The 144,179-nt window shown below is 46.4% G+C and overlaps 2 protein-coding genes across 3 annotated transcripts in view; both read right to left on the reverse strand.

Moving 5' to 3' along the window:
• The window catches only part of ZNF407 (zinc finger protein 407), a 740,003-nt gene extending 727,247 nt beyond the window's left edge, over nt 1–12,756 (reverse strand). Inside the window, exon 1 of one of the 2 annotated variants that reach the window (XM_073566596.1) lies at nt 12,646–12,756. The gene's annotated coding sequence lies outside the window, so the exon portion shown is untranslated. Of the gene's footprint in view, nt 1–12,251; nt 12,410–12,645 lie in introns of those variants that run through there. The other variant, XM_073566602.1, reaches the window with a different exon arrangement.
• A 32,991-nt stretch (nt 12,757–45,747) lies between these two features.
• On the reverse strand, nt 45,748–116,091 carry LOC141082655 (cytosolic non-specific dipeptidase-like). Its single transcript, XM_073566606.1, has 12 exons — nt 115,954–116,091; nt 113,609–113,719; nt 88,086–88,229; nt 87,850–88,012; nt 85,194–85,276; nt 68,695–68,892; nt 67,165–67,249; nt 64,681–64,841; nt 64,244–64,408; nt 62,968–63,109; nt 62,355–62,502; nt 45,748–46,380 (listed from the first exon to the last, which is right to left on the reverse strand). Exons 1-12 carry the CDS (start codon nt 115,954–115,956, stop codon nt 46,317–46,319), a joined length of 1,467 nt encoding a protein of 488 aa, XP_073422707.1. The 5' UTR covers nt 115,957–116,091; the 3' UTR covers nt 45,748–46,316.
• Between the last annotated feature and the right edge of the window lie 28,088 nt (nt 116,092–144,179).

Raw genomic sequence — 144,179 nt, forward strand, 5'->3', positions numbered from 1 at the left:
ACTATGATCCCCCAAGTGCTTCACAGAAGTTTATAACGCCCAGGCATGAAAATAAAAATACTCATATTCTTTCCACAAACATGATCTTTTAGTCCCCAATTTTTTTATTTTCCAAAGAGTAACAGGAGAAATTGGACCCCAAAAGTTGTTGTCCAATTTGTCCAGAGTACGCTGATATCCCATAAGTGGGAGAAAACTACTGTATGGGCACACGTCGGGGCTCAGGAGGGAAGTAGTGACGTTTTGGAATGCAGACTTTGATGGAATGGTCTGCGGGTGTCATATTGCCTTTGGAGAGCCCCTCATGTGCCTAAACTGTGGAAACCCCCACAAGTGACCCCATTTTGGAAACTAGACACCCCAAGAAACTTATCTAGATGTGTGGTGAACACTTTGAAACCCCAAGTGCTTCACAGAAATTTATAACGTAGAGCCATAAAAATAAAAATATATATTTTTTTCCCACAAAAATGATGTTTTTGCCCCCAATTTTTTATTTTCCCAAGGGTAACAGGAGAAATTGGACCCCAAAAGTTGTTGTGCAATTTGTCCTGAGTACCCCATATGTGGGGGTAAACCACTGTTTGGGCACATGGCAGCGCTTGGAAGGGAAGGAGTACCGTTTGACTTTTTCAACGCAGAATTGGCTGGAATTGAGATCAGACGCCATGTTGCGTTTGGAGAGCCCCTGATGTGCCCAGACAGTGGAAACCCCTCAATTCTAACTCCAACCCTAACCCCAACACACCCCTAACCCTAATCTCAGCCCCAACCCTAACGCCAACCCTAGCCCTAACACAAACCATAATGGGAAAATGGAAATAAATACTTTTTTTTATTTTATTATTTTTCCCTAACTAAGGGGGTGATAACGGGGCGGTTTGATTTACTATTTATGGCGGGTTTTTATGTTTCTCAGCTGTCACACACTAAAAGACACTTTTTATTGCAAAAAATAGTTTTTGCATCACCACATTTTGAGAGCTGTAATTTTTCCTCATTTTGACCCATTGAGTCATGTGAGCAGGGCTGTGGAGTCGGTAAGCCAAACCTGCGACTCCGACTCCTCAATTTCCCTTACACCGACTCCGACTCCCACATATATTGCTTATATTTAAGTGAAAAATGTATTGTAGTACAATGTGAACACCAGACATTTGATCATTTCTATGATCCAATAATCAAGATATTTAGGTAGAACATAATATCTATTTATTGGAATACAACTTTAGAACACAAAAAACTGTAATAAATTGTAAATATGTAATACCCTGTATAATATCGATTACATATATACAGTACAGACCAAAAGTTTGGATACACCTCATTCAAAAAGTTTTCTTTATTTTCATGACTATGAAAATTGTAGATTCACTCTGAAGGCATCAAAACTATGAATTACATGTGGAATTATATACCGTATTTTTCCAACCATAAGACGCACTTTTTTCTCCCCAAATTTTGGGGGAAAGTGGGGGGTGCGTCTTATGATCGCAATACACGGTACTAACCTGGTGGCAGCGGGCAGGGACCTGCGGTGCGGTGGTGGCAGCGGGCGGCGCTGTGCGATGCGGTGGTGGTGGCAGGCTGTGCTCCGGTGCAGGGGCGGCGGCTCCGCCGGCATTTCTTCGCAGCCCGGAGGCCCCCGCAGTTCCCTTGCTGGCCGCCACCATGTTGCGGTGGCCTCCAGGAGCATGGACGCCAGGAAGATGGCCGCCGGTCCGGGGACGGCGCATGCGCAGCTTCAGATCTCGTCCCGAGATCTCGGGGGACGAGATCTCGTTGCCGAGATTTGAATCTCGTCCCCCGAGATCTCGGGACGAGATCTGATCCCGCGCATGCACCGTCCCCGGACTGACGGCCATCTTTCCGGCGTCCATGCTCCCGGAGGCCACCGCAACATGGCGGCGGCCAGCAAGGGAACTGCGGGGGCCTCCGAAGAAATGCCGGCGGAGCCGCGGCCCCTGCACCGGAGCACAGCCCGCTGCCACCACCGCACCGCAGAGCGCCGCCCGCTGCCACCACCGCAGAGCCCACCTGCCCCAGCCCCAGCACAGCTGCCCCTGCCCAGCTGCCCCTGCCCCAGCACAGCTGCCCCTGCCCCAGCACAGCTGCCCCAGCCCCAGCACAGCTGCCCCAGCCCTGCTGCCCCTGCCCCAGCACAGCTGCCCCAGCACAGCTGCCCCTGCCTCAGCACAGCTGCCCCAGCACAGCTGCCCCTGCCTCAGCACAGATGCCCCAGCACAGATGCCCCAGCACAGATGCCCCAGCCCCAGCACAGCTGCCCCTAACCCCAGCGCACCTGCCCCAGCACAACCAACCTGCCCTAGCACAGAGCCGCCACCGCACGAGCCTGGACCACTGAATGACCCCTGTGACTACTTCTCCACCTATGCCGGATCCCTTCCCAGGTAAGCTGAATTCGGACTGTAAGACGGACCCCCATTTGACACATTATTTTTTTTCCCCTATTTTCCTGCTGAAAATTGGGGTACGTCTTATGGTCCGGTGCGTCTTATAGTCCGAAAAATACGGTAATTAACAAAAAAGTGTGAAACAAATGAAAACATGTCTTATATTCTAGTTTCTTCAAAGTAGCCACCATTTGCTTTGATTACTGCTTTGCACACTCTTGGCATTCTCTTGATGAGCTTCAAGAGGTGGTCACCGGAAATGGTCTTCCAACAGTCTTGAAGGAGTTTCCAGAGATGCTTAGCACTTGTTGGCCCTTTTGCCTTCTCTCTGCGGTCCAGCTCACCCCAAACCATCTCGATTGGGTTCAGGTCTGGTGACTGTGGAGGCCAGGTCATCTGGTGTAGCACCCCATCAATCTCCTTCTTGGTCAAACAGCCCTTACACAGCCTGGAGGTGTGTTTGGGTTCATTGTTCTGTTGAAAAATAAATGATGGTCCAACTAAACACAAACCGGATGTAATAGCATGCCGCTGCAAAATGCTGTGGTAGCCATGCTGGTTCAGTATGCCTTCAATTTTGAATAAAACCCCAGCAGTGTCACCAGCAAAGCACCCCCACCCTATCACACCTCCTCCTCCATGCTTCACGGTGGGAACCATGCATGTAGAGTCCATCCGTTCACCTTTTCTGCGTCGCACAAAGACACGGTGGTTGGAACCAAAGATCTCAAATTTGGACTCATCAGACCAAAGCACAGATTTCCACTGGTCTAATGTCCATTCCTTGTGTTCTTTAGCCCAAACAAGTCTCTTCTGCTTGTTGCCTGTCCTTAGCAGTGGTTTCCTAGCAGCTATTTTACCATGAAGGCCTGCTGCACAAAGTCTCCTCTTAACAATTGTTGTATAGATGTGTCTGCTGCTAGAACTCTGTGTGGCATTGACCTGGTCTCTAATCTGAGCTGCTGTTAACCTGCGATTTCTGAGGCTGGTGACTAGGATGAACTTATCCTCCGCAGCAGAGGTGACTCTTGGTCTTCCTTTCCTGGGGCGGTCTTCATGAGAGCCAGTTTCTTTGTAGCACTTGATGGTTTTTGCCACTGCACTTGGGGACACTTTCAAAGTTTTCCCAATTTTTCGAACTGAGTGACCTTCATTTCTTAAAGTAATGATGGCCACTTGTTTTTCTTTGCTTAGAATTTGTATTATGGCAAGAAAAAAAGCAGCTAACAGTCTATTCAGTAGGACTATCACCTGTGTATCTACCAGACTTCAGCACAACACAACTGATGGTCCCAACCCCATTTATAAGGCAAAAAACCCCACTTATTAAACCTGACAGGGCACACCTGTGAAGTGAAAACCATTTCCGGTGACTACCTCTTGAAGCTCATCAAGAGAATGCCAAGAGTGTGCAAAGCAATAATCAAAGCAAAAGGTGGCTACTTTGAAGAACCTAGAATATAAGACATATTTTCAGTTGTTTCACACTTTTTTGCTAATTATATAATTCCACATGTGTTAATTCACAGTCTTGATACCTTCAGAGTGAATCTACAATTTTCATAGTCATGAAAATAAAGAAAACTCTTTGAATGAGGTGTGTCCAAACTTTTGGTCTGTACTGTGTATATATACATATACACACACACACACACACACACACTATGACTTATCTCAGCTAAGACAAAGCCTAGATCCTCAGGCTACATTCACACTATGGGCGTAGCCAGGATCAAACCTAGGGGGGGCAGAACCTCATACTGCACACCTCAGCTGCTGAACCTCATACTGCACACCCCTACACTTGAAAATAAAGCCTGCACCTTAAGAAGATGTGGTGATGAATGCAGTCTATTTATTCCAACTATCAATTGATGTTGATGTGTTACTGAAGGCGAGCAATGCCTGTCCTGGGCGTCCTTTTGGGCAGCTATGAGGTGTCCCTGACTGGTGATTAAAAAAAAAAAAAAAAAGGAGTGTTAGTCTGTGTGCTATCCGGCTTTCATTCTTTTTGGTACAGATATGATATGGATACAGATATGGATAAATGGATATATAGATAGAACTGCTTTTGCTATTGAAAACATTATCTTTGAGCTCGAAAACCTTTCAGGTGATGCGGTTTTTTAAAAAGCTGATCTGCTTTTGCAACTGAAAAACATAGCCTCAAAAAACGCAGGAAAAACGCAGTGTGTGAATGTAGCCTTAGATCAGGAATAGAACAGTCATTTATAGGACATTTCATAACTTTCCCAAATTCCTATGAAAAAATATTCAGCACATTCTGCATTGAACTACTGTACCCAATTTATTATATATTTTAGGAGTCGGAGTCGGTCCATTTTATACTGACTCCAACTCCGACTCCACCAAAATGAGCACCGACTCCGACTCCACAGCCCAGCATGTGAGGTCTTACTTTTTGCGGGACGAGTTGACATTTTTATTGGTACCATTTTCGGGCACGTGACTCTTTTTATTCCGATTTTTGGGACGCAGAATCAACAAAAACCAGCGTTTCATGAATTTCTTTTGGGGGGGTGCGTTTATACCGTTCCGCGTGTGGTAAAATTGATAACGCGGCTTTATTCTTCGGGTCAGTACGATTACAGCGATACCTCATTTATGTCTTTTTTTTATGTTTTGGCAGTTTTATCCAATGAAAACAATCTTACATAAAAAAATTTATTTTTGCATCGCTTTATTCTGCGAGCTATAACTTTTTTATTTTTTCGCTGATGATGCTTGTGAGGCAGCTCGTTTTTTGCGGGACAAGATGACGTTTTCAGCGGTACCATGGTTATTTATATCCGTCTTTTTGTTCAGCGGTATGATAAAGCATTGTTTTTTGCTTTGTTTTTTATGGGGTTCACTAAAGGGGTTAACTAGTGGGACAGTTTTATATGGCGGGTCGTTACGGACTCGGCGACACTAAATATGTGTACTTTTATTGTTTTTATTTCCAAAAAATGAATTAGGGATTATTATTTTTTTTTTTAATTTATTTAGTGCTTTTTTTATAAATTATTTTTACATTTTTTTTTTCTTTTACTTTATTACTTTGTCCCAGGGGGCGGACATTACTGTGAAGTGTCAGATCGCTGATCTGACACTTCACACAGCGCTGTGTCAGATCAGCGATCTGACAGGCGCTGCATAGGCTTCCTCGTGCCTGCTTTCAGCAGGCACTGAGGTAGCCACCTCCTTACAGGCCCCTGAAGGTCCCCACCGCCATATTGGATCCGGAGACCAGCAGGGAAGGAGACCCTCCAAGCAGCGCAGCACATCACGCTGCTCGGGGGGGCTCAGGGAAGCACGGAGGGAGCCACCTCCCTACCGATGCTTCCCTAATCCCCTGGTACACTGTGATCATGTTTGATCGCAGTGTGCCAGGAATTAAGGTGCCAGGGGCGGTCCATGACTGCCCCTGTCACATAGTGCCGGGTGTCAGCTGTGATAATCAGCTGACACTCGGCCGCGATCAGCAGCGCTCCCCCCTCCAGGGGCGCCGCTGATCGCGATGACGTACTATACCGTCCCCGGTCATAGGGGCCCGGGTACCGTGGACGGGATAGCACGTCAGATGTCAGAAAGGGTTTAAAGGGAACCTGTCAGCAGTTTTGGCTGCTATAAGGTGCAGCCGCTGCCTTTCAAGGCTTATCGACAGCATTCTATAATGCTGTAGATAAGCCTGCTGGTCCGACCTAAAAGATAAGAAAAATAAGTTTTATTATTCTCACCTGGGGGGACATTCTGGTCCGATGGGTGTCGCAAGTACGGCGCCTCCCATCTTCTTGTGCTGCGGCCCTCCTGATTTTTCATCGCTCCCCGGCATCGTGCTCCTGCGCAGGCATACTTCTCTGCCCTGTGGAGGGCAGAGCCAAGTACTGCAGTGCGCAGGTGCTATGCCTCTCTCACCTTTCCCAGCACCTGAGCACTGCAGCGCTTTGCTCTGCCCTCAGAGCAGAGAAGTATGCCTGCGCAGGAGCGCGATGCCAGGGAGCCTGTGATGCAAGCAGGAGAGCGGTGATTCTAATTATATGGGAGACGCCGGACCCGGACCTGCGACACTCATCGGACTGCCCCCCCGGGTGAGTATAATAAAGCTTATTTTTCTTCTCTTTCAGGTCAGATCGGGGGCTTATCTACAGCATTATAGAATACTGTAGATAAGCCCTGAGAGGCAGTGGCCGTATCTTATATCGGCCAAAACTGGTGACAGGTTCCCTTTAAAGTGAAAGAAGCCAAAGGTAGGTGACTGGAAGTATGCAAATCATGTACATGTAATACCAGGGAACAGTGTCAATGTGCACATAGCAAGCTGTCATGATTCAGCAGTCACAGAACGACAACACTTAATTCAAGCCTAGAAAATAAGGGAAAAAAAATCCATTCTACTATCCATATTTTATCCAAACTGCCCAATGAGCCACTTGTTGTGTACAGATGACTTTTCAGGTGTGCTTTCATTACAATCAGGTAATAAAGGGTCAAATCAGTTACCAGAGAGGATGGACACAGCTCACCTCCTCCCCCTACCCTGCAGAGCGACCTCACAAGAGGTATGTCACAGTAATCTCCGAGCAGTTTCCTATGTGGTTATGGAAAGTAAATCTCTGAACAGCTGCAAGCAGAGCAATAGATGCGCTCTTACCACATTGATGTCTTCATATCAGCTTTATTTCTAGACACAGCCCATGGACAAGACGGACGCTCTATCTGGAGAATTTTATTTTTTCTTTAAAGTGAGTCCGTCAGCAGGATTTCACACCCCAAACTTTTTACATGCACATGGATCTCTTTCAAATACTAAAAATTCTGTGGAGTGAAACATTGCTCTACACTTACGGCCTCTAAGTGTCTCCCTTGTGAGCAATGTGATAACGTAATGTTTTATCAGCAGGAGATTATCAAAACTACAGCGAGAAGCTCAGAACTAGTAGATCTTCAGCACATGAAGTAGTGATTTTATCAAGACTGCAGCAAGCGGCCCAATGATTGACACATTGCTGGAATCAGGGTCTCTGTTGCCACCTACTTTTTGCTGCTCTCAGATGAGGTAGCAAAAACTTCAAGAGTGCTCAGTTCTTCAGTATCCCGATGACAACTGATAAGGGATAGCCAGGAGGCCGCCAAAAACATTAGATAGTAAGCGGATGCCACCGATATTGGGCAGGTTCAGCTAACCTGAAAGTGAACCTGACAGCGGATACATGCTGCCCGATCCACAGGCAGAATGTATCAGGCACAAACATAGCGTAATAGTATCCAGGGACCGAGCTACATGAAATACTATTCAGACAAGCGGGTCGCCAGCGGCATCTCCCTGCCCATTTCCAGTGAATGACAGGTCGCTCCCTACACAGACACATAAGGAGAGAACAGTCACTCCAGGACAATGGGAAGGGAGAAGCCGCTGGGGATCCACCTGTCCAACTAGACTCCCATGCAGCTCAGTCACCAGCGGCCATTAAACTATGTTTTTCCCTGAAACGCCTTAGGATTTCAAAGTTAAATATATATGGCTGAAATCATACAGCCAGGGTCTGATGCAGCTGCCAAGTTCCCTTTAATCTTATCAGGTATGATGCCCTTAAGCCTTTTGATGTATGTCACAGCAGGTGACTGGAGAGATCATCGACATCAGATAGATCATGGGTCAACACCCTGTACCCCCTACCAGTCAGATGTTATACAGTGGCATGGAAAAGTTTGGGCACCCCTGGTGAAAATTACAGTTATTATGAACAGTTAGGCAAGTTGAATAATAATAAATTTTATTTCTATAGCGCCAACATATTCCGCAGCACTTTACATTTCAGAGGAGACTTGTACAGACAATAGACATTACAGCATAACAATAATCACATAGATCATAACAGATACCAAGAGGAATGAGGGCCCTGCTCGCAAGCTTACAGTCTATGAGGAAAAAGGGAGACACGAAAGGTGGGTGGTAACAGTTGCCCTAATTGTATGGACCAGCCATAATGTTAAGTGTGTAACAGTACAGACACAGAGGGCTAATAGATACATAAAGCATGTGGGAACATGATGCGGGTACCTGGTTATGGTAAAACTTTTGGCTGTGCCACACAGGGATAGATTAGGTTAATGTGTTGAGGCGATAGGCCAGTCTGAATAAATGCGTTTTCAGGGCACGCTTAAAATTGTGGGGATTGGGGATTAATCGTATTGACCTGGGAAGTGCATTCCAAAGAATTGGCGCAGCACGTGTAAAGTCTTGGAGACGGGAGTGGGAGGTTCTGATTATTGAGGATGCTAACCTCAGGTCATCAGCAGAGCGGAGGGCGCGGGTAGGGTGGTATACTGAAACACGGGAGATGTAGGGTGGTGCTGAGCCATGGAGAGCTTTGTGGGTGAGGGTAATAAGTTTGTACTGGATTCTGGAGTGGATGGGTAGCCAGTGTAATGACTGGCACAAGTTAGAGGCATCGGTGTAACGATTGGTGAGGAATATGATCCTGGCAGCAGCATTCAAGACAGATTGGAGAGGGGAGAGTTTGGTAAGAGGGAGACCGATTAGAAGAGAGTTACAATAGTCCAGATGAGAATGAATATGAGAAACAATAAGAGCTTTTGCAGAGTCAAAAGTAAGAAAAGGTCGAATTCTAGAAATGTTTTTGAGGTGCAGATAACAAGAGCGAGCCAGTGATCGAATGTGGGGGGCAAAGGAAAGCTCGGAGTCAAGTATGACCCCAAGACAGCGGGCATGTTGCTGGGGAGTAATAGTGGAACACACACAAATGGCAGTCGGGTATAGGCACATTAGTAGCGGGAGGAAACACAAGGAGTTCAGTCTTTGACAGGTTCAGTTTCAGATATAGTGAGGACATGATGTTACTTAGACACAGCGTTTAGACAATCGCCAGTGTTTTCCAAGACGAAATGGTCTGTAAAAGGCGTAAAGTTAAAGATGAAACTTTACTTTGTGTTTTAGGCAAAATAAATAAATACAGCATATATTTTTATTTTTTTCATTTTTTACATTTTGCAAATTAAAAAAAGGAAAAATGGGCCAATGCAAAAGTTTTGACACCCTGCATGGTTAGTACCTAGTCGTATCCACTTGTAAATCCTTTTTTAGCCACCTAATAATCTTTCAATTTTTTTTGACGAATTTTCATCCATTCTTCCAGTTCTGTGAGACTGATGGATCATCTTGCATGCGCTGCTATTTTGAGGTCTAGCCACAGATTTTCAATGATGTTCAGGTCTGGGGACTGTGAGGGCCATTGTAAAAACTTCAGCTTGCGCCTATTGAGGTAGTCTATTGTGAATTTTAACGTATGTTTACGATCATTATCTATTTGTAGAAGTCATCCTCTTTTCGATTTCAGCTATTTTACAGATGGTGTTTTGTTTGCATTAAGAATTTGTTGAAATTTCATTAAATCCATTCTTCCCTCTACCCATGAAATGTTCCGTGCCATTTGCTGAAACACAACCCCAAAGCATGAATGATCCACCCCCATGCTTACTGGTTGGTGAGATGCTCTTTTACTTAATTTCTGTGCCCTTTTTCCTCCACACATACCTTTGATCATTGTGACTAAAGAGTTCTAGTTCACCTCACTGGTCCACAGGACTTGTTTCCAAAATGCATCAAGCTTGTTTAGATGTTCTTTTGCATACCTCTGATGCTGAATTTTATGGTGAAAACACAGGAGTGGTTTTCTTCTGATGACACTTCCACAAATGCCATATTTGTGCAGGTGTCTCCAAACTGTAGAACGATGTACCACAACTCCAGAGTCTGCTAAATCTTTCTGAAGGTCTTTTTCAGTCAAGCAGGGGTTCTGATTTGCCTCTCCAGCAATCCTATGAGCAGCTCTCACTGAAATTTTGCTTGGTCTTCCAGACCTTATCTTGACCTCCACTGTTCCTGTTAACTGCCATTTCTTAATTACATTTTGAAGTGAAGAAAGGGCAACTTGAAACCGCTTTGCCATCTTCTTTTGCATTGTGGGCCTCCACCATTTTCAGAGGGCTAGGCAGAAGTTTCGAAGAACCCATGGCTGCTATTTCTTTGGCACAAAGTAAGAAGAGGCTGGGTTTTTATATCACCTTGCTTTTGCTAGTGATGAAAGTGAACAAGCCATAACCTTATCAGGTTAATTAAGGTCTGAAAACTTGGTCAAAGTTTTCTGATCACACAAATCTCCAAGGGTGCCCAAACTATTGCATTGGCTCATTTTCCATTTTTTAAAATCACAACATATTTTGCCTAAAATACAAAGAAAATATGTTATCTTTAACTTTAGGCCTTTTAGAGATCATTTCAACTTGCTTAATTGTTCGCTATCGCAGTCATTTTGGCCAGGGGGGCCAAACTTATACATGCCACTGTAAACTCTGCTGGTGATCAGATGTAAAACACATTAGAGCTTCGCTAGGCAGCTGTATTCAGTGTGTAGCAGCCCCTGCCAGGTACTGCAGAACAGCTCATATTCTTAGAGCTCGATTTAGCTTGTACCAAGGTGTTCTGCATTACCCAGCATTAAATGGTGCTGCAAAGTGCAGCTCTGTTCCAAGTGTTTACATCATGTGTTGTGGAGATTGAAGGATTAATAAAGGTTTGTTAACCAGATTGCTGTCCCTATAATTATCCCCTATCTCTGCGCTCCACAGACAGCTACAACTTTTTTTTCTCCTTGTTGACATCTGGCCACTACCGAAACTTATAACAGATGATCATAGGGGGCTGTGATCTGATAATGATAACCTATAAGATGGATAGGTCATCAATATAGTGTGATCAGACAACGCAGTTAACAATATTACATGGGATCGCTATATATCCGCTCCCGATTAAAAAAAAAAAAAATTACTTCAGTGCCAAAGTTTGGAAACAACTCTAGAAAATGCTCTACAGTCAAGATATCAAGAATATGACTGGTATTCCACTAACTAGGCATATCTTCTGGCCCACCAGAGGGGAGACAGTCACTGTCAGCGCCACTGTAAGTAATAAACAGGCGATGTAGGCAGGTAACTGCTGCCGAGGGGTGGCATACACACAGTGACTATTCTATTTGGGGGCTTGTGGCACATGCTTACACTGCAGGTGGGGGGGGCTGTGAATCCGATTATACTGTGAGACTCTCTAGATATTATTTTTACTCATTTATATAGTGCCATTAATTCCACAGACATAATCGGCACTGTCCCCGATGGGGCTCACAATCTGCATTCCCTATCAGCATGTCTATGGAATGTGGGAGGAAACCGGAGAACCCGGAGGAAACCCACGCAAACACAGGGAGAACATACAAACTCCTTGCAGATGTTGTCCTGGGTGGGATTTGAACCCAGGACCCCAGCGCTGAGGACCCCAGCAATGAGCCACCCTATGTGATTGGTATTAGTGGGCCTCTGATTAGAACACTACTGATGACCTGTGAATGTGATTGCACTGATGGTGGGGGGCATGTAAGTGATTATAAACCTGGGAAGAATGTTCTACGTGCGAGTATGCCGCTCCTGGTACTTACCATCAAGCTAGCACACACGTAGTGTATAGGTGTATATGGCATTACACAAGGTTCCTCTGCATGGATACAGTCACGCTGGCACCCAAAATATACACGCACCCCCACAGGCTCATTGGAGCTGTACATACAATCAGGCCGCCACACAGATATATACACGCCACAATCCTTCATGGAGTGGGGGCAATCCGTCAGGTCCACTGGGCTTTGTGCTGTATACCTTGGTCATATATATATTATACACACACGTATTCTGCATTGGTGCACACACACACAGTGCTCACACCATCAGTCCGGCAGGTCTATGAGGAGATCCCATACACACCCGTGCCCTGCTACAGCAGGCTGCCCATATGGTAGCCGCCCCGCACCGTGCGCCTGGCTGACCGCTCACACACAGCCCAGCTGGGACACGCGCGTCTCAGCACCAGGGTGACAGGCGGCCACTGCCACAGACCCGGTGCACAGTGGGCTGAGGTGACGGTAAATGGGCGTGAATGCCGATCATCTCCTCGTCCAATCAGAAGCATCACACTATCCGTACAGGACAAAACGACGGCGGCGTAGAGGCCCAAAAAGCCCTCAGCAGGCAGCGGTCCGGCGCGCAGTCAGCACAAGCCTCCCTCCTGTACTGAGGCGCTCACACTCCCGGCAATGGCGCCCGGTACCATCCTGCTGCCTGGCGATAGCTCCCGACCCAGGCCGAAAACTGCACTCACCGCTTCTGAATAATCGCTGCGCGTTCGCCCACGATGATCTTGGTCACCAGTGGCCTGCCGTAGACACGGGACGCGATTGCGTCACAGCTCCTGTGAAACGCTAAACGCAAAGGGGCGGGGATAGTTAAATCACGTGACGGGGTTTGTTTATGCGCTCGTCTTAAAAGGAAAACCGGGAGGATCCCGTCACCGTATGTTCTGCAGAGCTGTGTCTAGTGAGCTAGTGCCTGTGATGGAGGAGCGGAGCTGTGTGTAGTGAGCTAGTGCCTGTGATGGAGGAGCGGAGCTGTGTGTAGTGAGCTAGTGCCTGTGATGGAGGAGCGGAGCTGTGTGTGTAGTGAGCTAGTGCCTGTGATGGAGGAGAGGAGCTGTGTGTGTAGTGAGCTAGTGCCTGTGATGGAGGAGAGGAGCTGTGTGTAGTGAGCTAGTGCCTGTGATGGAGGAGAGGAGCTGTGTGTGTAGTGAGCTAGTGCCTGTGATGGAGGAGAGGAGCTGTGTGTGTAGTGAGCTAGTGCCTGTGATGGAGGAGAGGAGCTGTGTGTGTAGTGAGCTAGTGCCTGTGATGGAGGAGAGGGAGCTGTGTGTAGTGAGCTAGTGCCTGTGATGGAGGAGCGGAGCTGTGTGTGTAGTGAGCTAGTGCCTGTGATGGAGGAGAGGAGCTGTGTGTGTGGCGAGCTAGTGCCTGTGATGGAGGAGAGGGAGCTGTGTGTGTAGTGAGCTAGTGCCTGTGATGGAGGAGAGGGAGCTGTGTGTGTAGTGAGCTAGTGCCTGTGATGGAGGAGTGGAGCTGTGTGTAGTGAGCTAGTGCCTGTGATGGTGGAGTGGAGCTGTGTGTGTAGTGAGCTAGTGCCTGTGATGGAGGAGAGGGAGCTGTGTGTGTAGTGAGCTAGTGCCTGAGATGGAGGAGCGGAGCTGTGTGTAGTGAGCTAGTGCCTGTGATGGAGGAGCGGAGCTGTGTGTGTGGCGAGCTAGTGCCTGTGATGGAGGAGCGGAGCTGTGTGTGTAGTGAGCTAGTGCCTGTGATGGAGGAGAAGAGCTGTGTGTGTAGTGAGCTAGTGCCTGTGATGGAGGAGAGGAGCTGTGTGTGTAGTGAGCTAGTGCCTGTGATGGAGGAGAGGAGCTGTGTGTGTAGTGAGCTAGTGCCTGTGATGGAGGAGCGGAGCTGTGTGTGTGGCGAGCTAGTGCCTGTGATGGAGGAGAGGAGCTGTGTGTGTAGTGAGCTAGTGCCTGTGATGGAGGAGCGGAGCTGTGTGTAGTGAGCTAGTGCCTGTGATGGAGGAGCGGAGCTGTGTGTGTAGCGAGCTATTGCCTGTGATGGAGGAGCGGAGCAGTGTGTGTGGCGAGCTAGTGCCTGTGATGGAGGAGAGGAGCTGTGTGTAGTGAGCTAGTGCCTGTGATGGAGGAGCGGAGCTGTGTGTAGTGAGCTAGTGCCTGTGATGGAGGAGCGGAGCTGTGTGTGTAGTGAGCTATTGCCTGTGATGGAGGAGCGGAGCTGTGTGTGTGGCGAGCTAGTGCCTGTGATGGAGGAGAGGAGCTGTGTGTGTAGTGAGCTAGTGCCTGTGATGGAGGAGAGGGAGCTGTTTGTAGTGAGCTAGTGTCTGTGATGGAGGAGCGGAGCTGTGTGTGTAGTGAGCTAGTGCCTGTGATGGAGGAGAGGGAGCTGTGTGTAGTGAGCTAGTGCCTGTGATGGAGGAGCGGAGCTGTGTGTGTAGTGAGCTATTGCCTGTGATGGAGGAGCGGAGCTGTGTGTGTGGCGAGCTAGTGCCTGTGATGGAGGAGAGGAGCTGTGTGTGTAGTGAGCTAGTGCCTGTGATGGAGGAGAGGGAGCTGTGTGTAGTGAGCTAGTGCCTGTGATGGAGGAGCGGAGCTGTGTGTGTAGTGAGCTAGTGCCTGTGATGGAGGAGAGGGAGCTGTGTGTAGTGAGCTAGTGCCTGTGATGGAGGAGCGGAGCTGTGTGTGTAGTGAGCTATTGCCTGTGATGGAGGAGCGGAGCTGTGTGTGTGGCGAGCTAGTGCCTGTGATGGAGGAGAGGGAGCTGTGTGTGTAGTGAGCTAGTGCCTGTGATGGAGGAGAGGGAGCTGTGTGTGTAGTGAGCTAGTGCCTGTGATGGAGGAGCGGAGCTGTGTGTAGTGAGCTAGTGCCTGTGATGGTGGAGCGGAGCTGTGTGTGTAGTGAGCTATTGCCTGTGATGGAGGAGCGGAGCTGTGTGTGTGGCGAGCTAGTGCCTGTGATGGAGGAGAGGAGCTGTGTGTGTAGTGAGCTAGTGCCTCTGATGGAGGAGAGGAGCTGTTTGTGTAGTGAGATAGTGCCTGTGATGGAGGAGCGGAGCTGTGTGTGTAGTGAGCTATTGCCTGTGATGGAGGAGAGGAGCTGTGTGTGTAGTGAGCTAGTGCCTGTGATGGAGGAGAGGAGCTATGTGTGTGGACAGCTAGTGCCTGTGATGGAGGAGAGGAGCTATGTGTGTGGACAGCTAGTGCCTGTGATGGAGGAGCGGGAGCTGTGTGTGGCGAGCTAGTGCCTGTGATGGAGGAGAGGAGCTGTGTGTGGCGAGCTAGTGCCTGTGATGGAGGAGAGGAGCTGTGTGTGTGGCGAGCTAGTGCCTGTGATGGAGGAGAGGAACTGTGTGTGTAGTGAGCTAGTGCCTGTGATGGAGGAGAGGGAGCTGTGTGTGTGGCGAGCTATTGCCTGTGATGGAGGAGAGGGAGCTGTGTGTGTGGCGAGCTAGTGCCTGTGATGGAGGAGAGGGAGCTGTGTGTAGTGAGTTAGTGCCTGTGATGGAGGAGAGGAGCTGTGTGTGGCGAGCTAGTGCCTGTGATGGAGGAGAGGAGCTGTGTGTTGATAGGAACTGAAGGAGTTAAATTGAGTTCTGTCTATGTTGCATTCTCTTGTTTAAAACCTTATCTGTTCTTCGAGGAGATGTCTCAGACATCTCCCTTGTGAACCAAGGTCAAATACCTCTGCTTTTTCGCCTAAGTGACTCTCTTTGTAGAAAACAAGTTGTGAAATCATTTGTACTGCGCATGTCTGTAAATGTTTAAATTCTTTACTATAAAAGACGGAAGCCTAACTGATAAGCCAGAGGCGTCTTGGCAGGCATCCCGAGTCGTATCATACAGCTTATGTCTGTGTTATTCTTCTCGACGGAGCAATCGATTAGAGACATATGGTGCCTCACACCTAAGAACATCGGTCCTTCAGATGAAAGAGATATCTGAGGGATCCCGACAGTTTCCTGGCGCCCGAAACAGGGACCTGATATAGGCACCTCTCCAAGACTACCCGATCTACAGACCACTCCAGTTACTGATGAAATTGTGAACAGCAGACCTAAACACCTGGCCAGGTAAGAGATCAATTTTTCTCTTCTCTGCTCTTCATAATCTATCATTATAACTAAGGTCCGTATAAAGGGGAATCTAGTAGAGGAGGGGGCCGTAAAATCAGGTCCATATAAGAACTCTGAGGAAATCGGGTGTGACACGCATATGTAATTTCTGCTCGAATGAGAGGTTACTGTAGGTTCTGTCTGTGCACAGCTATTTTTAGAAAAAGAGCTGATGCAAATCAAAATGGGAGAGGTCTGACATTACGGAATATAAGGCTGGGTGAACAGTTCATACTGCGCAGCCCGGACGGACAAGTTTTTCACAATAGACGATTCCGCACTAGAAATAGAGGAGGTTGTTGAGTGACTGCCTTGATTTGAAGGACTGTGAAAAGTAGACAAATAAGCTGCACAGTAGGTATTCGTTCAAAGAGTGGTGATATTGCCTAACTGGGTCATGTGACAGCGTCCTTTCGGGGAGGTCACCGCCTAAGCTTAAATCAACACCCTTTACGAATAAACCTTGTGACAGATAAGAGTGTGACCGAATGAGCACAGGACCGTGAAATGAGCCTGTGACAGGATATGACTGAAGAACCCTGATAGATGGACACTTTGTTTACAATCCTGTGTGTTGTGGGAGTATTTCTGTTCGGATGCTACATAGCATATAAGTACACGAAACACGTAGTACACCGAGGAACAGACACTCCATTTAGCCTGTTAGCACCTTAGGAAGAAGGTAACGAGGTATAGTAGAGCCTAGTCTTGAGCTTACCCAATACACCACCTAAGGCAGGGGACTAACAGGAAGACAACAAGAGAAACAGGATAAGAATAAAAGATAAAATGGGGAACAGTCAGGGAAAGACACCTGAAGAAGGAAATCGGTTATGTGATATAATTGAGGGTAGATATGGAAGTAGTGCAGCAAAGAACCTGGAAAAAGTATTAATCAAATCCAAAGTGCAAGATAGGCAGGCTGTGTGAATCCTTGTATATATGTCTATGAGAACCTCTGAATAAGATGAGAGATGAGTAATTGAGTATAAAAAAAAATCAGTGAATGAGCACGTATGAATGAATCATCACACATCGTTTTTGTGTCAAGAGATTTGTGACCTTTCTAGTTGTGGTGGAATCCCGGACAGATGCGTTATAGATATTTCAAATCTACATCTGAGACTGAATGAATTGAGTAATGATATAGTTCGTGTTATATGTGGCATTACATTGTAAAGTTTCCTGAATGCATTTGGCCAGAAAAAGGGCAAGGCATGGTTAATCTCATTATACAGTTATCTGCCCTTACAGTGAAATCCCGTGATTTTGAGTTTCTTTGTAGAAATTGATTTTGATAAGTCTAAAGAACTACAGAATTCTGTGAAGGACGACGCTGCATTCTGATGGGAGGGGGGAATGATACTGCTGCGCAGTTTTTCTTCTCCCTTCGCTCTTATCTCTGCTGAGTGTGAGCTGTGCTCAAAATTCTCTGTAATTCTATCCGTAAGGTACGCGCTGAAAGATTTGTGCATTTTAAAGCAACAGTACTTAATTGAAGATTGGAAGTTAAAAGTAAGATATGGTGCCTAATTTAGAAGGGAATTGTAAGTGATTGCTTGGTCATTAATGTGTTTGAACCTGCTTCTAGTTGTGTGATTGATTTGTATAGCAAATTGTGTCAAATTACAAGAGACAGAGAAGGAAGGAAGCAGTAAAACAAGTGGGACAAATATTGAAAAAGGCAAAAATACCAGAGTGTGAATGTTTGGATGTACAAAAGGGCACAGACAAGGGAAGAAAATAGCAAGTGAATAAATGATGCTTGAGAATGTGCAGCAGTATGGAAGGTGTATTATGAATGTTTGATTGACAAAGTGTAACCAGAGACCCAGACAAAACAGATGGACTTGTAAACACTGTGGTCAGACTCAGACAAATCCAGACTGAATAGCTACTTGTGTGACCTGTGCTACTGACCTAAGAGAATTGCACTAAATCCTATCCAGACTAGATCATAAGAAGCTGACATAATAGTGTGGGTAGTGGGTAGTGGGGACATTGGCCCTTGAGGAGTAAGCTGACAGTAGACATCAGACGGCCAACCCCATCAGGACCTAGAAGTGTGACTAGAATAAGAAAGATACAGGTGTATTATCCCTGGAGCCCCTCTGACCAGCTAGCTTTGCTGAAGCAGCTGCCTGCCCCTGAAGACCAACCATTCCCGTTTTACAGACACATAAAGGAAGTACAGCAGACATATAAGTGTACCTGGGCAGACCTAGAGAGGTTGGTGAGTTTAAAGGCAGGTGACGCACTAGATCATATAATTAAGACACACAGATGTGACAAAGAATCAGGCTTGGGGCATGGATGATAAATCTGCACGATCTGGGGAGACGTACTGTGAGTCACTAAGACAATGGGCTGCAGTGGAACAATCAGAGCAGTCTGTACTCCTGACTAATGTGACACAGCAAAGAGGAGAGAGAGTAGAGATATACCTTGGATGGTTACAGCTGAAATGGGCAGACATGGGGTACATTTGCATAAACCCACTTGATGTTAGAATACTGGTGAATGCATTCATTGACGGTATGAACAAAGACTTACGAGACGCAGTACAGACAGCCAGACCTGAATGGAGACATGTAGATCCGAAAGACCTCCTTAAGGTAGCTAAAGAAATTGAGCAAACAAGGACAATAAAACGACCTGTCATGTATGCTGGAGCACAAGGAAAAAAGTGGAGACGTAATAGGGAAGGCATGTGAGATGACACTGACGTTTCTTTTGACAATCTATTCCCCACATGACATCCATGCCATACTCCTACAAGTTCAACCAAAACATCTGTCTATGGCCAGACAGCTCCGACTTGAGTGTGCTCTACTAATTCCTGAGTATGTCACTCCTCAAAAGATGTAACGTTCTGAATCCAGCCACCCTCCTGCCTGTGGATTCAGAAAAGGGGGAATTGGTGACCGTATTGGCAAGTGAGGAAGGATACTTTGACATGACGCATGAACATGTCTGCATAGAACTGATGAGTCAGGAGACTGTTGGGTTTGCACACATTCATGAAAAACCTGTTCCTAATGCAGACTTTGAGTTTCTTTTTTGTAGATGGCCCCAGATACCACCAGGATGGACGATTCTACACTGGATATGCAGTAGTATCCTCACATGAGGTAATCCGAGCGGAACCACTCTCTCCTCACATGTCGGCGCAGGAGGCAGAGTTGAAGGCACTCACTGAGGCGTGTAGAGCCGCTGCAGGTAAAGTCGCTAATATTTTCACAGATTCGAAGCCCATTAAAAATGCAGAGCTGGTGAAACAATTGATGGAGGCATTGATGTTACCAGTCCAGGTTGGCATTGTCAAGGTAAAAGCACACACAAAGGTGACTCCGTGGAGGTAGAGGGCAATAGAAGGGCGAACGAGGCTGCTAAAATAGCACAAGGCGGCCTAGAGAGAGCAGTGGACGGTGGCGGGGAGTCAGCGTATTCCAGCCACATTGGGTCTAGATGTCCTGAAATCCCTCCAGCAAAAGGCTGCCCAAACAGAGAAGGTACACCGGGGGAGACTGGGAGCTGAGCTGAACTCAAATGGAGTATGGGAGAATAAGGATAAAATGTGCCCACCAAAGTCCCTGTTCCCAATCATGGCGCAAGCAGCACATGGCCCCAATCACACCTCAAAAAGTCACATGTGTGCCATGGTAGATGCCTTCTGGATCGCTCCTGGCTTCAGTTGCGCAGCCGCGAAACTTGTACAATCATGCCTCATCTGTGCACAGCACAACCCAGGTAAAACAGTAAAAGTCCCTAAGAAAGCGACACCTAGGCCTCTCTACCCGTTTCAGAGACGGCAGATTGACGACATACAGCTACCAAGGTAGGAGTGTATGCAAATATCCTAATATGTGTAGATCTCTTCTCTGGATGGCCAGAGGCCTACCCGGTGAAAACGGCTACAGCTCGAGCCACTGCAAAGAAACTGGTGATGGAACTAGTACCACGATTCGGTGTCCCTGAAACAATTGAATCAGACAGAGGTACACACTTTACTGCTGAGGTAATGCAAAATGTAATGCAAATGATAGGTGTAGAACAAGCATTTCATACACCCTACCACCCACAGAGTTCAGGGAAGGTAGAGAGAATGAACGGGACACTAAAATTGAAAATACAGAAAACCATGGAACAAACCCATAAACCATGGCCAGAGTGTCTCCCATTAGCATTATTCTCAGTAAGGTACACACCCACGGGGAAAACTAAACTGTCACCCTTCGAGATACTGTTTGGAAGACCACCAAACACAGGGTTGTACTACCCACAGGTCTTAACACTCAATGTGGATAATTTGACAAGTTATGTAATCCAGTTGCAAAAGCATTTAACTCAAAAGCATTCTCTAGTTTTCTCTTCCATTCCAGATCCAGATAGTGTGGAAGGAAATCACTGTCTACAACCTGGTGATTACGTATATGTCAAGAAACACTCCAGAAAGACCCTTGAACCCCGATATCAAGGACCTTACCAAGTACTCCTAACAACGCCTACTTCTGTTAAGTTGGAAGGACGACCAACCTGGATCCACGCATCGCATTGCAAACTAGCCACAGGAATTAACAAAGCATAAAAGTGCATAATGTTTTGGTTTGGTTTTGTTGCATTATCTGTAATAATGGTAGCTGCGTGGGACAATCTAAATTCTCCAATGTCCTTGAATAATAAGTTTATACAACATCATGAAAAATTACTGAATGATTGGTCAAATCATTTGCTGGATCTGCACACATTCACCAGTATCAGCCACTAGTATTCCGTTCCATGTTATTCCTATGCCACCCGAGGAATTATTTGCCTGGACCAGTTGTTCTGATATACTTGCTAATAATGCCACAAATAATGTGAAGTTATGGAACACAACTGTTGGAATACCTATTGTGGGATGGGTAGGATACCCTTGGTGGCAGGGTAATCTTTCAGGAAGTAATACATACCTTCAATATCTGGCATATAAAGGGGGGGCTTGGGTACCCAGGAATAGAACTCGATTAACCTACCTGGGGCAAATTCCAATGTATGGCCTACAAGTTAGTTTTAATGTAACTTCCCACTCTACTGATGCCTTCAAACCAATACTGCTAGAAAGAAGGTTGCATAACACGTCCTGGGAGTATTCCAATTTATTTCCCCAGGGCAATAATGAAACTTGTTTTAATATTTCAGGTAATATACCTTGCAACGAGTCATCTGGATATGAGAAAGGAACTCCCACCTGTGGAAATCCCGATGTAGGGTATTGTAGCCCTTTAGGACAACTTCCAAATTGGTGTATGCTTCAGAATGTATCTGCGTTCATAGATTTAGTTCATAGACTGGTATTACAACATTCAGCCCTATGGGACCTACCTAGTGACATGTACTGGATATGTGGAGACAATGCATATAAATGGTTGCCAGTAGGGGTAAAAGGTGCTTGTACTCTGGGTCATTTGACTCCAGCTACCTTTGTTATTCCGAATGACCAGTTGAATACTCAGAGCATACCTAAACACACGTTGTACAAAAGAGCTGCTGACAATACACCTCGCCTCTCTGGGAGACCACATATAGTGCAGATGAGTGTGGCTAATAAAATTGTCAGTTCTATTTTTATTTATCCTATGATTACTCAAATGTGGGATAAATTAGACAGGGCTACAGATTACTTAGATGACCAAATATGGGATATATTGGATATATTGAACACCACCGTTGCTGTCCAAAATCAGCTCATCATAGCCACTAATCAGCATACCATAGTATTAGATTATTTAACTGCAGCGCAAGGAGGTATGTGTCAAGTCATCGGACCAGCTTGCTGTCATTATATAGATCCCAACAGCATTATAAAGTTAAAATTGAAAATAGAGGATGTTCAAAAACTTAGAGATCAGTACGATAAAGACAATGATCGTACTAAGGATAGTTGGTGGTCAGATACATTCTCCTTTCTTAATCCAGCTAATTGGTTTAAGGGTATTGGAGGCTGGATAACTGGGATTATACTAAGTCTATTACGTATTGTTGTTTGTATCTTCGTAATATATGTGCTATTGAAACTTGTTTTTTGGTGTATCTCTGTATGCAAGAAAAGATGTAGAAATAGATAAGGAAGTTTGACTGTAAACAACAAGAATTTAACTATTATTCCTTTGAGTCCTAGATTGACATCTCATTTCTGGCATGAAGGAGCGTACTCTTGCAATGATGGACGTGGCTTCAGTATCTGGGGGATGGAGAAGGTAGAAGACCTGTCTCCCTTGGGCAACCCGTCGGCCTGGGATAGTACCTGGTGAACGAGCCACTATCCGCTGTTGTTGCAGGATCCAGTGTTCCAGATTGTGGAAAATGAAGATGTCAAAGGGGGGAATGATAGGAACTGAAGGAGTTAAATTGAGTTCTGTCTATGTTGCATTCTCTTGTTTAAAACCTTATCTGTTCTTCGAGGAGATGTCTCAGACATCTCCCTTGTGAACCAAGGTCAAATACCTCTGCTTTTTCGCCTAAGTGACTTTCTTTGTAGAAAACAAGTTGTGAAATCATTTGTACTGCGCATGTCTGTAAATGTTTAAATTCTTTACTATAAAAGACGGAAGCCTAACTGATAAGCCAGAGGCGTCTTGGCAGGCATCCCGAGTCGTATCATACAGCTTATGTCTGTGTTATTCTTTTCGACGGAGCAATCGATTAGAGACATATGGTGCCTCACACCTAAGAACATCGGTCCTTCAGATGAAAGAGATATCTGAGGGATCCCGACAGTGTGTAGTGAGCTAGTGCCTGTGATGGAGGAGCGGAGCTGTGTGTAGTGAGTTAGTGCCTGTGATGGAGGAGCGGAGCTGTGTGCGTGGCGAGCTAGTGCCTGTGATGGAGGAGCGGAGCTGTGTGTGTGGCGAGCTAGTGCCTGTGATGGAGGAGCGGAGCTGTGTGTGTAGTGAGCTAGTGCCTGTGATGGAGGAGCGGAGCTGTGTGTGTAGTGAGTTAGTGCCTGTGATGGAGGAGCGGAGCTGTGTGTGTAGTGAGTTAGTGCCTGTGATGGAGGAGCGGAGCTGTGTGTAGTGAGCTATTGCCTGTGATGGAGGAGAGGAGCTGTGTGTGTGGCGAGCTAATGCCTGTGATGGAGGAGAGGAGCTGTGTGTGGAGAGCTAATGCCTGTGATGGAGGAGAGGAGCTGAGTGTGGAGAGCTAGTGCCTGTGATGGAGGAGAGGAGCTGTGTGTGTGGCGAGCTAATGCCTGTGATGGAGGAGAGGAGCTGTGTGTGGAGAGCTAATGCCTGTGATGGAGGAGAGGAGCTGTGTGTGGAGAGCTAGTGCCTGTAATGGAGGAGAGGAGCTGTGTGTGTGGCGAGCTAATGCCTGTGATGGAGGAGAGGAGCTGTGTGTGGAGAGCTAGTGCCTGTGATGGAGGAGAGGAGCTGTGTGTGTAGTGAGCTAGTGCTTGTGATGGAGGAGCGGAGCTTTGTGTGTGTGGCGAGCTAGTGCCTGTGATGGAGGAGCGGGAGCTGTGTGTGTGGCGAGCTAGTGCCTGTGATGGAGGAGAGGAGCTGTGTGTGTAGTGAGCTAGTGCCTGTGATGGAGGAGCGGAGCTGTGTGTGTGGAGAGCTAGTGCCTGTGATGGAGGAGAGGAGCTGTGTGTGTAGTGAGCTAGTGCCTGTGATGGAGGAGCGGAGCTGTGTGTGTAGTGAGCTAGTGCCTCTGATGGAGGAGAGGAGCTATGTGTGTGGCGAGCTAGTGCCTGTGATGGAGGAGAGGAGCTGTGTGTGTAGTGAGCTAGTGCCTGTGATGGAGGAGCGGAGCTGTGTGTGTAGTGAGTTAGTGCCTGTGATGGAGGAGCGGAGCTGTGTGTGTACTGAGCTAGTGCCTGTGATGGAGGAGAGGAGCTGTGTGTGTAGTGAGCTAGTGCCTGTGATGGAGGAGAGGAGCTGTGTGTGGAGAGCTAGTGCCTGTGATGGAGGAGAGGAGCTGTGTGTGTGGCGAGCTAGTGCCTGTGATGGAGGAGAGGAGCTGTGTGTGGCGAGCTAGTGCCTGTGATGGAGGAGAAGAGCTGTGTGTGGCGGGCTAGTGCCTGTGATGGAGGAGAGGGAGCAGTGTGTGTGGCGAGCTAGTGCCTGTGATGGAGGAGAGGAGCTGTGTGTGGCGAGCTAGTGCCCGTGATGGAGGAGCGGAGCTGTGTGTGTAGTGAGCTAGTGCCTGTGATGGAGGAGAGGAGCTGTGTGTGTGGCGAGCTAATGCCTGTGATGGAGGAGAGGAGCTGTGTGCGGAGAGCTCTGAGCTAGTGCCTGTGATGGAGGAGAGGAGCAGTGTGTGTGGCGAGCTAGTGCCTGTGATGGAGGAGAGGAGCTGTGTGTGTAGTGAGCTAGTGCCTGTGATGGAGGAGAGGAGCTGTGTGTGGAGAGCTAGTGCCTGTGATGGAGGAGAGGAGCTGTGTGTGTGGCGAGCTAGTGCCTGTGATGGAGGAGAGGAGCTGTGTGTGGCGAGCTAGTGCCTGTGATGGAGGAGAGGAGCTGTTTGTGGCGGGCTAGTGCCTGTGATGGAGGAGAGGGAGCAGTGTGTGTGGCGAGCTAGTGCTTGTGATGGAGGAGAGGAGCTGTGTGTGGCGAGCTAGTGCCCGTGATGAAGGAGCGGAGCTGTGTGTGTAGTGAGCTAGTGCCTGTGATGGAGGAGAGGGAGCTGTGTGTAGTGAGCTAGTGCCTGTGATGGAGGAGCGGGAGCTGTGTGTGTGGCGAGCTAGTGCCTGTGATGGAGGAGAGGGAGCTGTGTGTGTAGTGAGCTAGTGCCTGTGATGAAGGAGAGGGAGCTGTGTGTGTAGTGAGCTAGTGCCTGTGATGGAGGAGCGGAGCTGTGTGTAGTGAGATAGTGCCTGTGATGGAGGAGTGGAGCTGTGTGTGTAGTGAGCTATTGCCTGTGATGGAGGAGCGGAGCTGTGTGTGTGGCGAGCTAGTGCCTGTGATGGAGGAGAGGAGCTGGGTGTGTAGTAAGCTAGTGCCTGTGATGGAGGAGAGGAGTTGTGTGTGTAGTGAGCTAGTGCCTGTGATGGAGGAGTGGAGCTGTGTGTGTAGTGAGCTATTGCCTGTGATGGAGGAGAGGAGCTGTGTGTGTAGTGAGCTAGTGCCCGTGATGGAGGAGCGGAGCTGTGTGTGTGGCGAGCTAGTGCCTGTGATGGAGGAGAGGAGCTGTGTGTAGTGAGCTAGTGCCTGTGATGGAGGAGCGGAGCTGTGTGTAGTGAGCTAGTGCCTGTGATGGAGGAGCGGAGCTGTGTGTGTAGTGAGCTATTGCCTGTGATGGAGGAGCGGAGCAGTGTGTGTGGCGAGCTAGTGCCTGTGATGGAGGAGAGGAGCTGTGTGTAGTGAGCTAGTGCCTGTGATGGAGGAGCGGAGCTGTGTGTAGTGAGCTAGTGCCTGTGATGGAGGAGCGGAGCTGTGTGTGTAGTGAGCTATTGCCTGTGATGGAGGAGCGGAGCTGTGTGTGTGGCGAGCTAGTGCCTGTGATGGAGGAGAGGAGCTGTGTGTGTAGTGAGCTAGTGACTGTGATGGAGGAGAGGGAGCTGTGTGTAGTGAGCTAGTGCCTGTGATGGAGGAGCGGAGCTGTGTGTGTAGTGAGCTAGTGCCTGTGATGGAGGAGAGGGAGCTGTGTGTAGTGAGCTAGTGCCTGTGATGGAGGAGCTGAGCTGTGTGTGTAGTGAGCTATTGCCTGTGATGGAGGAGCGGGAGCTGTGTGTGTGGCGAGCTAGTGCCTGTGATGGAGGAGAGGAGCTGTGTGTGTAGTGAGCTAGTGCCTGTGATGGAGGAGAGGGAGCTGTGTGTAGTGAGCTAGTGCCTGTGATGGAGGAGCTGGAGCTGTGTGTGTGGCGAGCTAGTGCCTGTGATGGAGGAGAGGAGCTGTGTGTGTAGTGAGCTAGTGCCTGTGATGGAGGAGAGGGAGCTGTGTGTAGTGAGCTAGTGCCTGTGATGGAGGAGCGGAGCTGTGTGTGTAGTGAGCTATTGCCTGTGATGGAGGAGCGGAGCTGTGTGTGTGGCGAGCTAGTGCCTGTGATGGAGGAGAGGGAGCTGTGTGTGTAGTGAGCTAGTGCCTGTGATGGAAGAGAGGGAGCTGTGTGTGTAGTGAGCTAGTGCCTGTGATGGAGGAGCGGAGCTGTGTGTAGTGAGCTAGTGCCTGTGATGGAGGAGCGGAGCTGTGTGTGTAGTGAGCTATTGCCTGTGATGGAGGAGCGGAGCTGTGTGTGTGGCGAGCTAGTGCCTGTGATGGAGGAGAGGAGCTGTGTGTGTAGTGAGCTAGTGCCTGTGATGGAGGAGAGGAGCTGTGTGTGTAGTGAGCTAGTGCCTGTGATGGAGGAGAGGAGCTGTGTGTGTAGTGAGCTAGTGCCTGTGATGGAGGAGCGGAGCTGTGTGTGTAGTGAGCTATTGCCTGTGATGGAGGAGAGGAGCTGTGTGTGTAGTGAGCTAGTGCCCGTGATGGAGGAGCGGAGCTGTGTGTGTAGTGAGCTAGTGCCTGTGATGGAGGAGAGGAGCTGTGTGTGTGGCGAGCTAATGCCTGTGATGGAGGAGAGGAGCTGTGCGTGGAGAGCTCTGAGCTTGTGCCTGTGATGGAGGAGAGGAGCAGTGTGTGTGGTGAGCTAGTGCCTGTGATGGAGGAGAGGAGCTGTGTGTGTAGTGAGCTAGTGCCTGTGATGGAGGAGAGGGAGCTGTGTGTGTGGCGAGCTATTGCCTGTGATGGAGGAGAGGAGCTGTGTGTGTGGCGAGCTAGTGCCTGTGATGGAAGAGAGGGAGCTGTGTGTGGCGAGCTAGTGCCTGTGATGGAGGAGTGGAGCTGTGTGTGGCGAGCTAGTGCCTGTGATGGAGGAGAGGAGCTGTGTGTTTGGCGAGCTAGTGCCTGTGATGGAGGAGAGGAGCTGTGTGTGTAGTGAGCTAGTGCCTGTGATGGAGGAGAGGGAGCTGTGTGTGTGGCGAGCTATTGCCTGTGATGGAGGAGAGGAGCTGTGTGTGTAGTGAGCTAGTGCCTGTGATGGAGGAGAGGGAGCTGTGTGTGTAGTGAGCTAGTGCCTGTGATGGAGGAGCGGAGCTGTGTGTAGTGAGCTAGTGCCTGTGATGGAGGAGCGGAGCTGTGTGTGTAGTGAGCTATTGCCTGTGATGGAGGAGCGGAGCTGTGTGTGGCGAGCTAGTGCCTGTGATGGAGGAGAGGAGCTGTGTGTGTAGTGAGCTAGTGCCTGTGATGGAGGAGAGGAGCTGTGTGTGTAGTGAGCTAGTGCCTGTGATGGAGGAGCGGAGCTGTGTGTGTAGTGAGCTATTGCCTGTGATGGAGGAGAGGAGCTGTGTGTGTAGTGAGCTAGTGCCCGTGATGGAGGAGCGGAGCTGTGTGTGTAGTGAGCTAGTGCCTGTGATGGAGGAGAGGAGCTGTGTGTGTGGCGAGCTAATGCCTGTGATGGAGGAGAGGAGCTGTGTGCGGAGAGCTCTGAGCTAGTGCCTGTGATGGAGGAGAGGAGCAGTATGTGTGGCGAGCTAGTGCCTGTGATGGAGGAGAGGAGCTGTGTGTGTAGTGAGCTAGTGCCTGTGATGGAGGAGAGGGAGCTTTGTGTGTGGCGAGCTATTGCCTGTGATGGAGGAGAGGGAGCTGTGTGTGTGGCGAGCTAGTGCCTGTGATGGAGGAGAGGGAGCTGTGTGTGTGGCGAGCTAGTGCCTGTGATGGAGGAGAGGGAGCTGTGTGTGGCGAGCTAGTGCCTGTGATGGAGGAGTGGAGCTGTGTGTGGCGAGCTAGTGCCTGTGATGGAGGAGAGGAGCTCTGTGTGTGGCGAGCTAGTGCCTGTGATGGAGGAGAGGAGCTGTGTGTGTAGTGAGCTAGTGCCTGTGATGGAGGAGAGGGAGCTGTGTGTGTGGCGAGCTATTGCCTGTGGTGGAGGAGAGGAGCTGTGTGTGTAGTGAGCTAGTGCCTGTGGTAGGGGAACGGAACTGTGTGTGGCGAGCTATTGCCTGTGATGGAGGAGAGGAGCTGTGTGTGTGGCGAGCTAGTGCCTGTGATGGAGGAGAGGAGCTGTGTGTGTGGCGAGCTAGTGCCTGTGATGGAGGAGAGGAGCTGTGTGTGTGTAGTGAGCTAGTGCCTGTGATGGAGGAGAGGGAGCTGTGTGTGGCGAGCTAGTGCCTGTGATGGAGGAGTGGAGCTGTGTGTGGTGGGCTAGTGCCTGTGATGGAGGAGAGGGAGCAGTGTGTGTGGCGAGCTAGTGCCTGTGATGGAGGAGAGGAGCTGTGTGTGTAGCGAGCTAGTGCCTGTGATGGAGGAGAGGGAGCTGTGTGTGTGGCGAGCTAGTGCCTGTGATGGAGGAGAGGAGCTGTGTGTGTAGTGTGCTAGTGCCTGTGATGGGGGAACGGAGCTATGTGTGTGGCGAGCTAGTGCCTGTGATGGAGGAGAGGAGCTGTGTGTGTAGTGAGCTAGTGCCTGTGATGGAGGAGAGGGGCTGTGTGTGTGGTGAGCTAGTGCCTGTGATGGAGGAGAGGAGCTGTGTGTGTGTGTGTGTGTGGCGAGCTAGTGCCTGTGATGGAGGAGAGGGAGTTGTGTGTGTAGTGAGCTAGTGCCTGTGATGGAGGATAGGAGCTGTGTGTGTAGTGAGCTAGTGTGTGTGGAGAGCTAGTGCCTATGATGGAGGAGAGGAGCTGTGTGTGGCGAGCATGTGCCTGTGATGGAGGAGAGGGAGCTGTGTGTGTGGCGAGCTAGTGCCTGTGATGGAGGAGAGGGAGCTGTGTGTGTGGCGAGCTAGTGCCTGTGATGGAGGAGAGGGAGCTGTGTGTGTGGGGCGAGCTAGTGCCTGTGATGGAGGAGGGGGAGCTGTGTGTGTGGCGAGCTAGTGCCTGTGATGGAGGAGAGGGAGCTGAGTGTGTGGCGAGCTAGTGCCTGTGATGGAGGAGAGGGAGCTGTGTGTGTGGCGAGCTAGTGCCTGTGATGGAGGAGAGGGAGCTGTGTGTGTGGCGAGCTAGTGCCTGTGATGGAGGAGCGGAGCTGTGTCTGGCTAGCTAGTGCCTTTGATGGAGGAGAGGGAGCTGTGTGTGTGGCGAGCTAGTGCCTGTGATGGAGGAGAGGGAGCTGTGTGTGTGGCGAGCTAGTGCCTGTGATGGAGGATCTTTGCTGTGTGTTGAGAGCTAGTGCCTGTGATGGAGGAGAGGGAGCTGTGTGTGGCGAGCTAGTGCCTTTGATGGAGGAGCGGAGCTGTGTGTGTGGCGAGCTAGTGCCTGTGATAGAGGAGCGGAGCTGTTGTGAATTCCCTTGTTTGGATTTCTGAGCCGAAGCTCCTTCTGGTGGTTAATGAGAGTAGTGGAGCTGACCAGCTTGATGGAAGTTCCGCACCTGACGATGATAATTGGAAGCCTGGGATTACTGGCTGAGAGCATATAATTGAGCTGGCTGCTCTTGGTGGTTGCTGGTGATTTCCTCCTTGTGCATTTGGAGTTCTTTTGTCCCCTGCGTGAGCTGCATGGTTCAGTTAAGAGATTCTTTTGCTAATCCTTTGCATCTAATCTGGTTGTGCCTTTTTTTTTGCTTTCTGCTTTGTTGCTAGGGTTCAGCGTACTCCCTGCTGGGGGCAGCGCTGGGCCCTGCTCCATAAGTTATAGCTTTTGTCAGTTTGTTCTGTTCCCTGTTATGCTAGTATCTTTTGCTTTGCTTCCAGTTTATACCAGAGTGCTGATCTAGCGGGGGTGAGGTTGTGTGGCCTCAGGTTTTTTATATGTCAGAAGTGTTGGATTTTTTTTTAGGTTTTGTGCGTGATTGCAGACAGTATCTTTTCTGTCCTGTACTGTCTAGACAGCTTGGGCCCCACCGTTTGCGCAGTCTGTTTTTTGCCTGTGTTTGTGTCTCATCTTGTCTCGCTGACAATATATGTTTGGGGGCTGTCTATTCCTTTGGGGATCTGCTTCGGGCTAGTTTAGATTTCACCTTTCTGAAAGCTCCACGGCTACTTCTAGTTGTGTTGATAGGATCAGGGGTCTGCAATCCGCTTAGTTACCAACCTTTCTGGTGGCTTAGCCTGTTCCCGCCATCCTCCTCGGTGACCCATTCATAACACGGAGCAGTGTGTGTGGCGAGCTAGTGCCTGTGATGGAGGAGCGGAAATGTGTGTGTACAGAGCTAGTTCCTGTGATGGAGGAGCGGAGCTGTGTGTGTGGCGAGCTAGTGCCTTTGATGGAGGAGCGGAGCTGTGTGTGTGGAGAGCCAGTGTGTCATGATCCAGGTTGGATTATGACAGATAAATGCACAAGTAACCTTTTTTTTTTCCTTAAGCTGTGTGCTTAAAGTTAGTTTAGCCCCCGGTGGCCATTAGGGTCATTGCACTGTGGTGGTTTCAGTTCTAGTTTTGCCCCCGGTGGCCGTTAGGGTCATTGCACTCTGGTTACTTTAGTTTAGTGCACGTGATTATAAAGCAGGCGTGATTGCTCTGCCTCTGACCTATAAAAGTGTCAGGTGTTGCAATCACTGTTGGTGATATTGGTCATTTTAACCATCCTTGGTGGAGGAAGGAGCTAGAGAGAGTTCCTTGCAGCTCAGTCAGAGTCCTGGTGTGGAAGGAGCCACAGATAGGAGTTCCTTGCAGCTCTGACAAAGCTTGCTGAAGCAGCAGCTATTCAGGAGGAAAGCTGCATTCTGGTGCTGGATTCTGTTGCTGGGAGCAAGAGCGACAGAGCAAAGCTAAGTGGTGTTATCCCTGTTTGTACCTTTCCTTTTGTGTGTTTCAGTGCAGTGGTGGGATTAGTTTCTGCACCGTCCATTTCACTAAAAAGGGCCAGGTGCAGGGCGGGCTAGGGTTCTTTGGTATCCTGCTTGGCGCCAGGTGCGGAACCTGCATAGGGACTGCCAGGAGTGTAGAGACACTGACTCAGGGGAGTTCAGGAGGTCTCCACGTCCCCGTTCCCTATCGCAGGGCCCTCCATTGTATCGGTTTCCCTGGTGTTTCCCTTTATTATTTAAATTCGCCCTGCTGGAGGCGGTGTATCCTGATACACATGCAATTCTGAAATTCGCCTGCTGGAGGCGGTGTATCCGGCTGCACGTTATATTATTTAAATTCGCCCTACTGGAGGCGGTGTATCCAGGGTCATGTGTGTCAGAGAAATTCGCCCTGCTAGAGGCGGTGTGTCCAGTCACAAGTAGCCATCACACAGTGCCTGTGATGGAGGAGCGGAGCTATTTGTGTGGAGAGCCAGTGCCTGTGATGGAGGAGCGGAGCTGTGTGTGTGTGTGGAGAGCCAGTGCCTGTGATGGAGGAGCGGAGCTGTGTGGAAGGCTAGTGCCTGTAATGGAGGAGCGGCGCTGTGTGTGGCAAGCGTGCGGCTCTCTAAGAATTATGTACTGTAGCAGTATTGTCCAACTTCAATATACTATTTGATTAAAAAGAGGACATTGAAATAGGTTTCCTGGTACTTATCAATACTCGTGTTATTAAATAACACATAGTGTATTTTTCGGACTACAAGATGCACCTAGATTTTAGAGAAGGAAGATAGGGGAAAAAATGTAGTCCTTACTCTACCTAATATCCCCTATCCTGGTAGAAATGATGGTCCCCCTCATCCCCATCCTGGTAGGAATGATCACCCCCATCCTGGTATGCATGGCCCCATCAGAAAACATAAAAAAAAAAACAATTTCGAATTTCTTAAGCTAGGTTCACATTTGCGGTTGAGTCCACAGCGTATCATCCGCATTCCCAAACGCATGCATTAGAAATGTCCAATTTTTTTCCAGTAGCTTTTCATTGACATCAGACACCCAGTAGGCATGTCTTATGGGAGATATATATATGAGAGAACCGTGGAGCCTACCACTCCATGTACACTGAACTGCAGCAAAACCCGGAGAACTTTTTTGATTACACCAGGGTGTCTCAACAGAGCTTCCATGACTTGCTGCTACATGTCCGAGGATCCATTGCCAGACAGGACACACAGCTCCGGCGGGCAATTCCTGCAGAGGAACGTCTCTTAGTCACCCTGAGGTATATAGTGTTGTACCCTATCCCTAACCCTAAACAGTGTACTGATTTTTGTTTTTCATTTTTCTGCAGATTCCTGGCTACTGGAGAGACATTGTGTTTGTTACATTTCCAATTCCGGATTGGGGTATCAACCCTTTCTGGGATTATTGTAGACACTTGTTCTTTAGTTGACATTCTGAGGCAAGAATTCCTCCCCCAACCCACAAGTGAAGTGTGGATTGAAAATGCTTCTAAATTCCAGGAAATTTGCAATTTTCCTAATTGTGTTGGGGCTGTGGACGGCAAACTCATTAGGATTATGAAACCAGCTGGAAGTGGAATGGAGTACTTCAAATATAAAAAATATTTTTGCATAGTTCTAAAGGCTATTGCGGATGCCAATTGTAAATTCATTGCCGTGGACATTGGCTCTTTTGGATGAGGCAATGACTCACAGACGTTCAAAAACTCAGATATGGGTAAACGTCTGTATGGGAATGATTTTGATTTTCCGGCGCCACGACCTCTGCCCAACACTGATGGACCGCCCATGCCATTTGTGGTTGTTGGTGATGAGGCCTTCCAAATGTGTACCAACCTAATTAAACCATACTCTAGTAGAAACTTAAATCACACCAAAAAAAATTTCATCTACAGACTGACCAGGGCACGAAGAGCTGTGGAGTGTGCATTTGGATTGCTGGTTTCAAAATGGCGAATCTTGTGCACATCCATTAACCTAAAAATTGACACTATTGATGAGGTTGTGAAAGCATGTGTTCTTCTGCACAACTACATCATGGTAAAAGAGCAACCCAGCTTACAACCTGAGGAAACTGTAACATTGCATGACTACCAATTTCATCCTCTGAGAACAACTGTTGAAGTGGCCCAGATGAGGGATAAGTTTGCTGCTTACTTTGTTTCAGATAATGGGCGTGTTTCCTGGCAAGACGAAATGATTTAAGCCGCTAAGATAAATGTACCTGTTATGCTTTCTACCTGTTATGTACTTGTAAGGTGAAATATTACATACCTTTTATGTTTAAATGTACCTGTGATGTTAACATGTACATGTTTTACTCCTAATTTTTCCTGATTTACATATAAACTACCTTCCCTCACATTAAAAAGTGTGTTTGTGTTGAATTTAACCTAACAAAAAAATGGTTTGTGTCGGCGCAGAAAGAAAAACAAGCTGTTGCGGTAAGAAAATAAAAGTTTTATTCACAAAAAAGTTTTATTTACACAAAAAACTAAGGTTAAGGTTGGGGTGATTTATTTTTTCGTCGGGGTTTATGGGAAGGTGTAATGGGTAGGACCTTGGGGGTGTAGAGCTGGGAGGATGGGGTAACAGGTCTACAGATGATAAAGTGGAATCAGAAGGAACAGACAGACAAAAGTGAAGGTACTGACAAATTGGTAGGTGAGGGTGGAGGTGGTGGGTGCAATGTGTGAACAATTTTTTGACTCCTACTTTTGGTCCTGAGGCCATGATTTTTTGTTTTGTTTTAGACTCGGCTTTTCTTGGCCTAGTTGGACTGCTTGGCTCTGTAGCTGTGCTCTGGCAGGATGCTGGACTGGGCAGTGGTGCTGTAGTGGGCAGGGGTGGTGGACTGTGCAGGGGTGCTATAGTGAACTTGCACAATTGGTGGCTGGCTAAATAAATTTTTCCCCACTGTATAATGCAATGACTGCTAATGGAGCAAGGAAAAGCTTCTATTCTAATGGAGGAGCTGATGGACTGGTCACCGGCTGCTCCATCAGCAGTCATTTTATATCTAACGAGAGGGGGCTATGTAATAGAGGGCGCTGAGAATAGCAAAAATAACAAGAATACACTATGTAAGAGTACTGTATATAACAGGAGAGGAAGCTATACAAAAAGAGATGGCGCGATTTATAACGAGATGATGGTACCTAATAATGGACAGTGATATGCGTAATAAAAGGAAACTAGCAAAGGGACTGTGCTATACATAATAAGTGAGTGCACTATATACTAAGGGACTGTGGTCTTTTCCCACTTTTCAGTTCATTATAAAAGGTCCTATGCACTTTAGCGCCTCCTCTCCCACTCCCCAATAAATTTTAAATCCGTGATAGTATCACAATGAATTGTGAGATGCGGGAGGACACTATCAGGGGCTTAGCACCCTCCTCCACCACCCAATTCATTGTGATGCTATCAGGAATTTAAAATGTATCCATTCATATATAACATCCTCCTTCCCCTATTTGTAAGTCCCCTTTCCTCCCATCCCAATCCCCCACATAGCTCATTGTCCTCCCCCCGCATCCCATCATTGTCCTCTTCACCACTTCCATCATTGCCTTCTCCTTCACCTCCATCATTGTTCTCCACCTCCATCATTGCAGCCTCTAACACCTCCATCATTGTTCTCTCCTATCACTTCCATCATTGTTCTCCCCCACCACCTCCATCATTGTTCTCTCCTACCACTTCCATCATTGCCCTCTCCACCACTTTCATCATTGTTCTCCCCCACCATCTCCATCATTGTTCTCCCCCACCATCTCCATCATTACCCTCTCCACCATCTCCATCATTGTTCTCCCTACCATCTCCATCATTGTTCTCTCCTACCACCTCCATCCTTGACCTCTCCATCACCTCCATATTCATATGCACACAAACACACACCACCGCCGCTCATCTCCGCACGTTCTCTGCAGCATAATCTTCGCCGGCAGCTTCATCTCCCTGACACAGACGTGTGCTAAATGTTGACGTTATCCAGTCACACAGCTGTGTCAGACAGGAAGTGGAGGATGGAGCGAGAAGTATTTACGGCAGATCCGCCAAATTCTGAACAGAATTTCTTCCAAATTTTATTGTATATTGCCGAATCGACTTGTTTCCTGCTCACCTGGATAGTAGATGACACCTGGTCTAAAAGATCCCATAAAGGAAACAGTATAGGGTCTTCTAGAGCCATCTTGTTTAGCTTCAGACAGTAGGGAAACCACTAGTAAATTTTACTTTCACCTGGTTACCCTGGATCTTCCTCAGAATCTTTGGGATCAAGGGTAGTGGATCAAAAGTGTAAGATAGGTCTCCGTTCCAGTTCTGGATCATAGCTTCGACCATCTCAGTATTGTCTAAAGAGTTTAAGGAATAGAACCTCACCATCTTTGTATTTTTTCTTGTCACAAAAAGATCTATTTGAGGAAGTCCCCAATGCTGGCACAGCTGCTGGAATACTTCCCCATTTAATTCCCACATCGAAGTTTATATTCTTTGCCTGCTCAGGTAATCTACTACCTGGTTCTGTGAACCCCTTAGTTGTACTTCTAAAATGAACAAAACTATCCTCTCTGCCCATAGGAAGATCCTTGAGACCAGACTCTGTATTGAAAGATGTTTCAGACCTCCTGATGATATAGAAAAGATACCGTTGTTATATTGTCCAACAAAATCTTTGCATGCTGTCCTTTGTGCAAAGACTGGCTCTCTTTCAGAGCTTCCCATAAAGCATGAAGCTCCCTGTAATTTGAGGTCCTGGATTGAATTACTGGAGGCCAGATTCCCTTTAGGAACTTACCCCCCCATCCTGTCTCGCATCGGTAGTGATTGTCACATAAGGAGAGGAAACCCAGGGGATACCGTCTTGAAGGTTTATGGGGACCCACCAGAACATAGATCTCTTTACCGCTTGAGGCAAGATCACCTCTTTGTCCAAAGTTACCTACCGTCTGACCCATGTGGACAGGACTGCTTTTTGAAGTTCTCTCGAGTGGTACTGAATCCACGGTACACTGGGAATACAAGATGTCATTATACCAAGAATTCTCAGTGCTGAACATATTGAAGAATGATTCTTCAGGAGCCATCAAATTTTGTCTCTAATTGTCCTCTTTTTCTCTACAGGAAGGAATGATGCTGTCAGATGGAAGTCTAGAAGGACACCAAGAAATATGTTGCTGGTTACGATCCAACCCAACCTCTGTGAGAAACTAAGTCTGAGCTGAAAAAGTAAATTAATGTGTATGCAAAATGTAAATGAATATAAACACATGACCTTTACACAGAGAAAAACAAAAAACAAATATCCTAAAATAAAAAAGTAAAAAATAAATTGCAAAAATTGCATGAAGGTAGAAATAATAATAAGGGTATTTAGTAAACATAATTTTGCTAAAAAGAGTGTACAAGCCACCCCGCCACATCAATTCAACCCTTGTGGATCCTAACAGTCCTAACTCTCATATTTAAAACCTTTCCACTTGTCATAATTTTGATCAAAATTATGTTTACTAAATACCCTTATTATTATTTCTACCTTCATGCAATGTTTTCAATTTATTTTTTAATTTTTTATTTTAGGATATTTGTTTTTGGTTTTCTCTGTGTAAAGGTCATGTGTTTATATGCATTTACATACACATTAATTTACTTTTTTAGCTCAGACTTAGTTTCTCATTTAGTTCAATGTGCATTCTGGGCATATAAGGGTGTGACCGCCCTGTTTCTGAGTTGGGAAATCTATCCTGTCTGGCCTATGCTTTACTGGTGGTTCAGTCCCTCAGTCCTTGTTCACATTTGCATCACTTGACAAGTGGAAAGGTTTTAAATACAAGAGTTAGGACTGTCCCACAAAGGTTGCCTTGACGTGGCGGGATGGCTGTACATTTTTTTGATCAAAATTATGTTTACTAAATACCCTTATTATTATTTCTACCTTCATGCAATTTTTGCAATTTATTTTTTACTTTTTTATTTTAGGATATTTGTTTTTTGTTTTCTCTGTGTAAAGGTCATATGTTTATATGTATTTACCTTTTGCATACACATTAATTTACTTTTTCAGCTCAGACTTAGTTTCTCATTTAGTTCAATGTGCATTCTGTGCATATAAGGGTGTGAGCGCCCTGTTTCTGAGTTGGGAAATCTATCCTGTCTGGCCTATGCTTTACTGGTGGTTCAGTCCCTCAGTCCTTGTTCACATTTGCATCACTTGACAAGTGGAAAGGTTTTAAATACAAGAGTTAGGACTGTCCCACAAAGGTTGCCTTGACGTGGCGGGATGGCTTGTACATTCTTTTGATCAAAATTATGTTTACTAAATACCCTTATTATTATTATTCCTACCTTCATGCAATTTTTGCAATTTATTTTTTACTTTTTTATTTTAGGATATTTTGTTTTCGGCCAACCCAACCTCTGTAGTGTTGAGATAAATATTTTCAGATGGTTCACTAGCTCCCTTTTGAGAATGCTATCATGAGGAAGTCGTCCATATATGGAACTATAATGATCCCTTTCTTCCTTAGAAAGGGGCCAAGGCTAGACAAAAGGTGAGCCATTGAAATTAGAATTGGTGAATCCATCCCAGTGAGATTAACCCAAATCTTAGAAATACTGTATGAATGGGCACATGATAATCATTTTTTTACATCTAAAGTACACATTACCGCATTCTTGTCTATCAAGGGAATAGTGTCATGAGCGCTTCGGAGGTGACAGGCTAGCATCCTGTGTCAGGCCTCAAGATCTGAGCACCTGTCCACACAGACTGATCCCTGAACCATCTTCCTCTAGGACCTAGCGTTGACCTCCTCCTGCCCTGAGAAGTCTGGATCTATTTAGTCAGTGGCTCAGCTGTGACCCAGTGCGGGTAATAGCTTCATTTCCACTTCTGCTTGCTAGAGTGTGGGACCTCCTCAGAGTGCTCCAGTTTGGTGTCTGGAATCCCTCTTCTGGTATCCGTATCTAGTGATTCACCTAAGTGTTCCCCTGTTTGTCTCACCTTACAGTCTTTAGCTTAGCAGAGACTGCCTAGTGTGCATCTCCCTCCTGTTCCCTATTCAGGACTAGGCCCCAGGGAGATTCAGGGCCTCAGGTTCCGGTTCGGTGATTGGTGAGAAACCAATATAGGGACTCGGTAGGAGTTCTAGGGAGAGATTAGATTAAGCCTAGGGGTCTCCATATCCCTTCCTTATTGTCTGGGCCCCCCTTCCCCACTCCCCTTTATGTTACACTTGGTTTTCCCTCACTGTGCGTGACATTATTGGCCCAAGCACCATTTAGAGAAAAAAAAAAAACTGACACGTGGTTCATTTGTGCATGTGTTTTTAAGTTTTCTGGGGGGGGGGGTTCCGGTTGGGGTTTTTTTCTCTCTCCTTTTGGAGATGGATGCAGTCACTGAGTTGGCTGAGCGACTACGCTGTCTGTCTCTGGAATTGACTGATCTCCGTCGGGAGCTTCTACAGCAGCTAAAGGTCGCCAGTGTTGGGGCCTCTGCTGCTGGGCTGGGTCGGCCTGAACCTAAGATTACTCTCCCTGACAGATTTTCAGGAGGCAGGGACAAGTTTTCATCCCTACTCATCTGGCAGTGAAGAGCAAAAAGTAGGGATTGTGATTTCTTTATTGCAGGGAGATCCACAATCCTGGGCTTTTTCTTTACCACAAGACACTGTGTGTCTCCAGTCTGTGGAGGGATTTTTTGGGGCTCTGGCCCTCATTTATGACGACCCTGACCGAGTGACCCTGGCGGAGTCTAGACTTCACCGCCTTCTGCAGGGAAACTGGTCAGTAGAGTCATATAGCTCTGAATTCCGTAGGTGGGCAACTGACACAAAATGGAACAATGCGGCTCTTAAGAGCCAATTTTTTGAAGGTCTTTCTGAAAAAATAAAAGATGTTATGGCTATGTATGAGGCTCCTGTGTCATTGGAGGCTGCTATTTCGCTTGCTATACGTGTGGATAGACGCCTTCGGGATCAGTGGGTAAGACCACTTTCCACAGGTCCCTTTGGTGGGAGTCATTCCCCTGTGTCCGGGGATCAGCCTGGCAGTGAACCTGTGTTGGGGGAGGAGGTAGAACCCATGCAGCTAGGAGGGGCCGCCACCCCGTACTTCTCCGCTGAGAGTAGCAAGAAAAAAGGTGTTTGTTTTTTCTGCGGGGAAAAAGGGTCTTTTTATTGGAGCCTGCCCTTTGGTACCAAGGCAAAAGGGTACTCTGTTAACCCTTGGTGGTATGGCGTTAGATAAGCAGGCTGTGCATTTTTCTTTTGCTTGCAGTTCCCGATTTGTCCTCTCAGCAGAGGTGGTGCTAGAGAGCAAGGCCAAGAACATTTCTGTGTTTGTTGACAGTGGAGCTGGAGTCAGTAAGGTGGACGTCGAGTTTGTGAGAACTCATGGTCTTGCTTGCTGTACATTAGCTAAGCCTATTCCCCTTTTCGCCATTGATTCAGCTCCACTTGCACAGAAGACTCTCACACAAATTGTTCATAATATAAAACTGAGGGTGGGGCTGACCCATTCTGAAATAATTCCATGTTATGTTTTAGGGGGGCTCCCCACTCCAATTGTGTTGGGCCTACCCTGGATGGTCAGACATAATCCGGTGGTGGATTGGCAAGCCAGGGAAATCATTGAATGGGGAGATTACTGTCAGGAGAACTGTCTGAATGTTTCCCTCTCTGCAGTCTCTGCTGAAATCTTGCCAGAATTTTTGAAGGGCTTTGAGGATGTCTTTTCAGAGAGGGGAAGTCAGGAACTACCCCCGCATCGTGCGTACGATGGTCCCATTAACCTGATCCCCGGAGCTAAACTGCCCAAATCCAGACTGTATAATCTTTCTGGCCCTGAGAGACAGGCTATGAAGGAGTTCATTGCCGAAAGTCTGGAGAAGGGACATATCAGACCCTCATCTTCGCCCGGTGCGGCGGGGTTCTTCTTTGTGAAGAAGAAGGATGGCAGCTTATGTCCCTGTGTAGATTTCCGGGAATTAAATCAAATAACCATCCGAGACCCATATCCTCTGCCTCTGATTACAGATTTGTTCAGTCAGGTGGTGGGACCTAAAGTGTTCTCCAAGTTGGACTTAAGGGGGGCTTACAATCTGGTTAGGATCAGAGAGGAGGACGAATGGAAAACTGCTTTCAACACCCCTGAGGGGCATTTTGAGAGCCTGATTATGCCCTTCGGTCTCACTACTGCCCCTGCAGTTTTCCAGCACTTCATCAACGACATATTTCATCACTTGGTGGGCAGGTTTGTGGTGGTCTATGTAGATGACATTTTGATTTATTCGCAGGATTTTGAGACACATCAGGGACATGTTAATCAGGTTTTACAGATCTTAAGAGATAACAAACTGTACGCCAAACTGGAGAAATGTGTTTTTGCCGTATAGAAGATACAGTTTTTGGGATATTTGTTGTCATGTTCAGGTTTTCGGATGGATCCGGAGAAGGTCCGTGCTGTCCTGGACTGGGACCGTCCTGAGAACCTGAAGGCCTTGCAGCGTTTTCTGGGCTTTACAAATTTTTACTGAAAATTCATTCAGAATTACTCTGCAATTGTTAAGCCCCTTCCTGACATGACAAGGAAGGGGTCGGATTGTTCTAAAATGGTCAGAGGCCGCTCAGAATGCTTTTTCCTCCCTAAAAAACTGTTTTGCCAAGGCACCCATACTCAGTCAACCCGATGCCTCTCAGCCTTTTATTGTAGACGTTGATGCATGGGAGGTGGGGGTGGGGGCTGTGTTGTCTCAGGGTCCGTCTCCTGGTAAATGGCACCCATGTGCATTATTTTCGAAAAAATTGTCCTTGGCCGAGAGGAACTATGACATGGGCAACAGGGAGCTGTTGGCAATTAAATTGGCATTGGAAGAATGGCGACATTGGCTGGAGGGGGCTGCCCATCCTATTACAGTTATTACTGATCAAAAAAATCTCACATATCTGCAGACGGCCAAGCGTCTGAACCCGAGACAAGATAGGTGGTCGTTGTTTTTTACGAGGTTCAATTTCGTGGTCACTTTTCGCCCCGGGGTCAAAAATGTTAAGGCGGATGCTCTGTCTAGGAGCTTCCCGGGTGGGGGAGACCAAGAGAGTCCAGTACCGATATTGCAGGAGGGGGTAGTTGTTTCGGCACTTTATCCTGAACTGGAGGCTGAGGTGTTGGAGGCACAGGGGAACGCCCCTGTCTCCTGTCCTTCAGGGAAGCTATTTGTACCGCCCAATCTGCGCCGCAAGGTTATTAACGAACACCACAACTCGGTGTTAGCAGGGCATCCAGGGGGTAAAGCAACTGCGGACCTTCTCGTCGTTTTGGTGGCCGGGGTTGCAACGGGATGTGATGGAACAGGTGTCCGCATGCAGTACTTGTGCTCGCTGTAAGGTATCGTGTACTCACTCATCTGCTACTCTCCTCCCATTACCCATTCCCTCTAGGCCTTGGACACATCTATCCATGGATTTCATCATGGACCTACCAGTACAGTATCTGTGGGTTAAACGGTGGTGTTGGTAGTCGTGGATAGATTTAGTAAAATGGTCCATTTCATCGCATTACCAGCACTTCCTAATGCCAAGACTCTGGCCCAGGTTTTCATTAATGAGATTGTAAAACTTCACGGGTTCCCTCCGATGTCGTGCCTGATCGGGGAACCCAATGTGTCTCCAAGTTCTGGAGTGCATTCTGTTCTCGACTGGGGGTACAGCTGTCTTTCTCTTCGGCCTTTCATCCCCAGTCGAACGGGCAGAGCGGGTCAACCAGTATTTGGAGACATACCTCAGGTGTTTCATCTCTGAAAACCAAGACGATTGGTCATCTTATTTACCATTAGCTGAATATGCAATTAATAATCACCGTCAAGAGTCCACTGGCAGGTCACTGTTTTTCAGCTTGTATGGTTATCCACAGTTTGGTACCTTTAATGGGGGAGGGGCTTCAGGAATTCCGGAGGAGGAGCGTTTCGCATCGTTGCTTTCTTCCGTGTGGCAGGGCGTCCTGAAGAATTTGAGAATTATGGGAGACAGGTACAAACATATGGCTGACAGGAGACGTGTGCAAGGTCCGGACCTGAATGTGAATGACTTTGTGTGGTTGTCCACTAGGAATATTAAGTTGAAGGTTCCTTCTTGGAATTTGGGACCCAGGTTTATTGGTCCTTACAGAATATCTGCTGTCATAAACCCAGCGGCGTTTCGACTGGATCCTCCACAAGCTCTCAAAATCCATACTGTTTTTCATACACCTCTTCTTAAGAAATGTGTGAACCCCATTGAATCCTCATCCCCACCGCCCCCCTTAATTTTGGTAGATGGCAATTTGGAGTTTGAAATTTCGAAGATTGTTGATTCTCGTCTCCTTCGTCGTTCCTTGCGGTACTTGGTCCACTGGAGGGGTTATGGTCCAGAGGAAAGGACGTGGGTGTCAGCGTCAGAGGTGAATGCCCCCAGGTTGGTTAGCGCATTCCATGCCTCACATCCTGAGAAACCGGGTCCCAAGGCCACTCGTAGGAGGGGGGGTACTGTCACAAGCGCTTTGCAGGTGACAGGCTATCATCCTGTGTCAGTCCTCAATATCTGAGCACCTGTCCATACAGACTGCTCCCTGAACCATCTGCCTCTAGGACCCAGCGTCAACCTCCTCCTGCCCTGAGAAGTCTGGATCTATTTAGTCAGTGGCTCAGCTGTGACCCAGTGCGGGTAATAGCTTCATTTCCACTTCTGCTTGCTAGAGTGTGGGACCTCCTCAGAGTGCTCCAGTTTGGTGTCTGGAATCCCTCTTCTGGTATCCGTATCTGGCGATTCAGCTAAGTGTTCCCCTGTTTGTCTCACCTTACCATCTTTAGCTTAGCGAAGACTGCCTAGCATGCATCTCCCTCCCGTTCCCTATTCAGGACTAGGCCCCAGGGAGATTCAGGGCCTCAGGTTCCCGTTCGGCGATTGGTGAGGAACCAATATAGGGACTCGGTAGGAGATCTAGGGAGAGATTAGATCTAGCCTAGGGGTCTCCATATCCCTTCCTTAGTGTCTGGGCCCCCCTTCCCCACTTCCCTTTATGTTACACTTGGTTTTACCTCACGGTGCATGACAAATAGTCTATCTTATCGACTCCATCTTGAACCTCTTGTATTTGACCCATCGATTCAAAGATTGTAAGTTTATTATAGTACAGGACTCTCCTGAGGACTTCTTGATAAAAATAAGGTTAGAATAGTGACCCTGGTGTCTTTCTACCTGAGGGACTGAAATATTGCCCCTGATTTTATTAGAGTCTCTATGTCTGACCATATGAAAGCAAGGGTGCCTGGAGACTGAGACTCCATTAGTACAAATCTTTCCTGTGGGAACTGGACAAACTCTATTTTGTAACCAGTTGAAATGATTTTTAGAATCCACTGATCCTGTGATATTACCCGCCAGCCTTCTAGGAACCATCGGAGCTGCCCACCTACCCTCCTGGCGTCATGGTTTCTCAATTCCTGACCCAAGCCGAATAGGTAACCTCTACTCCTATCCACTTTTGGGTAGCTCCATCTGCCCAATTTTCCCTTCCCTCTATACTCTTATCTTTGGAAGTGGCAGGGCCTACAAAAGGGCTGAAACCTCTTCGATCTATCTTCTGGGAACCCTTTCTTGTTATCTGAAGCTTTCTCTAAAATCTCATCCAACACACGCCTAAATATCCGTAACCCTGAGAAAGGGATGGAGCTGAGTTTATTCTTGGATTGTTTATAACCAGACTATGTCTTTAGCCATATAGTGTGAGGGTCAGCATTTGAAAGAGCATTATTTCTGGCGGAAAATCTAACTGATTCCGCAGAAGTATCTGTCATAAACCCCGTGGCTAATTTAAGTAATGGAAGGGAATCTAAAATGACCCATCTAGATGTCAGATTTCTGAAATGATTTTCCAGGTCATCGATCCATGGATACATGGACCTAGCTACTGAAGTAGCAGCTATAGTTGCCCTCATTATAGCTGCCATGGCCTCCCAAGCTCTCTTCAGCAGGTCATTTGCCTTCCTATCCATAGGTTCTCTGAGGCTTGATGAGTCCTCAAATGGGATCGAAGTCTTCTTGGCAAACTTGGCTACAGGAACATCAATTTTTGGGATCTCTTCCCAGGTCTTTACATCATGCAGTTCAATCAGTAGATGGATCCCAACGTCTGGAGTATAATTAATCTTTTTTCAGGATCTTCCCATTCTTCCATATCATGGCGCGAATATGATTATTAACGGGAAAAACTATTCCTCTGGGATCTCAGGCCTCCAAACATCTTATCCTGAATAGAATGGGTCTTTTGAGACTTTTAAACCTGCATGGTGTTACTGACTGCCCATATGAGCTAGTCTGTGTTTTCAGAGAAATAATAATTCTTTCCCTCCCTGGGGGGATCCGTAGCTATTTCCCCTTCTTCATCTTGATTAGACCCGGGAGACTGTTCATCCTCTCCAGAACTCAATTCTATCTCCCATCTTGGTCTCTTAGAACAGGAACCAGGTTGAGATGTTTGCGAAGAAACGAGAGTAGAGATTGTGGCCTGCACCTCCTCTCTAATCATGGACCTCATGTCCATGTCATTGCAGACAGCACATCTCTTAGGTTTCCCTGAAGCCTTCCTGGTCTTCCTCTTAGGTGCTGAGACTAGTGCAGCAGAAGCTCCCCTGTCCTAAAAATGCAAAGAATCAGGTACATTAAGTGTAAGGATCTCCAGGGATAATAACCCACTATAAATTACTCACATGTACCAGGGTCTGCTCTGATGGGGAGTTCGAACAGCCTGCAACCTCCATTGCCTCTCAGCTGTACCAGCAAGCCCCATAGACACAGGTAATGCATTTATACTACCTTCATAGCCAGCCCCGAATCTTCTGCATTCCACTATGGAAAGCACGCTGTGCTGTAGATTATGATTCTATTACTTGAAGTGCGCACCAGGCCTGTCCAGCCCACCACGCGCCTTGATGATTTCACCACAAGCGCCTCCTTAGGCACATGGTGTGTGATTGTGGCCCGGAACAAGTGGAGTGTCAGATGTACTGTATGTGCTGGAGCCAAGATCCCCCCCCACGGGAGTCAAGTGGCTCGAAGACCAGGAGCTCTCCCCGCTGTTCGAGAGGTATCGGCTGCGGACCACTTGACAGGGAGAAGGAGACCCTCCCGATCCACCTGAGCCCGACTCCAAGGTAATCTTCATGTCTAAGCGCCTTCTCTTGTGCCTGTCTTCATAGAGACAGGAAAAACACTAAGGGGTGAGGGGCTTTTTAACCTCTTTTATTTTTCCTGTGCCTATAAGGATAAGAAGGACGACCTCCATTGTGTTGTTAGGAGGGACATTCTAGAAAAATGTTTTGTTAACCTTTTATTAAAAAAAATATTTATAAAAAGACCTTGTCCTTTCTAACCGATATTGAAGCCATGATCAAAAAGGAAATAAAAAAGTCTCGTAGAGTTAACCTGTCAAATCGTGGTCAGCATGAATCAGCCTGGCTGCACAACTACAGACAGGTATTTTACTATCTGAAACGCTCCAGCGTTTCAGAGAAAATAAACTTTGAAGCTCTTCCCAGCGCTGGTAGAGGTGATTAACGGGTCTCTCTCTATGTAAGTGATAGGAATAGGAAGAGACCTGTCGTTCACCTCTAGCAACTTTGGGAAAAACCAGGAAAAGTCTAGTCTTCGGTTACGGATCTTTAAATTTGATCTCTGAAATGCACCTCAGAAAAACTGAGATTCTGCATTTAAAACGTATCTGTGCTTTTTTTTTTGCATGCATTTTTTCAGGCTCCAATTAGAAACCTGTAAAGAAAAAATGCACATTTCAGTAGTGTCGTTAGATGCACAGGTGCCTTGCGTTTCCATGAAATCGTATACACTTTTCTTAAACTATTAAACTCAATACATTTTCTGCAGCAGAAAAAAACATTTCTTCTATGTGATAACAGGGGGTAAATGTTGTGGTGAATTTTCCTGTCATATTACAAATAACTGCATGATACAGTTTAATATGCTAAAAGCAAAAAAAATAGATTTATTATTTAGTTACACAAGGATTCACATATTAGTTCAGCGAATTGAATGCGAATCCATATACAACCTACACCCTGTATAAGAGGTTACAGAGCAGTGTCATTGTCATTAGTAGTAATGGTGAAAGTCATTAATGGCAATGAAACATTCATTGGAAGGAACGCTGATGATTCTGTAGTCACAGATCTTTCTCGTCATGTGCACCTAAAGTATTTCCTATTATTACATTGCTAGATTGTTGCCTTGATGAGCTGAAAATGAAGTCCATAAGCATTAAGAAGCAGGAATGTTGCAGAAAACTCCTTTGTGCCAAGGCAGATGTTCATGTATAGTGGCTATATTAATTACAGGCTTTTATTACTTGATGTTAATATTTTAACTGTTCTCTTTGTTGTGATGCTGAATAGTGTGAATAATTACGTAGAATTTCTCTTCTTTTTATTAGAAATCTGTATTCGTAAGCAATTGCTAATATAGCACATACGGATGATGCAGCAAGCCAAAAGCAACGTATATTATATTTTTAGCAGCAAAGTAGGATTAGACCGTCGAAAGTTCTTGCAGAAACGATCCGTACAATTTTGTTCCTTCAACGTAGTTGTACCTAAAAAACAAAAATATGTTTTATCAAATTTAATTAAAAGAAAGCGGTCATCAGAAAAAGGCAGTCTAATCTGCACACACCATAGTACAGAGCAGGAGGAACAAGGCGGAGTGATAGTTTTGTGAAAAGTGATTCAGCTTAACCTGTGTTTTAAACATTTAAAATTAATCTGACAGCAGGTTTTTGCTGTTTAATCTGACAGGTTGACAGGGATGTGTCACTTGCTCATCAGTTTTAAAACAATCAATTTTTTTTTATCAAATCCTTTTTATTAAAACAATAAATTCTCCCCGTACCGAATAGCAATACCCGCCCAGTAAAGTAAAAATTTTTTTTTTCTTGCATCAGTCAAGAAGCCGGGACCGTCAATCTCCCTAAAGTACCTTGAAGATCGTTCATCAGATATCACTCTGCTTGCAAAAATGGTGACATTTTCTGCTTGATCTCATCCTGGGAACACTTACATTCAATAAACTTTCTCCATTTGTTGAAAAATTTTACTGTTGTCTTTGCTTTGTCTCTCTCTTCTAGTTTTTCCAGGTGTAACAGCTGTTTCATATTGTTAAGCAGCTGCCCCACCGTTGGGGTCTCTGCTGTAATCCAACGTCTCAGAATGCATTTCTTGGCCAGAATTGCCATATCATGAAAAAGGGGCACCTTTTCTCCCTTATTGTCCACTTCCCTAACATAGTGAAAGATCCATGGCAGCGGGTCTAAACCCCAATCCTCTCCCCCAAGTCCCCAACCAAAGCTGCAAGCTGACCTCCAAAACTGTTGTATGACACCACAACCCCACAAACCATGGAACATCACAGTGCGGTCAGCTCCGCATTTCGGACATTTCTGTATGATCCCTGTTCCGACTGAGCGTGTTGGGAGGTTGAAGCTGTAGATAGCTCTATGAATAATCCTGAATTGGGTGTCTTTCCAATTTTCATTGGAAACGTTTCTTCTTAATAAACCCCAACCTTTCATAATTTTGACCATAATATCCGCTTCCCCCAACTGTTTTATCCATGCTTTGGAACATGACTGATTCCCCCCAGTCGTCACGTCGCAGCCAGACTCAGGGCCTGCTGTTCCGGCGTCGGCCACTAGGAGGCGCCGGACGTCACTGCCAGACTCAGGGCCTGCAGTTCCGATCTCGGCCACTCGGGGGCGCCGGACCGTCACATCGCCGTCGGACTCTGGGACGGCTATTCCTGCCTCAGCCACTGGGAGGCGCCGTGGTTCGCTCCAGGGTGAGGGTGGTGGCAGAGAGGGGGCTCCTGCACAGGCATCTGGTGGGCGCAGGCTCCGCCCCTCTGTCAGTCATGTAGGGCTTACTGCATGTCCATCTGGCCTGGTCCGGGGGCGGTCCTGGTTACATCATCGGGCCGGGAACCTGTGAGGGAGGACCTGATCCCTCAAATACCTGGGGACTGGTCTTGCAAGCCGCCGGATATATTCTTGGTTCCCCTGCGTGTTACTGTGTGAATTGCTATAGTGTATACTCTGACCTCAGCCTGGATTCTTGACCATTCTATTGCCTGCCGTTTTTGTACCTCCGCCTCTCTTCCGACTTTTTGATGCTGACCTTTGCTTGGATTCCTGACTCTTCTTCTGCCTGCTGATTCTGTACCTCGCTGCCCTCCTGGTTTTACTGACCCTGGCCTGGACTTTTGACTCTCCCTCTGTCTGCTGATTTTGTGCCTCTGCGGCGCCCTGGTCTCAGACTCCTGCATCCTGACCTTGATTACGGGTTTTAGTTTTGACCCCTTGGTGGCCGTCCTGCTCTGGTCCACTGCTAATCTAGACAGCTACCTCCTGGGCCTTGCTACAATTCCAGATCCCTGTATAGGGGTTAAGGGTCTCGGGGTTACTCGGGGTGCTGTCCCCACTGCAGCCCAGATTCGCAGACGGCCGTCACATTATATCCGGCCCAAAAAAGAACTGCTCTTTGTGTATATTTCCATCATATATAAAAGCAGTCTCCTGATTTTTTTTTTTCCCTGAGCTGATTACCTGGCCTACACCTGCTCCAGTGCACAGTCTGAAGGAATACTCCCATCTTCCTATACCATCATGCTGCAGCCTGGAGGCTTCAAGGGAAATGCTGAGCGTCAGAAATCCACATTCCTGGGACGTCTGCCTCTGGGCAGCTCTGGTCGTGCTGTCCCAGAGGCTCAGGTATTGCCCGCAAATGCGGCTAAACTTTTGTTACCCGTTTCTCTCTTATTTTCAAAGAAATCTTTGTGTGTGAAGGCCTATGTGGATTGTGGTTCCGCAGGCAACTTCATAGATTTTTTGCTTGCAAGGAAACTTGGTGTACCTCTTTTAAGGCTTAATGCTCCTATTCAAACCACGGCGATTAATGGTACATCCATTATCCAGGGTGGAGTGGAATTTGTTACTACAGAGATTGTTATGTCAGTGGGGGCATTACACACAGAACATATGTCATTTTTTGTTATTTCCAATTTATCACATGCAGTTGTGTTAGGTATGCCATGGTTGCGCCAGCATAATCCTATTATTGACTGGCACCAAGGGGATATCGTGCGCTGGAGTCCACAGTGTCAGAATCACTGTATGTCGCTGTCAGTGAACCAAATTAAAATTAAAACACCCTTTATACCTTACACATTAAGGGACTATGAGGACGTCTTTTCCATAGTGGAGTCTGAGAAATTACCGCCTCATAGAGAGTATGACTGTCCTATAGACTTGGTTCCAAGTGCTCGTCTCCCTAAGGGGAGAATATTTAACCTCTCTGGTCCTGAGCGTGTAGCCATGAAGGACTACATAGCGGACAGCTTGCAAAAAGGTTTTATTAGACCCTCCACTTCACCTGTTGGGGCTGGGTTTTTCTTTGTAGAAAAAAAAGATGGTGGACTCAGACCGTGTATTGATTATCGTGAGCTGAACGCGATTACTGTGAAAAATCAGTATCCGCTTCCACTCATCCCTGATCTGTTTAATCAGCTACTAGGAGCCCGTTGGTTCACTAAGCTTGATCTGCGGGGGGCTTACAATCTGGTTCGCATAAGAAATGGGGATGAGTGGAAAACAGCCTTTAACACACCTCTTGGTCATTTTGAGTACCTTGTGATGCCGTTTGGATTGAGTAACGCGCCCGCCGTGTTCCAACACTTTGTGAATGATATATTCAGGGATATTTGTGGGGTATATGTAGTGGTTTATTTGGATGACATCCTGATTTACTCCGCTGATGTTCTTACACACGTGCAACATGTCCGTGCTGTACTCCAGAGACTTAGAGAACATTCTCTATACGCCAAGTTGGAGAAATGTGTTTTTATGGCTGAGGAGGTACAATTTTTGGGGTACATGATTTCTGCTAAGGGGTTTCGCATGGATCCTGCCAAGGTCCGACCCATTAGAGAATGGGTACAACCTAAAACTCTAAAAGCGCTGCAGCGATTCTTGGGATTTACTAATTACTACCGTAAACTCATCAAAGGCTTCTCTGAGATCGCCAAACCGCTCACGGATCTGACCCGGAAGGGGGCTGACGTGGTTAATTGGAAGCCAGAGGCACTTCAGGCATTTTCTGTTTTAAAGGAGTGTTTTTCTGCCAACCCAATATTAATTCAGCCTGATCTAGATCGCCCCTTTGTGGTAGAGGTTGATGCCTCTGAGGTTGGGGTAGGTGCAGTGCTTTCCCAAGGCACTGCCTCTCTCACTCAACTCCGCCCATGTGCCTTCTTTTCCCGAAAATTCTCCCCTACTGAGAAAAATTATGATATAGGGAATCGGGAATTGTTGGCCATAAAGTGGGCCTTTGAAGAATGGCGCCACTTTCTCGAAGGTGCTAAACACAAGGTTACCGTGATCACAGATCACAAGAACCTGACCTACTTGGAGTCTGCTAAAAGACTGAATCCTAGGCAGGCCAGGTGGGCCTTATTTTTCTCAAGGTTTAACTTTGTGATCACGTTTCGTCCAGGGACGAAAAATGTAAGGGCTGACGCCCTCTCTCGAAGTTTCTGCCCCTCACAGGCTGAGGACTCGGAACCAGTCCCAATACTGGCCAATGGGATCGTCGTGTCGGCCGTGTCTCTGGACCTTCTGGAGGAGATCCGTAGATCCTCAGAACAAGTCCCGGACACGACGCCCCCCCAGAAATTGTTCGTTCCGGCCCCGTTGCGTCTACAAGTTATGAAAGAGTCGCATGACTCTGTCCTGGCAGGCCATCCTGGTGTTAATAATACAGCCAGACTAGTGACCAGGAATTTTTGGTGGCCGACGGTGGTTAAGGACTGCAAGGATTACGTACTGGCTTGCGAAACTTGTGCTCGTGCTAAGTCCCCCCATAATCGGCCTGCCGGCTGGCTCCAGTCCTTGCCTGCCCCAGAGAGTCCATGGACCCACATCTCCATGGACTTCATTACTGACCTGCCACCCTCAGAAGGGAAGACATGCATCTGGGTGGTGGTAGACAGGTTCAGTAAGCAGTGCCATTTTGTTCCCCTGTCTGGACTACCTAATGCAGAAACGCTGAGTAAATTGTTCGTTATTCATGTAATACGACTGCATGGCGCCCCGGTGAATATCGTGTCCGACCGAGGAACCCAGTTCGTTTCTAAATTCTGGAGGGCGTTCTGCAAACGGATTGGCGTTGAATTATTCTTCTCCTCCGCTTACCACCCTGAGACCAATGGTCAAACTGAGCGCACTAACCAGGGCCTAGAGCAGTATCTCCGCTGTTATGTTTCGGAACATCAATCTGATTGGGTGGAACATCTCCCGTTAGCCGAATTCGCCCTAAATAACCAATACCAAGAATCCATCAAAACCACCCCGTTCTTCTGTAATCTTGGTTTACACCCACGTTTTGGTTCATTTTCGGCTAAGATGTCGGACCTCCCGGGGGTAGAGAAATCCATACATCACTTAAGGACCATCTGGTCAGAGGTGAACTCAAACTTGAAAGGCTCCCAAGTCAGACAGGCTTCGGCGGCAAATAAACGGCGGTCCAAGGGCCGCACCTGGGAGTTGGGGACAAAGTTTGGCTGTCTACCAAGAACATTAAACTTAAGGTACCGTCTGCCAAACTAGGCCCCAGATTTATTGGTCCCTATGAGATTTTGGAGGTAATTAACCCGGTAGCCTTTCGCTTAAAGCTCCCTCAGTCCTTCAAAATACCCAACGTTTTCCACAAATCCCTCCTAAAAACGTACCGCTCCCCAATTCAACCTGTCCAGTCCCCTCCTCCTCCAGTTTTGGTCAAGGGTACCTTGGAGTACGAAGTCCAAGGTATCCTTGATTCCCGATTAGTGAGAGGGTCCGTGCAATACTTAGTGCATTGGAAGGGCTACGGCCCAGAGGAGAGGTCCTGGGTCCCCGCTGGTGACATCCATGCCAAGGGGTTAATTAGAAGATTTCACCCGGACAAACCGGGTTTTGAGGGTCCGGAGGCCCCTCTTAGAAGGGGGGGTACTGTCACGTCGCAGCCAGACTCAGGGCCTGCTGTTCCGGCGTCGGCCACTAGGAGGCGCCGGACGTCACTGCCAGACTCAGGGCCTGCAGTTCCGATCTCGGCCACTCGGGGGCGCCGGACCGTCACATCGCCGTCGGACTCTGGGACGGCTATTCCTGCCTCAGCCACTGGGAGGCGCCGTGGTTCGCTCCAGGGTGAGGGTGGTGGCAGAGAGGGGGCTCCTGCACAGGCATCTGGTGGGCGCAGGCTCCGCCCCTCTGTCAGTCATGTAGGGCTTACTGCATGTCCATCTGGCCTGGTCCGGGGGCGGTCCTGGTTACATCATCGGGCCGGGAACCTGTGAGGGAGGACCTGATCCCTCAAATACCTGGGGACTGGTCTTGCAAGCCGCCGGATATATTCTTGGTTCCCCTGCGTGTTACTGTGTGAATTGCTATAGTGTATACTCTGACCTCAGCCTGGATTCTTGACCATTCTATTGCCTGCCGTTTTTGTACCTCCGCCTCTCTTCCGACTTTTTGATGCTGACCTTTGCTTGGATTCCTGACTCTTCTTCTGCCTGCTGATTCTGTACCTCGCTGCCCTCCTGGTTTTACTGACCCTGGCCTGGACTTTTGACTCTCCCTCTGTCTGCTGATTTTGTGCCTCTGCGGCGCCCTGGTCTCAGACTCCTGCATCCTGACCTTGATTACGGGTTTTAGTTTTGACCCCTTGGTGGCCGTCCTGCTCTGGTCCACTGCTAATCTAGACAGCTACCTCCTGGGCCTTGCTACAATTCCAGATCCCTGTATAGGGGTTAAGGGTCTCGGGGTTACTCGGGGTGCTGTCCCCACTGCAGCCCAGATTCGCAGACGGCCGTCACACCAGTGTTAGCCATTCTCTCAGAATACCATAAATCCTTGACACGTTTAAACCACTGAGATCACACTCTACCTGTAAGGAGTAGCAAGAGTGGACCCTCTGGGTCACGGTACCGGGATCCCTGGGGCGAGCAGGCCAGGTGGTGCTGACCCCTATACAGGGACCGTTAGGACCAGGCCCGAAGGAGTCGAATACCGCGACAGCAGATACCAAGAGGGGTGGCTCAGGTGCGGATGAGACAAACAAGGCAGAGGGTCAGGAGCGACCGGAGTCGGGAGCGACCAGACGGGGCCAGAGTACCGTACGGAAGGCACACGTTAATCAGGCGCCTCCATGAGGGAGGAGCCGCCTGATATACCCTGTGCTGGAGTTTGATTGGTAATCGCTCCACAGGTGCAGAAGGGGTTAAGTGAGGGGAAGAGTCAACGCCCATGGCCTAAGACGCATGCCCGGGACAGGAGCAGGGGAGGAGGAGGAGGAAGCCTTGTGCAGAGCTGCAGGACGGGAGACCGGAGGTGCCGCGCGGCGGCTGGAGCGGTGAGCGTAGAGCCGGGGGTAGACCCAGGGAGCAGGAGCAGGCAGAGCGGGACCCGGCATGACAGGTGACACCGGCCCCAACCTAACAGGCGGCACTGGTACTGACCTGACAGGCAGCATCGGCGTGACACTACCAATCTATAAAACTTTTTTTGTACATCTCTTTGGAGACATATAGGAGATCCCGCATGATGGAACTTTTAATCTGAGCATACTGCAGGCTCTGAAATTTGTTGAGTTCGTATTTTTCAACCACCTCCTTTTCAGTCAACCATCTCCTTTCATTCTCATGCATCAAGTCTTTCATCTTTGTCACCCCTTTCTCTCTCCACTTTTTAAACACTATTCTCCCTACCAATACTAAAATTCGGGTGTGCCAATGGGTTAAGGTATTTGGAAACTTTCCATGGTAAACTCAGCTTTTTCCTCATCACCTTCCAGGTCACTATAGGATCCCTGCATACCATCGAATTCCTGATAGACGGACTCAAACAAGATAGGGGAGAATGCAACACCGAAGCCAGATCCTAAGGCCTAAAAAATTCACTCTTCAAACTGTAATCTGAGTGCCTACTAGATCCTCGTAACCAGTCCACCTCGTGCCTAGCTAGACAAGAAAGATTGTACCCCCTAATATTAAGAAACTTGACCCCTCCATGGAAGACATAAGGGTACTCAACTTTATTCGGGGTTTCCCCCCCAAAGAAACTGAGTATATGCTCTGTTTAACCTAGAAATATCACGACGTTTGAGAAGCAAGGGAATAGTCTGCAGGGGACACAACAGTCTTGTAAAACTCATCATCTTTATCAGATGACATCTTGCTAACAATGATAATGGCAGCCCCCCCCCCCAGCCCCTTGTGATTCAAGCTTTGAGAGGAGTGGGTGGTAATTCAAGGCATAGACTGAATCCACCGTACGACCAGGATGAATGCCCAGATAGTTAATCGATGACCTTGCTATTGGGATTCCGGACACCTCTTGTTCCCGATTATGGACTGGAGATCTATCCCCTCGCCTCAGAAACAGTAGCTCACATTTCTTTTTTTAAGTCTGAAACCCGAAAGCTCTCCAAACTTTTCAATGACGGACATAGTTTGTGCTAAATCATTGTACGGATTGCCCATGAATAAGACAACATCATCCGCAAACAATGTGGACCACATCATTTTGCCTCCTACTCTGATCCCTTCATGGCTACGTTCACTGTTGAGAACTATCGAAAAAGGTTCAATAGCTATATTAAATAGCAGGGGCGATAACCGGCAACCCTGGCGCGTGCCCTGCTTCAAGGAAAACACATCAGATAGAAATCAAGGTGTGTACACCCTCACCTGAGGGTTCTAATAAAGCGTCTACGCATCCTCCCCTTGACACCCATCCAGTCCAGGACCAATTCCAGCCATGACCAACTCACATTATCGAATGCCTTCTCGGCATCCAACGTTACCAAGGCAGGGTATCCCATCAAGTCCCCTTCTCATCTTTGACCGCGTCCATAATCAACATAGCTTTCCTGATATTGGAAACTGCAGTTCTGCCTTTTATGAAACCCAACTGGTGCGGCGCAATTATTCTAGGCAAAGCCAAAGCCAGTCTGTCTGTTTGAATTTTAGATATCAACTTCACATCTTGATTGATGAGTGAAATTGGCCTGTACCCAGATGGGTCCCCCCAGCTCCCTATCCCCTTTGAGTAACAACTTTATATACGCAGTGTTAGCTTGACTGGAGATCTTGCTCCGTCCCATCCAGGCATTAAACAAACCTGTCAGGGTGGAAGAGATCTGTTCTTTTAGAACCTTATAGAATTCACTCCCAAACCTGTCTGAGCCAGGTGCCTTGCCATTGCTGAGGCATTTAATTGCTGTTTTCACCTCCTCCACAGAAACCTCGGTATTCAAGGCCTCCAGGTCTAGATCAGATAAGCTGGGCATTTTTAATTTGGTAAGCCATTTTTCCCCCCTCTCTCCTGCGATTCCCCCATACAATTCTCTGTAAAATTCGCCAAGAATCTTTTAAATTTCTCTGGGATCAGAGGTTAGGCCACATCCCTTTTTCTTCAGGCTCGAAATCAAAGTCAGTTGCCTCCAACCCTTAGCCAAATTGGCCAGCATTTTTCCCGCTTTGTTCCCAAATCTATGCAGCGCCACTTCCAGTTATGATCTAAATAATTGCTTTTTTTTGTCCACCCACGAATCAAAGTTAAGGGGGCTTCACACATAGTGATATCGCTAAAGCGTCACCGATTTTGTGACGCAGCAGCGATATTCCTAGCGATATCGCTACATGTGACACTTACCAACGACCGGCTCCCCTGCTGACTATCGATGATCGCGCGAGAACGTCCTGGGCCATTTCTCGGCGGCAGCTTCCTGCTGGCACCGGCGAGCGACCGCGGGTGGAGGATTTCAACAATCGCTGCGTCTGACAGGTAAGTAGCGACCGCTGCTGCGTCGCTGCATCGCTGGTGAGATCTGCCTGTTTGGCAGCTCACTAGCGACCATTTAGCGATGCACCAGCAATCCTGACCGGATCGTATCGCTGTCGAGATTGCTGGTGCATCGCTAAGTGTAACGGGGCCCTTACTCTTAGTTTCCAACCTCGCACTTTTTGCTGAAGATGATAGGGTTGCTAGGAACGTTGTGTAAGCCCCCTTCAGATGATCACTTGCCTGTAAATATTGCTCATTTGTTTCTCTTTAATGTGGTCGTGTACCCCATTAAATGTCCCCGGAGGACCGCCTTGGCTGTCTCCCGATACAGCATTGGATTCTGCTCATGATTTCCATTTCTTATCCTAAAATTCTCCCACCACTCCCTCAATATCCTATGAAAATTCTCATCCCTAGTCAGAAATGACGGGAACCTCCACAGAATATCTGTGCCCCGTGGAATGTTATCCTGAATCCACACACTCACTGGGATATTATCAGAAATTACCATATTCTCTATCATGCTCTCCTTCGCTCTAGGCACAAAGCTGTCACTCAACCAGAACTGATCAATGCGCGACCAACTGTCATGTGGGTTGGAATAGTGAGTAAACTCTGGGTCGTTAGGATGTTGCAAGCGCCATTTATCTCTGAGCTCCAACATGTGTCTATATCCCCCCTCCCCCCGACCTCTTGTTTCCCCACTCTTTCTGGGTTCTATTCTTCATCTGACAGGGAACCTGTTGAAACCTCCTTCCACTACTACCCTTGGCTCGTGAACCTTCAGTAAATTAAGTCTCAGCTCCCCGAAGAAAGCATCCTGGTCTGCATTAGGGGCTTACACATTGTGAATGCTCAGTCTTCCTAAAGGGCCCATGATCACCAAATGTTGCCATCTCCCCTCCGAGTCACACTCCTCCTGTAGCACCATATGGTCAAAATGCCTATTTATCAGAATCAAGGTCCCTGCCCTCCTACCCGGGGCCGGTGAGCCAAACACCCTTCCCACCCACCATTTGTTTATTCTAAAGTTATCTTCCCTCCTTAGATGTGTTTCCTGTAAGAGCGCAACGTCCGCTCCCAACCACTGTAAATGGTGCAGGATCATAGATCTCTGGCCTGGCGACCTCAGGCCTTTAACGTTCCATGTAATAATTTTAACCATTTTCTAGCGAAAAATTTGTCTCTCTAAATGGTTACACCCTAAAATCATCAGCTGTTGCAGGCGCTATCCAGTACATATCATAACAGTTACCATTCCTACCCACACTCCTCCCCTTATCAACATTTTTAACTTGAACATAAATCTCCCCAAACCAATAGAACAAGTAAACTTTCTGTACAACAATTCACTTGACTTTCCTTATTCTGGCCACATTCTCCCTCACCCCCCTTTACACAACTTTTAAAACAATACCTTTACCTGGAGTTGTTACTATGTCAGAGGTCCATCTCTTTCCCACACCTCCCACCCCTATCACATATAATACATTAAAATAAAGCAATAGCAAACTATTGCACCTGAAAACAAAGAGAGGAAAAAAAATAGGGGGGGAGGGGGGGAAGGGTTTAAAACTAATTGTAAGGTCTCCAATGCCAGATGTGCATGTCAGAACCACACAGAGCAGACCGCAATCCATCTACTGGTCTATAATTACATAATTTGTGGACATCCTTTCAGATTCTTCTTCTCTTTTTATTTTATCCATTGAAACTGCTGGTCCGGGCTCCATCAGGTTGTATTTCTCCCATCCACCGGAGACCTCTGCCCTCTCAATCCATGAGCCGCTTTCACAGGCGTACCCTCGCATCCCCCAAGATGACTCACACTGCTTCCTCTTTTCAACTCCTCCTTCCGTTCTTTCAATGACAGCAATTGTGACTCCACCTCCTCATGATTTTTATCAAATGTAAATGAGCCGTAAGGTCTTCTCACTTTCATTGTGGCGGGATACAGGAGTTGGAATCATATCTTCTTATGAAAAAGCATGGTTCACACCCTATTAAAGGCTTTTCTCCTCCTTGTTACCTCAGCAGAGTAGTCCCCGAGCAATAAAAGTCTGTGCCCTCTGAGCTTCAAGGGTTGGCATCTTTCTCTGAAAGCCCTCAGGATCTCCTCCTTATGTTTGTAGTCAAGGTATTTGACAATGACCTGTCTAGCGCGAGGTATAAGCATCTGGGTTCCGTCTTTGGCAGTCTCTCCGGAATCGACGGGATCTCTCAGTGGGTCTACCCTATGTGCTCTTTCCACTCTGCAGTCGTGTTTGAGGCCTAGAGTTTGTGGAAGATCATACACACATAAGTCATCCAGCTGTCCAGGTGACAAATTACTCCTCCTAGAGCGGTTTTCTAAATCATCCACTTTTTACGCAATTTGTCTGACAGAACTGTTAAGTCCGTATATACTTATTCATATTGATTACTGAGTCCTCAATATTTGAAATCCTCTGTTCAGCCTCTTTTTTCTATGGTCATGTTCCTCCAGCTTTGTTTGTAGCTTAAACAAGGCCTTTTGTATAGCAGAGTCTATAGTACTCTTAATTTCCTCTGCCAGGTGTACTGGCTAAACGCCTATAATCGATGGAGCAGAGATATGTACGTTGTGATGCTGGTGTCTTACGACTGATTCCTCTCCTCCTGTCTCTGCTGTCCCGGCTGGAGCTCCTAGAGGCTCTGCTGCGCCTGTTAGTTTAATCCCCAAAGTCCACATGAGACCACCTATTTATTTGGTCATGTGCATTGGATGCGGTAAATAGCATTGGTGGTGCAGGGGTCCTGTTGCTTCTCCTCACTCCCCTTGCTGGGAAGCTGTCCCGCTCCCAGTCGCCTCATTCTCCTCACCACTCACCTCCTGCTCCTTCTCTGCAGCAGCGCCGGCTTCTCCCATCTGGAGGCATTGCGCTTTCCCCGCTGGTGCCATATTGGATCTCCGCGCCTGTTGTTCTCCTTCGCAGTCTCCCAGGCTGTCCCCTGTCCCTGCGCTCCGTAGGAGGTACTGCTCCATACCTCTGGGTTACCGGAGGTTGCCCGTTGCTCCCCTGAGTCTGAAGCCGGATCAGGTTGCTCTGTTTGCGTCGGTTTTGTGGAGGGGCTGTGGGAGCTCTCCTATCACACGTCCACCACAGCCAGGGCCAGAACCGGAATTCAATCAGTGTTTTATCAGCAGGAGATTATCACTGCAGGAATAGGTTTCCCATTCCAGACAGTCCAGCTAATCTGTGTAACCCCGCCCCCACTGATTAGTAATTTGCTGAAAATGTACAGTGTACACAAGAAGCTGGCAATCAGGGGTGTAGGCAGGTTCATACACAGCTCAGCATACTGACAACTGCTACATATACATCAGGAAAACAAGGATTCTATCAAAACCACAGCTTTCTGTGTACACTGTGAATAAGCAGAAAGCTGCTAATCAGTGGTGGGTGGACCTCTAGTGATAAAATCACTGTTTCATTAGTAGGAAATTATCAAAACTACAGCAAGCAACCCAGTAACTGACACAACGCTAGAATCATTCTTTCTTCCCCTACATCATGCTACTCTCTGATTATATAGCAGAAGCATGCTGACAGATTCCCTTTAAACCTCCGATCTTTCTCAGATTTTTGGTCCAGTGTGCGGTCTTTTCAGTGAATGACAGCTTTCTTTGCCAGATATTTTTGTATGTAAACTTATTCAATGAGTAATAGGTCTGAAAAACCCATGATTAAAACACAGGTTAAAGCCCTTTTACACAGTGTTTGCTCTTATGTTTTGTGGACCCATTGAGGCTTATGTCCAAACCCCCAGCAAAATAGAATTTGGCCATATGCGCCGATGGGGCCATTAACTAGAATGGTGCAGATGGAGTCACTGTGGGTTTTGTCATGCATTATTTTTGGCGGTGTAAACCAATTGGAGGTGGACACTCAGATGTAGTCTACTAGCCAGAAATGGTCTTCATGTAAGAATTGTGGCCAAAAAGCCATACCTTCAACAAGAAACAAAACCAACAGATTCAACTACAAAACCATAGGAAAAGAGGTGCAGAAAAATATCTGCAGGGGCTCTAGACTGATGAATCAATGTGTGAAAATATTTGGCTTATACAAAAGGCACTGAATCATGGAGGACTGTTAAAGAATCGGTGTCTGGAATCAACAGTAAAGCATGGTGGAGTTTCCTTGTAAGTTTGGGATATTTCAGCAAATTAAGCTGGGGATTTGGTCAGGATTAGTCGTGCCCTCATTGCTGACAAATATATATGCACAAATATATACAGATATTTATCCATCATGCAATACCATCAGGGAGGAATGTGATTGACTCCAAATTTATTCTGCAGCAGGACAACAAACCGAAACATACAGCAAATGTCATTAAAGTGGTTGTCCGCACTAAAAGTTGTCCACTACTGGGTCAACCCCTTCTCATCCCCCATGTTTGACACTGATAAAATAAAAAATCATAAACTCACCACCTGTGCCAGCATCGTTTCGGCAGTGTCAGCACTTGCGTGTCCAGGGCTTAAGTGCGGTTGTTATGACACATGAGACCAGCTGCCAATCACCGCTGGAGTCACTGTCCCTGACTTTGGACATATACGTAGTCAAGAGGATCTGAGACAGCTGCTACAGCTCCCTTATTATCTTGAGTACATGCAGTATACATCTGTGGCGCTCCTGAGGGTCTGGTCACCACAGAGGTACTGCACCTCATTCAGAGGTGTGGTATCCCACCCTCAGGTAACGAGGGAGCTCCACCTGAGACTTCAACACTTGCACCCAACACACGCCAGTTCAGTCAGGGCATCTGGGTGTACCCTTTGGGAGTCAGTGTTGGGGAGTCAGTGTTTGGGTGTTGGGGAGTCAGTGGAGAAAGGTAGAGAAGAGGGAGGAGTTAAGGAGATGGTGTGACAAGGGGTGTAGCCAATCAGAAAGTGAGTGGGAGGAGCTAGTCCTGAGGTAGATAGATTTTTCCAGAAAGTTGTCAGTTAGTGATGGGACGGTGAAGGAGTAAGAGGAGTCACAGCCAAAGTGAAGGAAGAAGAACTGAAAGGGAGTTTAAAGAGAACAGAAGGAGTCCTGAGGGGCACGGGAAGTGCGGCAGCCACCCGTGGGGCCCGCTCCAGTTTGGAAGGGCTAGGTCGCAGTGAGGGTACCGTGTATAATATAGTGTGGTACTACTACAGGGTGCACAAGTAGGTTACCCAAACCAAATAGGTTACCCAAACCAGAGTAAATAGTGAAAATAACTTGGCACTCAACTTACGATGTCCTTAATCAGAAGACAAATTTTTATTAATGCAGTCTGTGCAACGTTTCGGCCTATATGGCCTTCCTTAGTCCGACTGCTTGAAAATTGGTGAATAAGCAATGAAGCTTTGTATCGGCTCTTAGTATAAATTCTGTAGTATGGAGTATAGAAAGTGGGTCGGCTCTCTGTATTAAGACGTTTTCTGTGAATAGGCTTTGTTGCTATATATCAGGGCCCTGCCAATGTTAGGTTGGTGTGCTAATATATATAAGGCCCCTGTAATACATTGGTGATTCGTGGGTATGGGCACGCAGGACGCAGCTACCACCGCCTGTCACGTCTTAATACAGAGAGCCGACACACTTTTATTATTTATTTTCACTATTTGCAGTGAGGGTACCGGCTCCTGAGAAGAAGACAGACTCAGCTGGCAAGTCGGAGGCTGAGGTGACTGCAAGTACCTCAGCCACATCCACATCAATTCCCTGAAAAGGTGGCCAGGTAGAGGATCCTGGGGCCTGACCCACGTCGCCCGGCAAGGTCCAAGGCTGCTGGCTTAGGGACACTGTTGTGAAGGTGCTAGGCGAGAGAAAAGGAAAGACTAGCACAGGGAGACGACCAGAAAGAGGGAAAAACACAAAAAGGAAGTCCTGGAACGGTGTCTCCCAAATTAACTGAGAGTTGGCTGGACCCCTTACTCGGAGGACACAGTGCTAAGCGAGACAACTGAGCGCACAGGTCAAGTGTGAGTAAAAGCCGTGAAACTGCACCTCACTGTGTCATTTGTGTCATTCGCGCCCCACTTGCTTAACATCGCACATAACATCACAGTCACCAACTCACAAGCAACATCCTAGCTGCCCTGGGACACAGCTCTACCCGTGGAGAGCCACAACATCTCTGCTGCCGTACCACCGTTCCAGAGGATCTGTATTGCAGCGTCGGCTACCCTAGCCAAATACTACGGGTGGCGTCACGATTCCCCTTTCCCTATAATTATCCTACCATGTTCCCCCTCATTGAACTTTCATCTCCACTGACCACCCAGGGCCACGGACCGGGTCACTACCACCACTGTGACACTTCCCCTTTAAAAGAGTCTGACCGGCCCGGTACCGAGTAACCCCCGGCCCTGCAGGACGCTCCACATCCAAAGGAGGAGACCATAACGCCAGTGCTGATTGGGCGCTGGTCTCATGTGTCATATCATCACTTCCAGGTCATACCAAATATTGATGTGATTTTGATTTATTGTTTTGTTCATTTACTTTGCTCTTTGCTAACTTGATAAAAAAATAAACCAGTAACACTTCTATTTTTTAAAGCATTCTTACTTTGCAGCATTTTTTCCAAATCTACCTAACATTTTTGAATAGCACCGTACATACGAAGAAATCGCTTATAAGACACTTCATATGTTTTAATTAACACAACTTCAAAATGTATAAAATCCAAAAACTTACAGGCTTATCTTCTCATTCTGGCCATGAGGAGCATCATCTGGTCCACCAACGCCAAGTAACATGACACTTTTTCCTAAAACATCCTCAAAATGTTTTGCTATTGGAATGGTGCCTCCGGCCCGGATCATGTCCGCATCAGTGTTGAACACTAGTGGACAGAGGAAAACAGTAGATTACAAAAATTGAACACAACTTTCAGCATTCAGCAATGTGCATTGTGATTACACTAGTGCACTGCAGCTATGATCGGAACAGTCTTGTTCCAAGAATCATTATTCTGTTACTGTCAAATAGTTTAGAAGTGAATAGTGCTTATATTCCTCTCTTAAGGCTAAATAATGGTATATTGCTAGGGTATGTCATCTAACCACGCCAGTTCTGAAAATAAAAGGGTTGCAGCATTGACTTAGCTTACAGTATTTTCTCCAGAGCAGCGCTCCTGGATAAACAGAGAGTCTATATTATTAGGGCATAAATACTTCTAACATGTCTGTAATATTTGCATCTTATGTATCAATGTACTACTTAATAATTAATCATAATTAACAATATGTATGTTACCTTACATTCTAGTATAATGAACGCCTTTACTGAACAGAATTTTCATTCTTACCTCTTTTCACTGCATTCCGAGCAGCCTGATATTGGGGTTCATTCATATTTGCTAACCAGGGCTGTGCTCCTATGACCATGGTTACCTTCATTTTGTTAGGGCTCTTCCTCTCTGCAAACTTGGTTTCCAGGTACTCAGATACCTGGTAAAATTGTAAAAATATTACATTGTGAATGGAGGTTTGTCAGAGATCACTTTCATTTGTAGGAATTTGGACTGGATCCTACTTGTAGTGCTCTAAAGTATTACATCATTTTTTACACAAACTTTTCTAGTTCAAAGTTCTCCCATCACCCATATATCTATAAGTAATTATATGTTCTAAGAGAAGCAGATATAGTGGTAATCTGCAGGTAAATTGCATTTAAATCATGTCTGGCAGGCTTATGTACATTATTTTGCTCTCTTCTATAGCCATTAATTGCCACAGCGATGTACATACAATGTCTTCTTTGTCCCCATTGTTGCTCAGTCTAAATTTTCTGTCAGGATGTCTTTGGCCTTCTGAAGCAGCGGTTATAGGGAGAAAATGAAATTCTATTCGCCCTGTAGGTGCTTGCTTCCAGTCATCAGAGCGGTGCCAAGAACTATTAGTCACCATTCTCTACATAGTGAGTGCGCTGTAATCACTCCCCTGCACATTAATTGACAGTCAGCGCTACACACACACTATAGGGCAGTGATTACAACTCCCTTACTGTGTGACTGGAAGCAGGTGGCTGCAGGTAGAATATAACTACATTTTCTCCCTGCAGTCGCTGCTCCAGTGAGCCTGACAGACATGATTTAGATGCTGTTTACGTGCAGATCACCACTATATCTGCAGGTAAGTAGTGCTCTCTCTCTCAGTGCTCAACTATAAACACATTCTTCTCAGTTAGCCTGACAGGCTTACAGCAGGGCATAGAGACTGATGGAACTCGAAGGACTGAGGCCACAGAAAAATAGCCCATTCTGCTCACTTAGCCGAGGACCTGTTTTTTCGGTTGCCTTCTTTTGCTACATCCCTGCTTTATGGCTGAGTTAGCAGATCAGGGGTAGATCAAGTCAAGGTGCTGCTCCTCTGACAGTTGAGATACATGTCTGGCGCTGTGTTTCTTCAGGTGGCAACTCATCCTGACACATGACTAGGATGGGTTGCAGCTTGAAATATGTTACAGCAGCATTTTTTTATCTCATTCTCGGGGAATCCCTAGTATCTATTGTTTGATAATATAGATATGGCAAATAATGAATGTATTCTTCTAATAAACAATATACCGTATTATAAACATACCTGTTTCTCAACAAGAGATGGGTTCATGTTAGGAACTTGACGAATTGAGAACTTCCCAATAACCTTTGCAGGTATAACAGTTTTAGTTCCAGATCCAGAAAAAGCTCCTTCAATGCCATGGATTGACAGAGAAGGAAACCGCCATCTGTACATCAGTAAATCTTCCTGTAAAAGAAGAATTATTAAAATTTGCCATATGCACCTACTGTCAGCACTGTGGATCCAACACAGGCCACCCCATGGTTTTCACTATCACTGGAAGTGATGACATCACTTTTTCCCTGTCACTGGACCACTGCTGCCTGTGACTAGCTGCAGTGGTCATAAAAATGAAATTCTTACTACATTTTGCAACTTGTTGCTTATTTGCATGTTATGTTTTTTTTTATCTTGATAAACTGTATATTAATTAAGATCTAGAGATGCTACTTTCTTACCTTTGTGCTGTGTAAAAATGTATTTACTCCTGTGTCTCTTTTCAGATCCTTCAAATCAAATACAAGATCTTTGTATAATTCCTTTTCTTTTTCAGTAACGGGTAAAACATCGTCATAAATACCTGGAATCAGGATTTTGCCATTCACATCGGCCAGCACACCTGGAAAAAGGCAAGGACAAATTTGATCACGCCATACTTATATCTAGTGTTAACCCTTTCCTAACGTGTGCAAAATTTAGTATTTGCATGCTCTTTTTCCTACCCTTCTTGCAAGCACAATATGGAGACTTGGTTTTTGAGAAGCCAGTTGTAGTTTCGAATGACATCATTCACGTAACAAAAAAAAAAAATCCTAGTCTGGCAAAATTGCAAGAAACGCATAATTCCTCCATTTTTTTTTTTTAGATTTGTATTTTTTTTGGTGTTCATTGTACGATAAAAATTACCAGGTCAATATTTTGAAGTGAAAGATCAATAAATGTTTTGATCTACATTAATCAATCAAAAATACTTAAATTGTGCACTCCCAGCCTGGTAGCAGTCACTTTCTTTTTTCTTATGATAAATTTGTATGATGTCCTGTTTTTTTTGCAACCTAGTTGCAATTTAGGTGCTGTTTTATATTTTTACCTTTATTGGTTTTACTATCATGGGGTTACCAAATATTTTGTATATTATTTACTGTTTAGGCTCTTTATTTAAAGGGTACCTAAGAAAAAAAGACTTCTGTCATGTCATATGAAATGAAATGCCAGAAGTTTTGATTGCTAGGGTGGTGTTTTATCCATAAACCTCTTCACCTCTGGGCTATTTTCATTTTTTTTTTTCTCCCCCTTCTTCCAAGAGCTATAACTTTTTTTTATATTTCATCAATATAGCCATAGTAGGGCTTGTTTTTTTGTGAGATGACTTGTACTTTTGAATGACACATTTCATTCTATCACATAGTGCACTGGAAGAAGGGAAAAAAATTCCAATTTTTTCATTTACCATGTTCACTGTAAGTCACCATATGGTAAAACCTGTCTGGTAGTATGATTCTCCAGGTCAGTATGAGTTCACAGACACCCAGATACCAAACATGTGTGTGTGTATATATATACAGTGTTTTTTATTTATATGGTTAAAAATAATTTGGAAATTTGTAAGAAATTTTTTTTGGCTTTTGCTGCCATTTTCCAAGACCCTTAACGTTTTCATTTTTCTGCATCTGGGGCTGTAGGAGAATTATCTTTTGCGCCCTGAGCTCATGTTTTTACTGATATCATTTTGGGGCAGATACAATGTTTTGATCTCCAAAGATTGCATTTTGCCTTATTGCAGAGGCCAAAAAAACGTAATTCTGGTGTTTTTAATTTTTTTCGCTACACCGTTTACCAATCGGATTAATTTATTTTGTAATTTGATGGATCAGACTTTTACGAACGCAGCAGTACCAAATGTGTATTTTTATTCTTTTTTTTTTTCAATGGGGCAATTGTTGGGTGATTTGAACTTTTTCGGGGGGGGGGGGGTCTTTTTCATATTTTTAAAACTTTTTTTAACTAACCTTTCACTGTATTTAATAATCTCCTTAGGGGACTTGCAACTGCGATCATCTGATCACTTGTGCTATACGTAACAGTACACCAGCCATGCTATGTATAGCTAAAATCATTATCTCTTACGATCCTGAACAGGAGGATCACAATGGCAAGTATGAGGGTCATCAACAGACCCCCAGCTGTCATGACAACCCATCGGCACCCTGTAATTATATTACTGGCGCGCCGATGGGAGCATGAAACGATGCTCTCCCTGCCGGTGTTTAATGAGTCCCGTTGTTAAAGAATAATAGCAGGATTTAACAGGTTAATAGACGCGGGCTCTGCATGCGGCTGTTAAAGGGACATGATGGCTGATTTAAATCAGCTGTCATGTGCCGGAAAAGATGCAGGCTCAACATGTGAGCCCGCATGACGTAAATGTACTTCATATGTTGTGAAGGCGTTAAACAGCCAAAATAGAAGGTTTCTCGCATTTTGACCAACTGTTGCACCCATTGACATTGCAAATTTCCATATTTTAGCCAAAATATTAACTAATACCTCATATTTTTCATCTTTGCAGGATGCAGCCAGGGCCAGAAGTGTTGTTGGGGAGAATAGGATGTTTGTTCTTGTGGGGTGCACTTACATAGTGCTGGGCAGCCCACCTGATCTAGCGTGAGCATTACTAATATCTGCATAACACTTAGCATCAACCCCTTTTATCATGGGAGCCTGCTGCATTCTGCAGTGTATTTCTACCATGACTAGGTATTGTAATGGCGACTTTTTGTGATGTGCTTGCATTTGATGTCCTTTTTAGTGAATTGCCAGCTGTTGTACCCAATCAATCCCTCTAAATCTGTTCATACACATAGAAATGTGAGAATTGCCATTAGCTGTCTGTGTAAGGTTACAGAAAGGAGGCCAAGGAAAGCAAAGTCTTTGTACATTACCAAGTAAATATATTAAATCACTCATCGCTTCATGTACTGTTCCTCCAAAACCACCAGAGTGAAGGTCCCGTCTTGCACCTTCAACCTGCACGATAATAGGAGACAAATAGAGATTGCATTGTAATAATTCAGCAGATAAAACACTGTCACAATTCATTTTTGGATTCGTGACAGCTCTGGTTCGGCTTTAATTTAAACGTTGTTTTTTTCCTTTTGGGCGAGCAAGGGTTAATGTCAGTTTCCTTGCTGGCATCTGCTTTGGTGCTGATCAGCTGATGTGGGTGGTGACCACTCCCACCATCCTTTAATTAGTCACATGACGCATCAGCTGACTGTTGGTAATAGAGATATTCTATGAAGACCAGCCTAAGTGTTTGTTGCTCTCTAGTGCTAGCGGTGTAAATGTGCTTCTGTGGAGTTCGGGCTCCTGGTTCCGTATCCTCTGCTGTAGGGAGCTTTGCAGCAGAGGCTGAAGCTAAGTATTGTTGCTTCCTTCCTTATCTGTCTCGCGCTTGTCATTACCCCCTGTGTTGATGCCATCTGCAGTGGTGAGGCTAGCGTCTTTGCCAGCCAGTGCACTAGCCAGGGTATTGTGAGGTGACAGTTAGGGACAGCGGCGGGGGTAAGGACCCGTATAAGGTGTTAGGGGAGTTTAGGGATAGACACAGGTTGTTGTTAGGAGGTTCCCCATCCCTCCGCTCCCTACGGTTAGGGCCTTCCTCTCCCTTTTTCCATCCCGTTGTTTGTGTGTGTGTTGTGCCATCCGCCGGATTTTCCCATCACGAGCATGACACATTGCTTTCATCAAAACTACAGCAAACAGCACAGTAAAACTGATACATCAATGGAATCAGGTTCTCCAGCGCTACATTATAATGGGTTAACAAACACTGTGGACAGAATCCCTTTCAGTAGCTGCCATATGTTTATTTCTGTACTCGCCAGGCTTTATTTTTATTCTGTGTTTTTTGCTTGACAAAGGCCACATTTTTCAGAAGTGTAGTAATATGTTTTTTAAAAAGATAGTTTAAATACAGATTCCATTTTTTAAACAAAGTTTCTGGTGCCTCTGACTCGGCCATACACATTGTGAACTTACATGTGCGTGGACATAGCCTGATGCCACTTTTAAAGGCAATATTTTGCATTGGTATTTGTAAGCTAAATCATGAGTGGGCCCAACACACGGAAGATGCGCAAATACTTTCATTATCATTTTTGTCTTATGGCCCATTCCTGTTTTTGGCACACAAATATGTATGCAAAACACTGGCCAACATACGTGTGTATTAAAGTGGCACTATAGTGCTGTTCCAGCAGGACCAAGCGTGGATTCTGTAATTTAAAGGGATGACCACATAGTATCTCTATTTGTCCTATTCATACATTGTAGGATATGAAAATTTGACATAGTTTTAGGATAAAATCTCAGCTTTCTATCACACATGGCTTTATTACTCAAAAATACACATTTCATGTTGTCACTTTCTAGTGTTATTAATCGCAGACAGAATCTATTGAATAACATACCTCTATAAAAAAGTAGCAATTTCCCCTGGCTCCATACGTTATGCCTGGTTTTGTGCTAAGCCAGGGGGTATCCGTTACCACAATATAGTCAACATTGGAGAAAAACGTGTCTTTTTTCTCTTCCACAAGCCGTTCAAGACCATTTGACCCCACTTCCTCCATTCCTTCAATGAATAACTTAACATTTACTGGAAGACCCTGAAAAATGAAGTATATATCAGTATACATAACAAATAGCATTCAGTCATATTTTTGCAAATAAACATCCTAAAAAGAAATCCTAATTTTCTGGGACTAATAAGGGTCTAGACCTAACTGTAAAAAAGTCATTCACCTTTTTACTATAATACGGTGAATCACTTTTCTAAATGATCAGCTAAAAATATACTTTCTGAGGACATGTACAGTAATTATATGTAAGACTTGCTGTGGGGTGTCTTTATGGGTCGCCCTCACACCCAGGGCTGTGGGGTACTCGGTACCGGGCCCGATGGTCCTCAATGGGAGATGTCACGGTAGCTGTAACCCGGCCCGTGGCCCTGGGCGCCCATTGTAAATGTTCAGTGTCAATGTGTAAGTCGTGACGCCACCTGTGGTGTTCAGCAATGAAGATGTAAACCAACGCTGCAGACAGATCCTCTGGGACAGATGGTATGGTGCAGCAGTGATGTTATAGCCCTCCACAGGCAGGGCTGTAGTCCCAGGGCAGAGTAGGTGAAGTGACACGTAGATGGTGTAGTGTCAGGCGCAAGGGATGTAGCAGTGCGGGGCAGGTTGGCGCAGGAATAAGTGGAGGACACCAGGGCATGTAGTTCCAAAGCTTTACTCACAGTCTGTTGTACAAACAGGTGCCTGCCTCCGTGCCGTGTCCTCCGGATCAGGGACTCAGTCAACCTCCAGGCCAGATGAAATACTCCTTTCCAACACTCCGCCAACATATGTGCCTTTTCTGAACGTCTCCTCTTATAGCGCTTGTGAGTGAAATACTCCTAGCACTGAGTTACACTGGAGTTCCTCCTGTCCGATGTTCTTATGAACCCTACTTGTACGGCAGACAGCTGTAGCCTGCTTCGGGGACTTCTTGCTTCTAAGTCCCGGCTCACTATCCAGTTGCTGTTGTGCCCCCAAGTCTTGTGTGGGAATAACGTGGTCATTACTTCTATTCCTCCTGTGTCTGCTGCAGGACCATTAGTATCCATACAACCTCGGGGACCGGGCCCCGGCCTTGCGCTTGGAACTTCTATGAAGGGTCCTCTTCTAACCCACGTCCTCTGTTCCCTTTTACTCCTCACGTTCCGTACTAGTCTTTCCTTCTTATGGAGAATCAGGCTTTCAGTCTATGTGCTCTCTCTCTTCCTTTCCTATGCCAGCAGACCCAGGTCACCAGGATGCAGCACTTCCATCCTTCCATCCCTCTCTCAGGGATCTTCTTCTCTCCAACTCTCTAACCAACTCACTACTGACTGACTGTTGTCCTAAACTCTTCCCGCTCTTTGTAATGTAATCTAACTCGACCCACCTCCCAGCACGTTTCGTGTTCCAAGCAGGGAGCCACCAATGGGTGCTTTGCTATACTCCAAGCAGGGAGCCACCGAAGGTGCTTTGCTACACTACTTTGTGGTGTGGGGTGCAGGTGTTGGAGTGTGGTCCGGAGTCTCCACCTTACCTGGATGGTGGGATACCACAACTCAGAAGGAGGTGCAGTACCTCTGTGGCGACTGAGCCTCAGGGGCGCCACATTTACACATCTGCCAATAACTAATGTACTTGCTCTAGAAGAATAAAGACCCCCATACACATTAGATAAATGCTGATTTGGAGGGATCGGCCAACTAATGTGTATGGGGCTTCCTGAATGTCCTTTGACAGGTTGTGTTGGGGGGGGGGGGGGGACATGAGGATTGGCTAGTTGGAATTCAATGGCCTTAGCAGCAGTTCTTCCGTAGAGATCAGTATGACAAGCTAAGCATTCCTGTATATGGGGGAGTCGGTATAGATCTTTAGTATTCTTGCTTCTGTCAGAAGCAGGCAGCTTTCCAGAGTGCACAAAAGAATAAATAACCCTTAAAATATAGCTTTTAATTCAATCACTAAAAACATTAGAAGTGAAAATGACTAAATACCTATGGGGTCAGGGGACAGGATCCAAATAGCGAAATCAATATTGCAATTACATATAATAATAATTATAGATCATGGGGCAAAAGGCTAACATGCCCTAATGAGCCCTAATCAGGCCCTTCCTAACTGCGGAGGTTGGCACCCTAGTTGTTGATGATATGGCGCCCTCGCTCAACGTCGGCATCCCTAGTTACACCCTAGTCCTCCCTACGTATACAAAAATGGGGGACACAAAAAAGACACACACACACACACCTATGTGTTACACCCGGTCCCCGTCCTGGCGCTGCGCCCAGGTCTGCCGCTGTTACACCTGGCCCCCGTCCTGGCGCTGCGTCCAGGCCTGCTGCTGCTCTCCGTTCTGGGCACTCACCTCGAGCCTCTCATGCTGCTGCTCAGTGTTCTGTCCTTCCTCCTGCCTCCTCCTCCTGGCGTCCTGTGAGGAGATCTGTAGCTAAGGCTATTAGGGCACGCCCGACCGCTCTCTTGCCTTCTTAAAGGGGCGGCGTGCATTATTCAAAAAATGCAATTAACCAATGACAGCGCACTGGCTGCTATTTCTGGCCTCTCCTCCATAGGGAGAGCGCCAGAGCAACAAGTATCTATCATTGCTGCATCCGGTTCTCATGCTAACCTGTCTGCGCTGCATCTGCAGTCTCTGTGCATTGTCTAATGCTCTCTGTTTCCACAGCATATCAGTATCCTGTGTTACCTGGTTATATCAGCAACCATCTGGGCCTAAGCCATCCTGTTCCGCCTACAGCCATCTGAGTCCAAGGACTGTATGAAGGTCACTGGAACCGACTCCTTACCAACTAACCGGATCCAGGACCCAGCTCATTAGGGACTCTGCTGTAACTGTTATTATCTCTTTTGGTCCCGCTTGGACAGCTGCCACGTGTTCGGGGTCTAACTGGAGATAGCACCTGTGTCCTCCGGGTATTCCATTCTGGCACTGACTGAGGGGCTTTACTACGGGTACCCGGGGCTCACTAGTCACGCCCCCTTCGAAGCCCCCCGGGCCGTGGTCCCGAGGTTCCACTTAAAAAATAAAAACGAATGTGAACTTCACCATCTCTGCCTCCACTTCCATTCGTTACACTATGATACCGAAAACAAAAGTGAAGAGACATTTTAATGTCTCATGAATAAAGTCCTATAGTGCTGTAAACTTATCTCGTAGTATGTCTACTAGTATAGATACCTGTTATGAATGAGTCACCGTAGGAGGCAAAAGCAGAAATACAAGCTAAGTCCAGAAAACCAGAGAAGTTGGCAACTATCAGATTGCAGACCCCTGAACCTATCAACACAACTAGCAGTAGCCGTGGGGGGTTCCTACGATGTCCTAGACCCCTCGGTCACAGCCGGAGAAATACATAGGCCTAAAGAAAGAAAGGGGAAATCTAAACTGCCCCAGAGCAGACCCCAAAGCAATAGGCAGCCCCCAACATATGACGGTGAAGCAAGATGAAAATACTAACACAGACAGAAAGATAGACTGAGCAAAGACGGGGCCCCAAAACTACCTAGATAGGAAAGGAAAGGAAGGCTGCTGTCTGCAATCTGCCAAAACCCTATCAAAGACATAAGCCAACCAGCTGATATGAAAAAGGCCCTGAAGCAGCTAGGCTTCAAAAACTGAATCAGCACTCAGGTATTTTCAGAAGACAGAGCTAAATGAATTCAGCACACCCCAGCAGGGAATGGCAGAAATCCAGAAAAACAAAGCAAAAACAAAGTCAAAGCACAAAAGCAAAAGACCGAGCAGCAAACTTAGCTTTGGAGGAGCAGGAATTCAGACTGGTCTCCAAGGATCCCACAGAGAAGTCACCCGCAGGGCAGAAGGGCGTCGGCAGCATTATATCCAGTCTGTAACTCCACTCAGCCAGTCACAATCATCAGCCTCAGGTGTTTGACAATCAGGCTCACTACCTTTCTTTACCAGAAGAGGGAGTTCCCCGGGCCTCAGTAATGAAGGGGAAAATGAACTCACAACAGTACCTCCCCCTTGAGGAGGGGTCACCGAACCCTCAACCATGCCACCAGGGCAATCAGGGTGAGCCTGATGAAAGGCACGCACCAATCGTTTGGCATGAATATCAGAGGCGGAGACCCAGGAATTATCCTCCTGACCATAACCCTTCCACTTAACCAAATACTGGAGTCTCCGTCTAGCCAGACGGGAATCCAGTACTTTCTCTACCTCATACTCCATGTTACCTTCAACCAATACAGGGTCTGGAGGTGCCACCCCTGGAACAACAGGTTCAACAAACCTCTTCAACAAAGATTTATGGAACACATTATGGATTTTAAATGTGACAGGAAGAGCCAAACGAAAAGAGACCAGATTAATAATCTCCACAATCTTGTAAGGTCCAATAAATCTAGGCTTAAACTTAGGACAAGCCACCTTCATAGCAATATTTTTTTATGATAACCACACCATATCACCAACCTTAAACTGGGGACCAATGGTCCTATGTCAGTTGGAAAACAGCTGGGCCTTCTCCTGGGAGAGAGTTAACTTATCCACCACTTGGTCGCAGATCTGGTGCATTCTCTCCACCACAGTGTCAACACCTGGGCAGGCAGAGGGCTCCACCTGCCCTGAAGAAAATCGAGGATGAAACCCAAAGTTACAAAAAAAAGGTGACATCAAAGTGGCAGAACTAGCTCTATTATTCAAAGCAAATTCGGCCAAGGGCAAAAATGAAACCCAATCATCCTGATCAGCAGAAATAAAACATCTCAAATATGACTGCAAGGTCTGGTTTGTTCTCTCTGTCTGCCCATTGGTCTGAGGGTGAAAAGCAGAGGAGAAGGACAACTGAATTCCCAGCCTGGAACAGAAAGTTCTCCAAAATCTAGACACAAACTGCACTCCTCTGTCAGATACAATGTTCTCAGGAATCCCGTGTAAACGAACCACCTGTTGTAAAAACAGGGGCACCAACTCAGAGGAAGACGGCAACTTAGGGAGTGGTACAAGATGAACCATCTTAGAGAACCTATCACAAATCACCCAAATAACAGTCATCCTCTGAGAGACAGGCATATCAGAGATGAAATCCATTAAAATATGGGTCCATGGCCTCTTGGGGACAGGCAAAGGCATCAACAACCCACTAGAGCGAGAACACGATTTAGACCGGGAGCACGTCCCACAGGACTGCACAAAATTCCTGACATCACGAGACAAGGAGGGCCACCAAAAAAACCGACTCACCAGATCTCTAGTACCAAAAATACCTGGATGACCAGCCAAAGCAGAGCCATGAACTTCAGACATCACTCTCTTCTTCCACTGGTCAGGAACATACAACTTTCCACTGGGACAACGCTCAGGTTTGTCCTCCTGGAACTCTTCCAGAGCACGTCTCAAATCGGGCGAGATGGCAGAAAGAACTACCCCTTTGCCTAAGATGGTAGCAGGCTTGGTCACCACAGGAGAATCAGCAAGGAAGCTCCTAGAGAGGGCGTCTGCCTTGACATTCTTTGTTCCAGGAAGAAAAGAAACCACAAAATCAAAACGTGTAAAAAACAAGGCCCACCTAGCCTGTCTTGGGTTCAAGCGCTTAGCCGACTCTAGGTAAATCAAATTCTTGTGGTCAGTGAGGACCACGACTTGATGCTTAGCTCCCTCCAACCAATGTCTCCACTCCTCAAATGCCCATTTCATGGCCAACAGTTCCCTATTCCCCACATCATAGTTACGTTCAGATGGAGAGAACTTTCGGGAAAAGAAAGCACAGGGATTCATTTTAGATGCTACAGGATCCTGCACCAATCTCAGAAGCATCCACCTCTACCTGGAATGGAAGTGAGACATCAGGTTGCCGCAAAACCCGGGGCGGAGGTGAATCTTCGCTTCAACTCCTGAAAGGAAGAAACAGCCTCCGGAGACCAATTTAACACATCAGCAGCCTTTTTAGTCAAATCAGTCAATGGCTTGGCAATACTAGAAAATTTTGCTATAAATTTCCGATAAAAATTAGCAAAACCCAAAAACTTCTGGAGGGCCTTCAAAGAAGTAGGCTGAACCCAATCGTGAATGGCCTGTACCTTGGCCAGGTCCATTTCAATAGTTGACGGGGACAAAATAAATCCCAAAAAAGAAGTCCTCTGTACTCCAAAAAGGCATTTAGATCCCTTGACATACAGGGAATTCTCCCGCAAGATCCGGAACACAGTCCGAATATGTTCCACATGAGAATCCCAATCCTTGGAGAAGATCAAAATATCATCCAGATAGATAATCAAAAATTTATCGACAAAATCTCGGAAAATATCGTTCATGAAGCACTGGAAGACAGAAGGGGCATTAGTGAGCCCAAAAGGCATCACCAGGTACTCAAAATGTCCCTCCGTAGTATTAAACGCCGTCTTCCATTCATCCCCATGCTTAATGCGAATAAGATTATACGCCCCCCTGAGGTCAAGCTTGGTAAACCAGCAAGCACCTTTAACTCTGGAGAATAGATCAGAAATCAGGGGTAACAGATACTGATATTTAACAGTAATTTTGTTGAGGGCACGATAATCAATACAAGGTCTTAATGATCCATCCTTTTTGGCTACAAAAAAAAAACCTGCACCCAAGGGTGACGAGGATGGTCTAATATGACCCTTCTCCAACGCCTCCTTAATATAGGATCGCATAGCCTTGTGCTCGGGTACAGATAAATTGAAGAGCCGACACTTGGGAAATTTACACCCCGGGCTCAGTTCAATTGCACAGTCATAACTCCTATGAGGAGGCAGAGACGCAGACTCATTCTCACTAAATACATCATAAAAGTCCGCCAAATAATCAGGAACATCATGCGACTGAGGAGAGGTGGAAATCACCGGAGCCTCACTAAAGGCACACCGACAACCCCAACTCACCACAGACACAGATTTCCAATCCAAAACTGGATTATGAATCTGTAACCAGGGAAACCCCAGAACAACAGTATCATGCAGATTATGCAACACCAGAAATCTGCAATTTTCTTGATGGTCTGGGGCGACCCGCATTACCACCTGGGTCCAAAACTGGGGTTTATTTTTAGCCAAAGGAGTAGCATCAATTCCCCTCAAAGGGATAGGCATCTGCAGAGGTGTCATCGGAAATCCACAACGTTTAGCAAAATCCAAGTCCATTAGGTTTAGGGCTGCTCTCGAATCCACAAACGCCTTGGCGGAAAATGTGAACAGGGAGCAGATCAGAGTAATAGCCAGAAGAAACTTAGGTTGAACACCCCCAACAGAAAACGTGTGTGCAAAGCGTTTCTCTTGTTTGGGACAGACAGAAATAATATGCGAGGCATCTCCACAGAAAAAACACAACTTATTACGCCTTCTGAACTCCTGACGCTGCTCTCTGGAAAAAACTCTATCGCATTGCATAGGTTCAGACATTTGTTCAACAGGTGGCAACACCTCTTGTGCAGCTTTGCGTTCGCGCAAACGCCGATCAACCTGAATGGCTAATGACATAGAATCGTCAAGACCAGAGGGAACAGGAAATCCCACCATAGTATCTTTTACGGCTTCTGACAACCCCTTCCGAAAGAGAGCAGCCAAGGCATTATCATTCCAGGTAGTAAGTACTGCCCACTTTCGGAATTTTTGACAGTACAATTCTGCAGAATCACGACCCTGGCTCAATGCCAGCAGGGTCTTTTCAGCCTGATCAATGGCATTAGGTTCGTCATACAACAACCCCAAAGCTTGAAAGAATGCGTTCACATTAGTCAGAATAGGATCATCTGGTTTCAAAGAAAACGCCCAATCCTGGGGATCGCCACGCAGCAAAGAGATGACAATTTTAACCTGCTGCGTGGAGCTCCCTGACTAGTTAGGCTTCAAGGCAAAAAATAATTTACAATTATTTTTGAAATTCAAAAATTTAGACCGATCCCCAAAAAATACATCAGGTGTAGGAATCTTTGGTTCAGCAGCATGTGAATGAGCAAGGTAGGCGGAAATTCCCCGTACTTCCGCAGCGAGCTGCTCCACACGATCAGACAATTGCTTTATCTCCATTGAGAGAAAAAAAAAAATTCCCCCTACGGCCTCAGAGATATAGAGGAAAAAATATACACTTTTTTTTTTTTTTTTTTACAATTCTTTCCTGCTATTGAGTACCCTAGAATCTGCGGTATGGCGGGTGATTCTGTTATGAATGAGTCACCGTAGGAGGCAAAAGCAGAAATACAAGCTAAGTCCAGAAAACCAGAGAAGTTGGCAACTATCAGATTGCAGACCCCTGGACCTATCAACACAACTAGCAGTAGCCGTGGGGGGTTCCTACGATGCCCTAGACCCCTCGGTCACAACCGGAGAAATACATGGGCCTAAAGAAAGAAAGGGGAAATCTAAACTGCCCCAGAGCAGACCCCAAAGCAATAGGCAGCCCCCAACATATAATGACGGTGAAGCAAGATGAAAATACTAACACAGACAGAAAGATAGACTGAGCAAAGACGGGGCCCCAAAACTACCTAGATAGGAAAGGAATGGAAGGCTGCTGTCTGCAATCTGCCAAAACCCTATCAAAGACATAAGCCAACCAGCTGATATGAAAAAGGCCATGAAGCAGCTAGGCTTCAAAAACTGAATCAGCACTCAGGTATTTTCAGAAGACAGAGCTAAATGAATTCAGCACACCCCAGCAGGGAATGGCAGAAATCCAGAAAAACAAAGCAAAAACAAAGTCAAAGCACAAAAGCAAAAGGCCGAGCAGCAAACTTAGCTTTGGAGGAGCAGGAATTCAGACTGGTCTCCAAGGATCCCACAGAGAAGTCACCCGCAGGGCAGAAGGGCGTCGGCAGCATTATATCCAGTCCGTAACTCCACTCAGCCAGTCACAATCATCAGCCTCAGGTGTTTGACAATCAGGCTCACTACCTTTCTTTACCAGAAGAGGGAGTTCCCCGGGCCTCAGTAATGAAGGGGAAAATGAACTCACAACAGATACCCCAAAAACTAGAAACTTATCTCATAGTAAAGAAAGGGGGGAGAGGGCATCAATGTGCATCTAAAATAAGACTTATCTCGTAGTCAAAAAATACTGACGCGCTGCAATAGGCAGACCCATATAGCAATAACAAATTAAACAAAAAACGTCTACAGAGAAATTAGTATATAATAGACAGCACATATGAAAATTCATATGTCCAAATCTGAGGACAAGCACCAAAGATAATCAGAACACTGCACATTTAAATAGCAGAAAGAAAATCCCGCATTGCATATGCGGCGGCCATTGCTAGTAAACAGGGGTTACAACTGACCCTGTTACACTATGAGGCTCAATCCACCTCAAAAATAGTTGCACATGGACACAATGCACACCATATGTGATATTTCACACATCCAAATAGAAACGAAAGACATGAGGCTACCAAATTCACCTCAGTAATAATTTCTTATGTGATACAAAAAATATATTAATCAGTTAAATTCACAGAGAATGCATGCAATATATAGTATTTCTTGCAGCAGGACATAGTTATTCAAAAAAAACTCCGTCTCAATACTCATTCATCAGATAGTACCACAAAAAAGTCTGCCAGATATAATGTGCAGTAGTATACTTATCAGCCATTGATGCAGATGAAAACCCAATGCGTTTCCCCCTCTAGGTCGGTGAGGGTTCATCAGGGGTAAAAAAGTGGGGTCTCATTACCCCTGGCCGAAAGAGCAATGCAGTGTGTGGCTTGCTCCAGGCGCGTTCAGCGCCGTCATTTTAAAGATTCAGCGTGAGTATAGAACGCCCACTTTCGGTCTAAGATAATCCAAAGTGGTGTTTAAATGGAGCGCGCACTGCGTTCCAGAAACCGGAAGGGAATGATAAAGAGGAGGGACACTAGGTGCTGAATAGTGCTGCTTAATACAGCTCATGACTAGCTGACGTCAAGGCGCGCACCAATCTATTAAAACACACCAGATACACAGCTTTTGTTCAATAGTACCGGACATCTAATAGGTACTGGAGATGCAATCACAATGCGTCCTATCACTAAGCGACACTGTCTGGTGTGAGTGGCTGTCTACAGAAGATACTGTATGTAGAAACTATTTTAATCTTTGGGGCATAGACCTATTATTAAGTGTAGATCTCATTTAGTATATATAATAATGAGGTAGCATGTTAAATCAGCATAGTTGTAAAAATCCAGCATTGTTAGTCTCAGCACCAGACACATTACCCAAAATACCTACTACCCTCATCAATAGCATGGAGCAAACTATATGTATCCTAGAAACCACAAAATAATAAAACTAGTGATATTATATACTGACACAATCATCATTAAGAGGCTCAAAAAAGAGCCAAGAAAGTATACTGGGGATATGTGGGACCACATTGATTATATAGATAACTAATAAAATTTAACTGTTCATTTAGACCTTTCGGGCTCTGTGATTCAAGCCAAAAGATCCAGCGTGTTTCACGCTGCAGGATCTTTTTATCCCAATCTCCCTGTCTTGCTGCGGGCTGAACTCTCTCTATAACACAAAAATTAATCTGTTTGTCATCCCCCCCATGTACTGTGTTAACATGATGGGCAAGGGGGGTATCCCTGTTATGTCTAATGTCCCCCAGATGTTCACCTATGCGGACACGTAATTCACGCTTGGTTTTTAGACATAACAGGGATACCCCCCTTGCCCAACATGTTAACACAGTACATGGGGGGGATGACAAACAGATTAAATTTCGTGTTATAGAGAGTTCAACCTGCAGCAAGACAGGGAGATTGGGATAAAAAGATCCTACAGCGTGAAACACGCTGGATCTTTTGGCTTGAATCACAGAGCCCGAAAGGTCTAAATGAACAGTTAAATTTTAGCAGTTATCTATAATCAATGTGGTTGCACATATCTCCAGTATACTTTCTTGGCTCTTTTTTGAGCCTCTTAATGATGATTGTGTCAGTATATAATATCACTAGTTTTATTATTTTGTGGTTTCTAGGATACATATAGTTTGCTCTATGCTATTGATGAGGATAGTAGGTATTTTGGGTAATGTATATATTGTCGGTGAGACAAGATGAAAACACAAATGCAGGCAGGAAAATAGACTGAGCAAATGATGGGGCCCACACTGACTAGACAGGACAGGAAAGGAAAGACACTGTCCGCAATCACGCAAAAAACCCTGCAAAAAGCCCAACACGTCTGATGCAAATAACACTGTAGTCGCACGACTTCGCCCATTATATCAGCACTCTGGTATATTCTGAAAACAGTGAAAACAGAGCAAAAAGAGGCCAGTCTAATCAGGGACAAAAACAAACTGGCACAAGCAGTAACATATGGACGGTCATTCAGCACAGCCCCAGCCGGAGCTGGCTGACCCACACAAAACTGAGATAGACAAAATCAGATCAAAAGCAAACAGAATAGCAAATGAACACTTAGCTGAACATGAAGGGACTGAGCTGAAAACATCAGACCTCTGGAGGTAAGAAGAAAATCACCAGCAGGAATAGAGGGAGTCGGCTGTCTTAAATCCCAATCTGAAACCCCAGATCTCCAATCGTCGTCCTCATTATCAGGTGGCAAGCCTCTGCTAATCAGATCAGCTCCATTACCTCCAGTAACCACCAGAGGGAGCCCAGAAAGAGAACTCGCAACCCCTCTGTCAATCTGACCAGCTCCACTACCTTCAGTAAAAACCAGAGGGAGGCCAGAAAGCGAATGCACAACACGATGCATTGTGATTGCATCTCCAGTACCTATTAGATGTCCGGTACTATTGAACAAAAGCTGTGTATCTGGTGTGTTTTAATAGATTGGTGCGCGCCTTGACGTCAGCTAGTCATGAGCTGTATTAAGCAGCACTATTCAGCACCTAGTGTCCCTCCTCTTTATCATTCCCTTCCGGTTTCTGGAACGCAGTGCGCGCTCCATTTAAACACCACGTTGGATTATCTTAGACCGGAAGTGGGCGTTCTATACTCACGCTGAATCTTTAAATGACGGCGCTGAACGTGCCTGGAGCAAGCCGCACACTGCATTGCTCTTTCGGCCAGGGGTAATGAGACCCCACTTTTTGACCCCTGATGAACCCTCACCGACCTAGAGGGGGAAACGTGTTGGGTTTTCATCTGCATCAATGGCTGATAAGTATACTACTGCACATTATATCTGGCAGACTTTTTTGTGGTACTATCTGATGAATAAGTATTGAGACAGAGTTTTTTTGAATAACTATGTCCTGCTGCAAGAAATACTGTACATTGCATCCATTCTCTGTGAATTTAACTGATTAATATATTTTTTGTACCACATGAGAAATTATTACTGAGGTGAATTTGGTAGCCTCATGTCTTTCGTTTCTATTTGGATGTGTGAAATATCACATATGGTGTGCATTGTGTCCATGTGCAACTATTTTTGAGGTGGATTGAGCTTCATAGTGTAACAGGGTCATTTGTAACCCCTGTTTACTAGCAATGGCCGCCGCATATGCAATGCGGGATTTTCTTTCTGCTATTTAAATGTGCAGTGTTCTGATTATCTTTGGTGCTTGTCCTCAGATTTGGACAAATGAATATTCATATGTGCTGTCTATTACTATATACAGTGGGGCAAAAAAGTATTTAGTCAGTCAGCAATAGTGCAAGTTCCACCACTTAAAAAGATGAGAGGCGTCTGTAATTTACAGCATAGGTAGACCTCAACTATGGGAGACAAACTGAGAAAAAAAAATCCAGAAAATCACATTGTCTGTTTTTTTTCATTTTATTTGCATATTATGGTGGAAAATAAGTATTTGGTCAGAAACAAAATTTCATCTCAATACTTTGTGATATATCCTTTGTTGGCAATGACAGAGGTCAAACGTTTTCTGTAAGTCTTCACAAGGTTGCCACACACTGTTGTTGGTATGTTGGCCCATTCCTCCATGCAGATCTCCTCTAGAGCAGTGATGTTTTTGGCTTTTCGCTTGGCAACACGGACTTTCAACTCCCTCCAAAGGTTTTCTATAGGGTTGAGATCTGGAGACTGGCTAGGCCACTCCTGGACCTTGAAATGCTTCTTACGAAGCCACTCCTTCGTTGCCCTGGCGGTGTGCTTTGGATCATTGTCATGTTGAAAGACCCAGCCACGTTTCATCTTCAATGCCCTTGCTGATGGAAGGAGGTTTGCACTCAAAATCTCACGATACATGGCCCCATTCATTCTTTCATGTACCCGGATCAGTCGTCCTGGCCCCTTTGCAGAGAAACAGCCCCAAAGCATGATGTTTCCACCACCATGCTTTAAAGTAGGTACGGTGTTTGATGGATGCAACTCAGTATTCTTTTTCCTCCAAACACGACAAGTTGTGTTTCTACCAAACAGTTCCAGTTTGGTTTCATCAGACCATAGGACATTCTCCCAAAACTCCTCTGGATCATCCAAATGCTCTCTAGCAAACTTCAGACGGGCCCGGACATGTACAGGCTTAAGCAGTGGGACACGTCTGGCACTGCAGGATCTGAGTCCATGGTGGCGTAGTGTGTTACTTATGGTAGGCCTTGTTACATTGGTCCCAGCTCTCTGCAGTTCATTCACTAGGTCCCCCCGCATGGTTCTGGGATTTTTGCTCACCGTTCTTGTGATCATTCTGACCCCACGGGGTGGGATTTTGCGTGGAGCACCAGATCGAGGGAGATTATCAGTGGTCTTGTATGTCTTCCATTTTCTAATTATTGCTCCCACAGTTGATTTCTTCACTCCAAGCTGGTTGGCTATTGCAGATTCAGTCTTCCCAGCCTGGTGCAGGGCTACAATTTTGTTTCTGGTGTCCTTTGACAGCTCTTTGGTCTTCACCATAGTGGAGTTTGGAGTCAGACTGTTTGAGGGTGTGCACAGGTGTCTTTTTATACTGATAACAAGTTTAAACAGGTGCCATTACTACAGGTAATGAGTGGAGGAAAGAGGAGACTCTTAAAGAAGAAGTTACAGGTCTGTGAGAGCCAGAAATCTTGATTGCTTGTTTCTGACCAAATACTTATTTTCCACCATAATATGCAAATAAAATGAAAAAAAAACAGACAATGTGATTTTCTGGATTTTTTTTTCTCAGTTTGTCTCCCATAGTTGAGGTCTACCTATGATGTAAATTACAGACGCCTCTCATCTTTTTAAGTGGTGGAACTTGCACTATTGCTGACTGACTAAATACTTTTTTGCCCCACTGTACTCATTTCTCTGTAGACGTTTTTTATTTAATTTATTGCTATATGGGTCTGCCTATTGCAGCGCGTCAGTATTTTTTGACTATGAGATAAGTCTTCTTTAAGATGCATATTGATGCCCTCTCCCCCTTTCTTTACTACGAGATAAGTTTTTAGATTTTGGGGTATCTATACTAGTAGACATACTACGAGATAAGTTTACAGCACTATAGGACTTTATTCATGAGACATTAAAACGTCTCTTCACTTTTGTTTTCGGTATCATAGGTGTGTGTGTGTGTGTGTATTTTTTGTGTCCCCCACTTTTATACACGTAGGGAGGTCTAGGGCGTAACTAGGGACGCCGACGTTGAGCGGGAGCGCCATATCGTCAACCACTAGGGTGCCAACCTCCGCAGTTAGGAAGGGCCTGATTAGGGCTCATTAGAGCACGTTAGCCTTTGGCCCCATGATCTATAATTATTATTATATGTCATTGCAATATTCATTTCACTATTTGGATCCTGTCCCCTGACCCCCTAGGTATTTAGTCATTTTCACTTCTAATGTTTTTAGTGATTGAATTAAAAGCTATATTTTAGGGGTTATTTATTCTTTTGTGCTTTCTGGTTTCCTTTTTGATCATATAATCCCAAACATTCTTTTTGGAGGTCAGCTTTCCAGAGTGTCATTGAGGAAAATGGTGGAAGTAAATGATTTGGAGAAAAATATAAACTGATATTAGTTCAGCAAATTGGATGTCATAGAGCAGAGCAAAATATGCATGTTAGGCTGGTTTCACATTTGCGTTTTTTAGCGCTGGAAAAAAACGCACACCTGCGCATGCGTTTTTTCCCCTATATTTAACATGGGTGCGCATACCTGCGCACTGGTCAGCGCATGTATGCGATTTTCATGCGCTGCGTTTTTTTGGGGTGTGCGTTGGGATTTTCCAGACGCAGCATGTTGCATTTTTTGGCCCTGCAAAAAAGCGCATGCGCACATATGCGCACGTTTTGCGCTAAAAATGGCCATTATAGCCTATGGATGCGCATATGTGCGCACTGGCATGCTCATGTATGCGTTTTTTTGCATATGCGTTTTTTTTTTTAAACCATGGAATTTAGGGGTTTGGGTTAGAGTTAGGGTTAGTTAAGGGGGTTTAGGGTTAGGGTTAGGGTTAGGGTCAGGGTTAGGGTTAAGTATGGTTTTGTTAAGGATTAGGGTCATGGCTAGGGTCAGGATTAGGGTTAAGTATGGTTTTGTTAAGGGTTAGGGTTAGGGTTAGGGTTAGGGTCAGGGTTAGGGTCAGGATTAGGGTTAAGTATGGTTTTGTTAAGGATTAGGGTCAGGGTTAGGGTCAGGATTAGGGTTAAGTATGGTTTTGTTAAGGGTTAGGGTCAGGGTTAGGGTTAGGGTTAGGGTCAGGGTTAGGGTTAGGGTTAGGGTCAGGATTAGGGTTAAGTATGGTTTTGTTAAGGATTAGGGTCAGGGTTAGGGTCAGGATTAGGGTTAAGTATGGTTTGGTTAAGGGTTAGGGTCAGGGTTAGGGTTAGGGTTAGGGTCAGGGTTAAGTATGGTTTTGTTAAGGGTTAGGGTTAGGGTTAGGGTTAGGGTTAGGGTTAGTTAGGGTTTAGGGTTTGGGTTAGGGTTAAGTATGATTTGGTTAAGGGTTAGGGTCAGGGTTAGGGTTAGGGTTAGGGTCAGGGTTAGGGTTAGTAAAGTCATGGTTTTGGTAGTGTGAGGGGCCACCTAAAAATGTTGGAAAAAAACGCAAACGCGCTAAAAACGCATACAAACGCATAAAAACGCTGCGTTTTTTTCATGCATGCTCATAAAAATGCTTGAAAAAAACGCAGCAGTTGTATGCTTATGTATGCGTTTTTTCAATGCGTTTTTTTGCGGGAAAAACGCGCTGCAAAAAAAAGCAAGTGTGAAACTAGCCTTAGTGGGGACTCAGGGATAAAGTTCTCTCAATATTCTAAAAATCTTGCCTTGGACACCAAGTGAGCTTGTTCCATCTCCGAGCAGCAGTAATGCAGACCTACAGAATAACTGCCATGGGCAATCAGATTGGATCTTGGGGTCCATTCATTTTGAGCATGGGACTACAGATGTCTCCACATAACTCAGTATTGTTATATTTTCTTACATTATATTCTAATAAAACAGGCTGTAAATGTTTTGTTAAGTAACCAAATGACATACAAATTTTATAACGGATTCCACAGCATGAAGCAGAGCCAAAACTTGTCCTTTGTCATCAGAAGTTCCTCTGCCAAAAAGATTACCTTTAAAATAAGAGAAAATATACATATGTAATATCAGGAAGAAAAAAAAAAATAGATCAGTAATAATATACGGTACTTTCTATAAACATGAGCTCCTACATTAACGGGTGTCATGCTCGCCATGTCTGTTTTGCCTCATGACCCTGGAGCGGTGTGCACGCGCATCTCATGTCTGCTATCCTGCTTGTTCCCTAGAGCAGTGTGCACACTCACCTCATGTCTGCTGAGCTGCAAGATGCCTGCGTTTCTGCTTTGCCTTCTGTGATCTTCTCGTCATGTCTAGAAACCTTGATCATGTGACGTTTCCTAAGATCCTGCACTGTCTGGTTCTGCAATCATCTCATCATGTCTGAAACCTTGTTCATGTGATGTTTCCTAAGATCCTGCACTGTCTGGTTCTGCAATCAGCTCGTCATGTCTGAAACTCTGATCATGTGACCTTTCCTAGGATCCTGCACTGTCTGGTTCTGTGATCATCTCACCATGTCTGAAACCCTGATCATGTGTCTGCGCTCTGTGATCCTGGAGCATCTGAACTAGGAAGTTCTCCCCTGGTCCTGACCCGGAAGAGGAGGTGCTATGCCCTATATTAGACCGCCCCTTCCTATGCTCAGGGCCTGAGTATTGTGTGGTGTCCCTGCATGGCTGCTTGGTCTGTGGGGCGCTCCCTCTATTCTGTGCCCTTGCACTCTGCTCTGTCGTGCGTCTCTGCACACGCTCCGTGCTCGTACTCCATCTCTTGTCCCGTGCCTTGTCTTATGTTTGTCCGTTGTGCCATGTTCGTCCTTGTCCTGCTTGGACTTGTAGTCCTTCTGTTATTCTCTGCCTTGCCTGTTTTCGCTATGCCTTGTTCCGTACCTTGCCTTGCTCTGCCTTGTTCCTCCCTATGGTCTCAGTCTTTGCTTGCTCTGCCTCGCTCTCTCCTATGGTGCTCTGTAGTGCTCCCTGGCACACGCACCATCCCTCCTTTCATTCCTTTCGTGCTCTTTTCCATGTCCCAAGGCTCTGCCTTGGCCCGGCTCTGGGCTTCGGCCTACGCTCCGCTGCTAGACTCTTTTCCTATTATGCTCTCTTGCACGTTTCTAGGCTAGTCCCAAGGCTCTCCCTTGGCCCGGCTCTGGGCTTCTGACTACGCTCCGCTGCTAGCTTTGTTCTCGCTCTGACCTGATTCCGTGTTTCTGCCTATGCTTCCGTCCCTGGTTCCATACATTGCCTAAGCTCTGTCTTGCTTCTCGTCTTGTCTTCCCGTGCTCTGTTTCTACGTGTGCCCTTTGCATACGCCTGGCCTTCCTAGCCTCCTGTTTGTGCCTCAGCCGTGCCCGCCCTAGCCGTGCCCGCCTGCTTGTGCCTCAGCCGTGCTCGTCGGTCAGTGACAGCTGTGTCACCTGCCATGCATCAGCCGGGTTCGCTGGAGTCTTGCCTTGAACCTTGGCTTGCCTGCCGGATTCCCGAAGCCTGCCGACCGTTGCCAGAGGTCCGGAACCAGATGACTGCGGCCTGATGTCCGGAGCTGATGTCCGCAGCCTGATGCCTGGACCCTGTCGGTCGTTGCCAGTAGTCCGGAGTCCGATGCCATCACACCCCGTCTTGGATCCTGGCGTGTCCTAGCATGCATCCCTTCTAGTAACTCTTGTGTGATCCCTATCACGTATCCTGTCCTGGACCCTGGTATGTTTTCGTGCACGTGTTATGCCTGGAACATTTGTCGTGCCCTTGCACGCATCCTGCCGTGTTTCACTGTTTGTGCCCTGCACCTGATTCCCTGTTATGCCTTGCACCTGAATAAAGTGTGAATCCACGTTTGAGGAAGAAACTGTGTGACTTCGCTTTATGTTTGGTATCCTGTCCGTCCTGTTGTCAGACACTCAATAGTGTCTCCTTGAGCCGGCCGTCTGGTCCAGCTGCCGTGGTGGCTCACCTCCTTGGTCTTTCCCCTGACACTCCCTGTACAGGGGGTGGGTTCTCACTAGATCTGCTCGCCCTAGGTGGGTGGGTGCCACGGCCCAGAGGGTCCACTCTAAAAAAGGGAAATGGGCTCAGCAGAAGCTGAGTCCAGCAGAAGCTGAGTCCATCACAACGGGGATGTCCACTACTATGATAATACTGGCCTACCTCTAGGGTAGGCCTTCAGCAACAGGGATATGTGGGTCTGGTACTGCTACTAATCAGCTGTTCCCTACCGACAGAGACCAGATCTAAAAAGTGTACAGAGTGGAATACATCATTGCCAAGTTTATGGCCTCTGTGCTTGCCACTTGCAGGCTTTAGAGTTTGCAAGCATAACTAGGAAGCTAGCCGGACCACTGACACTGCCCCTGTGCTTCTCTCGTGCTGCAGAGGCAAAGCCGCTTGAGAGTGCTCAATTTGGGCAAGCAATGCCACCATACTGCTTGTACGAATTGGCAGTATTTATTGCCTCCCCCGGCAAACAGGAAGCCGGAGGCAGAGGAGTTGTGTACACCTGAAAAAAGATGAAGCAAACCTTTCAAGAATATATGCTTTGATGACTTAGCATAGAGACTAGATATGGGGTAATAGAATCCATGAAAAATCCTAAATTTTGCACGACTTGCCATCTTTCTCTGTGAGGGTGTATGGTTCTGTATTCCAGCCATCATCTTTCTTTGCAGGTTGTACATCCATATGTCCATAGAAACAGACAGTCGGCTTGTTGGTGTCATTTCCAAACTCTGCAAGAATCACTGGAGGCAGAGGAAGCTTTATTCCAGGTGAATACTGAAATAAACGTAATTAATTAGATGAACCATTATTAGCATTGTCCACTAATGGCAGATGGCAGAATACTGACCTCTTGCTCACCGAGTTCGGCCATCGCTACTTTTCCACCTATCTTCAAGATGTAATCTTTTGTCACATGCATCATGTGGTCAACCTGGTCTCTTTTGGATGGGTCACTGGAATCACTCTCTATTGCGACCCAATCCTTCAATCTCTGGAAGAAATTTAGATAAGTAAAATGTTGGTTGTGTTTTTGGTGTAATGGTCTGGTTTCGTTCTTGGTTTTTACAAATAAGACCTAGATTATACTGTGTATATCATCAACCATACTAATACTAGATCATATAGTATTCCGCATTCTCCACAGTCATTATTCAATTTCAGACAAAAACTGAAAGTCCAATAATTGCTGTTGGAGAAAATAGTGCAGAATAGGGCCTTATCCAAGATATTTGAGGTTGATACAATTAAATTGTACTCCCCAGATGGAGCTATTATTATAGCGTATAGGATTATCCGCTGCAGCAGTTCCACAAGTCACTATGTGACAGAACTTGTGGAAAATGATTGGGAAAGCGAGGATATGATCTGCACCGCCGAATAACTGAAGGTCCGGAAATATTCATATCCTGAAGTGTGGCTTATTCAACGCGTTTCGAAGTACAATGACTTCATCAGGAAATGCCACATACATCATGGTGATCTGCTGTGAATACACTGAGCATGAACTGCGGTCACCTCACCACTGGCATTTTCCCACACGACAATTCAGGCTGTGAGGGAGCGCAGCTTCAGTGACGTCACCGCTTGTCACTGAAGCTGCGCCAGCAGCATCTCCTAATTCACCAGTAGTTGTCAGCCGGGGCGGTCACATTTTAGCACCGTCCAGGTTGAAAACTATTTCTCTCCTAGATATGGATTACTGCGTGGGACACAACAACGGACAGGTATGGTATATTGTTGGCTTATTATTTTATTTTTATTACAGGAGAGCGAGGACTTCGCACGAATTAGGCGTGGTCGTAAGTATAGTTTAATTAAAAATATTAAAGGAGTCTTCTGTGTCTTTATTTCAATTAAAGGATTTTTTACTGGGTGTCCGTGTTTTCTTTACAATTTGACTATGGGGTTAATATTAGGGTAGTCTTATTGACACCTCTCCATTACTAACCTCGGGGCTTGATGTTACAAAGGTGACATCAACCCCCACAACTACTACCCCACTTGCCACCACTACAGGGCAAGTGGAAAGAGTGGAGGCTAAGTGCTAGAATTGGCGCATCTTACAGATGCGCCTTTTCTGGGGTGGCTGAGAGCTGTTTTTAGCCAGAGGGGTGCCAATATCCATGGTCCCTTCCTAGGCTATTAATATCAGCCCACAGCTGTCTGCATAGCCTTTGCTGGCTATTAATTTTAGGGGGACCCCAAGTCATTTTTTTGGGGACCCCCATTTTAATAGCCAGGAAAAGCTAAGTATACAGCTGTGAGCTGATATTAATAGCCTGAGAAGCACCATGGATATTACCCCTTCCCAGGCTATAAACATTGGCCCCCAGCTGTTTGGCTTACCCTCTGCTGATTACAAAAATTGTGCAGGAGCCCACACCATTTTTTTCAGAAAAATAATCTTTTATTCATTAAATACATGTCCAGTAATTTGCACACACACTGTACTAACTGTATTTGTCACTGACATCTATATATCTACCTATTCCTTTTGTCTTTACTGTATGTGAACCATCTCTTCTATCCTGTCGGCTCCTGCAGTGATTTTACAGAACCCGGCAGATGTTTTACCGGCTTTTCTTCTACCTATCCAATATAAATACACATTATATATACAGTATATGTGTATGTCACTGACATCTATAGATATATATATGTATTCTATGTGTATATATCTATTCTATTGTCATGCCCATCATGCTGCATGACCCCTGGAGCAGTGTGCGCGTGCACCTCACTGTTATGATTGTCATGTCTGTTATGCTGCATGACTCCTGGAGCAGTGTGCAAACGCACCTCACTGTTATGACTGTCATGCTGCATGACCCCTGGAGCAGTGTGCATGCGCACCTCATCTCATGGCTGCCTACCGTTGCTGGTGTGCACTCGTGCTCTACCTCATGGCTATACACTATTGCTTGTACGCACATGTGCTTCATCTCATGGCTGTGCGCCATCGCTAGTGTGCACGCGTACCTCACCATGGCTGCATGCCATTGCTATGCGCGCTTTACCTCATGGCTGCATGCCGTTGCTGTGTGCGCGCCTGTCTCTGCTCTGCCTGTGGTCCTCTATGGTCCAGGAGGACCTGATCCAGCAATCCTCTCTATGGTCCTGGAGGACCTGACCATGTGATCCTCTCTATGGTCCAGGAAGACATGATCCAGCAATCATCTCTATGGTCCAGGAGGACCTTACCCGGAAGTTCCCCTCATGGTCCTGACCCAAAAGTCCAGGTGCTAATGCCCTATATCAGACCGCCCCTTCCTGTGGTCGCGGCCTGAGTATCGTTTTGTTTCCCTGCTAGCCTGTTTGGTCTGCTCGGTTGTTCCCTGTATTCTGTGCCCCTGCACTCTGCCCTGTTGCGCTTCTTCGCACACGCTCTGTGCTTGTACTTCATCTGATGTCCTGTGTTTGTCTCTTGTCCTGTACCTAGCCACTGTACTCTGTCTTTCTGCTTCTTTAGCACAAGCTCTGCTCCTTTCCTACACTCTGTCCTATCGTGCTCTCTTGCACAATCCTTTACAGTACTATGCCTCGCTGTGCTGTCTGTACGCACCTTGGCCATGTACTCTGTCTTGAGCTCTATCCTTTCATTCTAACCTTCCGTGCTCCTTTAGCACAAGTCTTGTATCCCGTGCTTTGCCATATACCTGGCTCTGTGCTCTGGCATACGTTCCGCTTTTCCCTTGTACTCGGCTCTGTGCCTCAGCATACGTTCCGCTACCTGTCTGTACTCTGCTCAATGTTAGGCATCGGGTTCCTGTTGCTGCACAGCGGGAATCCCAAGCCCTGCTCCCGGCGGTCTCCCATTCCTCCCCAGCCGCAGAGGAGGTTGCTCAGCAAACTCGTCGGTCCCAGCGCTCTGCCCAGACTAGCTCTATGGGTTTGCTTGCTGCTGCCACCTCTGGCACAGCTATGGCAATGCATGCTGCTCAGCAGCGAGTTTCTCCAGGGTCTAAGTCCCCATTTCGGGCCACTGAGCATGCCCGTGGAGTGATCTCCCATTGGAGATCGAAGGTCACGTGCTCAGGTCCTGCGCGTGTTCGGATTAGCCCATCCGAGAAGCCAGGAGGGTCCTGGACGCGCGCGGCCATAAAAGGTTTGCATGGCCGCTCGGCCATGCGCTAGGATAGACTGTAATTTCAGACTATGAGGAGTGAGTGGTGTATGCACGTATGAATGTCTCTAGTGACTGACTCATTATGAAACCCCTACCCTTGGTACGCATGTGTTGTGCAGCCTAGCCTGCTAGCGCCCAGGCTTAGGTGTAGGTGGATCAGAGTCTGAGTCAGGCTTTAGGCATCATCAGTGACTTGGCACGCCTCAGTGCACGTGCTCCACACTCCATTGCCAGCGTCTATAGCGGCGTTCGTGGCAGCGACGCCGCGCGCTCAGAGGGTCTAGAGGGACTCTAACCCCGTGTCCTTGGGGTAGAGTTCTGTGGCCGCTTTCTGTGCGCACTTTAGCCGGGCTCTGTGAGCTAAACAGGCCTCGGCATTTATATTCAGCGGTAGTGCGGCTCTGTGAGTTAACAGAGTTCGCTCCTGTTCACACGGGGTGACTTAACCCACGTGTGATCTTTCCACACCGCTTTATACTTCCGCCATTACCTAGCAGCAGTATACCACCTCTGCACGGTGGACCCCGGGCTGCGAACGCACCTACTATTATTTTGTAATTTGGTGCGTTCCGCCAGCCCTAACACTCTATGTCTCTGACCCGGCTCTGGGCTCTAGCATACACTCCGTTTCTCTTTCTTGTACCCGGCTCTGTGCTTCAGCCTACGTTCCGCTCCTTGTTCTGTACTTTGCCTTGCCTTGTTTCTTCGCATGCCCTTTGCACGCGCTTGGCCTTCCCTCGCCCGCCTGTTTGTGTCTCAGCCGTGCCCGCCTTAGCCGTGCCCGCATGGTTAGCTGTGTCCGCCTGTTGTGCCTCAGTTGTGCTTGCCTCAGTCTTGCCCGCCTCTCTGATCCTCAGCCCAACCCGCTAGCCAGTGCCCCAGCCGTGCTCTGTGCTTCCTTGCACTCACGTTGTCCCTGCACTGTGCATTGCCTTAGCCTGCTCCTTGGCATACCTCCCCGTGCTTCTCTAAAGCATGCGCAGGCCCTGCCATGAATGCTGGCGTGCCTCCTAGCACAGGCCCTAGCCTGTACCCTGGCGTGCCCTCTAGCACGCACTGGCCCGCACCCTGCTTTGGACCCTGGTGTGCCCTCTAGCACACACCCTGCCTTGCACCCTGCCTTGGACCCTGGTGTGCCCCCTAGCATGCGCCCTGCCTTGAACCCTGCCCTGGACCCTGGTGTGTCTCCTAGCACACTTCCTGCCTGGAACCCTGCCTTGGACCTTGGCGTGTCTCCTAACATGCACCATGTCTTGAACTCTGAGGTGCCTCCTTGCCTGAACCCTGGCTTGCCTCCCGGATGCCCGGAGCCTGCCGATTGCTGCCAGAGGTCCGGAGCCTGATGACTGTGGCCTGATGTCCGGAGCTGATGTCCGCAGCCTGATGTCCGGAGCCTGTCAATCGTTGCCAGATGTCCGGAGTCCGATGCCATCTACCCCTTGCCGGAACCCTGGCGTGCCACCTAGCACGTATCATGCCTTGGACCTTGGCGTGCCCACTCAAGCACCCTGCTATGTATCACTTTGTCCTTATTATCATGTCCTGAACCTGATTAAACCCTGAGACCATGCTTTATTGAAGAAACCCTGTGACCACGCTTTGTTATGTCTTGTGTCCTGCACGTTCCCTGTTGCCTGACACTCACACTTTTGTCTTCCCTGAGCCGGCGGTCTGGTCCCAGCAGTCGTGGTTACTCGCCCCCTTGGTCTTGCCCCTGACACTCCCTGTATAGGGGGTGGTTCCTCACAAGGTCAGCTCGCACTAGCTGGGTGGGCGGCACGACCCAGAGGGTCCACTCTAGAAATTGACCAAGCAAAAGCTGACTCCGTCACATCTATCTTTTCTATTCTAACCTGTCAGTGTGATTTTACTGGACACATACAGGAATTGCCGGCTTTTCTTCTATTATTATTATATATACAGTGGGGCAAAAAAGTATTTAGTCAGTCAGCAATAGTGCAAGTTCCACCACTTAAAAAGATGAGAGGCGTCTGTAATTTACAGCATAGGTAGACCTCAACTATGGGAGACAAACTGAGAAAAAAAAATCCAGAAAATCACATTGTCTGTTTTTTTTTTTTCATTTTATTTGCATATTATGGTGGAAAATAAGTATTTGGTCAGAAACAAAATTTCATCTCAATACTTTGTGATATATCCTTTGTTGGCAATGACAGAGGTCAAACGTTTTCTGTAAGTCTTCACAAGGTTGCCACACACTGTTGTTGGTATGTTGGCCCATTCCTCCATGCAGATCTCCTCTAGAGCAGTGATGTTTTTGGCTTTTCGCTTGGCAACACGGACTTTCAACTCCCTCCAAAGGTTTTCTATAGTGTTGAGATCTGGAGACTGGCTAGGCCACTCCAGGACCTTGAAATGCTTCTTACGAAGCCACTCCTTCGTTGCCCTGGCGGTGTGCTTTGGATCATTGTCATGTTGAAAGACCCAGACACGTTTCATCTTCAATGCCCTTGCTGATGGAAGGAGGTTTGCACTCAAAATCTCACGATACATGGCCCCATTCATTCTTTCATGTACCCGGATCAGTCGTCCTGGCCCCTTTGCAGAGAAACAGCCCCAAAGCATGATGTTTCCACCACCATGCTTTACAGTAGGTATGATGTTTGATGGATGCAACTCAGTATTCTTTTTCCTCCAAACACGACAAGTTGTGTTTCTACCAAACAGTTCCACTTTGGTTTCATCAGACCATAGGACATTCTCCCAAAACTCCTCTGGATCATTCAAATGCTCTCTAGCAAACCTCAGACGGGCCCGGACATGTACAGGCTTAAGCAGTGGGACACGTCTGGCACTGCAGGATCTGAGTCCATGGTGGCGTAGTGTGTTACTTATGGTAGGCCTTGTTACATTGGTCCCAGCTCTCTGCAGTTCATTCACTAGGTCCCCCCGCGTGGTTCTGGGATTTTTGCTCACCGTTCTTGTGATCATTCTGACCCCACGGGGTGGGATTTTGCATGGAGCACCAGATCGAGGGAGATTATCAGTGGTCTTGTATGTCTTCCATTTTCTAATTATTGCTCCCACAGTTGATTTCTTCACTCCAAGCTGGTTGGCTATTGCAGATTCAGTCTTCCCAGCCTGGTGCAGGGCTACAATTTTGTTTCTGGTGTCCTTTGACAGCTCTTTGGTCTTCACCATAGTGGAGTTTGGAGTCAGACTGTTTGAGGGTGTGCACAGGTGTCTTTTTATACTGATAACAAGTTTAAACAGGTGCCATTACTACAGGTAATGAGTGGAGGAAAGAGGAGACTCTTAAAGAAGAAGTTACAGGTCTGTGAGAGCCAGAAATCTTGATTGCTTGTTTCTGACCAAATACTTATTTTCCACCATAATATGCAAATAAAATGAAAAAAAAACAGACAATGTGATTTTCTGGATTTTTTTTTCTCAGTTTGTCTCCCATAGTTGAGGTTTACCTATGATGTAAATTACAGACGCCTCTCATCTTTTTAAGTGGTGGAACTTGCACTATTGCTGACTGACTAAATACTTTTTTGCCCCACTGTGTATATATGTATATATATATATATATATATATATATATATATATATATATATATATATTGTATGTGTGTGTTTTGATGAATATTTCCTTTGAAAACGATCAGTAAATGACAGACAACTGCTGTATGTAAAAGCTCATGTTAAAATTGCATTGCAATCGGATAACAATTGCAATTCACTCGGATGTAAGTCGGATGCTGGGTGTGAAGATCGCATTGTACTCGCATGACACTCGATCGGTTTTTTGATCCAGATTACGGACCTTTTTTTTTTTTTTTCTCACATATGGGTATGCACCCTTAGACAAAGACTCATCCCCAGTAACATAATGTTGCGGAGATCTTAAATTTTCCTGTCCCTAGACAAAGGTACTGTATATGTGGCGCCCCCAGGAGTATGGTCGCCACAATGGCATTACTTTCCTCCAAGGGAGTGTGATGTCATGCTTGGAAGCAATGAAGGGTCTCTCTGTCAGTTAATCACAACACACAACACAGTTCCCACTCCAGGCCAGCAGAGGGAGCTTTGAACCCAAAAACTGGGGGAAGAGCTGCTCTCTGGGGGCCAGGAAGGGGAAATGAGGAGTTTGTGTGAGGAGGGCAACGTGTGTGGACGTGAGGAGAGGAGCTGAAAGACTGAGCAGAGTTCAGAGCTCACTTCTAGCTATAGCGCATGATCTAGAGCCCGGTCTCCAAGGCTGTATGGATACTGATGTTCTTGCAGCAGAAACCGGAGGAATAGAAAGCTGTAAATGCTCTGTTCCCACATAAGACTCAGAGGCACAACAGCAACGGGTGAGCCAGAAGAAGAAGAAGGCTACAGCTGTCTGCCATACGAGCTAGTTCTAAATGAGAACAAGCAAGTGGAACTTCAGTGTAACACAGTACTGCAAGTACCTAAAATAAGCGCTAGAAAGGAGACTACACAACACATCTGCATAGAGAGATTCCTAAGTTGCTTCCAGGCCGGCCAGCCTCTGTTCCATCTGTAATCTGGAATTCTGGACTGCATTTACCAAGCAAAGTAAAGGTAAAAGAAACTGCACCCTATTGTGACCTTGCCTCCTTCCTGCAAACTCTCTAGCACTGCTACATCTCTTTGCCAAACACTACACCCTCTTCCTCAACACCTATCCTCTTCATCTACTCTGCCCTGGGACTACTGCCCTGCCTGTGGAGGGCTACACCATCATTGCTGAACCACACCATCTGTCCCAGAGGATCTGTCTGCAGCGTCGGCTTAACACCTTCATTGCCGAGCACCACAGGTGGCATCACGTATCATCCACTCATAAACTTTAACCAGCCACTCTTAACCCCTTTTACATGGGCGCCCAGGGCCACGGACCGGGTCACCGCTGCTGTGACACTTCCCTCTCAGATACCGGCCCGGTACCGAGTACCCCACAGCCCTGGGAGGGTGACCCATATACCCTACATGCTTTTCAGAATTGGACACAGACAGAAGAGCGCCCTTGTACAAGAACAATGTATGGGCCCTTTGCAGTTCCAACTCCACCTGCTTTGGAGGTAGAAATGGACCTCCTTACTTTTTGGGCGCCTGTGCGACTTCACAGGTTGCACCAATGGCATGCGTCTGCTCACTTGCAGGCACAGACAGAAAAGGGCCCCTGGGCAAGAACAGTATAAGGGCCCTTTGCCATTCAGTAGTTGTGCTAGGACAGAAAAAGGTCATTGCTGTTTTTTAGGTGGAAGTGGGCCCTCTTACCTCTTGGGTCCCTGTGCGGCTGCACCAATGATATGTCCGCCCCTGCCTCTGCTGCTTATGACATTGTACCAACTGCGTTAGACTGTAACTATTTGCTTGAAAGTCAGTTCTAGTAAATACTCAAGCTGCAAACTGTCCTGGAGGTTGGAATAATTCTAATATATTGCAATCGAGCCATTTTATAACTACTTCTGAACTTTTGATGTCTTCTCCCAACTTCTTCCTAGGTTTTACATGACTTTCTCATATACATAGACTAATAAGTTTTATAAATATCACAAATGGTGCATCGCCTAAACAAAAGCAATTCCAATTACATAAATATCCAAACAAACTAGGAAGCTCTATACCTTAAAATACATCAAATTTTTATTTTAGTATATGCTAAAAACATTACATTAATGCTATAATGATATAGTACAAATGAGGGCAACAAATGCAAAAAAGCAGGTTTTGACAAAGGTATGAAGGTATTCAAAAAGGCACATATATCTGAATCTTATTATACATCCATATGTGGATGCAATACCAAAACAGGTACAATACAAAAGGAATATCTTAAAACCAATAAATTGAGCATAAAGCTTCCCAAAAAGACTTCCTTAACTGAAGTCCTGTTTAAAAAAGGTTCTAGAAAAAGTGCTCATAGAATAGCATGCCAGCCAAGTTCCTATTTAGAGTGGCTATATTATGTATAGACTGCAAAAGTGCATAGTGCTGTGCAAATAAGTTTTACCACAATGGGCTGCATAAGTGCATAATGCTTGTGCAAACAAATATACTACAAACGTTAACATATATAATTAGCCAGATGGAGAAAAGTAAAAGTAAAAAGTAGCTGCTGCAGAACATGTACCATACCTAGTCAGCCCTGGTACCCCTGACGCGCGTTTCGCGATGTTGCTTTTTCCTGAGGGAGTGTGCTTTTTTGCTTTTGTTGCCCTCATTTGTACTATATCATTATAGCATTCATGTAATGTTTTTAGCATATACTAAAATAAAAATTTGATGTATTTTAAGGTATAGAGCTTCCTAGTTTGTTTGGATATTTAATAAGTTTTATACACTGCCAGTCTGGTGATTTTCCCATATGGCCATTGTAACAAAGGGCCCCCAATATACAGTTGAATTTTATGCATGTCCAGCAATAAATAAGGCCTTCATCATCTAATCCTATAGTTATACAGTACTGCCTAGTTCCAGGGTTCCTCCACTTCTGGTAATCTAATAAATGTATAAATAGGGGACAAATAGAAATATGACTGTAGGATCAGACTGTAGGATCAGACTATGGGGGTCATTTGTTACTGTGATTATGGGTCCACATGTGACTAGCAGACACAAAGCCGTACTGGAGATTGGCGTAGTTGCTGCAGGTTATGGTTCAAACTTTGTACCTCAATTTAGCAGCAATATTTGAGTAGTCTAATTGTGGATAGGGTTTTCAATATCTAATTCCGCGCAAGGAGAAAAGCAAAAAGTTGTCATCATGGATGTCACCCTTACAATGCAGAGAAAATCATCAGCCTGTAAAACAAGTATTATTGTGGATAACCCCCTATATTTTTACACTGCAAAATTCCCTGCAATGTCTGAACATAGCCCAACTGACAACTTTATCCTTATACTGCATTTTGTTTGTGGACAGACGTCATTGTGTTATGTGTGACCAGAATAGTCTTATGAAAATAAATAAGAATTAATAAAAAATCTGACCATAACAGTCATTTAAGGGCCTGAATGACTGTTATCTAGAGTTGAGCGAAACGGGTCGAAAAAATACAAAAGTCGCTGACTTTTGGCAAAGTCGGGTTTCATGAAACGAAACCCGACCCTAGGATGAGGTCGGCCACGAGGTCGGCGACTTACGCGCCAAAGTCGCGTTTCAAAAGTTTGTTTTGAGCTCTTTTTCAGCCAATCAGGATCCACGGAAACTGTGGGCAACGTGATGACCTAGGCACGGGTCACCACCATCTTTAAGAAGGGCATGCAAGTGATTGGGTTGCTTTGGTGGGCGTCACAGGGGGTATAAAAGGGCGTGCACGCCGACCGCCATCTTACTTCTGCCGATCTTAGTATAGGGAGAGGTTGCTGCTGATTCTGTAGGGAGAGCGTTAGGCAGGGAAGAAGACAAAAAAACTGCTTCTGCTGCTAGCGATTTGGCCTGCACAACACACAAGTCACTGTGTGTGCAGTGCAAGGGGAGGCTATATTGTGGTGTATCAGTGGTGTTGGTTGTTGGGCTGCCTTTTAAGGCTTCCTGACAGGCTGGCATTGCTGTTTACCCACTGCTCCACAAACTGCTTTTTTAAAAGCAATCCAATCTCCCTTATCCTCTAGTCACTTTTGTCACAGCTGTGCCATCGAGCCTGTCACATAGCGCTCAGATATCAGTGGGCCTCACACAATCCACAAGTGTCCAGTGTCCAAAAGTCTGCGCAGAGATTCAAAATCTCCATTATCCTCTCGTCACTTTGGTCACAGGCAGCTGTGCCATCGAGCGTGTCACATAGCGCTCAGATATCAGTGGGCCTCACACAATCCACAAGTGTCCAGTGTCCAAAAGTGTGCGCAGAGATTCAAAATCTCCATTATCCTCTCGTCACTTTGGTCACAGGCAGCTGTGCCATCGAGCGTGTCACATAGCGCTCAGATATCAGTGGGCCTCACACAATCCACAAGTGTCCAGTGTCCAAAAGTGTGCGCAGAGATTCAAAATCTCCATTATCCTCTCGTCACTTTGGTCACAGGCAGCTGTGCCATCGAGCGTGTCACATAGCGCTCAGATATCAGTGGGCCTCACACAATCCACAAGTGTCCAGTGTCCAAAAGTGTGCGCAGAGATTCAAAATCTCCATTATCCTCTCGTCCCTTTGGTCACAGGCAGCTGTGCCATCGAGCGTGTCACATAGCGCTCAGATATCAGTGGGCCTCACACAATCCACAAGTGTCCACTGTCCAAAAGTGTGCGCAGAGATTCAAAATCTCCATTATCCTCTCGTCACTTTGGTCACAGGCAGCTGTGCCATCGAGCGTGTCACATAGCGCTCAGATATCAGTGGGCCTCACACAATCCACAAGTGTCCAGTGTCCAAAAGTGTGCGCAGAGATTCAAAATCTCCATTATCCTCTCGTCACTTTTGTCACAGGCAGCTGTGCCATCGAGCATGTCACATAGCGCTCAGATATCAGTGGGCCTCACACAATCCACAAGTGTCCAGTGTCCAAAAGTGTGCGCAGAGATTCAAAATCTCCATTATCCTCTCGTCACTTTGGTCACAGCTGTGCCATCGAGCCTGTCACATAGCGCTCAGATATCAGTGGGCCTCACACAATCCACAAGTGTCCAGTGTCCAAAAGTGTGCGCAGAGATTCAAAATCTCCATTATCCTCTCGTCACTTTGGTCACAGGCAGCTGTGCCATCGAGCATGTCACATAGCGCTCAGATATCAGTGGGCCTCACACAATCCACAAGTGTCCAGTGTCCAAAAGTGTGCGCAGAGATTCAAAATCTCCATTATCCTCTCGTCACTTTGGTCACAGGCAGCTGTGCCATCGAGCGTGTCACATAGCGCTCAGATATCAGTGGGCCTCACACAATCCACAAGTGTCCAGTGTCCAAAAGTGTGCGCAGAGATTCAAAATCTCCATTATCCTCTCGTCACTTTGGTCACAGGCAGCTGTGCCATCGAGCGTGTCACATAGCGCTCAGATATCAGTGGGCCTCACACAATCCACAAGTGTCCAGTGTCCAAAAGTGTGCGCAGAGATTCAAAATCTCCATTATCCTCTCGTCACTTTGGTCACAGGCAGCTGTGCCATCGAGCGTGTCACATAGCGCTCAGATATCAGTGGGCCTCACACAATCCACAAGTGTCCAGTGTCCAAAAGTGTGCGCAGAGATTCAAAATCTCCATTATCCTCTCGTCACTTTGGTCACAGGCAGCTGTGCCATCGAGCGTGTCACAAAGCGCTCAGATATCAGTGGGCCTCACACAATCCACAAGTGTCCAGTGTCCAAAAGTGTGCGCAGAGATTCAAAATCTCCATTATCCTCTCGTCACTTTGGTCACAGGCAGCTGTGCCATCGAGCGTGTCACATAGCGCTCAGATATCAGTGGGCCTCACACAATCCACAAGTGTCCAGTGTCCAAAAGTGCGCGCAGAGATTCAAAATCTCCATTATCCTCTCGTCACTTTGGTCACAGCTGTGCCATCGAGCCTGTCACATAGCGCTCAGATATCAGTGGGCCTCACACAATCCACAAGTGTCCAGTGTCCAAAAGTGTGCGCAGAGATTCAAAATCTCCATTATCCTCTCGTCACTTTTGTCACAGGCAGCTGTGCCATCGAGCGTGTCACATAGCGCTCAGATATCAGTGGGCCTCACACAATCCACAAGTATCCAGTGTCCAAAAGTGTGCGCAGAGATTCAAAATCTCCATTATCCTCTCGTCACTTTGGTCACAGCTGTGCCATCGAGCCTGTCACATAGCGCTCAGATATCAGTGGGCCTCACACAATCCACAAGTGTCCAGTGTCCAAAAGTGTGCGCAGAGATTCAAAATCTCCATTATCCTCTCGTTACTTTGGTCACAGCTGTGCCATCGAGCCTGTCACATAGCGCTCAGATATCAGTGGGCCTCACACAATCCACAAGTGTCCAGTGTCCAAAAGTGTGCGCAGAGATTCAAAATCTCCATTATCCTCTCGTCACTTTGGTCACAGCTGTGCCATCGAGCCTGTCACATAGCGCTCAGATATCAGTGGGCCTCACACAATCCACAAGTGTCCAGTGTCCAAAAGTGTGCGCAGAGATTCAAAATCTCCATTATCCTCTCGTTACTTTGGTCACAGCTGTGCCATCGAGCCTGTCACATAGCGCTCAGATATCAGTGGGCCTCACACAATCCACAAGTGTCCAGTGTCCAAAAGTGTGCGCAGAGATTCAAAATCTCCTTTATCCTCTCGTCACTTTGGTCACAGGCAGCTGTGCCATCGAGCGTGTCACATAGCGCTCAGATATCAGTGGGCCTCACACAATCCACAAGTGTCCACTGTCCAAAAGTGTGCGCAGAGATTCAAAATCTCCATTATCCTCTCGTCACTTTGGTCACAGGCAGCTGTGCCATCGAGCGTGTCACATAGCGCTCAGATATCAGTGGGCCTCACACAATCCACAAGTGTCCAGTGTCCAAAAGTGTGCGCAGAGATTCAAAATCTCCATTATCCTCTCGTCACTTTGGTCACAGGCAGCTGTGCCATCGAGCGTGTCACATAGCGCTCAGATATCAGTGGGCCTCACACAATCCACAAGTGTCCAGTGTCCAAAAGTGTGCGCAGAGATTCAAAATCTCCATTATCCTCTCGTCACTTTGGTCACAGGCAGCTGTGCCATCGAGCGTGTCACATAGCGCTCAGATATCAGTGGGCCTCACACAATCCACAAGTGTCCAGTGTCCAAAAGTGTGCGCAGAGATTCAAAATCTCTATTATCCTCTCGTCACTTTGGTCACAGGCAGCTGTGCCATCGAGCCTGTCACATAGCGCTCAGATATCAGTGGGCCTCACACAATCCACAAGTGTCCAGTGTCCAAAAGTGTGCGCAGAGATTCAAAATCTCCATTATCCTCTCGTCACTTTGGTCACAGGCAGCTGTGCCATCGAGCGTGTCACATAGCGCTCAGATATCAGTGGGCCTCACACAATCCACAAGTGTCCAGTGTCCAAAAGTGCGCGCAGAGATTCAAAATCTCCATTATCCTCTCGTCACTTTGGTCACAGCTGTGCCATCGAGCCTGTCACATAGCGCTCAGATATCAGTGGGCCTCACACAATCCACAAGTGTCCAAAAGTGTGCGCAGAGATTCAAAATCTCCATTATCCTCTCGTCACTTTTGTCACAGGCAGCTGTGCCATCGAGCGTGTCACATAGCGCTCAGATATCAGTGGGCCTCACACAATCCACAAGTGTCCAGTGTCCAAAAGTGTGCGCAGAGATTCAAAATCTCCATTATCCTCTCGTCACTTTGGTCACAGCTGTGCCATCGAGCCTGTCACATAGCGCTCAGATATCAGTGGGCCTCACACAATCCACAAGTGTCCAGTGTCCAAAAGTGTGCGCAGAGATTCAAAATCTCCATTATCCTCTCGTTACTTTGGTCACAGCTGTGCCATCGAGCCTGTCACATAGCGCTCAGATATCAGTGGGCCTCACACAATCCACAAGTGTCCAGTGTCCAAAAGTGTGCGCAGAGATTCAAAATCTCCATTATCCTCTCGTCACTTTGGTCACAGGCAGCTGTGCCATCGAGCATGTCACATAGCGCTCAGATATCAGTGGGCCTCACACAATCCACAAGTGTCCAGTGTCCAAAAGTGTGCGCAGAGATTCAAAATCTCCATTATCCTCTCGTCACTTTGGTCACAGGCAGCTGTGCCATCGAGCGTGTCACATAGCGCTCAGATATCAGTGGGCCTCACACAATCCACAAGTGTCCAGTGTCCAAAAGTGTGCGCAGAGATTCAAAATCTCCATTATCCTCTCGTCACTTTGGTCACAGGCAGCTGTGCCATCGAGCGTGTCACATAGCGCTCAGATATCAGTGGGCCTCACACAATCCACAAGTGTCCAGTGTCCAAAAGTGTGCGCAGAGATTCAAAATCTCCATTATCCTCTCGTCACTTTGGTCACAGGCAGCTGTGCCATCGAGCGTGTCACATAGCGCTCAGATATCAGTGGGCCTCACACAATCCACAAGTGTCCAGTGTCCAAAAGTGTGCGCAGAGATTCAAAATCTCCATTATCCTCTCGTCACTTTGGTCACAGGCAGCTGTGCCATCGAGCGTGTCACATAGCGCTCAGATATCAGTGGGCCTCACACAATCCACAAGTGTCCAGTGTCCAAAAGTGTGCGCAGAGATTCAAAATCTCCATTATCCTCTCGTCACTTTGGTCACAGGCAGCTGTGCCATCGAGCCTGTCACATAGCGCTCAGATATCAGTGGGCCTCACACAATCCAAAAGTGTCCACTGTCCACAAGTGTGTGCAGAAATTCTAAATCTCCCCTGTCCTATAGACACCTTGTACCTTGTTTTACATTACTATATAGTTTGTTGGATTTTGTCTACATTTCTACCAAAAATGAGGAAGGCTGGTGGAAGAGGCCGTGGAATTGGGCGGGGGTTGGCAGCTGGTAATGATGGTGTTGGTGGTGGATCTGATGGTAGTGGCAAGAGCAAAATAGGACCGAATGCAGGAGGTGCTGACCCTGCGTCATCGTCTGGCTACATAAGGCCTCGAACGCTTAGTTTTCTAGGAGTTGGCAAACCGCTTTTAAAGGCAGAGCATCAGGAAAAAGTTTTGTCTTACATTCCTGACTCAGCCTCCAGCTCTATCGCCTCCTCTTCTTCAGTTGTAAAAAGTAAAAGCACTGAGTCGTCATTGGAGGCTCATGTTCATGAACCACACCTTTCCTTGTGTCCTTCACCCCAACCAAGATTGAAGGATGACGCAGGCCATACTACTGATTACTCCATGGAGCTGTTTTCACATACCATGCCTGGATTATCAAGTGAAATGGTGAATTACCCAGGCCAAGATGAATCTGACATGGAGTGCACTGATGCACAGCCGCTGATGGATGATTCTGCTGGTACATTCACTCAGAGCACTACATTGTCCTCGCAGTGTACAGAGCCAGATTTTGACCCTGATGAGACTCAGGTGCCCCTTCCCGCACACTATACCACCATACACGGTGACACAGAGAAAGGTGCACATGACATAGAAGAGGAGGTGATGGATGACCCAGTTGTTGACCCAGATTGGCATCCATTGGGGGAAGAGGGTGCTGCTTCCAGTAGCTCAGATGAGGAGCATCCACAGCCGACATCGACATCGCAACAGCTGTTATCTGGCAGGCCCGGAGCACTCCAAAGACAGGTTCCAAACATCAAAAGAGTTGCTGGACAGCTTGTCCAGAGGGTCAAAAGATCACAGCGTGCTAGGCCGCAAAATGTCTGCCAAAGTAGGAAGAGTGCAGTGTGGCACTTTTTTTAACAAAATCCTCATGATCAGGCCAAGGTTATCTGTAAGAAGTGCGCAAAGACCTTTAGCCGAGGGAAAAATCTGAAAAATTTGAATACCAGTTGCATGCTTAGACATTTAACCAGCATGCACTTGCAAGCGTGGACACAACACCAAACCTCAAGTGCCACATGTGCAACTGATCACAACGAAGGTAGTCAGCAACGCTACATTGTTTCCCCCACTGTAAGCCCACCGGTTAGCACAGCAGCAAATGTTGAGGTGTCGTTGCAAGACCACAGCAGTCAGGGAATCCCACTGTTATATCAACGAAAGACTGATTCTAGGCCATCAGAAAGAACACCAACTCCATCACCATCATCAACCCTCTCTCAGTCCGCCCTGTCCACCGCTACTTCCACCATATGCAGCTCTCAAGTCCAGCTCACCCTCCCAGACACTATGAGTAGGTCAAGAAAGTACTCAGTCTCTCATCCGCGTACACTGGGTTTGAACGCCCACATTGCCAAACTAATCTCGTTTGAGATGATGCCCTTTCGGTTGGTGGAAAGCACAGCTTTCCGCGAACTCATGGCCTATGCAGTACCACGCTATGACCTACCCAGTCGCCACTTCTTCTCTCGCAAAGCCATCCCAGCCCTCCACCATCATGTGAAAGACCGCATTGTCCATGCACTCAAGCAGTCAGTGAGCGGAAAGGTGCACCTCACAACTGATGCATGGTCCAGTCGGCATGGCCAGGGCCGTTACGTGTCCATCACTGCGCACTGGGTTAATGTGGTGGATGCAGGGTCCACAGGGGACAGCGGTGGTGGGACAGTGCTGCCTAGCCCACGGTATAGGAAACAGTTGGCTGTAGGCGTTCGACCCTCCTCCTCCTCCTCCTCCTCCTCCTCCTCCAGAAGCGAAAGCTCGTCCACAGAGCGCAGTCGTACGAGCACTCCATCTGCAGCTGCCACTGTTGCACACGATGTGTCCCCCTATCGAGCAGCTAGTGGAAAGCGTCAGCAGGCTGTGTTGCAGATGATGTGTTTGGGCGACAGACACACCGCCGAGGTGCTGGCCGAGTACTTGAAGCGACAAACTGAGTCATGGCTGGGCAGTGTACATCTTGAGGCAGGCAAGGTAGTTAGTGATAACGGCCGTAATTTTGTGGCAGCCATAGCCCTTTCAAAACTCAGCCACATACCTTGCTTGGCTCACACCTTGAACCTGGTGGTGCAGTGCTTCCTCAAAAATTATCCGGAGTTAACAGCCCTGCTCCAGAAGGTGCGAAGACTGTGCGCGCACATCCGCCGGTCGCCTGTACACTCCGTTCGTATGCAGAAGCTGCAGCGATTGCTCCACCTTCCCAACCACCGCCTCATTATCGACATTGCAACAAGGTGGAACTCCACCCTGCACATGGTGGAGCGGCTGTGCGAGCAGAGGCAGGCCATAATGCATTTGTGGGAGGATACACGGCCAGGCACTTTGAGAGCAGACATGGAGTTGACAGGCGTGCAGTGGTCGAAGCTGAAAGACCTTTGTAAAGTCCTTCAGTGTTTTGAGGAATGCACACGGCTGGTAAGCGCAGACGACGCCATCCTAAGCATGAGCATCCCACTTATGCGTCTGCTCATGCAAACTTTGACGCACCTTAAGGAGCAGGCGTCTGCAGCCAATGTTGATGAGGAGGAAGAGGAGGAGGGAATCCTTGATGACATTCAGCCATTGTCTGCTCAGGGACCTCTCCTGGACGAGGTGGAGGAAGAAGAGGAGGAGGAGGAGGATGATGGGGATGATTACTTAGGGGAGGAGGATGCATCTCGTGGGGCAAGTGAAAATGTTGGCGTGGCAAGGTCTGGTACAGGGTTTGTGCGTGACTGGAGGGATGTGGATTTGCCAGAAAGTGCTCCTTCACCCAGCACTCGCAGTGCATCATTGACACCGGGAACATTGGCCCACATGTCAGATTATGCCTTGCGGATCCTAAAAAGGGACCCCCGCATTGCCAAAATGATGAACGATGACGACTACTGGTTGGCCAGCATCCTGGATCCACGCTATAAAGGCAAATTACAAAACATCATGCCACAGGAGAACCTTGACCTAATATTGGCTAATAAACAAGCAACTCTGGTAAATCGGTTGCTTGAGGCATTCCCAGCACACAGCAGCGGTGATGGTTCTCACACGAGCCGTACGGGCCGGGGGCAGCTTGGCAGAGGTGTTCGTGGTGCACACAGCAGAAGTGGCGTTGGAGACAGGGGTTTCATGACAATGTTGTGGACTGATTTTTCAAATACCGCTCACACAACTGGTAATACTGCATCGATGGAAAGTGACAGGAGACAGCAGTTGTCAACTATGGTTACAAACTACTTTTCCTCCCATATCGATGTTCTCCCACACAGGTCATTCCCCTTTGACTATTGGGCCGCTAAACTGGACACCTGGCCTGAATTGGCCCAATATGCCTTACAGGAGCTCGCTTGCCCAGCTGCAAGTGTGCTATCGGAAAGAGTCTTCAGTGCAGCTGGATCAATCCTGACAGAAAAAAGGACCCGTCTGTCAACCCAAAATGTGGATGATCTAACCTTCGTTAAAATGAACCACGCATGGGTTTCCAAGGATTTTGTCCCACCTTCCCCTGATGACACATAGGGTGACAGAAAAATGGCTTGCTTTGGTCCACCTCTTCCTGGTACTTGCCCTATTTCGCCTTTTGCATCAGCTGAATGTCCAACATCAACATATGCCACTTTCTAAAACTCCCTAACTGTGCTGCCTCCCCCCCCATGGCCGTGGTCACCACCTATCGCACGACACCGTGCGAGTGCCGTTGCCCTGGACAGGTGGGTAGGCCGACTCTTGGGCGCGGGCACTGGCACAGGGTCCCTCATAGTGCAATCAAGTGTCTCTGACGGTGGTGGTGCACACCCGCCGTCAGACACACCGCTGTACTATGAGGGGCCCAGTGCCAGTACCGACGCCCACGAGTGGGCCCCCCTTGCTTGGGCAGGGCCCCAGCATTTGCAATCTTTACCTCTCCCTGCTCCTCCGCTGTGTAATCTGGGCCGTCAAATCCATACTGTGCCTGACACCGTCTGAGCCTGCCTCCTGAGACATATATTTTGAATGTGTACGCTATCCATACATGTTATCCAGGGATACGGTACCCTTTCTAACCTTTGTGCAATCACGTGCAATCCATACTGTGCCTGACACCGTCTGAGCCTGCCTCCTGAGACATATATTTTGAATGTGTACGCTATCCATACATGTTATCCAGGGATACGGTACCCTTTCTAACCTTTGTGCAATCACGTGCAATCCATACTGGGCCTAACACCGTCTGAGCCTGCCTCCTGAGACATATATTTTGAATGTGTACGCTATCCATACATGTTATCCGGGGATACGGTACCCTTTCTAACCTTTTTGCAATCACGTGCAATCCATACTGGGCCTAACACTGTCTGAGCCTGCCTCCTGATACATATATTTTGAATGTGTACGCTATCCATACATGTTATCCGGGGATACGGTACCCTTTCTAACCTTTGTGCAATCACGTGCAATCCATACTGGGCCTAACACCGTCTGAGCCTGCCTCCTGAGACATATATTTTGAATGTGTACGCTATCCATACATGTTATCCGGGGATACGGTACCCTTTCTAACCTTTGTGCAATCACGTGCAATCCATACTGTGCCTGACACCGTCTGAGCCTGCCTCCTGAGACATATATTTTGAATGTGTACGCTATCCATACATGTTATCCAGGGATACGGTACCCTTTCTAACCTTTGTGCAATCACGTGCAATCCATACTGGGCCTCACACCATCTGAGCCTGCCTCCTGAGACATATATTTTGAATGTGTACGCTATCCATACATGTTATCCAGGGATACGGTACCCTTTCTAACCTTTGTGCAATCCATACTGGGCCTAACACCGTCTGAGCCTGCCTCCTGAGACATATATTTTGAATGTGTACGCTATCCATACATGTTATCCAGGGATACGGTACCCTTTCTAACCTTTGTGCAATCACGTGCAAGCCATACTGGGCCTAACACCGTCTGAGCCTGCCTCCTGATACATATATTTTGAATGTGTACGCTATTCATACATGTTATCCGGGGATACGGTACCCTTTCTAACCTTTGTGCAATCACGTGCAATCCATACTGGGCCTAACACCGTCTGAGCCTGCCTCCTGAGACATATATTTTGAATGTGTACGCTATCCATACATGTTATCCAGGGATACGGTACCCTTTCTAACCTTTGTGCAATCACGTGCAAGCCATACTGGGCCTAACACCGTCTGAGCCTGCCTCCTGATACATATATTTTGAATGTGTACGCTATCCATACATGTTATCCGGGGATACGGTACCCTTTCTAACCTTTGTGCAATCACGTGCAATCCATACTGGGCCTAACACCGTCTGAGCCTGCCTCCTGAGACATATATTTTGAATGTGTACGCTATCCATACATGTTATCCGGGGATACGGTACCCTTTCTAACCTTTGTGCAATCACGTGCAATCCATACTGTGCCTGACACCGTCTGAGCCTGCCTCCTGAGACATATATTTTGAATGTGTACGCTATCCATACATGTTATCCAGGGATACGGTACCCTTTCTAACCTTTGTGCAATCACGTGCAATCCATACTGGGCCTAACACCGTCTGAGCCTGCCTCCTGAGACATATATTTTGAATGTGTACGCTATCCATACATGTTATCCGGGGATACGGTACCCTTTCTAACCTTTGTGCAATCACGTGCAATCCATACTGGGCCTAACACCGTCTGAGCCTGCCTCCTGAGACATATATTTTGAATGTGTACGCTATCCATACATGTTATCCGGGGATACGGTACCCTTTCTAACCTTTGTGCAATCACGTGCAATCCATACTGTGCCTGACACCGTCTGAGCCTGCCTCCTGAGACATATATTTTGAATGTGTACGCTATCCATACATGTTATCCAGGGATACGGTACCCTTTCTAACCTTTGTGCAATCACGTGCAATCCATACTGGGCCTCACACCATCTGAGCCTGCCTCCTGAGACATATATTTTGAATGTGTACGCTATCCATACATGTTATCCAGGGATACGGTACCCTTTCTAACCTTTGTGCAATCCATACTGGGCCTAACACCGTCTGAGCCTGCCTCCTGAGACATATATTTTGAATGTGTACGCTATCCATACATGTTATCCAGGGATACGGTACCCTTTCTAACCTTTGTGCAATCACGTGCAAGCCATACTGGGCCTAACACCGTCTGAGCCTGCCTCCTGAGACATATATTTTGAATGTGTACGCTATCCATACATGTTATCCGGGGATACGGTACCCTTTCTAACCTTTGTGCAATCACGTGCAATCCATACTGGGCCTAACACCGTCTGAGCCTGCCTCCTGAGACATATATTTTGAATGTGTACGCTATCCATACATGTTATCCGGGGATACGGTACCCTTTCTAACCTTTGTGCAATCACGTGCAATCCATACTGTGCCTGACACCGTCTGAGCCTGCCTTCTGAGACATATATTTTGAATGTGTACGCTATCCATACATGTTATCCGGGGATACGGTACCCTTTCTAACCTTTGTGCAATCACGTGCAATCCATACTGGGCCTGACACCGTCTGAGCCTGCCTCCTGAGACATATATTTTGAATGTGTACGCTATCCATACATGTTATCCGGGGATACGGTACCCTTTCTAACCTTTGTGCAATCACGTGCAATCCATACTGGGCCTAACACCGTCTGAGCCTGCCTCCTGAGACATATATTTTGAATGTGTACGCTATCCATACATGTTATCCGGGGATACGGTACCCTTTCTAACCTTTGTGCAATCACGTGCAATCCATACTGGGCCTAACACCGTCTGAGCCTGCCTCCTGAGACATATATTTTGAATGTGTACGCTATCCATACATGTTATCCGGGGATACGGTACCCTTTCTAACCTTTGTGCAATCACGTGCAATCCATACTGGGCCTAACACCGTCTGAGCCTGCCTCCTGAGACATATATTTTGAATGTGTACGCTATCCATACATGTTATCCGGGGATACGGTACCCTTTCTAACCTTTGTGCAATCACGTGCAATCCATACTGTGCCTGACACCGTCTGAGCCTGCCTCCTGAGACATATATTTTGAATGTGTACGCTATCCATACATGTTATCCGGGGATACGGTACCCTTTCTAACCTTTGTGCAATCACGTGCAATCCATACTGGGCCTGACACCATCTGAGCCTGCCTCCTGAGACATATATTTTGAATGTGTACGCTATCCATACATGTTATCCGGGGATACGGTACCCTTTCTAACCTTTGTGCAATCCATACTGGGCCTAACACCGTCTGAGCCTGCCTCCTGAGACATATATTTTGAATGTGTACGCTATCCATACATGTTATCCGGGGATACGGTACCCTTTCTAACCTTTGTGCAATCACGTGCAATCCATACTGGGCCTAACACCGTCTGAGCCTGCCTCCTGAGACATATATTTTGAATGTGTACGCTATCCATACATGTTATCCGGGGATACGGTACCCTTTCTAACCTTTGTGCAATCACGTGCAATCCATACTGTGCCTGACACCGTCTGAGCCTGCCTCCTGAGACATATATTTTGAATGTGTACGCTATCCATACATGTTATCCAGGGATACGGTACCCTTTCTAACCTTTGTGCAATCACGTGCAATCCATACTGGGCCTAACACCGTCTGAGCCTGCCTCCTGAGACATATATTTTGAATGTGTACGCTATCCATACATGTTATCCGGGGATACGGTACCCTTTCTAACCTTTGTGCAATCACGTGCAATCCATACTGGGCCTAACACCGTCTGAGCCTGCCTCCTGAGACATATATTTTGAATGTGTATGCTATCCATACATGTTATCCGCGGATACGGTACCCTTTCTAACCTTTGTGCAATCACGTGCAATCCATACTGTGCCTGACACCGTCTGAGCCTGCCTCCTGAGACATATATTTTGAATGTGTACGCTATCCATACATGTTATCCAGGGATACGGTACCCTTTCTAACCTTTGTGCAATCACGTGCAATCCATACTGGGCCTGACACCGTCTGAGCCTGCCTCCTGAGACATATATTTTGAATGTGTACGCTATCCATACATGTTATCCAGGGATACGGTACCCTTTCTAACCTTTGTGCAATCACGTGCAATCCATACTGGGCGTGAGAACGGCTGGCGAGCTGTTAAGCAAGCTACAGCACCTGTCCAGACAAGTACAGGGATTCCCTAGCGAGGAGACTTATTTGATAGTTTTCAATGTTGGGACAGCAATTTTTGGGGAGCACTATACTCTGGAGAATGATAGATGGGGCCCACCATACACTGGAACATTCCAAAGGTGGACATCAGACACTGGAGCAGCATTTACAGGGCCCATTATACACTAGAGCATTAGAAATGGGGCCCATTATGTTTGGAGCATTATTTGGGCCCATAAGACAGTGGAGCTTCATCCATGGGGACCAACATATACTGTAGCATTATGTGGAGCTCATCATATACTGTTTCAAACATTATATGGGACCAATGATTCTGTATGGAGAAATAGATGGGCCTCGTCATGAGATGTAAAAAGTGAGGTATTTTTCATTGTACTATACCGCTATTTATCTGCCGTATCGGAGCATGATGAGTTGTGGTATGTGTTAAAGGGGCGCTCTTTCGCCCAGGGCACATGAAAACCTGCAGCCAGCCCTCCCCCCCCCCCACAACTTTAGCCAAATAACCCCCATTTTTCAGTGTGTAACTTGTATTATGAAGTTAATTAAGGTTGACAAGCTTAAGTAAGAAGAATTGATGCTTTTGGCATTCAAATGGACACTGTAGGTGTGTTTCCTGTCCTCCTCTCACTGCCGACTTTTATTCCCCATTGACTTACATTGGGTTTCGTGTTTCGGGACGACCCCGACTTTTCCCTATAATCGGACGATCTTGCTCGACCCGACTTTTGGAAAAGTCGGGTTTCACGAAACGAAACGCGACCCTAAAAAACCAAAAGTCGCTCAACTCTACTGTTATCTACACTACGCTATCTACATTAGCTAAGCCATCTCCCTTCTAAGTATTTACATGGGCTGGATTACAGAAGGGAGCTGGCTTGGCTAGCTTTATTGAAATTAAAGCTGGAGTCACAAATAGCGACTCACCAGTGATCCCAACAACGATATCAACGTGTCAGGATCGCTGGTAAGTCGCTATGTGATCGCTGGTGAGCTGTCAAACAGACAGCTTCACCAGCGATCAGCACAGCGACCCGGCGTCGCTGTGTACGTTAGTTACCAGCGCGCTGATGCAGGGAGCTGGTAACTAAGGTACACATCGGGTATCTAAGGGATGTGTGTCCCTTAGATACCCGATGTGTACATTAGTTACCAGCTGATCGCTGGTCTCCCGCCTGTCACACACAGCGATGCATGCTGGCCAGCGGGAGACCAGCGATCAAAAAAATGTCCAGGGCTTTCCTACAGCGATCAGTGATACCGGCCGGGGGTCTGGTCGCTGATCGCTGTCACACACAGCAAAAAACTTGTGACTCAGCAGCGATCTCGCTAGCGAGATCGCTATGTGTGACGGGGCCCTAACAGTCATTTGCCCATGTGTTGGCACAGTATACACTGTCCTGAGAGTGCATATGACTAAAAGCAAGGCAGCCAGAATACAGAGACTGGCAAAAAAATAGGGTTACTTGGGCTATCAGGACTATATTAGTACATTATCTAACTTACTATGTAGTGATTATTTTGCTATATTTTTATTTTCTGGAAAACCCCTTTTAAATCTATTACAATAGAATAGTATTGCCTAAATAATGATTCATAAACCAAACCGTTTACCTGAATATATTCATCCTTATGATCATCAATGTGCTTAAATAATGGATCACTTGGCACAGGAGATAAGAATGCATGACCAGACAACAAACATGCCATGTACAGTAGAAAAAGCTGCAAAACAAAAACAAAGAAGCCCCAGAAAGTGTGAGAATTGTCACAGGTAAAGAGTTATCTCCTACTTATAGAGGATATGGAATAATTTACTAATTACAGGAGGTCTGACCACTGGAACCCCAGCAATCCTGAACTTGGGGGTGTATAGAGTATGCTCCACTTTCACTCCATTCATTGTGTGTGTGAGTGCAGGAAATAGCCAGGCCTATGATACCCCCAGAGATTAGAAAGTTATCCATTTTATTATGGATAGGGGATAACTTACTATCTTAGGAAAAACACTTAAAGGGAACCTGCCACCTGAAAAAAAGGCTATTAATCTGCATGTTAATAGCATTCTGAACCTGCCCGGCACCCGCACTTAGGTCGACACTGCAAGAAGGAAATGAACTTTATTGCCACTAGGCAGCATTCGGGTTCCAGTCATAGGGGAGGTGCTGGTGCGGGTTCAGTCACCACTCTGTGTATAGAGAGTGGCAGCTGTAACTGCGCCCCAAGGGACTGATAGCCTGGTCTAATGTTAAGCTGCTGTCAAGTCAGTGTTGGGGGCACAGTTGTAAGAGGGTGAAGAGGAAGAAGAGCCAAAAGGAAGTTACCTCTCCTGCTCCGTGTCCGGAACCACATAGCCGGGCAGCAGGGTTGCCCGGGGGAAGACTTTCTGACCTGGATCGACTGCACCATGTGACTGTAAGGGGCAGTGAGGGATGAGAAGAGTCGGTGGACAGGAAGCTCTGCAGGCTGAGGGCGCGAAAGCAGAGCGTGCCAGAGACAGAGCAGCGCGCGTCAGGTAGAAAGCAGGCTGCAGCACCGCACTCCAGGATAGGAGGATAAGATATAGCAAGCGCTGTATGTGAGTACGTGGACTCGGTAGCCTCCGTGACAAGAGGAGACTCCCCCCCCCCCCCCCCCCCCCCCGGAAGTGCACAGACAAAATCCTGAGCGCGCAGCCCCGGTGCCCGCGGTGACAGGCCGGAGCCCCTGAGTGTGGCAGAGAGACTTCCCAGTGTGTGCAGCTTTGTCCCTGGGGAAAGACAGATGGTATGTTTTACAGAGACTCAAAGCAGGGGAGACTCAGGTTCGCAGCATCTCCCTGCTCTTTCCTTTAACTCCTGAGCTTCCAGTTTCATCCAGAGGACAGACTACAGAGACTGCAAGCACCGCTGTTGTCGGTGCCAACGTGGGAGAAAGAGACCCTGCAATTAAGCTTTCCCCGGACTGATAAGTTACAAGAATTCCAGTTTAACCGTTTCAACTCTGCATAACTGTTTAATAGCTTTCCCTAGCCTTTCTATTGTTTTACCGTTTACTCTGTCACTTTTAACCCCCACTGCTTCTCCCTGCGTGGAGAGTAAAGTCCCTGTAAATAAACATTTAACTCTTGGTCTGTCTCGGTTCCGTGGCGACATCCTCAGCACCTATTACACTGTTACAGCTGCCACTCCCGCTACACAGAGTGGTGACTAAACCTGTGCCGGAGCAGCCCCCGTGACTGGAATCCAAACGCCGCAGGGGGTAATAAAGTTAATTTCTTCCCAGCAGCCAGGGTCTAAGTGCAGGCCCCGGGCAGGGTCAGATTAACCCCATTTCTGGAGGTTACGGTAATAGAGTTTTTTTCAGGTGATTAGTTAGTTGGATTGATTGCTGACATATTTTAGTCATTATCGCCTTAGAAGCTGACTGTATAGTTGTAAACAGTAGTCAATATCCGAAAACTGTTTGTCTACCAGATCCCCCATTGGTTGGCCAATACTCTTATTGACCATCATTAGTCAAATTATGTCCTTATTAGCTATTTTTACCCATGCTCACAAAAGGCACTTCAGATGCCCATTTTCCCACTGGCATCTGACATGCGTCCCTGTTCACATGTGGGTTTGTTAATTCCTCTGACATAGCAGGACAACTGTTAGAGGAACATGTATCTCTATACATTCTGGAAGCTTCCAATGCAAATGTGAACCAACCACATTTTTAGATGGTCTTGTACACGCTACAATATTATGGAAATAATTTTATAGGACTTTATGGAATAAAAAAATCAAAAACCTGATAGTTCCAAAGTTCCAATTTGTAGCTGGTCTATGCTACATTATAACAAAAAGTCAGAAGATCATATGTATATATTGTGCTGGGAGAAAATATCTCTGTGATGATGAAGAGTGTCGGCCACATATAGCAGAGTGCACTGGCTAAGGCACTGACAAGGAAGATAAAAGAGGGAATTCTCTTACCATGGCTGGATGTTGTTCAGTCTTCTCCGGCAGAGATCCCACTGGGTGTCGGGGAGAGATTTGGGACTTATATGCTGCGGTGACAAGCCACTCCTTGTGCCAGTCCTCTCTGCCTGAATCAGATATTGTAGCAGAGTGAGATAGTTAGTAATACTAAATACTTGGTTAATAATCTCGGAAAAGTAAACATTCATCTGGCAACGCTCATTTATTACCAATATTGGATTACAATGGCTCATAAGATGCTGAGAAGGGATTACTTTTGCAAATATTCATACTTTCAAATATGTTTCTTTTAAGACAGATGAACAAACTCTTGAACATAATAGGGGTATTCCCATTTTGTACGATTTTGGTATATTCACTGCATATGCCATAAATCTATATTAGATGCATGCCCCATCAATGCCTGGAGAGGTGGTCAGAACTGCCATCCATTTGTATGGGATTTCCAACCACTTCTCCACTGAAAGCAGGACATGATTAACTCCCGATCTTCAGATAAATGTGTTCCCATTGTCGGAAGCCACATCTTCTATACATTTGTGACATAATCCGTGAACATACTATAAATGTATGAGATGGGAATATTTCTTTAACTATAAACCTCTATTTACAGTGGGGGAAATAAGTATTTGATCCCTTGCTGAGTTTGTAAGTTTGCCCACTGACAAAGACATGAACAGTCTATACTTTTAAGGGTAGGTTAATTTTAACATTGAGAGACAGAATATCAAAAATAAAATACATAAAATCACATTGTATAAATTATATAAATTTATTTTCATTTTGCAGTGAGAAATAAGTATTTGATCCCTCTGGCAAACAAGACTTAATACTTGGTGGCAAAACTCTTGTTGGCAAGCACAGCAGTCAGTTTTTATAGCTGATGATGAGGTTTGTACATATGTCAGGAGGAATTTTGGTCCACTCCTCTTTGCAGATGATCTCTAAATCATTAAGATTTTGAGGCTGCTGACATGATGTCATGCCCGCCATGTCCGTTATGCTGCATGACCCCTGGAGCAGTGTGCACACGCACCTCATGACTATTATGCTGCATGATCCCTGGAGCAGTATGCACGTGCACCTCATGACTGTTGTGTTCACAAGTTACGCGTTTCGAACACTAAAACCGTGTTCTTTCTCAAAAAGCTTTTTATAATAAATAATATGGATCTTTTGGAAGCTGGGATTTTTTTTTCTTACTTTCCTCTGATTGAACACACACTGGACTACGTGTTCCTGTGCTCCCACACACCACAAAGCTGCTTCAGGTGAGCTGGTTTATCTTTCCTTTTTTACTTTGTAGGAGGAGGAGTCCCCGCTGTGTACCCAGGCCGGAACCAAGGAGACTGTCACCAAGGTTCCTAGGGGGATTGTTTCCAGGGGACATAATTAGGGGACGGAACACAGTTCTAGAAAGGTTGGGGGTGGAACCAGTATAAAAGGGGCTGAGGACGCCAGGAGAAGTCAGTCGACGGAGCAGGAGAGAAGGAGAAAGGAAGCTAGAGGGTGCCAGAGAGCCAGAGCAAGAGCCAGAGGCAAGAGAGGAGAGCAGCGTCTGGAGAGACTGAAGGGAGACGGCACCGAGCCGTCCAACAGAGAGGCACCGTTTGTCTGCGCTCCTAGCAGCCACCACCGCCCGACTCCAGCCCACGGCTGCGGCCTGTCCGCTGCCGGCCGTGGCTGCCACCGCTCCACTCCAGTCCGCGGCCTGTCCGCTCCTGCCCGCGATTGCAGCCTGTCCGCTGCCGCCTGCGGCCGCCACCGCCCGACTCCATCCTGCGGCTGCGGCCTGTCCGCTGCCGCCCGCGGCCGCCGGCGCTCCACTCCAGTCCACGGTCACGGCCTGTCTGCTGCAGTCTGCGGCCGTCGCCACTTCACTCCAGCCTGTGGCTGCGGCCTGTCTGCTGCAGCCCGCGGCCCCCGCGGCTCGGCCCTAGCCCGCAGCTGCGGCCTGTTCGCCGCCACCTGCGGCAGCCGCTGCCCGTTCCCAGCTTGTGGCTGCGGTCTACACTGTCCAGTCCCCGGGCAACGCCGTACCGCCTCCACCGGGAGGTGCAACGCAGAGGAACTCTTCAGGGGCCTGCTGTGCCCCCACTTCGCCTGGGCGTAGGAACGCCCAAAGTCTCCGCCAGATCCTCGTCGGCTGGGCCCAGCGGCTGATACGCCGAAGCATCATCGACCATCACTCTGCCGGACGTCAGAGAGGATAAGTGACACATTGTAGTTTATACCCAGGACCCATAGTCGGCCATACCACGGCCCTGTAGAGACTGGTCTTTGCCGGGTTAGTCGTGTTCGTGTTACCAATGTATTCTTGTTTTGATCCCTGCGAGAATAACTACTGTTAGCTTGTTTGGTTGCTTGAGATAGCCCCTATAGGCATCTTTCTATAAAAGTTACATCTTTCTATAAAAGTTACATCTTAAGTTCATCCCGTCTCCCATCTCGTCACTGCATTCCGCGTACCTGTGATTACTACAACTTCAGTATCCTTTTATGTTGGTGCCACTGGCATACAGCACCATACAGTTGTGGCCAAAAGTATTGACACCCCTGCAATACTGTCAGATAATACTCAGTTTCTTCCTGAAAATGATTCCAAACACAAATTCTTTGGTATTATTATCGTCATTTAATTTGTCTTAAATGAAAAAACACAAAAAGAATTGTCCTAAAGCCAAATTGGATATAATTCCACACCAAACATAAAAAAGAGGGTGGACAAAAGTATTGGCACTGTTCAAAAAATCATGTGATGCTTCTCTAATTTGTGTAATTAACAGCACCTGTAACTTACCTGTGGCACCTAACAGGTATTGGCAATAACTAAATCACACTTGCAGCCAGTTGACATGGATTAAAGTTGACTCAACCTCTGTCCTGTGTCCTTGTGTGTACCACATTGAGCATGGAGAAAATAAAGAAGACCAAAGAACTGTCTGAGGACTTGAGAAACCAAATTGTGAGGAAGCATGAGCAATCTCAAGGCTACAAGTCCATCTCCAAAGACCTGAATGTTCCTGTGTCTACCGTGCGCAGTGTCATCAAGAAGTTTAAAGCCCATGGCACTGTGGCTAACCTCCCTAGATGTGGACGGAAAAGAAAAATTGACAAGAGATTTCAATGCAAGATTGTGCGGATGTTGGATAAAGAAACTCGACTAACATCCAAACAAGTTCAAGCTGCCCTGCAGTCCAAGGGTACAACAGTGTCAACCCGTACTATCCGTCGGCGTCTGAATGAAAAGGGACTGTATGGTAGGAGACCCAGAAAGACCCCATTTCTTACCCCGAGACATAAAAAAGCCAGGCTGGAGTTTGCCACAACTTACCTGAAAAAGCCTAAAACGTTTTGGAAGAATGTTCTCTGGTCAGATGAGACAAAAGTAGAGCTTTTTGGGCAAAGACATCAACATAGAGTTTACAGGAGAAAAAAAGAGGCATTCAAAGAAAAGAACACGGTCCCTACAGTTAAACATGGCGGAGGTTCCCTGATGTTTTGGGGTTGCTTTGCTGCCTCTGGCACTGGACTGCTTGTCCGTGTGCATGGCATTATGAAGTCAGAAGACTACCAACAAATTTTGCAGCATAATGTAGGGCCCAGTGTGAGAAAACTGGGTCTCCCTCAGAGGTCATGGGTCTCCAAGCAGCACAATGACCCAAAACACACTTCAAAAAGCACTAGAAAATGGTTTGAGAGAAAGCACTGGAGACTTCTAAGGTGGCCAGCAATGAGTCCAGACCTGAATCCAATAGAAAACCTGTGGAGAGATCTAAAAATGGCAGTTTGGAGAAGGCACCCTTCAAATATCAGGGACCTGGAGCAGTTTGCCAAAGAAGAATGGTCTAAAATTCCAGCAGAGCATTGTAAGAAACTCATTGATGGTTACCGGAAGCAGTTGGTCGCAGTTATTTTGGCTAAAGGTTGTGCAACCAAGTATTAGGCTGAGGGTGCCAATACTTTTGTCTGGCCCATTTTTGGAGTATTGTGTGAAATGATCAATATTTTGCTTTTTTGCTTCATTCTCTTTTGTGTTTTTTCATTTAAGACAAAATTAAATGAAGATAATAATACCAAAGAATTTGTGTTTGCAATCATTTTCAGGAAGAAACTGAGTATTATCTGACAGAATTGCAGGGGTGTCAATACTTTTGGCCACAACTGTATGTCAGGGCCTTACTTGTGACATTTAATGTAGATGATTTGCCGGTCACATGCACTGCATAAGGCTTGCATAACTGCATAGTGATGATGGCCTTAAAACCTTGCTTTATCTGGTTCTCATCAGCCAAGGCTTAGCTTAAATCATTGACCATTGAGTCTGTGTACAAGGCAGATATTACCCTACCTGGTCCTGTTTCACATCTGAACAGTATAATGCGTCAAACTAATAGCAATATGGTGAATGAGTATTTGAGATCAGTGGGTGGTCGCAGGTCTGTTTATGCAGATATGCAACAGCTTCCTATCAAAGATTGTGTTTTGGGATGTTTTATACCTATGTTCATAAAACCTGGCTGGATATGGAAAATAAAAACAGTTATGATTTCTGGTACAACATTTCCTGTTCTATCACATGTGATGCTATGTGTCCCCAAACAACGCTGCCCTAGAGGGTCAAGAATAAACCCTTATTTTTTAGTGGTGTGATTGTTTTTGAAGCCTTAAAGTGGTATTTTGATAGGCAGAAGTTATTGCCTATCCACTAGTGATGAGCGAACGTGCTCTGATAAGGTGTTATGCAAGCATGCTCGTGTGTTAATTGAGTGTCACCGGCATGCTTGAATACTATGTTTAAGTCACCGTGGCTGTTCAAGAGCCGCAACACATGCTGGGATTGCCTAACAAGCAAACTAGCCATGCTTGTGTTGTGACTGTCAAACAGCCTTGAGACATTCAAAAGCAGTGACTCAAACATAGTATTCAAGGACGCCAAAGATACACTATTAGTACACGAGCATGCTCGGATAACACCTTATCCGAGCACAATCGTTCATCACTACTATACACAAAATAGATGATAACTTCTAGTTTGTTGGACTTTCAACGATTAGGATCCCCATTGATTACCAGAACAGGGAACTTTCATCCCCTTAGAATGGAGTAGCAGTGCACATGCTCGTCCACAGCACCATTCATTTTCTATGAAACTGCTGAAGCGATGTACTCTGCTGTCTTCGGCAGTCCCTTTGTTAGTGAATAGGTCGGAGATTGAGTATGTGCACAGTGCAGCATGTTGAGGTTGAGCATCTGCACTGTTCAGCATGTTGAGGTTGAGCATGTGCACTGTTGAGCATGTGGAGGTTGAGAATGTTCACTGTTGAGCATGTTGAGGTTGAGCATGTGCACTGCTGAACATGTTGAGGTTGAGCATATGCACTGTTGAGCATGTGGAGGTTGAGCATGTGTACTGTTGAACACGTTAAGGTTGAGCATGTGCACTGCTGAACATGTTGAGATTGAGCATGTGCACTGTTCAGGATGATGAGGTAGAGCATGTGCACTGTTGAGCATGTTGAGGTTGAATGTGTGTTCTGCTGAGCATGTTGAGTTTGAGCATGTGCACTGTTGAGCATGTTGAAGTTGAGCATGTGCATTGTTCAGGATGATGAGGGTGAGCTTGTGCAGAGTTGAGCATGTTGAGGTTGAACATGTGCACCGTTGAACATGTTGAGATTGAGCATGTGTACTGTTGAGCATGTTGAGGTTGAGCATGTACACTGTTCAGGATGATGAGGTAGAGCATGTGCACTGTTGAGCATGTTGAGGTTGAACATGTGTTCTGCTGAGCATGTTGAGTTTGAGCATGTGCACTGTTGAGCATGTTGAGGTTCAGCATGTGCACTGTTGAGTATGTGCACTGTTGAGCATGTTAAGGTTCAGCATGTGCACTGTTGAGTAGGTGCACTGTTGAGCATGTTGAGGTTGAACATGTGCACTGTTGAGCATGTTGAGGTTGAACATGTGCACTGTTGAGCATGTTGAGGATGAACATGTGCACTGTTGAGCATGTTGAGGATGAACATGTGCACTGTTGAGCATGTTGAGGCTGAACATGTACACTGTTGAGAATGTTGAGGTTGAGCATGTGCACTGTTAAGCATGTTGAGGTTGAGAATGTGCAGTGTTAAGCATGTTGAAGTTGAGCATATGCACTGCTGCACCATTCTAATGGAGATAAAAGTGCCTCATTCTGGCAGTTGAGGGGGGTGGAGGTGGTTGTGGTACAACAGCTAATGGAGGATAGTTGAAAAATTCTTCCTACTGAAATACTCCATTAAGCTTAAATTCTTTATATCTTCATTTGAAGAATCAAGGGACTCTATCATTTATGTCCAAGCATTTCATAACAGTAGATAAAAGGAAATATATTGAGAGTTGCCCTACCAGAGATCACATTTTACAGCTGCAGTGTCCCACATTCCTTACTGGATATTAACAATGAGAATGGCAAGGGATTCAGGTCTGATCCCTTAATCAGCTTTTTCGTACCCAATAAATGTATTACTTACGAAGTTAAGCTGTTAGGCCACTTATTACACTTATACTGAGTGAGGTATTTCACACTGCGGTTAATCTTATTTTTATGATTTATTAAATTTGTTTATACATTTAACCCATTTCACTTTACAAAATGTTTTTTATTGTTTATTAGTTAGTAGGTTTTATTTTTTACTAATTCACCATGTCCATCTTTCTTACATATTTTTTTCATCTGAAATTAAAAGTAAAACCACTTTGCAAGAGGCTTTGCTTAAAAAATAAATATATACAGTTTCAAGGCAAATTCTACTTACAGGCATTAATGATGCAAAAAAACAAAAAAAATATTAAAAGTTGTTGAGTAGGCTTGTGATGAAAGCTTGTAGTCACTGCATGCGACTGCAGACTTCTGAATCCTTAGAGCGAGCACATTGCACGCTGTCAGGATACTCCAGTTCAGGCGGTGAGAGCAGTCGGTCATGTGACCATAAGCGTGCAATTTGTGTACGTGCGGTCATGTGCCGACTAGATATGCAAGACTGCGCTCATCTAATCATAGTGTGGCCAGAAGTGTGCAAATAGCATACACGCAGACATAGTCTGTTCTCGGCATCGGCAGTGCACATGCTGTGAAGATTCAAAAGTCTACAGTCACATGGATGGAGTGACTGCAGACATTAATTCCAAACCTGGACAACCGCTTTGTTATATAATTGTCTATTAGTAAAGCATACCAACGCTGATGACTGACAAGGGCCAGAGCAAGTCTATGGGTCCGTGTAGAACATGCACAGCACACAGATGGCATCCGTGTGTCATCCATTAGCCGTCCGTGTGCTGTAAGTGTTTAACATTGCAAAGTATAGGAGAAGATTTGAAATTGATTTTTCTCAAGTATTACAGAAAAAAATGGATGGCACACTGATCTAAAACACTGAAGTCAGCGGTACTGGTATTATACGGACGTGTGAAGGGGGGCTGAGACTGTTCCTTCCTATATATAAACTAAGTCACATGTTATTTGGAGGGACCTGATTGATCGTAATCAATGTTCCAGTACAGATTATTACCATTTCTTTTAGATGGATGGATAAACATACCTATATGGGAACAGTGGAAGATAAGAAGTAGGATAACCTACAGTATAAGGATAACCTGGAATGGCTCTTTGGCATGATGCTTTGATAAGCCTGGTAATTGGAGTAACTGTCTCTGCAGTCACTTAAAATGAAGCTAATTCCTAGAATACTAATAAAAAATGCATCTATCTGCATCCCTTAAGGCCCCGTTACACGTATTAATGTCCCAGCGATCCCACCAACGATCTGACGTGGATGGGATCGCTGGGACATAGCTGATCGCTGGTGAGCTGTCACATAGAAGACCCACCAGCGATCAGGACTAGCGAGCAAGCTGGTTTCCAATGTAAACAGCGGGTATCTAAGAGCCGTGCTGGCCAGCGGGATAGCAGCGATCAAAAAACGGCCCAGGACGTTCGAGCGCGATCAGCGATACCCGGTAGGGGTCGGTCGCTGATACATGTCACACACAGCGATGTCGCTGGCGAGATCGCTGTGGCGTCACAAAATCAGCGATCTCGCTGGCAATCTCGCTGTGTGTGACGGGGCCTTTAGACATTCTTTGAGGTGTTATGGAAAGAAATGCTTAAAGTATTATCAATCATTATTAGCTGTACATTGATTGGGAGGCAGGTCTGACCTCACTTTCATTAGTACTAGCAAGTCAACTGGTGTATATTGTGTGATGACTCTCCTGCTTCAAATATTATCCAGGGATTGCTCTCACATCTGCAGCTTTGGGTTCAGAGAACAATCTGAGCACCTTATAGTAGTCAGACCCCTGTCTTCTGACAAAAAAAAAAAAAAATAGTAAAGGCTAAATACACATTTACTTGCACAGAATTGTTGTTTTCTTTAATAGTTGATTTTCTTCCTAACTTCAAATTTAAGCAACTTTTTTAATAGTCTTTGTCACCGTGAGGCCCTCAGTCCTTGATGTGGGATGGGGTACTGTAAGGGGTCCACGTCACTCTACAGCTCAGTCTCACACTAGCCCCTAACTCAGGCTAACAGATTGAACCCAGACCGTATCCCCAACCAATCCACATACCCAAGATACTGAATGAGCCTTCTAGGGGGGCACGTGTGCGGGTCAGGCACGTGTGTCTCCCTGCAGCATAAGTATCACTGCAGCAAAAGTATCGTGAAAATGCAGTTATGACTACGGCTGAGAATTAACATCAAGCTCCTCTCCTCTCTTCACACAGGTACAATCTCTGCTCCTGCTACAATCCCTGCTTGCTGTCATCTAGTGCAACCTTTCATTTAATGGTACAATCTCTGCTCCTGCTACAATCTCTGTTTGCTGTCATCTAGTGCAACCTTTCATTTAATGGTACAATCTCTGCTCCTGCTACAATCCCTGTTTGCTGTCATCTAGTGCAACCTTTCATTTAATGGTACAGTACAATCTCTGCTCCTGCTACAATCCCCAGGCCCGACCACTGCCTTCATTGACCAATTCTCTACCTGGCTTCTTCATTTTCTTTCAACTGACACCCCCACTATCATCATGGGTGACTTCAACATCCCCACTGATACCCTTCAGTCAGCAGCCTCCAAACTCCTGTCCCTTACTTCATCCTTTGGACTTACTCAGTGGTCCTCCTCAGCCACCCACACAGATGGACACACATTAGACCTGGTCTTCACCCGTCTCTGCTCTCTTTCTAACTTCACCAACTCCCCTCTCCCTCTATCTGACCATCATCTACTCACTTTCTCATCCCTGTCCTCCTCACCTGGCACCCATGTCCAGCCACATGCACACCCCCGCAGAAACCTTGCACACCTAGACACCCACGCGCTCTCCGACTCTATTCTACCACTGGCATCCATATCCTCACTCCATGACTCCATCGGTGCCACTGCTTTCTACAATGCCACTCTCGCATCAGCTATTGACACGGTTGCCCCTCTCGTTCATGGCAGAAAGCGACGTATCAACAGACAACCCTGGCACAACAACACCACTAAAAAGCTCCGACAAATGTCCAGGATTGCAGAGCGGCGCTGGAAGAAAACAAATTCGCAAGATGACTTCACCACATTCAAACAGGCAACACTCGATTTCAAATCTGCCCTCACCTCTGCTAAACATGCCTACTTCACAACCCTCGTATCTTCCCTATCTTACAACCCAAAACAGTTATTCAAAACTTTTAACTCCCTCCTCCGCCCACCACTGCCTCCTCCAACCTCCCTCATCTCTGCCGAGGACTTTGCCACACACTTCAAAAACAAGATTGACCAAACGAGGCAAGTCTTCATCACTCAACCACCACAACCCCTTTGTATATCAGACCAATGCCAAAACCCGATAACCTCACTCTCCAACATCACTGAAGGGGAGCTTAATCGCCTCTTCTCCAAATCGCACCTCACAACCTGTGCACTTGACCCCATCCCATCCCACCTCCTCGCCAACCTCATCACCACACTTATCCCATACCTAACCCACCTCTTTAACCTATCACTAACGTCTGGTACCTTCCCTTCTGCTTTCAAGCATGCCACAATCACGCCTATCCTTAAAAAGCCAACCCTCGACCCAACCGCTATGTCCAGCTATCGCCCAATATCATTGCTTTCATTCGCTTCCAAACTCCTGGAACAGCACGTCCACGCTGAACTTTCCTCCCACCTATCATCTAACTTGCTCTTTGACAATCTACAATCTGGTTTCCGCCCCCATCACTCCACTGAGACAGCCCTTACCAAAATTACTAATGACCTAGTTACAGCCAAATCAAATGGACAATACTCTATACTCCTGCTTCTAGACCTGTCCTCTGCATTTGACACAGTTGACCACTGCCTCCTACTACAGATCCTCTCCTCCTTCGGCATCAAAGGCCTTGCCCTATCCTGGATCTCCTCATACCTTTCCAACCGCACATTCAGCGTCTCCCACTCCCACACCACCTCCTCATCCCACCCTCTCTCTGTTGGAGTCCCCCAAGGCTCTGTTTTAGGACCCCTACTCTTCTCAATCTATACACTTGGTCTGGGGCAACTCAAAGTCCCACGGATTCCACTACCACCTTTATGCTGATGACACTCAGATCTACCTCTCTGGCCCCGACGTCACCTCTCTGCTGTCCAGAATCCCAGAGTGTCTATCAGCCATATCCTCCTTCTTCTCCTCTCGCTTCCTCAAACTCAATGTAGACAAATCTGAACTCATCATCTTTCCTCCATCTCACAGATCTTCCTTACCCGACCTAGCTAAAACAATTAATGACATCACAGTTTCCCCAGCACCAGAAGTATGCTGCCTCGGAGTAACCTTTGACTCTGCCCTGTCCTTCAGACCGCACATCCAAGCTCTTTCTACCTCCTGTCGCCTCCAGCTCAAAAATATTTCCAGAATCCGTCCTTTCCTCAACCCTCAATCTACTAAAATGCTTGTGCATGCCCTCATCACCTCCCGCCTCGACTACTGCAACATCCTTTTCTGTGGTCTCCCTGCTAACACCCTTGCACCTCTCCAGTCCATCCTTAACTCTGCCGGCCGACTAATTCATCTCTCTCCTCGCTACTCCTCCGCTTCTCCCCTCTGCAAATCTCTTCACTGGCTCCCACTCCCTCAGCGTATCCAATTCAAATTACTAATACTGACCTACAAGGCCATCTATAACCTGTCTCCTCCATATATCTCTGAATTAATCTCCCAATATCTTCCCTCACGTAATCTCCGATCCTTCAAAGACCTCCTTCTCTCCTCCACACTTATTCGCTCCTCACCCAACCGCCTCCAAGAGTTCTCCCGAATAGCCCCTCTTCTCTGGAGTTCTTTGCCCCAACAAGTCCGACTATCAACCACATTTGGATCATTCAGACGGAACCTGAAAACCCACCTCTTCAAGAAAGCCTACAGCCTGCAATGACCCCGCTACCTCCTTCTCTCTCACCACTACCGGTGATATCACCTCAACCAACACTGGAACTGCTGCAACCCACCAACCTACTGTCTCCTTCCCCACCATCCTGTAGCATGTAAGCCCGAAAGGGCAGGGTCCTCTCTTCCCTCTGTATCAGTCTGTCATTGTTAGTTTGTTTACTGTAAGTGATATCTGTAATTTGTATGTAACCCCTTCTCATGTACAGCACCATGGAATCAATGGTGCTATATAAATAATAATAATAATAATAATAATAATAATGAGCCCCCACTAACCAAAAGGGCGATAAGTCCCAATGTCATGCACCCAATGTACTCACAGCCCGCAGGCCATACACAGGTCACATGTACAAACTACCCCTTAGATTTTTTTCGGAGACACTTAGGTTCTTAAAAAACAAAGCAAAGCTATTAATGTCTAAGGCCTTAATACACCAAAAGGTACAGTGCCGAATGTGTATGTATAAAAAAAGGAAAATAAAGGACATACATAAAAGGTGCAAAAATAGTTATAAAAATAAAAGGTTAACAACCGGAAAAGTTCCATACTTAGCAGTCCTATGTAAGAAAGTCCTTAAGTCCTTCCCTTCTCCAGAGACATGGGTAAGAATGTGCAGAAGTCCGGTTAGCTTGTGTGGTCCTCAACTTGTGACAACATATGGGAAATAATCCATTCATTATATACTGTGATAGGAACTGAAGGAGTTAAATTGAGTTCTGTCTATGTTGCATTCTCTTGTTTAAAACCTTATCTGTTCTTCGAGGAGATGTCTCAGACATCTCCCTTGTGAACCAAGGTCAAATACCTCTGCTTTTTCGCCTAAATGACTTTCTTTGTCGAAAACAAGTTGTAAAATCATTTGTACTGCGCATGTCTGTAAAATGTTTAAATTCTTTACTATAAAAGACGGAAGCCTAACTGATAAGCCAGAGGCGTCTTGAGAGGCATCCCGAGTGGTATTATACAGCTGGTGTCTGTGTAGTTCTTCTCGACGGAGCTGATTTAATTAGAGACATATGATGCTTCACACCTAAGAACATCGGTCCTTCAGATGAAAGAGTAATCTGAGGGATCCCGACAGTTTCCTGGCGCCCGAACAGGGACCTGATATAGGCACCTCTCCAAGACTACCCGATCTACAGACCACTCCAGTTACTGATGAAATTGTGAACAGCAGACCTAAACACCTGGCCAGGTAAGAGATCAATTTTTCTCTTCTCTGCTCTTCATAATCTATCATTATAACTAAGGTCCGTATAAAGGGGAATCTAGTAGAGGAGGGGGCCGTAAAATCAGGTCCATATAAGAACTCTGAGGAAATCGGGTGTGACACGCATATGTAATTTCTGCTCGAATGAGAGGTTACTGTAGGTTCTGTGTGTGCACAGCTATTTTTAGAAAAAGAGCTGATGCAAATCAAAATGGGAGAGGTCTGACATTACGGAATATAAGGCTGGGTGAACAGTTCATACTGCGCAGCCCGGACGGACAAGTTTTTCACAATAGACGATTCCGCACTAGAAATAGAGGAGGTTGTTGAATGGCTACTTTGATTTGAAAGGTTGTGGAAAGTAGAAAAATAAGCTGCACAGTAGGTATTCGTTCAAAGAGTGGTGATATTGCCTAACTGGGTCATGTGACAGCGTCCTTTCGGGGAGGTCACCGCCTAAGCTTAAATCAACACCCTTTACGAATAAACCTTGTGACAGATAAGAGTGTGACCGAATGAGCACAGGACCGTGAAATGAGCCTGTGACAGGATATGACTGAAGAACCCCAGTAGATGGACACTTTATTTACAATCCTGTGTGTTGTGGGAGTATTTCTGTTCGGATGCTACATAGCATATAAGTACACGAAACACGTAGTACACCGAGGAACAGACACTCCATTTAGCCTGTTAGCACCTTAGGAAGAAGGTAACGAAGTATAGTAGAGCCTAGTCTTGAGCTTACCCAATACACCACCTAAGGCAGGGGACTAACAGGAAGACAACAAGAGAGACAGGATAAGAATAAAAGATAAGATGGGGAACAGTCAGGGAAAGATACCTGAAGAAGGAAATCGGTTATGTGATATAATTGAGGATAGATATGGAAGTAGTGCAGCAAAGAACCTGGAAAAAGTATTAATCAAATCCAAAGTGCAAGATAGGCAGGCTGTGTGAATCCTTGTATATATGTCTATGAGAACCTCTGAATAAGATGAGAGATGAGTAATTGAGTAAAAAAAAAAAAAAAAAAAAAATCAGTGAATGAGCACGTATGAATGAATCATCACACATCATTTTTGTGTCAAGAGATTTGTGACCTTTCTAGTTGTGGTGGAATCCCGGACAGATGCGTTATAGATATTTCAAATCTACATCTGAGACTGAATGAATTGAGTAATGATATAGTTCGTGTTATATGTGGCATTACATTGTAAAGTTTCCTGAATGCATTTGGCCAGAAAAAGGGCAAGACATGGTTAATCTCATTATACAGTTATCTGCCCTTACAGTGAAATCCCGTGATTTTGAGTTTCTTTGTAGAAATTGATTTTGATAAGTCTAAAGAACTACAGAATTCTGTGAAGGACGACGCTGCATTCTGACGGGAGGGGTGAAGGATGGAGCTGCGTAGTTTCTTCTCCCTTCGCTCTTATCTCTGCTGAGTGTGAGCTGTGCTCAAAATTCTCTGTAATTCTATCCGTAAGGTACACGCTGAAAGATTTGTGCATTTTAAAGCAACAGTACTTAATTGAAGATTGGAAGTTAAAAGTAAGATATGGTGCCTAATTTAGAAGGGAATTGTAAGTGATTGCTTGGTCATTAATGTGTTTGAACCTGCTTCTAGTTGTGTGATTGATTTGTATAGCAAATTGTGTCAAATTACAAGAGACAGAGAAGGAAGGAAGCAGTAAAACAAGTGGGACAAATATTGAAAAAGGCAAAAATACCAGAGTGTGAATGTTTGGATGTACAAAAGGGCACAGACAAGTGAAGAAAATAGCAAGTGAATAAATGATGCTTGAGAATGTGCAGCAGTATGGAAGGTGTATTATGAATGTTTGATTGACAAAGTGTAACCAGAGACCCAGACAAAATAGATGGACTTGTAAACACTGTGGTCAGACTCAGACAAACCCAGACTGAATAGCTACTTGTGTGACCTGTGCTACTGACCTAAGAGAATTGCACTAAATCCTATCCAGACTAGATCATAAGAAGTTGACATAATAGTGTGGATAGTGGGTAGTGGGGACATTGGCCCTTGAGGAGTAAGCTGACAGTAGACATCAGACGGCCAACCCCATCAGGACCTAGAAGTGTGACTAGAATAAGAAAGATACAGGTGTATTATCCCTGGAGCCCCTCTGACCAGCTAGCTTTGCTGAAGCAGCTGCCTGCCCCTGAAGACCAACCATTCCCGTTTTACAGACACATAAAGGAAGTACAGCAGACATATAAGTGTACCTGGGCAGACCTAGAGAGGTTGATGAGTTTAAAGGCAGGTGACGCACTAGATCATATAATTAAGACACACAGATGTGACAAAGAATCAGGCTTGGGGCATGGATGATAAATCTGCACGATCTGGGGAGACGTACTGTGAGTCACTAAGACAATGGGCTGCAGTGGAACAATCAGAGCAGTCTGTACTCCTGACTAATGTGACACAGCAAAGAGGAGAGAGAGTAGAGATATACCTTGGACGGTTACAGCTGAAATGGGCAGACATGGGGTACATTTGCATAAACCCACTTGATGTTAGAATACTGGTGAATGCATTCATTGACGGTATGAACAAAGACTTACGAGACGCAGTACAGACAGCCAGACCTGAATGGAGACATGTAGATCCGAAAGACCTCCTTAAGGTAGCTAAAGAAATTGAGCAAACAAGGACAATAAAACGACCTGTCATGTATGCTGGAGCACAAGGAAAAAAGTGGAGACGTAATAGGAAAGGCATGTGAGATGACACTGACGATCCATGCCATACTCCTACAAGTTCAACCAAAACATCTGTCTATGGCCAGACAGCTTCGACTTGAGTGTGCTCTACTAATTCCTGAGTATGTCACTCCTCAAAAGATGTAAGGTTCTGAATCCAGCCACCCTCCTGCCTGTGGATTCAGAAAAGGGGGAATTGGTGACCGTATTGGCGAGTGAGGAAGGATACTTTGACATGACGCATGAACATGTCTGCATAGGACTGATGAGTCAGGAGACAGTTGGGTTTGCACACATTCATGAAAAACCTGTTCCTAATGCAGACTTTGAGTTTCTTTTTTGTAGATGGCCCCAGATACCACCAGGATGGACGATTCTACACTGGATATGCAGTAGTATCCTCACATGAGGTAATCCGAGCGGAACCACTCTCTCCTCACATGTCGGCGCAGGAGGCAGAGTTGAAGGCACTCACTGAGGCGTGTAGAGCCGCTGCAGGTAAAGTCGCTAATATTTTCACAGATTCGAAGCCCATTAAAAATGCAGAGCTGGTGAAACAATTGATGGAGGCATTGATGTTACCAGTCCAGGTTGGCATTGTCAAGGTAAAAGCACACACAAAGGTGACTCCGTGGAGGTAGAGGGCAATAGAAGGGCGAACGAGGCTGCTAAAATAGCACAAGGCGGCCTAGAGAGAGCAGTGGACGGTGGCGGGGAGTCAGCGTATTCCAGCCACATTGGGTCTAGATGTCCTGAAATCCCTCCAGCAAAAGGCTGCCCAAACAGAGAAGGTACACCGAGGGAGACTGGGAGCTGAGCTGAACTCAAATGGAGTATGGGAGAATAAGGATAAAATGTGCCCACCAAAGTCCCTGTTCCCAATCATGGCGCAAGCAGCACATGGCCCCAATCACACCTCAAAAAGTCACATGTGTGCCATGGTAGATGCCTTCTGGATCGCTCCTGGCTTCAGTTGCGCAGCCGCGAAACTTGTACAATCATGCCTCATCTGTGCACAGCACAACCCAGGTAAAACAGTAAAAGTCCCTAAGAAAGCGACACCTAGGCCTCTCTACCCGTTTCAGAGACGGCAGATTGACGACATACAGCTACCAAGGTAGGAGTGTATGCAAATATCCTAGTATGTGTAGATCTCTTCTCTGGATGGCCAGAGGCCTACCCGGTGAAAACGGCTACAGCTCGAGCCACTGCAAAGAAACTGGTGATGGAACTAGTACCACGATTCGGTGTCCCTGAAACAATTGAATCAGACAGAGGTACACACTTTACTGCTGAGGTAATGCAAAATGTAATGCAAATGATAGGTGTAGAACAAGCATTTCATACACCCTACCACCCACAGAGTTCAGGGAAGGTAGAGAGAATGAACGGGACACTAAAATTGAAAATACAGAAAACCATGGAACAAACCCATAAACCATGGCCAGAGTGTCTCCCATTAGCATTATTCTCAGTAAGGTACACACCCATGGGGAAAACTAAACTGTCACCCTTCGAGATACTGTTTGGAAGACCACCAAACACAGGGTTGTACTACCCACAGGTCTTAACACTCAATGTGGATAATTTGACAAGTTATGTAATCCAGTTGCAAAAGCATTTAACTCAAAAGCATTCTCTAGTTTTCTCTTCCATTCCAGATCCAGATAGTGTGGAAGGAAATCACTGTCTACAACCTGGTGATTACGTATATGTCAAGAAACACTCCAGAAAGACCCTTGAACCCCGATATCAAGGACCTTACCAAGTACTCCTAACAACGCCTACTTCTGTTAAGTTGGAAGGACGACCAACCTGGATCCACGCATCGCATTGCAAACTAGCCACAGGAATTAACAAAGCATAAGAGTAATATACCTTGCAACGAGTCATCTGGATATGAGAAAGGAACTCCCACCTGTGGAAATCCCGATGTAGGGTAGTGTAGCCCTTTAGGACAACTTCCAAATTGGTGTATGCTTCAGAATGTATCTGCGTTCATAGATTTAGTTCATAGACTGGTATTACAACATTCAGCCCTATGGGACCTACCTAGTGACATGTACTGGGTATGTGGAGACAATGCATATAAATGGTTGCCAGTAGGGGTAAAAGGTGCTTGTACTCTGGGTCGTTTGACTCCAGCTACCTTTGTTATTCCGAATGACCAGTTGAATACTCAGAGCATACCTAAACACACGTTGTACAAAAGAGCTGCTGACAATACACCTCGCCTCTCTGGGAGACCACATATAGTGCAGATGAGTGTGACCAATAAAATTATCAGCTCTATTTTTATTTATCCTATGATTACTCAAATGTGGGATAAATTAGTCAGGGCTACAGATTACTTAGATGACCAAATATGGGATATATTGGATATATTGAACACCACCGTTGCTGTCCAAAATCAGCTTATCATAGCCACTAATCAGCATACCATAGTATTAGATTATTTAACTGCAGCGCAAGGAGGTATGTGTCAAGTCATCGGACCAGCTTGCTGTCATTATATAGATCCCAACAGTAGTTTAAAGTTAAGATCAAAAATAGAGGATGTTCAAAGACTTAGAGATCAGTACGATAAAGACAATGATCATACTAAGGATAGTTGGTGGTCAGATACATTCTCCTTTCTTAATCCAGCTAATTGGTTTAAGGGTATTGGAGGCTGGATAACTGGGATTATACTAAGTCTATTACGTATTGTTGTTTGTATCTTCGTAATATATGTGCTATTGAAACTTGTTTTTTGGTGTATCTCTGTATGCAAGAAAAGATGTAGAAATAGATAAGGAAGTTTGACTGTAAACAACAAGAATTTAACTATTATTCCTTTGAGTCCTAGATTGACATCTCATTTCTGGCATGAAGGAGCGTACTCTTGCAATGATGGACGTGGCTTCAGTATCTGGGGGATGGAGAAGGTAGAAGACCTGTCTCCCTTGGGCAACCCGTCGGCCTGGGATAGTACCTGGTGAACGAGCCACTATCCGCTGTTGTTGCAGGATCCAGTGTTCCAGATTGTGGAAAATGAAGATGTCAAAGGGGGGAATGATAGGAACTGAAGGAGTTAAATTGAGTTCTGTCTATGTTGCATTCTCTTGTTTAAAACCTTATCTGTTCTTCGAGGAGATGTCTCAGACATCTCCCTTGTGAACCAAGGTCAAATACCTCTGCTTTTTCGCCTAAATGACTTTCTTTGTCGAAAACAAGTTGTAAAATCATTTGTACTGCGCATGTCTGTAAAATGTTTAAATTCTTTACTATAAAAGACGGAAACCTAACTGATAAGCCAGAGGCGTCTTGAGAGGCATCCCGAGTGGTATTATACAGCTGGTGTCTGTGTAGTTCTTCTCGACGGAGCTGATTTAATTAGAGACATATGATGCTTCACACCTAAGAACATCGGTCCTTCAGATGAAAGAGTAATCTGAGGGATCCCGACAACTGTCCATCCTTAGGGAAGATGTGGAACATTAGTCTCCTCCCTAGGCCCACCAATGGGTGGGTTCTTCTCTTCCCATGCACACCTCTCTCTACCCCCATCAACTATGATATATTGCACATAAGATATGACTCTTTCCTGAAAGATGTTACAGTCACACAATGTCTCTCATTTCAAGTAGCCATATGCTCCTACTAGATCACACTCTGAATTTACATAGTAAAGGTGGGATGTGAGGTGTCCGAGGTGGAAGTCATGTGCGAATTGTGTTTCCCCACAATGAGAGACACATTTACATTTCACAGGGATCAACAGACAATCAGGAGTCAGTGGAAGATATGGAAAAAGAGCAAATAGATCAGAGATAAGGAGGAAACACATGGAAAGGAAACAAAAGTGTAGGAAAGACACTGTGTTGTTTTACACTAATTAAGACAGCAGCACCCTGGGGATCCCCCTGGGGTCCCCCAAACCTTCAATCAGTCCCTATTACTGGAATCATAAACTTGGACCAGGCTGCAAACTGCAAATGAGAGGTGGCTGAAAGACTGGAGTTACATGATCAGATTAAGAATCTGTTCCATTTTCATCCAGGAGAGTAGGATGATTTTTTCTCACTTGTCATTCATGTGCTCTCTTTATACAATTCATTTTTTTAAACAGCAGTTATTAATCTTTTCCAGGACTATATACAGTTTCTTGTGCGACAGAATTGTAATGTGTCCATAAAACTCAGATGCCGTACTGTGGTATCTGATTTTTTTTCTCGCGTCCACCTGACTTCATAGTGAAATCGCAGTCAGGGCCGGCGTTAGCGGCAGGCAGACTAGGCAGCTGCCTAGGGCCGCCGCCTCCCCATGGTCCCGTGCTCACCCAGCCAGTGGCATGCCACTAACAATAGAACACCACACGGCCGCTATGGGGCCCATGAGTCAGGGGGGCCTGCCCGGCACCAACGCCGAACCCAGCCCCCGCCACATTCAACTGTATCAGCATCATAGACGTGAATACAATTGACTGTGTGTCGGGCAGTTCAGCTGCTGAGACCGGAGAAAAGCCTGGAGCAGCACGGGGAATGAGGAGAGGTGAGGATTGCGTGTGTGTGTTTTTTTAATATATCAGTGAGTGAGTACTGGACTGTGGGGCTGGAATATATACTATGGGGGAGGGTGGGGGGGCTACATTATATTCTAAGGGGGGTGGGTTGTATTATATTCTATGAGGGGGCTGCATCATACACTGAGGAGGCTTTATTATACTATATGAGGGGGGCTACATTATAAACTGGGGGGCTGCATTATATTCTACTGGGGGCTCCATTATACCCTATGAGGGGGCTGCTTTATATTCTATGGGGTCTGCATTATACCCTATGAGGGGGCTAAATTGTATTCTATGGGGCTGCATTATGCTATATGAGGGGCTACATTATATTCTATGGGTGGGCTGCATTATACTATATGAGGGTGCTGCATTATATTCTATGGGGTTTGCATTACACTCTGAGGGGGCTACATTATATTCCATGGGGGTGGGCTGTATTATATTCTATGAGGGGGGTTGCATCATGCTCTGAAGAGGCTATATTATACTGTATGAGGGGGCTACATTATAGTCTATGGGGGGCTGCATTATACTATATGAGGGGGCTGCATTATATCCTATGAGAGGGCTACATTATATTTTATGGTGGGGCTGCATTATACCCTATGAGTGGTCTGCATTATATTCTATGGGGAGGCTGCATTATATTCTGTGAGGGGGCTACATTATATTCTATGGGGTCTGCATTATACCCTAGGAGGGGGCTGCATTATACTATACGAGAGTGGCTGCATTATATTCTATGGGAGGCTGCATTATACTCTGTGAGGGGGCTACATTATATTTCATGGGAAGTGACTGCATTATACTCTGTGGGTCTGCATTATACTCTTCAAGGGGGCAACATTATATTCTATGGGGGGCTGCATTACACTCTATGAGGGGGGCTACATTATATATTGTGGGGGTGGCTGCATTATGCTATATGGGGTGACGGCATTATAATCTATGAGGGGACTACATTATATTCTGTGGAGTGTCTGCATTATACTCTATCGGACTCTGGGCAGTGCATTATACTATATGTACTACATGAGACCTGCATTATACTGTATTGAGGACTATGGGGAATATATTACACTATATGAAGAACTATGGGATGTATATCAAACAAACAAAATGCTGCCTATTCACTGAGAGATTGTCTTGTTTATGCCAGAACAAAAATCATTGTTCTCAGCAGCACATCGCCCTGTGAAAACTGCAGGTATGCTGCTGATAACTTGATACTGTATGGGGGCAGATTGATCCATTAGTGATTGTTCTATTCCTATTATTCTTCCTCAGATAGTGGAAAGAGGCTGGGAAACAAGCGTTGAACGACTTCAATATTGCCGATCACACTCGTTTAGCGGCCTGGACTCAGCGCATGTGTGGCGCCCCCAGGAGCATGGCCGCCACAGTGGCTTTGCCTTCCTCCAGGGTGGGTAATGCCAGGCTTGGAGGCAATGACGGGTCTCTCTCACAGTCAATCTATGCATGCAACACATTTCCACTCCAGGCCAGCAGGGGGAGCTCTGAACCGGAATTAAGGGGAGGAGTGCTCTCTGAAGGCCAAGAGGAAGGAGTGGAGAGTTAGTCTGCGGAGGGTGAAGTGTGCAGACGTGTGGAAGGAGCGCTGAGATAGAGCTGAGAGGAAGAGCTCATCTCCCGAAGGAGTGCATGAACTGGAACCTTGTCTCCACGGCTGTATGGACACTGATGGTCCTACAGCAGACACCAGAGGAGTAGAAGGCTGTAAATGCAATACTCCCATCTAAGACTTGAGGGCACAACAACAACACGGATAGTGAGCCAGGACTTAGGAGTGAGGAGTCCCTGGAACAGGCTACCGTTGTCTGCCGTACAAGTAGAGTTCTTAGGAACATCTGACAGGAGGAACTTCAGTGTAACTCGGTACTGGAGGTCCCTTAAGTAAGCGCTAGGAAGGAGACTGCACAACCCATCTGCTGAGAGAGAATCCCTGAGTTGCTTCCAGGCTAGCCTGCTCCGTTACCATCTGTAATCAGGACCCTGGACTGCGTTTATCAAGTAAAGGTACAGAAATTGCATCCCGCTGTGTCTCGTCTGCTTCCTACCTTTCCGGCACCGCTACATCCCCGTGCCAACCACATCTAAACTGCTCTGGGACTATAGCTTCACCTGTGGGGAGCTTTTACATCTCTGCTGCACCATACCATCAGTCCCAGAGGATCTGCGTGCAGCGTCGGCTTAACACCTCCCTTGCCGAACACCACTGGTGGCGTCACAAACTATTCATCTAACTATATTCCGCCATTCCCATTTTCCCCATTACTTGGGCGCCCAGGGCCACGGTCCAGGTCACTGGGGCTGTGACACATCCCACTGATACCGGCCCGGTACCGAGTACCCCACAGCCCTGGGAGGGCGACCCACATGTAACTACAATGGAAATGCTTCTGTGTGATGTGCAATATGTCAGCATTTAGGGCCCCATTTTAAACTTTTGCAAAGGGCCCCACAGCACATATTCTGTCCAGTAAAAAAAAGCGATCAGCAGCAGTGCCCTATTGAATTTGAATATCATTGGTCCTATAAAAAAATTGGGTAGCGCTCGTCCAATTTATACGATGATGTGAGTGAGCCCAAAAAATGAAGATTGCATTCTGAAAATTAGTGCAATTTTATGCACTAAAGGTGACGATGAACATAAATTATATTCATTTTTTTCATCCCAACGGTGTCCATATCTTTAGAATATACCATATCACAGGAGCACCAGGTTTAATCACATCGCCTTTGTAACACATTTCTTTACTCTGTAAATAACTTCTGCTCCACAAGTAAAGGTACTGTCACACTTAGCGATGCACCAGCGATCCCGACAACGATACGAACCGGTCAGGATCGCTGGTACATCGCTAAGTGGTCGCTAGTGAGCTGCCACACAGGTAGATCTCACCAGCGACATAGCAGCGGTCGGGGGTCGCTACTTACCTGTCAGACGAGGTGATGAAGACGTCCTCCCGCCCGCGTCCACGCGTCGCTCGTCGCCACAGCAGGAAGCCCAGCAGGAAGCTGACGACAAGAAACGGCCCAGGACGTTCTCGCACGATCAGCGATAACCAGCGGGGGAGCCGGTCGGAGGTAAGTATCAGACACAGCGATATCGCTAGCAATATCGCTGCTGCGTCACAAAATCGGTGACGTTATAGCGATATTACTAGCGATATCGCTTAGTGTGATGGGCCCTTAAGACATGAATAGAAGACAGGTCTTCCTTCCATGTATGTGTACAGAGAGTAAACTGATTCTGGCCTCATTCAGACATCCGTGATTTTTCATCTATATAGAAAATGGTCCGAGTGTCATCAGAGTTTTCGATCTCAGTTTCATCGGTGTTTGATCCATGTGTCAGTTTTCACCATCATTGTTTCATCAGTGATTTTCACATATGAAAACTTTTTTTTTTAAAGAATCTCCTATATATTACACTGTTAATAATGGACAGCAGATGGACTGCATATAGATTGTTTCCGTATGCTGGCCATGATTTTCACAGATCCACAGATTTGTTTTGGTAATTTTGATCCATGACTCCAAAGACAAACGGTCGGCAAAATAACACAGACATATGAATAGCACCATAGACTTTAATTGGTATTTATTCTATCACTCGAATGAGGATAAGATGGAGAAAGAAATTCCTCTATCTTCTCCATTCTCTCAGTGCGTGGAAATCGGACTGCACTCAGATGTCATCCAAGTGCAGTCGCATATTTTCTACAAACTTATTGACTTGGCCGAGTGAGATCCGAAAATTGGTTCAAACTCAGCCATGCTGCAAATTTTCCCTCCATACCAGCTCTGTCACAATTGTCATGTGCATGGCCCCATAGAATAACATTGGTACAAGTGCGATCTGATGTTTTGTCGGATCAATAATGTGGTTATCTGCACGAGCCCTAAAACACTTTGATTCTATAAGATATAACTTGTTATAACTATAACTTGTTAATGATGAGGTGGAGGTCGAGCAAATTGATTCCTCAAAGGGTGTGTATGTGCTTGGTAGAAACCGTCCTATGTAGGCACTCCGTTTGACGAAACCTAACTTTCATCTCAGTTTTGCACATGCTTCAAAATGAGGGTATATTGTTCTTATACAGTTGCAAAATAAATTGTATGAGGTTGTTTTGGCTGTTTCGGTACATCTGTGCCATTATTAAATATCCTTTATTATACAGGTATCACATCTTCTCTTCAGTGAAAAAGGGCTTGTTCTTTTTGAAAGAACGGGAAGAAAGGGCCACTTTCCATTAGTGTGCTGGGTCTGAGTATCCATTTTGGCCATCCATTTTTCTCATGTGAAACAGTTATCTAGATTTCCCAAAGATCTCCTAGTAATCAGTCAGTGACAGACGATCTGCACCCAGTTGATATCTGAGTGGCATTCATGTGCTGTGTTTTTTCCTTTTCTGATCTAATGAATTGGATTTGGTCTATACATCACACTAAAGTTGGAGATGTCTCTATCGTTTTTTTTAATGCGGCCCATCTTTCATTTAAAAAAAAAAAGACTTGTGACTAGTCAGCGTGCACTCAGTGAAAAAAAAAACTAGCAGAAACTACAACAAAAAATGTCCACGTGAATGAGGTCTAAAGTTGGATTTAGAAAGTGTTTAGTAGTATTTTTTTAAAGACCGTGCATAAAATTAGAGAAGAGGCGCTCGAAGGGTTATGGGATAAGGAAGAGGGATACCACATGAAGGCTCGCCGTATTGAGTTGTGCTAAAGTGGGCCCAACTGCAGTGAGGGCAATGAAACCGAAAAGCTGGATAAATCACTGCCTGTGTCCAAGACCCTCAGTCAGCTTTGCAGGGTCCTACTGGGATGCTGGTGGTGCTTCACTCGATGTAGTGTAAGGGACACAAAGGAGTGTCCGTAAGTGTACAGATATATACGTGTATATATGTATATTTAATGTCAGATGTTATGTACCCTTTCCCTTTAACGTTATTCGTATTTATTGTACATGCCATGTAAATGTCTATTTATTGTATTTGTTATATGTATTTAACATTGGACACTGTTATATAGATAGGTAAAGTGTAGTACCCTAGTTTGCCCACTAGATGGGGTTAGAGATGCTCAGCTTGTAAATTGTTAAAGTAGGAGGGGCTAACAGCTTTTAAGCCAGGGAGCATCTGGAATTTGAATCAGTTGGGCGTGAGCGCCCTGACAGGGCTGTTGGCTCCGTAACGTTAAAGTCAAGAGCCCAGTCATACAGAATTTGGGCCAGTATCTCATCGGGGAGTAACACCAGGAGAAGTGCTGACAGTGCAGAATTAGTAGGTCTGCAGTTGCCAGAGGAAGACTAAGCAGTACGGGCAGGTCACTCAGAATGTGGCGGATTGTTTCATCTGTGGATATTCTTGAGACCGGGGCTAAACAGTTAAGAGGGTCCCCTACTGGAGTAAGACTGAGAAGAGTTGATGCTGAAAGACCGGGGAGCACAGAATGTCTTGGAATCGAGCTTAGTGGGAGAGAGGGAAAGACAGGGACAGAGGGGAAAATGTCTATTGCCAACCCTGATGCCGATGCTGGAGTGAATATGTATGCGCTGTGTAAAGGAAACAGTAAAGTTGATTGTTCAAGTATTGAACAGGACTGTGACTCTGTTCCACATCACCTGAGTAGAATATGCAGCGCATAACAGAAAGCAGTGAGGGGGAGCTGTGTCTATGTGAGGGGAGGCCAGGACTCCATTGCCCCGGAGTCCTCGGCCACGACTACAGTACTGGCTGAACCTTACAGTAGCATGGTATAATCTGAAGACTATGAAAGTTGCAGATACCAATTGATGATAACCTGGAATTCCTTTTATCAGCACTGTCTCCAGCAAAGCATATTGAGGCTCACAGGCCTCTTTTTCAAGTACAAGAGACATGCATACTATCACAACACATTAAATGACATTACATACTTTCAAAAAGGGTACCAGTCTCGCCAACATAGTATTAAACTTGTAAAAAAAAACTACACATGGACGATAAAAATACATAATACATAAAACATATGTGAAACAATTAGATTATAACATGTACACCGACGAGCAAAATGCACCAACTTTGGGAACGTGTGGAAGAGACCTGGGATCAGATTTAGGCCAGAGTCACACTACCGTACAATATGGCCGAGTGATATGCAACAAAACATTGCATAGCACTCGGTATATTAGTGTTACTCTATGGGGCAGCACAGATCTGTGATTATTTTCTCATGCCAAATCCACATGTGAGATCAATCGCAGCATGCTGTGATTGGCACCGAGACTCGGCCAAGTCTCGGTTCACTCGCACCCAAGTATATGGGTGCGAGTGACACAGCGCGGTATGCGGTGCAATATACGCCGACAGTGGAGGAGATGGAGAATTTACTTTCTCCGCCGCCTGCACAGCTGGGCTCCGATCCTCTCTGTGCGAGAAGATCATAGCAGCAGCGCATGCACAAGTTCCATCTAACAAACAAAGGTAAGGTATAAAACCAGGGAGACATAACATCTTTAATGTCATTTAAAGTGTTGTAATGCATATCTCTTTTACTTCAAAAAGATAATTCTAAGCATCTAAATGCATTGTTGGAAATTTTCCCAATAATACGAATTTCCGATTGTCAGCTGCAATTTCCATAGCTGCATTTTTTTAGTTTTTTTTTTTTTTTTAATAAAAATGCTATTGTGTAATTTTGCTATTTTTTTGGTAATATCATATGCATATGCTGATATCTTTTTAAGATTTTGTTTGCGATTGCAATTTTTTAAGTGAATAAAAATTTGAGAAAAATGCCATAGAAATCCTTTAGAACTACCATATATACTAGAGTATAAGCCAACCTGAACATAAGCCGAAGCACCTAATTTTACCACAAAAAAGTGGGAAATCTTAATTATTGAGTCGAGTATAAGCCTGGTATGCATGGCACCCTCATCCCTATCCTGGTATGCATAGCCTACTCATCCCCATCCTGGTGTGCATGGCCTCCTCATACCTATCCTGATATGCATGGCCCCCTCATCCCTATCCTGCTATGTGTGGCACCCCAGGAGTGCGGTCACCACAGTGGCTTTACCTCCCTCCAAGAGAGAGTGATGTCATGCCTGAAAGCAAGGAAAGGATCTCTTTATCAGGTAGTTCCAGCATACAACACAGTTCCTGCTCCAGGCCAGCAGAGGGAGCTCTAAATCCAACTTCAGGGGAGCTTCTCTCTCTGGTCAGGGGGAGGAAGTCAGGGAGTTAGAGTGTGGACAGGGAAGAGAGAGGACGTGGGAAAAGAAGCTGGAGATTGGAGCTATAGCAGAGCTCATCTCCAAGATTAAGCGCCAGGAACCGGATCCCAGAGTCCGAGGCTGTGTGGATGCTAAAGGCCACATAGCAGAATCCGGAGGACAAGAGGCTGCATACCCTCTGTTCCCAACTGAGACTCAACGACACAGCAGCAACGTGTGAGCCAGAGACACAATTAGGAGCGGTTCATGAAGGAGGCTACAGCTGCCTGTCATGCGAGTGGAGTTCTACATAAGTAACAGACAGAAAGAGGAACTTGAGTGGAGTTCACAACTGCAAGTACTTCAGAGTAGCGCTAGAAAGGAGACCTCACAACCCACCTGTTAGGGACGGCGGAACGCACTAAATATAAATACGAAGTGCGTTCGCCACCCGGGGTCCACCGGGCAGTAGGTGTAACAACCGCTGCTGAGTAATGGCGGACTCGCTTATATGGCGGTATACTGCGCTCAGGTTAAACGTCACCCGGGGTGCGCAGAGCGGACTTTGTTAAACTCACAGAGGCCCTAAAGCATAAATGCCGAGCCTGTTAGCTTCACAGGTCTCAGCTGGCGTGAACACACGGTATATGGTCATAGGACACGGCCCAAGACAGAGGTCGGTGTCTGTCTTGACCTACCGTGCGGCGTCGCAACCGTGGACGCCGGTAAGTGCTGCTAACTGCAGCGCGGCGGTAACTACTGCCTCTATACGATAGTGCCGTGAGGCGTGACACCATCGGACGCTAGTGCAGAGGTGCAGTATGCACTGTGGCCTTGTCACGAACACCGCACTGCACTTGCTCACTGAGCCAGTGCGCGTGTCCTGAGTACAAAGACTGTGGACAAAGATACCTGCGGAGCGGGGTCTCAGTGCTGATGATGCATGCTCCAAGCTCACAGGACATGAAGCATGTGACTGCTGGGGGCGAGGCCTCAGTGCCACAGAGCAAGGAGCTGCAGGGAAACTCCTAGA

This window comes from Dendrobates tinctorius, unplaced genomic scaffold, assembly GCF_039654945.1.
Source record: "Dendrobates tinctorius isolate UK_male_01 unplaced genomic scaffold, ASM3965494v1 ptg000004l, whole genome shotgun sequence".
Lineage (NCBI taxonomy): Eukaryota > Metazoa > Chordata > Amphibia > Anura > Dendrobatidae > Dendrobates > Dendrobates tinctorius.

Bases quoted from the DNA above. Each gene is read 5' to 3' on its own strand.
- LOC141082655 (XM_073566606.1), bottom strand. The intron at 68,893-85,193 runs GTATGTCATTTG...TTCATTTTTCAG, and splicing joins TGGAATCCGTTATAAAATTT to GGTCTTCCAGTAAATGTTAA. The intron at 63,110-64,243 runs GTATGTTTATAA...CAATTTTACCAG, and splicing joins CATCTCTTGTTGAGAAACAG to GTATCTGAGTACCTGGAAAC.